This window comes from Crinia signifera, chromosome 11 (assembly GCF_055691185.1).
Source record: "Crinia signifera chromosome 11, ASM5569118v1, whole genome shotgun sequence".
Lineage (NCBI taxonomy): Eukaryota > Metazoa > Chordata > Amphibia > Anura > Myobatrachidae > Crinia > Crinia signifera.
Genome location: NC_139227.1, coordinates 86,808,704 through 86,952,882, shown reverse-complemented (window position 1 = coordinate 86,952,882; position 144,179 = coordinate 86,808,704). Strand labels below are relative to the sequence as shown.

Here is a 144,179-nt window from a genome sequence, read left to right as displayed (position 1 = left end):
CGTTCCCATGCAAACGATGGGCGTACGTATGGTAATGCTGCCGTGACGCACGTGTAGGGGGCGGACATATGACATTGCCGGATGTCAGCTGCCCGCCCAGATCTCTGCTTTTGCACGGAGAAATACACGTGCGGTCCGTTCGGACAGCTTCTTACCGCGTACGGACGGAGTTGGCGATCCGTATGGAAGGCGGGGTTTAGGACGCACGGTGCTGGCCGCATATTCGGATCCAGCCGCACCGATCAGAATAAGGGCCCATGTGATGGGGTAGCCGGCTTTTCCTATGTTATAAACTGTCCCCAGGTCAGATGACCCTGGTCACTCATATACACTACCCCAGGCATTCCCAACCACGGTCCTCAAGGCACACCAACAGTGCAGGTTTTAGTGATATCCAGGCTTCAGCACAGATGGTTTAATCTGAATCCCCCAGATACTAATTAAGTCACTGGTGCTTAAGCCTGCACTGTTGGTGTGCCTTGAGGACCGTGGTTGGGAATGCCTGCTCTACCCTGTAACACCGGCTGATCCTGGGTCCAATCCTGTTCACTAACCATGTTGGATTAATGGGTCCCTTGTTTGTTTAAGTGGTACTTGTGTACTTTAACGGCTCCCATCGCTTGCCATCGCATGCCAAAAATAGTGGCATGCGATGGCATGCGATTTTTGCCATTTTAGCATTTTTGAAAAATCGCATGCGATTTTTAACAGAAATGCATCCAAATGCATTGAAATTAGTATCAAACATGTTCAATGGCCCCCAAATGTCATTTTTGAGGCTGTACCACCCCCACTATCAACGCGAACCCGAAGCGTGGCGAGCGGCGGCGGTACGCGTCCTACGACATTTTCATACCCCCACTATCCACGTCGGCGTGGAGTTGAGAATAGAAAGTGTGTCGAGCGCAGCGAGCCACTGAGCCCGAAGCGTGGCGAGCGCAGCGAGCCCTGCGAGGGGACGCGGACACCTGTGAAGCCCGCGAGGGGACACGGATACCTGTGAAGGTATCCGTGTCCCCTCGCGGGGCTTGCTGCGCTCGCCACGCTTCGGGCTCGGTGGCTCGCTGCGCTCGCCACACTTTCTATTCTCGACTCCACGCCGACGTGGATAGTGGGGGTATGAAAAGGTCGTAGGACGCGTACCGCCGCCCCTCGCGGGCTCGCTGCGCTCGCCATGCTTCGGGTTTGCGTTGATAGTGGGGGTGGTACAGCCTCAAAAATGACATTTGGGGGCCATTGAACATGTTTGATACTAATTTCAATGCATTTGGATGCATTTCTGTTAAAAATCGCATGCGATCGCATGCGATTTTTTCCTATACGATGGACATCGTGGGAGCCGTGATTGTACACAAGTACCGTTTTTGTTTTTTAGGATCCTTTCAGACTAACCAGCTACCCTGCAATATCCGGGTTACTGAAGTAGGGTTTTTCGTGTCCTTCTTACAAATAGAAATGATTTAATTTCCAAGCTGCACTGAGTGTTGCAACTGGCAGGTTGATGTAATGAGTTTGGGACATGACCTAACACTGACAGGCAAATACTCAATGCTTATTCCTCTTCCAATACAAAAAGAACAATACAACATGTGATGACTGTACACCCGTCCCCATATATTTTACTAATTGCACAGTGCACACAGTATACAAACTGTTCTTATAATTATTGCATGACTAGGTCACAGTGATGATAACCACGGAGGAATTTTATAATTTATAACTATGCATGCTAAAAATACTTACACATTTATTTTTAGTTTTTTTCTTTTTTTGTTAAATGTGTTTTATTGTTTCATATAGTACAATAGGAATTACAGTAAATGAGTTCCGATTTATAGACAAAAGTACATGAGCAATGAAATCATGGCCATTATACAAAACGTATAGATGCTGATTAGGCTGCAGCCTAGGGGCCAGGCCTTGGGGGGGGGGAGGGACCTTGCAGGTGACAGCCGAGGAATAAAATTAAAGCCTAATTTATTCCATGCTTATTAGCTATCACCTGTCCCGATGTACTGTGACAGTAGTCAATATTTGAGGTTCAAATTTTTTATAGCTAGAATGGAGGAGCTCAGTAATATTGAACAGATATACACATTAAATAAAACTCTATAATAATATTGTAATTCAACTTACACATTTCTAGATCTGCAACTACTGTAGCACTAGAGCATACCTCCCAACATGACCCTCTCCAGGAGGGACACAGTGCTCTGCTCCAGGACTTCCCTCTTACTGTATGATTACCCAGGGTTGCCAACCCTCCCGGCCCCCCGGAAAGGTGGGCAACCCTCCCGGATTCTGGGGCCCCCCGCTCCCCCCCCCCCCCGATTGCGGCTTCCCCCCCCCCCCCCCTGACCGCGGCGTTTAAATGACCTTATCTGCACTGATCTCGGGGGCGGGGCTATAGCGCCATAATCGCGTCATTTAATGGCGTCATGTTTAAGCCCCGCCCCCAAACTCCTGCTGAAAGTCTCCTCTCCGGGCTTCTCCCGGAGAGGAACTTTTAAAAGTCGGCAACCCTGTGATTACCATGTTGAGCAGGTAAATTGCTAAGAAATCTGCTTCAGCACAGGTGATGGTAATTATAAATGAAGAGGAAAGTGCCGAAGTAGAGCAATGTGTCCCTCCTGGGGAGGGTCATGTTGGGAGGTATGCTAGAGCAAGAGTTCTCAAACTCAGTCCACAGGACCCCACACAGTTCAGGTCACCTGGCAAGTGCACAGGTGCATTCATTACTTATTGACACATTTTAAAAGAGGACCGAGTTTGAGAACATGTGCACTAGAGCATACTGGCCACAGCTAAAAGCTTGTTGTGTACACAATGATAGAAATGCAATAGTTAATAACAAGCATTGTACAGTGACAGTCAGGATCGCTATAAATGTCAAAACATTAGGTCCCACTCCCTAACGTAATAATGATGAGTGATAGCTTTTTACCCTTCTCCCTAGGACGCCTGCAGGGGCTGTGTGTAGGACAGGTTCTGCAAGTAATGCAGTTATACTGGCTTGATGACATATCAAGAAATGCACAAGATATCTTCCCAGAATTCTTTGCGAGAATGTATACACCCTTCATGCCTCCTGCAACAATCAGTCCATATCAACAGTTATTTATCAAATTCCTACATACACATCACCTGTAAAATCAATATCGGCTGCACGCCCACAGCACTCATCAGCCTCCATTGTACTGTATATGCTAAGTTCCAGACACATGCTAAACAGCACTCAGACTACCGGTCATCTATGACTAATTGTCTGCTACGGTTCTGCACACATACAATGAAGCTGATGCAGTGAGACCTTATTGTGTGTATGTACTGTTGTGTTTTACCTCGTGTGGCTTCCATATTTGAATGCATATCTAATAAAAGTGAAATCTTAACCTAGGGCCTAGTTCAGAGCCTGTTTGTTAGGCTGCGTGCAATCGCAGCCTAGCGAACAGGCAACCGCCGACTGGCCGAACGTCAGCCATACAATTCCCTTTGTTAGCATGCGTGGGGTTGTGTACGGTAATGCATCCGCTTGCATGCGGCCACACGGCAAGAAAAACATCTGTTTTTCGCTCACCATCGAATGATTTTTCTGCCGTTCGTAATGAAAAGTCAGCCTGGACTGAATTCGGAGCACGCGCTGAGGTCATGTGATGTCAGCCGCCAGCCCCAAGCATGCATGTCCATAAAACGCTGGGCGTTCCTCTGCTACCGCTCCCTGTCCGCCCCATTCCTGCCCCTCCTGGAGCAAATGGCGCAGTGAGTGTGAAACTCGCCAAAGCCGGTCAATCCTGGGGGTTTCGCATGCACACACGCAAACCCTGAATATCGGGGACCGGGATGAATTTGGCCCGTTATGAATGGGTCTGAATCGGCCCGTTAATTTTCATACAACCACCCCCTCTCCAATACACATCTAGTTTGCCTTGTAGTAAAGTTCTATCCGTGTTCTACACAAGTGTGTGTGGCATATCTTGCGTGTTTTTGGCCTCCCATACCCAGATTGTGAATGCACACAAATAATACCTACTAGACTGGAATTTCCGTGACACTCCCAAATCTCGGCTGATTCTCCTAACAACCCGCAAGTGAAGTGGGCAGTCCGGGCAGCTAAATGACGCAGTTCTCACCAATCTAGTTATTGTAGCGCCGTACCGGTTAAAAAGTGCCAGGATCCGCAGCTAATAGGGATGAAGCTACAATGACACAACTGTGGTCCCACATTCCCCTCCACCACTCGCCTGGATGCCCCTAGACTGGGCCCATGCCCTCCTGATGTCCCCACGCCCACCGTACCACCCGGCAAGTCAGCAGTGAGACACAAAGGGGTTATTCAGACCTGATTGCAGTTGTGCAAATTCACAAAGCAATGCATTATGGAATGACTGCACATACGAAAGGATTGTAGCGCTCATGTGCAAGGCCAAACAGCGTAAAAAGAACAGGAAGTCGGCATTTGGGGGTGAAGCCGCCCATTTTCTGGGAGTGTCTGTAAAATGGCAGGAGTGCCAAGGCATTTTTAGGGAGGGTGTTTGACATCAGCTCTGTCGCAGAGCTGTGGAAGGGTTTAGAGTTGCGCAAACTTGCACAGACTATGGAAATCATTCGTTGGAACAGCGATATTTTCGCAAGTCATTCTCAGACTTGCACAGGGCGGGTTTTCACACTTTCTTGGCCGCAACTATCTGATCGCAGATCTCTGCAAATTCGCACAGCAGCGATCAAGTCTGCATCAGGCCCTAAAAGCCCATACACACTATAAGATTATCTTGGCTGGTTGGAATGAAAATCTGGGAGCAATTGACAATTGATCATTTGCTTCTTAACATAGAAAAGTGACACAAATGGTCATTCAGACAAAGTGGTTAAATCAATGTATGCAGATGACTACTTTTGGGCATTTTCCAGCTTTTTTGAGCAATTGGTTGATTGTATTTTGTTCTAAAAAAATTCCAGATTTTCATTCCAACCTGCCAGATTGGAAAGATAATCTTATAGTGTGTATGGGCCTTAAATTCTATAGTAAACAAAGGGGCTGTGCATTGGACCGTGTCTGTGAGGACTAAGGGGCCCATTTCTGATTTCTTGGGTTGGGGTAGAGAAGGGAGCCCAAATTATGTTTTTGCACTTGGGTCCGCCACTCACACGTTCCACCACTGAGTAAGTATAATATATTATGGTCACATCCAAATTGTAAGGTACTATGGGGACAGTACTCAGTTTTTTATGCCGTCCTTAATCCACCTCAATGACATGATTGTATACTATTCTATGAATTTGAAAGACACATACAGTACTAGGGATAACTTGGTGTGATGCCATTCACTGATTAAACTGAGATTGGCGGTTCTTCATTACTATATTACCATTGGACTTCTGCCCGGAGGAAAATCATGTAGATTGAAGCCGATGTTGGCCCTTTAAGTGATGTGCATTTCAAAAATAAGTGTGAGTTTTTTCCACCATCTACCAATCCGTGATGGTTTTCCTACGATTTCTCATGGGTGAGTTTATTTTGGTTCTTGGGTGAATCTTTCCCCCCATATACAGTACTGCATATAATTGTACAATGATTAGCAGCATCCATGAATGGATTAGCCATAAATGTGTCACTAGGTCTGGAGATACCCAATGTGCACTCTACATTCCACCCCGTGTGCTGGAGCCCCCCCCCCCCCCCCAAAGGAAGTGACATGGTATAAAGGGGCATGGTCTATCATAAACCGGGGCGGGGGGGGGGGGGGGTCCAGTATCCCCAAAGATGCTGGCCTTCCACATAGACTGCGCTATCTGCATCAGATATTACAAGATTTTTGTTCCAACCAGCCAGATCTTAATAACGCTTCAGTCTGTGGCTTGTTCCTTAAAACAGAAAAATAACTTTATTTAACACAGACAAAAAAAAACAATAGAGACCAGGATGCGCTGTTTACATTAAAGAGTGTAGATAATGGCAGCACTAAGGAGAAACCGGTGCCGGAGAGAGGATCACACAGGTAACACTGTGGGGTACATTTATAAAGCTCGGTGAAGTGATAGAGTGTCTTTATCACCGGCCAATCAGCTCCTACCTGTCATTATTCAAACCAAACCTGTAACTTCACAGTTAGGAGATGATTGACCGGTGATAAAAACCAGACCCGTTATCACTTCACCAAGCTTAATAAATCTGCCCCACAGTCCATAGTAACATCAGAGGAACGTAGCACTGCTACAGCAGCCAATGGAAATGCAATACAGGTTGAGTATCCCGTATCCAAAATGCTCGGGACCAGGAGAATTTTGGATAACGGATTATTCCGTATTTCGGAATATTTTAATATTTCAATGATGTATTTTGAAGTATCTTGCATTTATGCTGTATAAACACATAAAATAACCACAAATATATTTTATTACCACATAAAATACACACAAACATATTTTAATTGTTCAAAAAACAAGGTTTCAAAACGTGAAACAAAATGTGTGTACTATCTCAGCACTGAATTTGAATGCCAAGCAATCATTTTCTTGCACATATATAGTGCCAGTTACATATCATGTCCCCAGTGATGCTGTTACATATGTCCCCAGTGAGTTTTTAGCAAAAAAAAAAAATTTTTTCACTTTCTGGAATGTCCGTATTTCGGAATAATTCGGATAACGGATATTCGGATACGGGATACTCGACCTGTACACAGGACATAAATTGTATGGATGTCAGTGAGCAGATCTTACCTAGGTTAGGCCTGGAACCTGCTTGCGGCTGTGTTGCCAAATGGATTCAGACCGGTCCTCTTCTAAGCTCCTTGTACCCTGGCAATGGGACAGAGAAATCCACAGAACCCAGTATAGAAAGACACACTTTGAAGGTGATGTTAATTATTGTAGTCCACACTGCGTCACACTGATACTAAATACAATTTAGAACATACAGTTCCATAACGGTACCATTCCAATCATCTACACAATTACTAAAATTAATTAAGACATGCATTCACCCTTAAACATTGTTATTCATCATAATGACCTGTGAAGTTTACCTTATATAGGAATTATAATCTTTTTTTACACAACAATTTCTATTTGAATTTATATAACAAATGTGAGCGATGCTGGCATGTTTAGCAGATATTTTCTCTCACAGAGTTAATGCTTACTATAATTGTCACATTAGAATATCACAGTCACTATCACTAACTTGTAATGATTAACTTAAATTTGGCTAATTAGTAAACTATACATAACAATGGGCCTTATTTTGGTTCATTCCTTTCTGACAAAATCGTTCTTAGATGGGCAAAACCATGTGCACTGCAGGTGGGGCAGATGTATACATATAAATAAATAGGTTTAAAAATCTGATTAAGCAATTGATTGGCGATTCCCTATTCATTTTTGATTGGGATTGCCAAAAGAGGGAGCCCACACATCTAAAATTAATTTGTGACAATCATCTCCAGATCTCAGGATTGTCACAATTAATTGCTGATGTATGGGGCCCTTTACTTAACAGAAGGCACTTTACTGTCACAGTCAAGTGGCCTTATTCAGGTTGATTCGCAAAGCACATTTAGGGGGTTATTCTGGTTGATTCCCAAACCCCAAACCCCGCCTTGCGAATGGTTGGCTGGGGCCACCCATTCGCAAGGGCCACTCCCTCACAGGGGTTTGTGAATGGATGTTACACAGTAACATCCATTCGCAGGGCAGGGGGAACCTCCCACATCTTTCGATTATCACCGACCATCGAAAGATGTGGAAGGAGCAAGCATCTAAAAGTGACTTTGAAGTCACTTACATATGGGTGGAGGCTGGCCTCATAGCATGAGAACGCACAGTGTTCTCATGGGAACGCTCATGAAACGCTGGGTGTTCCCATATGCTAATGGGGCCACCCGCCGCCCGCTGCCCTGGGTGCCGTGGGTACATGCACACTTGGTATGCACATGTGCAGAAATGTGCATGCGCACAGCGCCACCATCGGTCCCCGTGCAAACGCATTCTGGTTCAAAAGCAACCAGAATAAGGCCCTTGGTTTGCTAATGGACAAAACCATGTGCACTGCCGGTGGGGGCAGATGTAACATGTGCAGAGAGTTAGATTTGGGTGAGTTATTTTGTTTCTGTGCAGGGTAAATACTGACTGCTTCATTTTTACACTGCAATATAGATATCAGTTTGAAGTACAAATCCCACCCAAATCTTACTCTCTTTGCACATGAGCCCCCCTGCAGTGCACATGGTTTTTGTTCATTAGCAACCAAATGTGCTTTGCGAATTAACCTGAATCAACCCCAATATTTAGTTCTAAGAGAACCAATAGATAAGAAGGGTTATATATATAAATATAATTGGTGGACTCATAGTTACAGTCTTTGCAGAACACTCACTTTCTCGAAAGAAGCCCATACACGCTCCGTTGTGGACCGGCTCCGTTCTGTACTATGCGATGCGTGCTCCCCGCGCATCACAATAGTATGGTACAAAAAGTATGTGCTGCACATACTTTTTGTACTAGCTACACATCGCATCGGATAGCAGTGCATGCACAATGCATGCACAAGGCATGCGATCCGATGCGATGCATGCTATTTAAGTCCCAAGCGGATCTGTTAAACGGACCGTGTATGGGCAGCTTAAGACCAGTCTTTATGAGCGTGCCGAATACTTGCCTACTGCTGAAAACTAGAATCAGAGATATTACGGCAGGTTGCACCGCATGAAGCAGTTTGCCACCAAGAGGGCATTTCACACTCTGCTTAAAGGACATGTCTAGCTCCACATATGAATGTGTCAATGCTTGTGGTTGCAAGATAAAGTATTTCTATAAAACATTAGTAACAATATAGTTTGGTAAGTTTAACTTTACATTACTTATATTTATTGGATGTGCTATTTTCCATACCATCACAGCATTAGCCAAATCAGTATGGACAACAGATAATCTAATTAAGCAAATGTGTTTAATTACAAAAAGATTACTAACAAAAATTCTTATCCTAAGTCACAACTCACTAGCAACATAAACAGCAGCACACTATGGATGAGTGCACACCAGCACAGATACGCAGACCCTGTGTGTGATCATGTGTTGCTGTCTCTCTCTCCTGTCAGGGGTTCCCACAAGGGAGGGGGAATCAGCAAGGACTCCTGAGCAGCTATAGCAATGGCACCCCTGGCAGAATCTAAATAAGATTAGGCATACAATGCAGGAGAGCAGGAAAAACAAGAGCCTCCTGCAGAATGTTGGAGGGCTGGCAACTATGCTGTGCAGTCCTACACCTGACCATGTATTACAATGGCAGAGGGTAACCTCTCCAAATGCCAGCGCTAGTTTTGGAGCATGCAGCACTTGACCTGCACAGACACAGGATTTTGGGCACTGGCACCAACTGAAACATGTACAGACAGCTTGGAAGAAAGATGTAATGCCAATTAACGATAGTGACGCATAAAGGGGTTTATTGTAATTCAGCGGCAGGGCGGTGGCGGGGGGGGGGGCGCCCAAAACGTAGCTACGCCAATGTTGTAATTGCTTCATTCCCCCACGTGTTTGCACGGGGGAGCGATGTTTATTTTATCGTCTGTGCATTTATGCGCATATGCAGAAGCTTGGTGCCTGTCCGCCGTTCTTTTCGCACCTAGCAATGCTGGTGGGGGTCGTGGGGCAGCGCCCAGTGTTTCATGGCCATGTCTAGCAGCGGATGTCAGCTGGCCGCCCGCTTCCCGCACAGGGAATCCTCAGACTTAAGACACACAGAGGTGTCTTAGCTCTGTGAGCGTTGTAGAAATCATTCGATGGTCGGCAACCATCTAATGATATCCTCCCCGCGGTGGACCCTTCATGCCCAGTCAAACACTACTTTTGCTTGAATCTTCATGCATACAGCAGTAATAAATGCTGATTAGAATGCAATGAGTGGCGGGATCAGGGCCGCCGCCAGGGATTTTTGGGGCCCGGGACTGATTTTCAGTCTGCACTCCCCCCCTCCCCCGCCGCCCCTCTCTCCCCCCCCCCATCCCAATTACTCACCTGGTAGGCATCAGCCTCCTGCATCCCCTTGGCATCTCCTCAGTTGTGCATGCACAGTGCAGCCTGCAGAGCCCCAAGCCTGAGGTAAGCACCCGGATGATGCCGATTGGTGGTCCTAGGGTGACCAACTTTCCATAGGGCCAACCCGGGACAGGGGGTCGCGGGCTCGACAATCCCCCTTCCCTCCCTCCCTCCCCCTCACAGAGTGACTCACCCGGCCGCATATCACACTCAGCAGCACACCGTCGCAGACGCAGAGCAGACTGACGACCGTCTCAGGGAGTTGCAGAGTCGACTCGCAGGCTCCAGCCTCCAGCAGCCGTCGGGTCACCGTCTTCACCTTCCTCCTTCAGTCAAGCCAGGGGCTCACCAGGACAGGCAGCAGCAGGTCATTAACGCGGTGCCGGCGCCGCGTTCATAGTAATGCTGGGAGGGGACGCGGTCACGCGGCGGCCGAACTAACCAATGATGGGGAAGCGGCGACGCACACCGCGTAACAGCTTCCCCTCCCACACTCCCAAGTCTATTGCTGTGCGGCCGGATAGAGCAGTGAGCTGCCCCGGCACGTCACCAGGCAACAACACCAACAATTTAGTTAAAACGGGACTTTCTGCGTCCTGGGATGGGTGTGGCCGGGACGCGGGATTTAGGAGGTCTAAAATCAGGATAGTCCCGGCCAAACCGGGACGGTTGGTCACTCTAGTGGTCCCCCTCTGTGTTCAGTTCTGGAGGCCATATCTCCAGAAGGATATAAATACATTAGAGACTGTACAAAGAAGGGCAACTAAAATGGTGCATGGCCTACATCACAAAACGTACCAGGAAAGACTAAAATATCTTAATGTGTATACTTTAGAGCAGAGAAGGGAAAGGGGGGACATGATAGAAACCTTCAAATATATCAAGGGTTTTAACAAGGTACAGGTGGGAGACATTCTTCACAGGAAGAGGAGCAGCAGAACACGAGGACATGCACTGACACTAGAGGGAGGAAGATTCAGAGGAAATGTGAGGAAGAATTACTTCACAGAAATAGTAGTGGATAAGTGGAATAGTCTCCCATTAGAGGTGGTAGAGGCACATACAGCAGTTAAAAAAGGGGCAGACTAGATGGGCCAAGTGGTTCTTATCTGCCGTCAAATTCTATTTTTATATGTTGCTATGTGTTCTGGGCTAGGCGCTCTGCAGGCTGCCCTGTCCGATGTTCGTGCCTGCCTAGCTGGCTGGGGAGCGGTGGGGGTAGCGCTGTGAGCTGCCCGAGCCCTTCCAGAGCCCGGGGCCTGAGACAGCTGTACCCATGGCACCCCTCTGTCATCGGCCCTGGGCAGGATGAATTCTGCCCATGATCTTCAAATTACAGCTTAGTGACTGACACCATCTTCCCAAAACGAAATTGTTACAGGAGCCTGAATGGTAAATCCAGTCATTTAGCTAGGCGCACACCGGACCGATCAGAGGAACCAGCCACAATTTTTTTTGACAGTGCAATCAATTTAAGACACGTGATTTCCTGTATACATGTTATTCCTATGGAATGCTGCAGTTCCCTGAATATGGCTGAGGTGATGGAGTATGTCAGACATGTCTGCACACAAGTCTGCTCATCGGGAAAGAGAGCGTCCTGCAGGACCAATGTAGTCAGGAGCCCATCCGAGAAGTTTGTAAATGACTGACCCCGTGTGCTGTGTATATTTCATACTGGTGGTGCTGGGGAAGATACAATATTGGGTCCTTGGATGCGGTTCTGGTCAGTAATGACGCCTCCTGCTGCATTACCATATTAGTGCTATCGCTGCTGCTTCTATGGAAGCAGTAGCAATAGCAATTCCGACCACATCTGAATTAGCCCAATGCTGGGTTGCCTACTCTATGAGAAGCCCGGAGAGGAGACTGTCAGCAGCTCTTCGGGGGCGGGGCCTGATGTACATATCATAAAGCCCCCCGCTCCCGGTATGACAAATCCAACAATTCGCAGGTCTTCAAGGAGGGAGCGAGGATATGCTAAATTACGTGATTTGCATCTTTAGCCCCCCCCCCCCCGAAAAGCAGCGAATCGTGGTAATCTACCACTGATTAGGGGGGTGCCGATGGTATCCGAGAGGGGGACCCACTTTTCAGGCCCAGGGACTACACAGATCATCCTTAAGATGCTGTATAGATGGCAGGGTTCACACATGGAGCATTCATGGGGGTGGTGACGGTGACAAGATATCATATGTGCAGGGATGGAGGCGTGGCAACTCACAGGAACCGGTATAGGGCGTGGTTACTAGATTTGTGTTATCATGGAGACTCTTCCAGCTATACAATGTAGAGATTACCGCATTGCACTGCTATAGGGATGGGGACAGCTACAATGACATCACTTACGGAGAATCGCGTCATCACCCAGCCAGAGGGCAGGAAAAGGCCATCTCCAGGAGCCTTGTCCACTCTTCCGGGCAGCCGGGAGCACCACAAACTTTTGGGGAACCTCACGACCATTCTGGAACAGTAGGCAAGTATCCTTCTACTGGTGACGCATGAGGGGCTACGGTCATTAGGTCCACCCTATTTAGGTCAACAAGCTTTGGGTTGACCACCGAAGCTCAACGCGGCTTTAGACGACACATGAATTAGGTTGACGTGGCTAAGGTCAACAGGGTTGGAATGCCGACAATGGCAAGGTCGACAGTCAAAAGTTCAACATTAGGTTTTTCACATTTTTTTGAGCCATCATGTGCCGACAGGCGGTATTTCATGCTCTACCATCCACTACGGTGTAGTGGGAGAAGAAAATAGTGCCCGAAGCATGGCAAGCGCAGCGAGTCATACGAGAGGATGTGGTACACTCAGACAGTGTCCATGTCGACTATGTCGACATTCGGTGTTAAAAAGGTGAAAAACTCATTTTACTAGGAATGGCCATCGACCATCGATGTTTAGAAAACATTGATGGTTTATGGCTGATGCCGAATAGTTTTGACATCGATGGGTGAGAACCAGATGGTTTCCCACCATCGATGTCAAGCTTAAACGAATAGTTTAAGTACACCTGTGAAGCCCCGCCCTGTATTCTGATTGGCCCAAGGCCAATCAGTAAAAAACATTGGATGACCATCGATATCATCGATATGTAAAAACATTGATGGTCATCCATTGCATAGTTATGCGTCATCGATGGTCATTTGCACTTATGCCATTAATGGTAAACTTCAATGACAAAGGCAACGATGGCCATCCCTAATGTTGACCATGTGACTTTCACATTGTCAACTTAATCCTTGTGTCGACCTTCCAAGCCTGTCGACCTTAGCAATGTCGACCTATTTAATGTGTCAACCTATATGGTTTAGCTGTTATCACTGCTCCTACCTGAGGTAAGCTAAATGGCCATTAGATGAATAATTATGTGTAATAAATGACTATATAAAAGACCTGTCTCTCTCTGGTAATTACATGGTTAACAACATTTCCAGCTCGTCACAGCTCCATACTCTAGCTGTAAACACCTTTACATCCAAGCGTCGCTCCTTCCACTAGGCAGGTGTCACCTGGGTGTGTCTCGCTGAGCTTGGATTGGCTGCTGATCTGTTATTATTCAAGTCAGTCAGAGGGAGCAGCCTGCACTGGCTCAGAGAAAGTCTGCATTGTACAAAGCTCTCCGTCTGCCCTATGATTCAGTAATGCAACATGCTTTGTAAATATGACCCACCTGCATTTCCATTGTCAAGGGCAAAACCTTTCATGCCGTATAGTCTTGTATAATAATTAATTAGGGATGTGCACCGCGTTTTGGGTTCTGATTACCTTCAGGTTTTGGGTTTTAATGGGTTTTGCCAAAACACCGGTTAAACATTTTGGGTTTTGGGTTCTGATTTTTTTCTAAAAAAGCATAAAAATTGCTAAAATCACAGAATTATTATTATTTTTTTGCTCCTACGCTATTATTAACCTCAATAACATTGGCCCTTATTCTGATTGGTGCGGCCAGAGCCGCATACGGGGCTCCGGCCGCACCAACCAATCCCCGCCTACTATACGGATCGCCACGGCCGTCCGTACACGGACGGCTGGCGATCCGCATGAAAATGGTGGGGCGTACGCCTCCACCATGGTGGGAGCTGCCCCCTGCATTCGATGGTCGGCGACCATCGAAGGCAGGGCCGCACGCCCCACCAGCTCCCGCAAGCTGAGAGCACACGGACAATCGTCCGTGTGAAAGCTTGTATGGGGGCGGAGAACTGACATCCGGCGATGTCAGCTTTCCGCCCCCATCACTGGCGTCATAGCCTCATTACCATGCATACGCCCCGCGTTTGCATGGGAACGCCCATGAAACGCGGGGCGTATGCATAGGGAAATGAGGGTATGAAGCCCCTCACGCCCCTATACGCCCCCTTTGCGGCGTAGAAACGTTATGTGCGGCGATTTCGCCTGCACATGCGCAGATTGACCTCTGCGCATGTGCAGACTGAAAACATCGGCGGTACGGCCGCACGCGGGCCGTACCGCTCGATTCAGAATAAGGGCCATTGTGTGTTGCCAGAGAGAGGGTGCCGCACAAGTGCCGGGTAACCGCCGCCGCAGACTGGAAGGGAGAAGAGGTGATGGACGACCGTCCCCCACACCACCGCAGTACAGCTGCCAAAAAGGGAGACCGCCCAGTGCAGCCGAGGCCGGAGCAGACATAGGCCACTGGGGATGGCAGCACCAGGGACCCGCTGCCCTCTGCAGCACACGTGGAGACCGGAGTCGTGGCACTCTGGGGGAGAGGCTCCCCACGGGTACAGCTCCCATTCACCCGACCACACACCCCAGCACAGGGTAGGGGGATCAGGGACAGGCGCTCCAGTTAACCACAGTAGATTATCCCGTTAGTCGGGGAACCCCTCCAGCCTACTCCTCTGCCTCCAGTTATAGCACCCCTGCCTGAGGGACACTAGGTCCTCCGGACGCCACCTGTGATTGACAGCCCAGCAGTAATCCCTCCAGGATACAGACTTGCTACTTGCTATATATATATATACTAGGTGATTCATCGCGCCCTACGGGCGCTCTTCACACCGTCGTAAGGGGCTGCGCCCCCTTAATTTGTGAACATTTGCATATGAGAAAGATGGTTAGAATTGTATGAAAGATGGCCTGTATTGCAACTTGAGTTATAGGTGAAATGTGTTCAATAGAGAGCATATGATGTGGAAGGGGGTGTGTATTGTTTTGTTTAATTAAAAAGCGGTTACAGAGTAAGATGTACATTGATAGTGTGGATGGTACAGTGACATTTGTGGGTGTGGGGGGGGGCTGTGTGTGCATGTTGTTTAGGTGTGTGTGTGCAATAGTATAGTAGGGTGTTTCTGAGTCAGCGGCTCCCCACTGGCGGAGGTCAAGACACAGGAATACAGGAGGCTGGGTAGTGATAAGGGTGTGTGGGCATAAGGGGGACTAAAGAGGAGGGTGGGAGATACTGTGCAGCTTCTGCCAGTGGGTGAGGGTACAGTGTGGCAGTACAGGAGTACAGAATGGTAGCCCTTAGTCAGTGTCTCCTCCTACTGGGTGGGAGTTTGGGTGCATGAGAGCAGGAGGCTGGGCTATGAGGCATGATAGGGGCATGTGGGCAAAACAGCGTCAGCGACTCCCCAGTGGTGGAAGTTATGGTTCAGGAGAGCAGGAAGCTGGGTAGTGATAGGGGTGTGTGAGTATATGGGGGACTAAAGAGGGGCTTAGGGGTGCCGTGAATTGCGGGAGGGGCGCGGGGGGTGCCGTGAATCAAGGGAGGGAGGGGCGCAAGTGTCGGCGAATCGCGGGAGAGGGCGGGGGTCTGCAAAGCGTGGGAGGGGCGTGAATTGCGCAAGGGGGGTTGCGAATCGCGGGAGGGGGGGTGCGCGGGGGGTCTGTGAATTGCGGGAGGGGGAGGCACGGGGCGCGATTAATCACCTAGTTGGTTATATATTCTTGTAGAAGGATGGTAGGATGTTGCTGTCATTCAGAATTCATTTACATAAACAGTAATAGTAGCAGTAAAAGGTCTGACTTAAAACACCTACAGTAAAACAGAACAGGTGTTATATATTATACAAAGAATTGGTTGATGATGTGTAGGTTGACGTGCACATAGTTCATAGTTGTCACTGGAAAAAAATTGCTACAAGAAAAAATCAACACAGAAAGTTCAACACATGTAAATGTTGACATAAGTGTGGCACTTCATCGGTGTCCATGTCGACACATGAGAATGAATATGAAAACATTCAAAAAATGAAAAATAAATCTTCAAAAACTCATGTCAACCTTTTTCATTGTCGACCATAGCCATGCCAGTGTTTTGCATGTGCCATTTAATCCTGGGGTTGCCGTGAATCGCGCGCGGGGAGGAAGGAGGTGAGGGGTGTCCGCGAATCACGGGAGGAGGGGTCGTGGGTGGATGCCGTGAATTGCGGGAGGGGGGGGTGTGGGTGCCACGAATTGTGGGAGGGGGGCGCGGGGGGTTGCAGTGATTCGCAGGAGGGTGGGACGCGGGGGCGGGGGGTTGCCGCAATGACAGGAGGGGGGGTCAGGGGTGGGGAATCGCGGTAGGGGGGGTCGTGGGGGGCACCGTGAACCGCGGGAGGGGGGGCCCGGGGGGTTGGGGAGGTCGTGGGGTGCCGCGAATCGCAGAAGGGGGGGTGTGTCACGGCGTTGGGCCGCGAATCGCGGGAGTCACCGGGGGTGCCGCGAATTGTGGGGGGGTGTGCTGCAAATCGCGGGAGGGGGGTCGCGGGGGGTGCCGCGAATCGCCACAAGAAAAAATCAACACAGAAAGTTCAACACATGTAAATGTTGACATAAGTGTGGCACTTCATCGGTGTCCATGTCGACACATGAGAATGAATATGAAAACATTCAAAAAAAGAAAAATAAATCTTCAAAAACTCATGTCAACCTTTTTCATTGTCGACCATAGCCGTGCCAGTGTTTTGCATGTGCCATTTAATCCTGGGGTTGCCGTGATTCGTGTGCGGGGGTGGGGGGGGAGGAGGTGAGGGGTGTCCGCGAATCAGGGGAGGAGGGGTCGTGGGTGGATGCCGTGAATTGCGGGGGGGGTGTGGGTGCCGCGAATTGTGGGAGGGGGGGGAGCGCGGGGGGTTGCAGTGAATCGCGGGAGGGTGGGGGGCGGGGGGTTGCCGCAATGACAGGAGGGGGGTCAGGGGTGGGGAATCGCGGTAGCGGGGGTCGTGGGGGGCACCGTGAACCGCAGGAGGGGGGGCCCGGGAGGTTGGCGCGAATCGTGGAGGGGGGGGTCGCGGGTGCCGCGAATCGCAGGAGATGGGGGGGTGTCACGGGGTGGGGCCATGAATCGCGGGAGTCTGGGGGGGTCGCGGGGGGTGCCGCGAATCGCCACAAGAAAAAATCAACACAGAAAGGTCAACACATGTAAATGTTGACATAAGTGTGGCACTTCATTGGTGTCCATGTCGACACATGAGAATGAATATGAAAACATTGAAAAAGTGAAAAATAAATCTTGTCAACCTTTTTCATTGTCGACCATAGCCATGTCAGTGTTTTGCATGTGCCATTTAATCGTGGGGATGCCGTGAATGGGGGGGGGGGGGGAGGGAGGGAGGGAGGTGCATACCTCCCAACATGACCCTCTCCAGGAGGGACACATTGCTCTGTTTCTGGACTTTCTTCTTAATTTATGGATTACCATCACCTGTGCTTAAACACCTTTCTTTATCAATTACCCTGTTTAAAACAGGTGATGACAATCATAAATTAAGATAGAAGTCCACAACCCAGCGTTACAGCTCCAGACACACTTTGAGTGACAGATGTAGCCAAATATATAAGATATATATATATATATATATATATATATATATATATACAAAGTTCTTGGAGAGCAGCACGTCCACCTAATAGAATAACTGGCTCCGGTGCCTTCCTAGAGGGGAGAACCCCACGCGTAACATAGACAGGAACGGCGGCACCCGGAGGCTTGGTAAGTAAAGTAACAACTGCAGTTTGGCGTGATCAAACGTTTTCGATGTTTATTACATCGTCATCAGGATGGTGCACATAAAAACAAGGCATACCTTTATACATGAGCCAAACCACGTGAAGGTACCCACACACTCCCAGGACGGGTGATGCGCCCAAGGATGACGTCATCGCCCCGTTACCGGTTGCCGGGGAGACCAACAAAATAAATACACTATGAATACAAAGCAATGTATGGGATCAAAGTGAAGATGTGAAAAGACCATTCCCTAAGATAAAAAAGGAATGGACATGGCAAGTGAAATGACATAAATACAAAGTGAACACATAATAGGTACAATATACCAAATGGAATATATACAAAAATATTTACAAGAGGGATCGTAAAAATCCACGCGTACCCATGAGAAACTCATGTAGACCACAGGTCCATTCAGCGAGATCTGTAAAGTAAATGTGTAAGATCAATCATCTGTATGAGGGTACGGGAGCGGACACAAGGTCCAAATGAGAGAATGATGGTCGACACTGTGTGTCGGTTATGGGGTTGAACTGAGTCTGAATATGCTGAAGCAGAGAAATTACAAAAAGCAGTAAAGTCCAGCAGTCTCGTTAAGGCCCTTGGGCGCTAGAGTATTCAGTTTATTTATCCAACGTGCCTCACGTTGCAAAAGTTTAAGTCCCCTGTCACCTCCTCTCAACCTTGAGGTTCATGATCAATCAGTGTATATTTTAATTGGGCAATGCTGTGGCCGTGTGTAACAAAGTGGCGAGCAACCGGTTGGTCGCTACTGCCACTAATGAGAGCAGCACGGATAACAGACTTGTGGCCAGCGATTCTTTCCCTAAGGGTGCGAGTGGTCTTGCCCACGTACCCTAAGCCACATGGGCAGATAATTAAATAAATAATGTATCTGGTGGTACAGGTTAATACATGTTTAATGGGAATGCGAACACCAGAATGGGGATGAGGGAAGTCGCTGCCGGTATTAAGGGATCTGCACACGGCACAGTTAATGCACCGATAGCAGCCATTGCGTCGTTGTAAGAAATTCCCCTGAACGGATTGTTTTTTATCAAGTCCACTATTATCTGTCTTGACCACCCAGTCCCGGATGTTTTTTACCCCTACTGTAGCAGGCATGAGTCTGGTGTCCTGCAGTTGTAATTCGGGGTCAGAGTTCACTACTGTCCAAAGTTGCTTGCTGATCTTGCGTATGCCTTCACTGGCTATATTATAATGGTTAACCCAAGCCATGGTTTTTGTTCTGTCGTTTGGTCCCTGCGGGTTTAAGGGTATCAGCACGGTCATGGCACAATGCCTTTTGCTTGGCTTTGAGGAGTTCATTTTCGTCATAGCCCCTAATCATAAAGTCATGGAGCATTCTGTCAATATGCTCGATAGCTGTAACACGGTCAGAGCAGATCCTGATAGCACGTAAGAATTGTGAGTAGGGAAGAGAGAATTTTAATTTGGAAGGATGAAAGCTAGTGGCGTGGAGTGAGGTGTTCCGGTCAGTTTCTTTGCGGAACAATTCAGTAGATATTATTCCGTCAATCAATTTTACTCTTACATCAAGATAATGGACAGTCTCTTTGCTAATATCAAAGGTGAACTGGACAGGGTGTCCAGAGTTATTGTGTGTGAGGATGAAGGTCTCAAGAGAGTCGCGAGTGCCAGTCCAAAGGACAAACAAGTCGTCAATATATCTGACGTAAAGCAAAGCATGTCGACGAAACGTGTCGTCACTTAGCATGATGTCATCTTCCACCATATACATGTAGGCGTTGGCGTACGATGGGGCCACATTGGACCCCATCGCACACCCCGCCATCTGCAGGTAGAAGGTACCATCAAAAATGAAGTAGTTACATGTCAGTACCAACTCTAACAAGTCAATAATTAAGTTTACGTCAGGGCCAGTATACAGTGGATTGTCGGTAATTAAGCGTCTGACAGCCATCAAACCGTCATGGTTGGGAATCACAGTGTATAGGCTTGAGATGTCAAGACTGCATAACAAGGTATCAGGGGGGACCCCCGAAATTACATTGAGTTTATTCCAAAAAACTGGTGGTATCAAGTAGATGTCTACTATGTTGGACAATACAGGGTTGTAATATTGCATCCAAATAGGTAGATAATTTTTGAAAAAGCCCATTGCGGGCTGAGATTATGGGACGTCCCGGGGGACTTACCAGTGACTTGTGTATTTTAGGCAATGAGTATAAAACCGGTATCACCGGCATCTCTTGTATTAACGCCATCCTAAGTGAGTCACTGATAAGTCCCTCCGTAACAGCCCTTTTAAGACAATCTGACAGTTTCTTGGCAAAACATACAGTGGGGTCAGAGTCAAGTTTACGGTAAACCAAAGTATCACTTAATTGTCTTTGAATCTCAAAGCGATAATCACTCAAGTTCTGTACAACAATCGCCCCACCTTTGTCGGCAGGGCGGATGGTAATATCTGTGTATGAGGATAGATCTTTTAAAGCTAATTGTTCCAATTTGCCTAAGATTAGAGTGCTTACCATACTCAGTGGTCTGAAGCAGATTTCCCAACACGATTGTCCAAAAGTCGGTTAAATGTCTTAATAGAAGGATTGACAGTGGTTGGGTCAAAGCTTGATCTCTTTTGTAATTTCTGTAATGCTTTGGGCAGGGGGGCACTGGTATCGGGGAGTGTGTGGGTTACGAATCATAGCTTTGCTGCCGTGGAAATATTCGTGCAGTTTGAGCTGTCGGTTCAATTTGTATTTTTCAATATTCCATTGCATATTGTCAGTTCGTACCGTTGGTACAAAAGAAAGTCCCCGTTGTAACACACGAATCTCCGTCTCAGTCAAAGGATGATTGGACAAGTTAAATATTAGGCTTTCACCTTCCGATGTAGTGGAGGCCTCACGGGTGGCCCGGATTGTCCGCGCCCGCGTCCTCTGCCTCGCTTTCTCTCCCCACGGCGTGTTCTGCGTCGTGCTCGCCGCGGTTGCGGCGATTGCCAACCCCTAAAGGGGTCTGTCGTGAAGAGTCTACACAGTCAGTCGCGCCGTCAGATTCACTGTTTGTGGCTGCTTCCTGCGATGTATCAGATTGCCACAATTGTTTGTAGTTTCTTGGACGTCTGTATGCACGTCTGTGTGGGTCCTGATTACTGGGCCCACTGATAGACACGGTTATATTCGTAATCTGCGTTGACCTTAGCTAATTTTTCTTTTTTGAATGTAATCAAGTCTCTCCGATAGGTTGCAATCTGCGCATCCAATTTGGACAGCCAATCCTGGCTTGTGTCGGCTTTAAAGTTGGCAATGTGTTGGGATTCAAAAGTCTTAATTTTGTCCTTTGCAATAGCCAACTCACGAGAGGATTCTTCTATTACAAGTAGTAGTAGGTCGAAGCTACATTTGTTAAGGACAGCAATCCAGCGCTGACAAAACGCTGAGTTGTAACGTCCAATAGTGGGAGAGTTTTTTACTCTGAATCCCTTGGTATTCTTTTGTCCTTGTAGTAGCCACTCAAAGTAATACCATGGTATAAGTAGTCAATCTCCTTCTGTTTTAAACGAATCCAATCTTTGTATAGGTGGTTAAGGGGAGCGGGTTCAACTGTATCGCAGAGAAGTTGGTTGAAGAGGATGTTGTCTGCTTCAGCTTCAGAAAAAGTTAGTAATTTTCCTTGGGTAAGCAGGGCGAGATTCTCGGTTCCTGTGTAAGCACCAGGCTTGGTGCCTTCTGTATTGGACATAACAGTCCGCTGTGTGGATAAAGCTGATCCTGGTCGTGGAGATGACTGCATATATGGATCAAATGGCAAGGAAATTTGCCGGTGTGTGCTGTAGCTCTGAAAACCGTTGCGCTGCAGAGGCAAGGGGATTCTAGTATACAAAGTTCTTGGAGAGCAGCACGTCCACCTAATAGAATAACTGGCTCCGGTGCCTTCCTAGAGGGGAGAACCCCACGCGTAACATAGACAGGAACGGCGGCACCCGGAGGCTTGGTAAGTAAAGTAACAACTGCAGTTTGGCGTGATCAAACGTTTTCGATGTTTATTACATCGTCATCAGGATGGTGCACATAAAAACAAGGCATACCTTTATACATGAGCCAAACCACGTGAAGGTACCCACACACTCCCAGGACGGGTGATGCGCCCAAGGATGACGTCATCGCCCCGTTACCGGTTGCCGGGGAGACCAACAAAATAAATACACAATGAATACAAAGCAATGTATGGGATCAAAGTGAAGATGTGAAAAGACCATTCCCTAAGATAAAAAAGGAATGGACATGGCAAGTGAAATGACATAAATACAAAGTGAACACATAATAGGTACAATATACCAAATGGAATATATACAAAAATATTTACAAGAGGGATCGTAAAAATCCACGCGTACCCATGAGAAACTCATGTAGACCACAGGTCCATTCAGCGAGATCTGTAAAGTAAATGTGTAAGATCAATCATCTGTATGAGGGTACGGGAGCGGACACAAGGTCCAAATGAGAGAATGATGGTCGACACAGTGTGTCGGTTATGGGGTTGAACTGAGTCTGAATATGCTGAAGCAGAGAAATTACAAAAAGCAGTAAAGTCCAGCAGTCTCGTTAAGGCCCTTGGGCGCTAGAGTATTCAGTTTATTTATCCAACGTGCCTCACGTTGCAAAAGTTTAAGTCCCCTGTCACCTCCTCTCAACCTTTGAGGTTCATGATCAATCAGTGTATATTTTAATTGGGCAATGCTGTGGCCGTGTGTAACAAAGTGGCGAGCAACCGGTTGGTCGCTACTGCCACTAATGAGAGCAGCACGGATAACAGACTTGTGGCCAGCGATTCTTTCCCTAAGGGTGCGAGTGGTCTTGCCCACGTACCCTAAGCCACATGGGCAGATAATTAAATAAATAATGTATCTGGTGGTACAGGTTAATACATGTTTAATGGGAATGCGAACACCAGAATGGGGATGAGGGAAGTCGCTGCCGGTATTAAGGGATCTGCACACGGCACAGTTAATGCACCGATAGCAGCCATTGCGTCGTTGTAAGAAATTCCCCTGAACGGATTGTTTTTTATCAAGTCCACTAATATCTGTCTTGACCACCCAGTCCCGGATGTTTTTACCCCTACTGTAGCAGGGCATGAGTCTGGTGTCCTGCAGTTGTAATTCGGGGTCAGAGTTCACTACTGTCCAAAGTTGCTTGCTGATCTTGCGTATGCCTTCACTGGCTATATTAGTTTCTTGTTTCTTTTGAATAAACTCAATGTAATTTCGGGGGTCCCCCCTGATACCTTGTTATGCAGTCTTGACATCTCAAGCCTATACACTGTGATTCCCAACCATGACGGTTTGATGGCTGTCAGACGCTTAATTACCGACAATCCACTGTATACTGGCCCTGACGTAAACTTAATTATTGACTTGTTAGAGTTGGTACTGACATGTAACTACTTCATTTTTGATGGTACCTTCTACCTGCAGATGGCGGGGTGTGCGATGGGGTCCAATGTGGCCCCATCGTACGCCAACGCCTACATGTATATGGTGGAAGATGACATCATGCTAAGTGACGACACGTTTCGTCGACATGCTTTGCTTTACGTCAGATATATTGACGACTTGTTTGTCCTTTGGACTGGCACTCGCGACTCTCTTGAGACCTTCATCCTCACACACAATAACTCTGGACACCCTGTCCAGTTCACCTTTGATATTAGCAAAGAGACTGTCCATTATCTTGATGTAAGAGTAAAATTGATTGACGGAATAATTTCTACTGAATTGTTCCGCAAAGAAACTGACCGGAACACCTCACTCCACGCCACTAGCTTTCATCCTCCCAAATTAAAATTCTCTCTTCCCTACTCACAATTCTTACGTGCTATCAGGATCTGCTCTGACCGTGTTACAGCTATCGAGCATATTGACAGAATGCTCCATGACTTTATGATTAGGGGCTATGACGAAAATGAACTCCTCAAAGCCAAGCAAAAGGCATTGTGCCATGACCGTGCTGATACCCTTAAACCCGCAGGGACCAAACGACAGAACAAAACCATGGCTTGGGTTAACCATTATAATATAGCCAGTGAAGGCATACGCAAGATCAGCAAGCAACTTTGGACAGTAGTGAACTCTGACCCCGAATTACAACTGCAGGACACCAGACTCATGCCCTGCTACAGTAGGGGTAAAAACATCCGGGACTGGGTGGTCAAGACAGATATTAGTGGACTTGATAAAAAACAATCCGTTCAGGGGAATTTCTTACAACGACGCAATGGCTGCTATCGGTGCATTAACTGTGCCGTGTGCAGATCCCTTAATACCGGCAGCGACTTCCCTCATCCCCATTCTGGTGTTCGCATTCCCATTAAACATGTATTAACCTGTACCACCAGATACATTATTTATTTAATTATCTGCCCATGTGGCTTAGGGTACGTGGGCAAGACCACTCGCACCCTTAGGGAAAGAATCGCTGGCCACAAGTCTGTTATCCGTGCTGCTCTCATTAGTGGCAGTAGCGACCAACCGGTTGCTCGCCACTTTGTTACACACGGCCACAGCATTGCCCAATTAAAATATACACTGATTGATCATGAACCTCAAAGGTTGAGAGGAGGTGACAGGGGACTTAAACTTTTGCAACGTGAGGCACGTTGGATAAATAAACTGAATACTCTAGCGCCCAAGGGCCTTAACGAGACTGCTGGACTTTACTGCTTTTTGTAATTTCTCTGCTTCAGCATATTCAGACTCAGTTCAACCCCATAACCGACACACTGTGTCGACCATCATTCTCTCATTTGGACCTTGTGTCCGCTCCCGTACCCTCATACAGATGATTGATCTTACACATTTACTTTACAGATCTCGCTGAATGGACCTGTGGTCTACATGAGTTTCTCATGGGTACGCGTGGATTTTTACGATCCCTCTTGTAAATATTTTTGTATATATTCCATTTGGTATATTGTACCTATTATGTGTTCACTTTGTATTTATGTCATTTCACTTGCCATGTCCATTCCTTTTTTATCTTAGGGAATGGTCTTTTCACATCTTCACTTTGATCCCATACATTGCTTTGTATTCATTGTGTATTTATTTTGTTGGTCTCCCCGGCAACCGGTAACGGGGCGATGACGTCATCCTTGGGCGCATCACCCGTCCTGGGAGTGTGTGGGTACCTTCACGTGGTTTGGCTCATGTATAAAGGTATGCCTTGTTTTTATGTGCACCATCCTGATGACGATGTAATAAACATCGAAAACGTTTGATCACGCCAAACTGCAGTTGTTACTTTACTTACCAAGCCTCCGGGTGCCGCCGTTCCTGTCTATATATATATATATATATATATATATATATATATATATACACACACACACACACGTCTGTATTACAGAGGCCATGCCCACTTTTCTGGGAAGGCCACACCCCTTCACCATGGAGCCACTCCTCTATATTTTTGGCTTGAGCACCCACCAGCAAATACATAAGTTGGCACCTATTCCTGGACTGATACAGCACAATTATCACCCCTGGACTAATAAAGCACACTTAGCAGCACCCCTTGAATTATACGGCAGATTTGGCTTACCCCAGGAATTATTTGGCAACTTGGCTCACCCCTGGACTGATACGGCACACTTCGCATCACCCCATGAATTATATGGCAGACTTGGCTTACCCCAGAAATTATACGGCACAGATGGTGGCACCCCTGACCTGATACAGCACACATGGAATTATACGACACAGATGGCGGCACCCCTGGACTGATACGGCACACATGGCGGGAGGCATGGAATTATACGGCAGACATATTCCTGCAGTAAAAATAAAAATGTGTATTTTTTAAATAAAAAAACAAGAGCAGCACACCTGGAAATATACGGCAGACTTAGCAACACCCCATGAATTATACAGCACGCTTGGCTCACCCCTGAACTACAGCGCATTTAACAGCCCTTGCAGTAAAAAAAAAAAACAACAACAAAAAAAAACTATTTTCATAAAAAAAGGGTAGCTCCCCTGGTCTGATACGGGACACATGGGGGCACCCCTGGAATTATACGGCACACATGTGGGCACCCCTGGACTGATACGGGACCCATGTGGGCACCCCTGGACTGATACAGTACACATGCGCCCGCATGTGTACTGTATCAGTCCAGGGGTGCCCACATGGGTCCCCTGGACTGATACATCACAAATGTGGGCACCCCTGGACAGATGCAGTAACCATGCGGGCACCCTTGGACTGATACAGCACACATACGGGCACCCTGGACTTATACTGGGCACTGGCAGCAGTAATTAAAAAAATTTATTATTTTTTTTTGCTTTTATTTTTTTTATTTAATTAAAATAATGCAGCCCCCTCTGTAGCAATAGAAGTCCCCTCTATGCATAAATCACCCCCCCCCCCCCCCCACCCAGCAGGTTTCCCCCTCACCCCCCTCAGCAGACAGCACGGACACCTCCGTGCTGTCTGAAATCACCAGCCTGTTTAAAAATGGCGCCGACCGCCGGGAACTATATATCCCCAGGTCTCGCGAGAATCAGACAGCGGGAAGATGACGTTCAGCTTTGTTTTGGACTCGGAAAAATGGCGGCAACCATCGAACTCCTCGGATCAGGTAAGTTTGGGGGGGGGGTTCAGATCTCTAGGATCCGAATCCGCTCATCTCTATAATTAATAGCAAAGACCTACACTGAATAATGAAGCAGCTCATATCAATATACCTTTCAGCTGATGGATAATTCAGTATCTGAGGATTGGCTGCATGCAGTTCAATCAGTGCAGCATTTACATCATGCTAGACAGTATATAGGGGTAAGCAAATCATTATGGGGTAATTCTGACCTGCTCGCAAGGCTGTATATATATTCGCTGTCTAGCCCTATTAAGGCATGCCGCCGCCGCTGGAAACCCCGCAACACGATGCGAGCGAAGTTGTGCGCTTATACATCCGCTCGCACGTGGCCAGACAGGGGTTAATCACCATCAAATGATTTTTCCTCTGTTCACAGATAAAAGTACGCCAGGACTTATTTTTAAGCTGGACCGGTCTTGTGATGTCATCTGCCCACCCCAAGCAGGCAGGGGCATGTCTGCGTTTGCTGGGTTCCGCCCAGCGTTTCTATAGGCGCCCACTGTTTTTGCTGCAAGCCCCACGGTGGATGAAAAATTTTTCGAAAGCACTCAATGCAAGGGTTAGTAAATGCGCATTATCAAGCATGTGGAGACCTCCGCCATCAGGGACGGGGCTCAGTTCGGACCTGTACGAACAGTTCTGAATCGTCTCCTATGTGTTTTGTGAAGCATGTGGCTAATCCCGACGGTCAAAATCCCAACAGGGTCAAAATCCCGAATGGGTCAAAATACCGACAAGGAAAAAATCCCGACAGGGTCAAAATCCCGACATTTAAAATCTCGACAGGGTCAAAATCCCGACATATAGAATGTACAAGTGAAACAGTCTACATGCCTTTCGGTCGACAGGTGCGAGGTCGACATGGGTTTTTTTCACTGTTTTTTGAACCAACATGTGCCGACAGGCGATATTTCATGCCCTACCATCCACTACGGCGTGGTGGGAGAATAAAATAGTGTGCCCGAAGCATTGCGAGCGAAGCGAGCGATGCAAGGGGCTGCGGTTCACTTCCAACTGTGTCCATGTCGACTGTGTCGACATTCGGGTCAAAAACCAGTGAAAAAACCCATGTCGACCTCGCACCTGTCGACCGAAAGGCATGTAGACTGTTTCACTTGTACATTCTATATGTCGGGATTTTGACCCTGTCAGGATTTTAAATGTCGGGATTTTGACCCTGTCGGGATTTTGTCCATGTCGGGATTTTGTCCTTGTCGGTATTTTGACCCATTCGGGATTTTGACCCATTCGGGATTTTGACCCTGTCGGGATTTCTTACCGAATCCATATTACTGATATGGAAGCTATTTGTGGCAGGTGAGGTTAGGTAGCGTTACATTTATATATGTAGTAGTTGTACTGTTGTGTATAAAGGCCACATGAATGGATAGTAGTAGTGATCTTGTGAATGGAGTGTGACGTTATGGTAACAGATGTCACCACAGTTGGTATGGGAACACCGATTGGGTGTGACGTTTATGCAGACAGGAACTGCAGAGGCAGCCGATGTACAGTATCTGCGGTTCCAGGCAGAATTCCCTTCGCAATGAGCAAGCACTTACTAAGCAAAATGCCATGACATGGCTGTTTGGGAATGTAGCAGTGCTGTGTATAGGCTGGGAGATATGTATATGTCATCATAAGATTTCATAAAGAGGAATGTGACTATATATACACACATCGACCTGTGATGTGGCTACAATACTCTTATACAGGAACAACACAGATTTTCCGGCACCTGATGGTCTGGAACCTCCTTTAATACCGACGCATTAGGTGTTTAGAGGGGCAGTGGGGTGGGGGAGTCACACTGCGAGTGGGAGAAGCAGTGCCGCTGGCAGAGGAAGTCACGCTGCGGGGGGATTGACTGCGGGAGGGAGTCATAGGGGTGAGACCCAGGGCTGGACCGGCCAAAAATCGGCCCTGGATGAAAAATTTGAACCTTGTAGCATTTGCCAGAAGGTTCAAATTTTTCATCCGGGGACGATTTTTTTTTAAACGGTCAGTGGCAGCACCTCGGCGCACAGCGAGTACATCGGCTCTCTCTGGGCGAGATGTACTAAGCTTAAAAAGTGATAAAATGTAGAATGATAAACTGCCAGCCAATCAGCTCCTACCTGCCATGTCACAGGCTCGGTTTGAAAAAATGACAGGTAGGAGCTGATTGGTTGGTTGTTTATCACTCTCCATTTTATCACTTTTCAAGGCTTAGTACATCTGGCCCTCTGTGTGCCGATCAGCAGCGTGATGCCAGCATGCGCATGCACAAATGCCAAGGCCGATTCGGAGGCCCAGTCCGTCCTTGGTGAGACCAGTGCTGGTGTGAGACCGGTGATTGGGGGAGTCACGCTGCGAGGGGAGAGCCAAAAGGTGCCAGGGGGCAGTCACGCTGCGGAGACACCACTGATAATCTGGAAAGATGGATGATACAGCAGTGCACACTGCTGGAATCCAGGGTAGCAGATTATTGGTCTCCCTTCTACTGATTCTGACCAATAAACTGCTAGAGCCAGCACCACTGGTAAACGTGATAAATAGTGTGAAATTACATGTTATATTATTCTTTTTTGTTTGTCAAACAGCATTAGCATTGCTCTACTTCCATACCAATATCACTATTCATACACTATAGCTGGGGCTCTGGGTGGGACAATAGAAATGTATTCCTCCTTTATATATTTCCTTAAGCAGTTGGCTAAGATCTCATTGCTGTTGGTACACGCCATCCATTATTGTACCGATTACACACCCACATTTCTCATGCCTTTTATTCATGATATCTGAAGTCAGAGGCGCCACTAGGGTTGGTGTCACCTGGTGTAGTAACTCATGGTGTCACCCCCACCCCCCTCCCAAGGACCGCCTCCCATATCAAACCACACTAGTCTTAATTGTAAATTATAATTGTATATCACTGAATGTAATGGTAATATTAGTAATAAACATAACAAGATCGACAATATCATATGCACAGCCTAACTAAGCTCTCCTGCCTTTTGGCATTTTGGTAAAACAAAAAGGTACTTTGTAGGCAATTTGTCTCCCAGTGCAAATAGTTAAAATGCGCCCCCACCCCCATGGACATTTAAAAAAAAAATGTTTTCCATAGGCGTGCATTCCACTGCAAAGGACATGGTTTTGCAGAAAAAAACCTGATAGTTCAGTAGTGCAACATGAATGCCCATAGATTGGCCACCAAAAGGTAAAAAACAAGTTTCTGATTAAAGACCCATACATTATTTCTCATTTTTCCTTTCTTACACATTATGCCACACACTGTAATGCCCCATACATAATATGCCACACACCGTAATGCCCCTTATACATTATGCCACACACTGTAATGCCCATTATACATTATTATGACACACACTGTAATGCTTATTATACTTTATGCTACACACCGTAATGTCTAATATATATTATACCACACACAGTTATGCCACTTACACCAAGTTATGCCCTACAGAAAGGCTTCTAATTACTTTTAAATTACATGATTATTGCCCCCGTGGTGCCCCTTACACACATAATGCCCCTGTGATGCTGCTTATACACATAATGCCCCCATGGTACCTCTTATACACATAATGCCCCCCCCCCCTCGGGGGATTCTGCTTATATACAAAATGCCCCCTGTGGAACCGCTTTTACACAAAATGCCCCCTGTTGTGCCACTTATACAAATAATATCCTCCGTGATGCTGCTTATATATATAATGCCCCCATGGTGCCTCTTATACACATAATGCCACCTTTGGTGCTGCTTATACAAATAATGCCCCCTGTGGTGCCACATATACTTAGGATGCCACTGTGGAGCCTCTTATATATACATTGCCCCCTGTGATGCCACTTATACATACAATGCCCCTCATGGTGTCTCTTATACACACAATGCCCCCTCGTTGTGTCGCTTATACACACAATGCCCCCTCATGGTGTTGCCTATACACATAATGTTCCCCCGTGGTGCCACTTATACACATTATGCCCCCAGTGATGCTGCTTACACTTATAATGCCCCAGTGGAGCCCTATTATTAATACAATGCACCCTGTGGTACCGCTTATACATACAATGCCCCCTGTGCAATGTTCCCTCTCATTTTAAGGCTGTGTGCGGAAAAAGATTTTGGCTGTGCAACTTTGTAAGGACATTTTTATTTTTGTGCATCACTTATATATAACTGGAAAATGATGTTCAGCATTTGTGTTAACTTTACTTAAAAATTATAATAAACATTTAAACATTCAAAACACAGCACACAATGTAGTTAATGGGTGAAACACACATTACTTGAGTTCAAAACTGCAAAAAGGGACCACTGCTACTTTGTGCGCTCTGTTGTAATGTCTGTGCGCACGCTCGTCGAGTTGTGTGCGCGCGCACGCGTGCACAGCTTAGAGGGAACACTGCCCCTGTGGTGCCATTTATACACGTAATGCCCCTATAGTGCTGGCAGGGGTGTGCGGACATTGAAAGGTGACACCACAACTACCCCACCTCCAGTGATGCTGCTACCCCTGCGCCTATATTACCCACAGTAAGTGTCCCCTGCCCCCATATTACCCAGTTTCCTGCAGCAGCCTAAGGGTCCCAGCCTAGAAGAGCTCATTTAAATGGCAGTGGGAATGGGTTACTCTGGATGGTTGGGGTTTTCACGCACCCCCATTTTTCTGGAATGCTGGCCTTCGCCACTCCTTTTCCAAACCCCCATGCGGCTGCAGCATCTTCGGGGGCACTACGACTGTCGATGCAAACATAGGTCTGCACATGTGCACTATAGATCCTGTGCATGTGCAGGTATTAACCCTTTTTGTGCCAAGTGCATTTGTCATAATGACCTGTAATATAGGAAATATAATCTTTTATTACACAACATTTTTTTTTTTTGAATTTACATAACAAGTGTGAGCGACGCTGGCATTATTTTTGCTAATAATTTGATTATCTCTCACAGAGATGTTGGCAACCAAAGGGATAAAATCCATTTTGAATTTGCGTACTTCTTTAAATCTGCCCTATAAACTGTTTCTGCTTGTAGAACTGTCCTCAATATGTTTGGTTTTAGAATTATTTTCCCCTTTGTTGACCCCTGTGATTATAGATAGATGGTATATTGGTTTCAAGTGAAAACATGGCCTCGTTCTGAGATGGATGCAGCTGCGAGCAGTGGTGCAGATAGCAGTGGTGCATTGTGCCAGGGCTACCACTATTCATGATCCTGCAGTCGGCAGGATTAAGAGTCACACTGACTCCTTAGCACACTGCCACACTGCTCCGATGGCCCTTATTCTGAAGAACATTCTGGCCAATAGAGGAGGGCGAGGAGGACAGACCTCCTATCATCTCTCCCCAGATCTGCCTCGTGACTGACTGGATGCTAGGGATGCATTGCCAGGTGGATAGGAGGAGCCGCCCTGTCCTGTCATCAGTACAGTGCCAGCCCATCTCACCCAATGCTCTTCATGAGGTGGCAAAACTGGATCATAAAGACATTACAGGACTTCTGGTTTGCATACCTCCCAACTGTCACGATTTTAGAGGGACAGTCCCGATTTTCGGGTCCTGTCCCACCCGCGGCAGGCATTGTCCCGCTGCGGGGGGGTGGCAGTTGGGAGACCCCCAATCTAGTAGAATAGACGCTGTGCGCATACGCACAGCGTCTATTCTCGTATGAAAATGAGGTCGCGGCTAATTAGCATAAGCCACACCCTCATTTGCATACGCCCCGCCCCCTTTTCGGACGCTCACGCGGCTTCGCCGCGCGAGTGTCCCTATTTCATACGGACAGAAGTTGGGAGGTATGGGTTTGAGCAGAAGCCGAGCCCAATCTACTAGTTACTCACTGTGGCTGCACAGAATAGAGACACTGTTGTTATGGAGGTCCTCATTTAGGGCCTTATTCTGATCGGTGCGGCCCGATCAGAAATATGCGGTGATGTCCGTCTTGGCGAATCCCCGCCTTCCATATGGATCGCCACCTCCGTCCGTATGCGGATATGTGGCGGTCCGCATGAATGTGGACGGGGATACGCCTCCTCCATGGTGGGAGCAGCCCCTGCATTCGATGGTCGCCGAACATCGAATGCAGGGCCGCACGCTCCACCAGGTCCCGCAACACAAGACCACACGGACACTTGTCTGTGTGAAATCTTGTATGGGGGCGGGCAGCTGACATCCGGCGATGTCAGATGCCCGCCCCGTACCCACGCGTCACGGCCTCATTACCATGCATACGCCCCGCGTTTTCATGGGAACGCCCATGAAACGCGGGGCGTATGCATAGGGTAATGAGGATAAGTAGCCCCTCACGCCCCTCTACGCCCCCTGTGCGGCGTATAAAGAATCCATGCGGCGAAATCGCCTGCACATGCGCAGAGTGACCTCTGCACATGCGCAGACGATAAACATCGGCGGGCCGTACGCAAGCGGGAATATCCGCACCGATCAGAATAAGGGCCTTAGAAAGGAAACATAAATGTACAATGCTGTAGTGTCTCACAAATGTCATCCACTACATTCCAAGCCAACCACTAACTCTCTGTCATACACTGTCTTCCCAAGCTACCAGCTGCATCTCCCTGTCACCCCAACTTACCCCATCATACCCCCCCCCCAGATAAAATAAATGTATACAGTATATTCTTTCTTGTAATGATGTCATTACTTTTCAACTATATTTTATAACACATCAAACTGTTGCACTTTCACTCATGAGTGGGCACTGCCCCAAGTTAACATTTCCTTTATTTTGTAGACTCTATAAACTAATAAATGCCCTCTAAGAGACCCACAATTAGAGAGACCGCTGCTCAGTGAATGGTGAGCCCATATCAAATTGACAGCAAGATGTCTTTCTATACCCTAAGAGAATGCCAAACCATGGCAAGGCACGCTGGGAAGTGTTGTTTCACAACAGCTGGAGGGGCACAGTTTGGACATGCCTGCCCTAAAACTTCATATGAAAATAAGTTATTATAAAAATAGGTCAGGAACGTTATTCCCTGGCCCTCTGCCCTCGGATAACCCAAACTAGTGCGGAGGAAAGGGAGGATATGTGGTAAACCGGAACCAACAGGCCAATAACCTCTTTACCTTGCGCTCTGGGGTTCCCTTCTTTCCTCTTCTTACTGGACACGTGACAAGAACCAGGCCAAGGAAACGGTGCAACGGAATTTATTTAGACTTAATAGGATACTTGAGATCGGGTAGCAGACGGGGCTACCTAAGGTATAGATAGCACTGAAAGGGGTGCACCGTTATGTAACACAGCAAGTTCACAGTAACAACACAAGACACGTCTGGACAATTCAATCAAACAAAGTTATCACTTGGTAGAAACATACGATACTTAGCAATCGCATTAAACTTTACGCATTAGCCAGGTCATGCTATATAAATCATGGTGCAATTTAAAACAACACATTAGCACTCCTTTACTGTACACGATATTATGCTACTGGGTACCCAGTTTCCTATACTAAATACTGTCTCTAAAACAGACCGGTGCACAGGCGTTTTGAGAGTTCGCTGGAGGCCTCTCCTCGGTCACTGCGTAGTGAATATAGATTGTAGAATAGCAATCCTCTTTGGTTACAAAAGGACAAGCAACATCCCAAATAAAGTGGAGGGGCCGTGATGTCTTCAGTAAAACAAAGGAGTCAGTAGCACCTTCCTATTTACACCACAAGACGGTGCTGTTGAGCTGCCAGTCTCTAAAACTTGAGGCTTGGTTTCCAAGCGCCTATAGGAATATGGCGAATTAACAACAAAAAGGGCAAGGCTTTATCTTAGCCACCAGCCGGTGGGTAGGAAGCATAGAGTCAATAGTCACTGGAGGGTTTACTGGGGAACGTGATAGGGTCAGTGCGGCACTTACTTTCCTGGGGCACTTGGCAGCAGCTACATCTCTGATTTGTCCCACGGGCTCCACTCCTCTCTGCTGTGCGCTGCGGGGGGGGGGTCGCGTCACTCGCTCCTGCGGCACTGCTCCCTCGCGCCGGGTCTCTTGGGCGGCTGAGCTGTCACTCACCGCCGGGTGTCGGAGGAGATGCCGGGTCCCGCTGTCCTGACGTGTGCGGGTCTCCCTCTCAGCGGCGCCTGGTCACCGCCGCACTGCCGGGTGAAGGGGATGGCAGCCGGATCCTGTTGTCTGTAGTGCGCCGCTGTCTTCCAGCCGGGTCTGACGCTGCAGGTCACTGGGGGTGAGTGAGCTTCTCCGCCCAGTCTTCTCCAGGGTTCCGCTCGCCACGCCGCTACTTGCCGGGTCTCTCTCCCTTTGCTGCCGGCTGGCGTCTCTTCCTCTGTCAGAACCCTCAGCCTGGCTCACGCGGTCACACTGTTCTGTCTCACACACGCCTGGTGCTTACTCCTTACTTCCTCGGCGCGCAGGCCAACTCCTCCTCCTCTTCTTCGCGCCTTTCAGGTACGCAGGATGGTTAACCACTTCCAGACTGGTTGTCTGTCGGCTCCCTGTTATTGTGGTTGCTTAGCAACCATTCTGTCACTGTCCTCCTCTGGGACATTACGAGGCTGGTGTCCCTAGTAAACGGGTTACCCCCCCCCTAGACTGGGTAAATAAATGACATCCCCAATTCCAGGGTGTCACATGTCCCCCTGCTCGAATGATGCCAGTCCCCGGGCATCACTTTAAAAGTTAGCAAAAAGTCCTGGGTAGAGTTCTGAACATAAAGATAGGGCCCGAAATGTCCTTTCAAAGGGACCACAGTAAATAGCAAATGTCCAATAAATCTTAACACTGTACACAAATTTATATACAGTTTACAGGGAATTCTGCATTACAGTATTATTTACATTCTATAATGAACTGGTGACACCCTTTTCATGTATCGCTCAGACCTCCTAACTTTCGAAGCGTTCCTTCGACTGCACCTTAGATCACAGCATGCGGTCTGCAATGAGCACGTGGTGCCCCTTTTCCACTCTTTCTGGATCTGTTTATGGCCTGTTGTATCATGCACACAAATTCTTCTCCTGTAATTGTCGTGTACTCTTGGTCTGTACCAGTTTTCTCTTCCAGGGGACGGGTTTCGGCCTTTCCAGCTGTGTTTGGGAGTTCTGTGGTGGCCTTCGCTTTGGGCGGTGGTACAGTTGCCTTTGGGCTTTCAGGTTTTAATGGCTCCATTTTCTTTGCCACGGTCATGTGGGCCACAACTTCGAGGCATCTCTTCCGTTCAGCGTTACTGGCATCTGTCTGCTGGAGGCTTGCTGTCTGGTCACCCGAATTTACCATTCTTGGGGTGTACTCATGGTCGGTTCCTGGCCTCACTTCTTTAGGCAGAGCTTCGGCCTTCTCCGCTTTCCTTGAGGTTTCCACAGAGCCATTAGGTTGAGACGGTGGCCTAGTGGGTTCTGGATGACACTGCAGTCTAATGGCATTTTCATGGCACTGTTGCACTGCCTCATTCTTACTCCGTACGTCTGTTCTCTCATTGATCTCCAGCCGTCCCTTTCTCATTGAGCCTTTAGGTTCTGGTGATCGTGGCATCTGGTCAGGCCGGGGGTGATTACTGATGGGCCGGTCAATCTCGCCACAAACATCCTGCGACCTTCTCTTCAGGTGGTGCTGACCATATGGCTGGTGCATGAAGCGTCGATGTTGACTGTGGATAGTTGCATATCTGCTGCCTCTTACTGCAGCACCGCCAGGGCCTGTTACGTTGGTTGCCTTGACACCTCTCCTTCCATTGGTCACTTCGAATTCGACCCGTTCTCCTTTTTCCAGGCTTCTGAAGTATTTGTTCCTAGGGGTCTTCTGGATACCGGTGTAGTGCACGTATACGGTCTTCCTGTTATCTGCCCTTATGAAGCCATAGCCACGTGCCACACTGAACCACGATACCTGGCCGGTCACTCTTCTTGTTCTGACTCGTCGATCCTCCATGTCATGTGGTCTTTTCGCCGTGGTCTGACTTTGCCCGAGCTCTGGCGGACTGATCGATGGATCTTGTATGGAGCAGGGCCACCAGTTTTGTTTCTGCGGACCTAGTAGTGGGTCTCTTCCCGAGGGTCGGTCCTCCTCCTCGGGGCCTCCTCGTTTAAAGTATTCTGACGACAATTTATTTCGATATGTCCGCTCTGCTGACATCTTCGGCATATCGGCCTACCCTCTTCATCGAACCAATTGATTGTGCCTCTTCCCGATTCTCTGGGTGTGCTCCACCGCGGTCGGCTTCCTCTCTCTCTTTGCGGGCGCCACTCATTATGTATGGCTTCGCTCTGCTCCAGCCTTTGTCCCATTCTGGCGACGTTTAGGGCCAGTTCTGTGAGCTTGCTGTTAATGACGGACAGTGGGTCTGGGCCTGCTGGCGATTGTGCCTCTTGAAGTACGGTTCTCTTCTTTACGCTACCAGGTCCCTGGCATCTGGCTTCACAGTGACTCTCCGTCTCCTCTTCCTCCGCCATTGCCCCTTCCTCCGGTTCATCATTCGGAACTTTCTCCAATACTTGTAGTGCCGATTCCTTGAGCTCCTCAAATGTGGAGCCTTGTTCTTGCCGCTTTATCATTCGGAGCTGGGCGCGGGTGGTCTCTTCTCTTGCCCCTTCTACGAAGAGGTCTATCAGCATTTCATCCGCTAGTGGTACTTCTCTCGGGTCTGCGGCTTGTACTGCCTTCATGGCCTCGTGTAATGCCAGTGCGAAATCACGCAGTGATTCTCCCTGTTTCTGCTTCCTGGCATATAACCTGCTCTTCAGCACTGGCACGGTTTTGGCATCGAAGATCTTTGCCAGTTTTTTCAATATCTTGTCCGCCGTCTCCTTGTCGCCTTCTGACCATGATTTGACTTCTCTCAGGGCGGACCCTCTCAGTTGTGCCAGCAATATTTCTTTGCTTTGTTCTTCGTTCAGTTGGTATAGGGTGAACGTCGAATTCATGCGGTCCTTGAATGCCTTAAAAGTGCTTGTGTCTTTCGTCCGCGTATCTCCCGAGAATGTGAGTAGCCACGTGGCTCCGAAGTAGTAGGGCATCGTGATCTGTGCCGCCGCTGTCTTCGGCAGTTCTCTGTCCTCTGGTAGTAGCGGAAGACGTCTGCGGGGGGACGGTGGTGGAGTGCCGGTTTCCGACATGTTTCCGATCCTGTTCGCGGACGCCAAAGTTAGATGTGGTAAACCGGAACCAACAGGCCAATAACCTCTTTACCTTGCGCTCTGGGGTTCCCTTCTTTCCTCTTCTTACTGGACACGTGACAAGAACCAGGCCAAGGAAACGGTGCAACGGAATTTATTTAGACTTAATAGGATACTTGAGATCGGGTAGCAGACGGGGCTACCTAAGGTATAGATAGCACTGAAAGGGGTGCACCGTTATGTAACACAGCAAGTTCACAGTAACAACACAAGACACGTCTGGACAATTCAATCAAACAAAGTTATCACTTGGTAGAAACATACGATACTTAGCAATCGCATTAAACTTTACGCATTAGCCAGGTCATGCTATATAAATCATGGTGCAATTTAAAACAACACATTAGCACTCCTTTACTGTACACGATATTATGCTACTGGGTACCCAGTTTCCTATACTAAATACTGTCTCTAAAACAGACCGGTGCACAGGCGTTTTGAGAGTTCGCTGGAGGCCTCTCCTCGGTCACTGCGTAGTGAATATAGATTGTAGAATAGCAATCCTCTTTGGTTACAAAAGGACAAGCAACATCCCAAATAAAGTGGAGGGGCCGTGATGTCTTCAGTAAAACAAAGGAGTCAGTAGCACCTTCCTATTTACACCACAAGACGGTGCTGTTGAGCTGCCAGTCTCTAAAACTTGAGGCTTGGTTTCCAAGCGCCTATAGGAATATGGCGAATTAACAACAAAAAGGGCAAGGCTTTATCTTAGCCACCAGCCGGTGGGTAGGAAGCATAGAGTCAATAGTCACTGGAGGGTTTACTGGGGAACGTGATAGGGTCAGTGCGGCACTTACTTTCCTGGGGCACTTGGCAGCAGCTACATCTCTGATTTGTCCCACGGGCTCCACTCCTCTCTGCTGTGCGCTGCGGGGGGGGGTCGCGTCACTCGCTCCTGCGGCACTGCTCCCTCGCGCCGGGTCTCTTGGGCGGCTGAGCTGTCACTCACCGCCGGGTGTCGGAGGAGATGCCGGGTCCCGCTGTCCTGACGTGTGCGGGTCTCCCTCTCAGCGGCGCCTGGTCACCGCCGCACTGCCGGGTGAAGGGGATGGCAGCCGGATCCTGTTGTCTGTAGTGCGCCGCTGTCTTCCAGCCGGGTCTGACGCTGCAGGTCACTGGGGGTGAGTGAGCTTCTCCGCCCAGTCTTCTCCAGGGTTCCGCTCGCCACGCCGCTACTTGCCGGGTCTCTCTCCCTTTGCTGCCGGCTGGCGTCTCTTCCTCTGTCAGAACCCTCAGCCTGGCTCACGCGGTCACACTGTTCTGTCTCACACACGCCTGGTGCTTACTCCTTACTTCCTCGGCGCGCAGGCCAACTCCTCCTCCTCTTCTTCGCGCCTTTCAGGTACGCAGGATGGTTAACCACTTCCAGACTGGTTGTCTGTCGGCTCCCTGTTATTGTGGTTGCTTAGCAACCATTCTGTCACTGTCCTCCTCTGGGACATTACGAGGCTGGTGTCCCTAGTAAACGGGTTACCCCCCCCTAGACTGGGTAAATAAATGACATCCCCAATTCCAGGGTGTCACAGATACAGATTATACATTCAGTTTATCCAGTTTCCACTCAACTCAGCCTATAAGCCAGTGTTGACACCAGAGCTGTAGAACAAAGGTCATTTCAAAATCCAATATACAGCGAACTACAGTAGCAAAATTTTATCATGATGCTCTCAACACAATGTGGTCTTAATAGCTTATGATCGGTCTACAGAGTATTCATGTTACACAATTTTTCGTCTGCTCCCTACACAATGACTCGGCTTATTTAATATTTATCGAACATATCAATAATTCATATAATTGCACATCACTGTAAAAAGGTTGCATTTTACATCACAAAGTACATTGTTATCGCCAGTAAGGCCCCTGGCTCGGAGCTCTACCTAGTAGGGAAAACAATGCAGTCATTGGCTGGCAACATATGTTGGTACAGGAATACATGTGTAGGTCTCTGACACTGGCTGGTTTCCTAATTGACCGTAGTAAGCACACAGAACTTTCTCTGCCAAGCGGGGTAGCTGATAGCACAGCCTGTGCTCCCACGGCAATCCAATTTTTAGCATCTTGAACTCGCTCATTATGTCTGAGTGAACTTGAAAGCAATTGATGCAGGACGTGATCTATTACTGGCTCTGACTAGGAGATAACCTTAGCTGGCCCCCTATCTTCTGTGAGGAGGAGAAGCTCAGACACTGCAATGAATTTGTAGTACAGGTATTGGTATGTTAGTTATGACTTTCTAGATGAACTGTTCTGCACAGTAGCAGTGTCTCACTAATAATGAACCCAAAACTATTCATGAGCATATAGGGCCTTATTCTGGTTCACTTTCAGAGGTAAATTCCGTCTCAAATGGACAAAAGCATGTGCACTGTAGGTGGGGTAGATGTTACTTGTGCAGAGAGAGTTAGATTTGGGTGGGGTTTTACTTCAAAGTGCAGTGTAAAAATAATGCAGCCAGTAATTTCCCTGCACAGAAACAAAATAAGTCACCCAAATCTAATTCTCTTTGCACAGTTTACATCTGCCTCCCTGCAGTGCACATGGTTTTGTCCATTTGAGAAGGAATTTGCCTCTGAGAGTGAACCGGAATAAGGCCCATAATGCTGGAAGCGAGATATGGGCATCCGATAAGAGCTCACCTCTGCAAAAAGAGCAGTGTCATAGGTTAATGCTCTGACACTGCTGCCTGGTTCGTGTATCCCACAGCCAACGGGCATGCACCACCTTCAGATTACTCGCTCCCATTCCCGACTGCAGGACTTTCTTCTGGCTGCACCCACTCTCTGGAATGCTCTCCCAAGCACAATAAGGCTCTCCTCCAGTCTCCAAACCTATAAGCGTTACCTAAAAACTCATCTCTTCAGGCAAGCTTATCAAATGCCAGAACCAGTCATAGAACCTTGCATTCTGGTGGAATCGATGCAATAAAGAATACAGTATCTATCCTTATGTATCAATGCCTATTTCCCTATAGATTGTAAGCTTGCGAGCAGGGCCCTCCTACATTTTGACTGTCTGTAAATACCCAGTTTGTTGTATCACTGTCTCCTTTGTAAAGCGCAACGGAATCTGCTGCGCTATATAAGAAACTGTTCATAAATAAATAAAATGTGTCATAGTAGTCATAGGATACTAAAGGCTACACCATCTGTAGATGGGAACAGCTATCAAGGCCAGTCTCTGGAATACTTTGCTACGACATCCCCTAAACTAGGGGGGCTACATTTGCTGTTGGAAATGAAGGAACCAAGGGGGTTATTTTGGTTCACTCTTTGGGCCTTATTTTGGTTCATTCTTTCTGACAAAATCCTTCTTCGATGGGCAAAACCATGTGCAGAGAGAATTAGATTTGGGTGGGGTTTTACTTCAAAGTGAGATCTATATTGCAGTGTAAAAATAAAGCAGTCAGTATTTTCCCTGCACAGAAACAAAATTACTCACAAATCTAATTCTCTCTGCACATGTTACATCTGCCCCACCTGCAGTGCACATGGTTTTGTCCATCTAAGAAGGATTTTGTCAGAAAGAATGAACCAAAATAAGGCTCTATGTGACAAGTTCCTTCTTAGATGGACAAACCCATGTGCACTGCAGGGGGGCAGATGTAACTTGTGCAGAGAGAATTAGATTTGGGTGGGAGTTTTACTTCAAAGTGAGATCTATATTGCAGTGTAAAAATAAAGCAGTCAGTATTTACCCTGCACAGAAACAAAATAACTCACCCAAATCGAATTCTCTCTGCACATTTTACATCTGCCCCCCTGCAGTGCACATGGTTTTGTCCAGCTAAGAAGGAATTAGTCAGAAAGAGTGAACCAGAATAACCCCCCAAGGCAGACAGCAGAGTAATGCGATCCCTCCATGGCACATCAGAGGAACCTTAATATTTTGGATTTCCTGATAAACAGGAAATATTCATGCAAAATGCCCACTGCAAATATTTGTAAGTCCTTGGGGAGTTTATAAAAGATTGAATAAGATTTTATCTTGCACAATGGGATTTATTCAGACCGGAATGACTGTATAAGCGCACAGATCGTAATATGCATGCACAAGGCCATACTGCAATACAATCCTGATACTTTTTTTAATCACTGGCCATGTGCACTTGATTGACATGAAGCCGGTGTTTGCCAGTGGTAACTGGACGTTTTCTGGGATTATCATGCACGCTCAAGTGTTTGAAGGGAAGACGTGTGACATCAGCTCCGGCCCTGATCAGCCTGTTTCTATCGTCGCCAAGTAAGAATCAGCAAGGAACATGCCTCCGTGGATGCCCTTCACCACCCTTCCAAGATCCAGCCCCCCCAGGTCAAGCCTTCTCTGCCCTGTTCCCATTAAAGCAACATCATCACTATCGTACAATCTCCCCCCACACTATCTATCCTGGTGCCCCCAATAGGCTCATCCCTCCCTGCAGTGGTATAACTAGATACATGTGGGACCCATAGCAAAAGTTTGGGTACTGTTTACCTAGAACGGCGCCCACGATTTTGATCTTAGGCATCGCAAGGTAAAAAATCGCGTCGGTCGCATCGCATGCAGCCAAAAAAAAATCGCATGCGATGCGACCGACGCGATTACCGCGATTTTACATAGGGAACAATGTTAAATGGCCCAATTGACCCGATTTTACAAAAGGAACAATGTTAAATGGCCCACAGACCCCAAATAGGCACCCTGAAGTGTGAAATGGCCCCCCCAATTGTTAATGCCACCCCACAATCAACGTCAACCCGAAGCGTGGCGAGCGCAGCGGTATGCGTCCTCCGACCTTTTCATACCCCCACTATCCACGACGGCGTGGAGTTGAGAATAGAAAGTGTGGCGAGCGTAGCGAGCCCCCTGAGCCCGAAGCGTGGCGAGCGCAGCGACCCCCGCGAGGGGACGCGGATACCTTCACAGGGCTTGTTGATCGTGGGGTGGCGTTAACAATTGGTGGGGCCATTTCACACTTCAGGGTGGCTATTTGGGGTCTGTGGGCCATTTAACATTGTTCCCTATGTAAAATCGGCTCAATTGGGCCATTTAACATTGTTCCCTATGTAAAATCGCGGTAATCGCGTCGCATGCGATTTTTTTGGCAGCATGCGATGCGACGTGATTTACATTTTAACATGCATTTCTATGTAAAATCGCGGGCATCGCATGCCATTATAATGGCATGCGATGTACATGCGATGCCCGCGATGGGCGCCGTTCTAGGTAAACAGTACCAAGGGCCCCTATTCATCACCTAATGCTGAAAAATGTATATAGCACATGATACTTTGACAGGCAAAGTGGGCCCCTCTCGGGCCTGGGCCCCATAGCGCAGGGCCGGATTATAGTGAGGGCACAAGGGTCAGTACCTCTATGTAGGGGCCCCCTGTGGCTGGCATGTATTTTAAAAAAATGTTTTTTGTGCATGGGAGTGGGGTAGTGCTGCAGCTTCACCTATCTGCCAATGTGAGAATGATTAATGGTGCTGAGCATCAGGATTCAAGGCACACTGACTTGCACAATGTGCGATGCATTACTGGGAGTTGACCAAGTTCCATAAGACTTTGCAGAGGGTCAGAGGCTGAGAGGCTTGTGCTGAGCTCTGCTTGGTGGAGCTCATCATATGCTTCTCAGGCCCATGAAGGACAGCAGCAGCAGCTGCCTTGTCATGGGAGGGTTTTTAATCAGAGGCAGCGCTGAGCCTGTCAGGGTTATTACAGAGTAAGGTACAGAGAGACAAACACGTGCTTTTCACATGGTATTTTATATACAATATATGTTTATATTAATCCCCCCTCCCCTCTGCAGTTGACCATTGACCAAGTTTATACTGCTTTTACGCTGTGTTTTGACAGTGTAATATTCTCCCATGCAGTTTGCGGCAAGTAATGACAAGTAGGAGGGGGCCCCCCTTTCTAAAGTGCCCCGGGCCCCCCGAAGGCTTAATCCGTCTCTGCCATAGCAGCTACACCCATTGCCCCTATGGTAGTTACGCCCTTGCCTCCCTGTCCTGCAAGAACTAGACTTAACCTGAAACAAGATGGAGTCATTCAAGCAACTGGACCTAATGGACAAGTCACCTATGGCAGAAGAAAGCTAGGGAATTTAGTAGAGATGAGTAAAATAACAATAATATCAACATCTTCAATAGAACCTCCATATTTGTATTTTATAGTGGGAGAAGCCCAGCAAAACAAAATTGACCTATTCAACTGTGACTGTGAAAATAGGTGTGGAAGCCACAATAAAGACAAGTGTAAAAGAAAGCAGTCAGTCAGCCATTTTAAATAAATATCATCCCTTACTCAGTAACATAATGTCACATAATTATTCAAATAAATAAATCCAATTACTTATGGTAATAATGTGTAATTTACGAATTTTATTTCAAATAAAGCGACAGTACTACTTACGTTTTGCAGGGCCAAAAACAAAGATGATGATTATAGGTAATGCTGGGTACACACCAAAACGATTTTGGCACAATCCCATCAATCTGGATCCAATTCAGACTGATTGGATGCAGATTGGATGCAGATTTGGTCAAAATCGTTTGGTTGGATCTGAATTGGATCCGAATCCGATCCTACCTGCTGCAGGTAGGATCTGTAAAAGATCCATTCATCTGAATACAGAGGGGATCGGATCGTATGCAAATCGTATGTAAATTGTATGCAAATCGTATGATCCGATTTGCATACAATTTGCATACGATTTGCATCCAATCCAAATCGTTTTGGTGTGTACCCAGCATAAAGCTGTGAGCAGTATGGTCTCATGTTGCAATGGTCCTGATTCATGCGGTTGCAACTCTGATGATGTCACAAGTGAGCGAGTATTGGTAGACTGCACACCCATTGCGGCTGCAGGATGCATGCACCAAGGTACCTTTGCAACGCTGCTCGCAGTAGGCAATCAGTCGAGGGATAGGAGGCACAGTGGTGTGAGTGGCTCTGTCAAGCTGCAGTACAATAGTGTGGGGGGGGGGGGGGGGGGGTGTCAATCCCCAAAATAGATATGGAAAAGAAAGGGGAAAAGACTAGTATCCAATATTTAGCAAATTTAATACTTAGACATTTCAAGTACCACTAAAATTATTTTTAATCTTAAAATTTAAAATTGTAAACAATATAAACTTCCCAGTAATATAGGTCAAAATGTGACCATTGAAAAAACCTTAAAAATAAGGGCGAGGGGGGGGGGGGGATCAGATTTGAGTATTGTGACTGAACTAATGAAAGTTGTAAGTCCATACGGTACCATTCTGTGTACTCCTATCTGGGTATCTTTTATTTGGTCCAAATAAAAGATACCCAGATAGGAGTACACACACGTTTCATCCTGTAAGCGCGTGTAAGCAATCTATCTGTGGGTAGTTGGGAGTTTTCCCCTTAAACCCTGTCAGTTGTTATATATATGGAAAACCATACCTGATGGTCTTTTTTGTTGCTTATCTTTTCTATGCATGGAGAGAAAGTGCTTATCAAGGCTAAAGAAGCTCATCAGTTATTGGGAACAACTTTGAAACGCACGACTGGGACAGAATTGTTTATCACAAAGCATTCTGAGAACATTTCTTGAGAGGATAAGTGGCGTAGTGATCTTTATTTTTTTGTATACAAATTCTGTTGGTTTACAGCATTGGTAGTCGCTATTTATAGAGATCTTTGCAGCAACTTTGAAGTGAAGCGCCGGTTGATTTACTTTTCTTGTATTTTTTGTCCATACGGTACCATATTTTGGTGAAACAGCTGGTATTTCTGAGCTCTAATTTGCAGGTACAGAGTCCTTTTTCTTGGTTATCCTCACTGGTATTGTTGTGACAGGGACATAAGCAAGAGCCCCACTGGCAGTTCCGTGTTGGGGATCCAAGTTCCTCCTCAGTATATCCGCCAGAAGAATATTAGGGATTGCCTCTGGGTGATGGTGTCGGCCCAGGAAAGGTGTCCACAATAGTTGGAATCTTCAGAGGTTCAAGATAGGAGTTCTCTGCTGTGTTTCAGGACTTTCTTTGGGTTCAGTCAGTCAGTTTAACCACCAACGCGTTTCACTCCACTGGGGAGCTTTTTTAAGGTCATCAGGCCAATCAGTGGAGGGACCTTTGTTATAACCCCATTTACCTTTAACACTAAAGTCCTACAACACACTGGATGTTTTGCAGTGATATTCTGCTGTAATGAGGAATAGGTGAGGGCTTTATAAGGGAAACAAAGAATACACAATAGCCCTCAGAGACTGTGAATGACCTCACAAAAATGCTGCATTCTCAAAGCTGCAAATGCCTGAATAACCAAAACTGGGAAATAACATCCCAGAAGCCATCCTTACCAGAGTGTGGCAGGGCTACTGTTCACCGGATCTCGATCCTAAGTGATCACTCTACACTGTTTGGTCTGGATTCCAGTAGCCATTCAAGAGAGTTGGTTTTAGTTACTCTGCCACCACTATGGATCAAGGCCGCTGTTGTTCCCAGAGGCTCCAGCCACTTTCTGGCTAAACAGAATCATGGAGCATGCACACATCAGGCTTTTAAAACATCATTGGCTTCAGCGTATCTAAAGGAATCTGTTCCAATTACCGCTGTTTTTTCGTTGTTGTTGCTTTGCTTGTCCAGACCTTTGAAAAATATATTTCATAGCGAAACACTCTAGATGAACTACAAATAGCAGCATCCTCTCTGATTTTGGACACACTGCCTGAACCAACCTGGATGGACTGGATATACACTCAGGTGGGCAACTAGCGGTTTGCTTCCACGCCTTGTTGCCAACAGGATTACAAAAAGGACTCTTGCCAAAGACTTCCACTAGCTGAAGGACGAACTCCAACCTTCCGTAGTCTGCAGGACATTTTGAGCCCTATATTCTAGTAGGCGGATGGTAATTATACTAGCCTGATTCAGCCCCAATTTTTCCAGGTCTTCATAGGAACGGACAGAGGTACCAATGCTGCATATTTACCATAAATGATCAGTGTTTCTTTTAATATGTGCAATTACCTTTTTGTTCAACCAATCGGTCTAGTAAATGTATGCTTATTCATTTTTACAATATAAAATATATGTAAAGTCAATCCAATTGGTTATAGTCATTTTTACATAGTCTTTTAGGCGCTGCATTTTATGTTTTTTCTTTTGTCCAGATTGATGTTGCCTTTCCCATTTACCATGCTTAATAGTCTTTGACTTTGCATTTTCTCTGGCTGTGCATCTGCTGCTCTTGGACTTGTCAATCCATATGCACTGACCCCATTTGTTCCTGACTATGCTTATTAGTTTCTCCCGGTCTATTTACCTGCTGTCATTGAATTTGCCAATTCATATACCAGTTGACAAAGGAATATTTAAAAAGACTTAATGCTATAATAAAAGAAAAATGGTGCACCTACACAGAATTAGCCTAGGAGGTGTTTGTACACTTATTAACACAGGGTAGCTTAGTTTTTTTTTTTCCATGCAAAAAATTAGTACTTGCAGTGGAATTATGTTGGTCAGAAGCTCACCTTAAAAGTAAGGAATACTGACTTGGTTCAGTTTGAGTTCAGGCTACTTTTAAAAATCTACATTACGCATGTATGCTGGGTAGTAGAGAACCTGGCTGGGCCCTGGTACTTTTTAGAAGGCATAGCCTATTCATGGGAGGTGTGGCCATACACCCTTAGCACTTTAAGCACCTCCCTGGACACAAAGTAGTCCAGCACACAGCAGCGTGTGCTGAGTTGAAAAAAGCTGCTGGGCCCCTCCATCAGACCTGGTCCCAGGGGTTTATAACCCCCTTCCCACCACTCTCTTCACCACTGCCTGTGTAGACAGCTCATGTTTCACTGATGTTTCAGAGTTTTTCAAAGAAATCTTCAATTAATAGGATCCGGACTAAACAAACTAACCGTACATACTAAAAAAAAATATAACACAAATAAAAGCCAAACTGAAAACTGTTTTATTTTAGTTTAAAAAAAAAAAATATTTAAAACTTCTAAAAACCTCTTGCTACATTTTAATTTCACAGAAATCATTGTAATTGCTGAGCACGGCTGGAACTACGCAGGAGATGACAATAGCGAGTGCCGGGGGGAACTCTCCTAGAAGGAGTAGTACTGTATATGGAACACTTGACCTGTCCTTTCCATTTTCCCATTAGGCAGGCTGGTTCCAGAAATGACACTAAAACAATTCCTGAAATGGGCACCTTCATCCAAGCACACCATAAATCACGTATAGAAGACCTGGCACATAAATAGAAAACAAACAATCTGGCTTATACACCTACTTGCAGACCAGACCTCACTGTGACCTTTTAATAAATATATATATATATTTTTTTGTTTCCTTCCTATTAGTATTCTGGACATCTTAATAAATAAGGTTCTCAGGTGGGGCAGCACGGTGGTGCAAAGGTTACCATTGCTGCCTCACAGCACCAAGGTCATGGGATTGAGACAAATCAATGTAAGCTCTAATAGAGCAAAGACAGATGGGAATAATTATGCAGAACAGAAAATGATCACACCCAAGATGGCTGCCTCGCCGTCTGTAATAATGTAAAGTGCTGTGAGTCCTATTAGAAGAAAAGTGCTATTTAAATTAAGAATTATTATTATATGAATTATTATTATTTAAGTGCATTTCAGTAGTTTGTTATTCAATTTAAAAAAATGCCTGTTAGTATTCACGGGTTCCTACACCCAGAAACTACACTGTTATTTTACCACGGACTAACTAAGAATTAGTCATTCAGATTATTGCTATGAATATTGTACAATGACCTACATACAGCAAATAGCTGTATTTAGTGTAGGGACACATTGGTAGACAATACCCATTAGCTGTAATTAGCCAAGTATGTAGCATAGTAAGATATATATATATATATGCTAGCACTAACAGGACAAAAATGTATACTGCTATGAATAAGTTCCGTTTCCTCATGCTCTGTGTTACCTATAATGCAGTGACACCCTGCGGTTGCTGCTTTCCTTGCTAGAATTACCGATTGCTAATGATGCAAGGTAATGTATATTTCTATGGGTGTCATTCCGAGCCACCCAGTGGCCACTTTGTATAGTGCATTACAGACTGATTCAAGTACAGCTGAGAGCAACCAGCAACTGAATTCTCACCTGTTTCTAGTGCAAGTACAATTCTGTTTATATAATTTGCGCATTACATCTGCGCCCTTGCAAATTGCACACACTCTGGCAGCAGCAGAGCCCTGAGTGTTTTGCACCTATTTATCAGCAGTTATGTCATTATGGAGCACCGCGCACTTTATGCAGAATCTGAAGGATCCTCTTTCAAACAGAAAAACGGTTAATCTCATTAGTCATCTCCTGCGGAGTATCAAAGCCTACTCAGACCTCATCCAGAGCAGCCTGCAGTGGGTGGAATGTGCGGGACCACACTCTGCCGGTTCCTCTGGCAATACCATGGTTATTACACATAACAGCCAGCCCCTCTGAGCGAACACAAACCAGGGGAGGGGTCCCAAAGTGGACTAGGCCCAGAGTTCCTTATCAGCACGTTAGTCCTTGGCAGCAGTTTCCTGGCTCTGCGTGTTCCACATGCCTCTCTTGGAGTGATAGTAGTGGAAGAAGTTCCTCAGACGCAGTCGCTCAACCTCTAACCCGTTCTGCAGCACCCTACGGAGATACAGCTGAAGTTAATGGGAGGAAGAGATTTTAATGCAAATATTTAGTATGTTGATTAAGGGGAAAAAATGAAACAAAAAGCCATTTCGGTAACAGAGATGTAGTGTTCTGTTCATCAACAATTGGTGGCTACAGCTATGGGTGCGGTCGGCTCAAAATGGTCCTCGTAAAATGACAGACTGCACTCTGATATAGGGTAAGTTCAGACAATGGTGGACTGCAGGTCAAAGTTGCGCTTCACAGTCCTGGCTAACTGTAATCTCTTTAGACCAGGTCTGGCCAACCTGTGGCTCTTCAGCTGTTGTGAAACTACACCTCCCAGCATGCCTTGCCACAGTTTTAGCATTCCTTATTAACAAAACAGTGGCAATGCATGCTGGGAATTTATAGTTTCACAACAGCTGTCCAGCCAAAGGTTGTACAGGCCTGCTTTAGACACAACAGACATCCCATACAGTGTGTCTGCAAGCCTTGGTTTGCACTTAAGTGCCCTGCTCTTATCAAGGTGGATGCATCTATTGTCTGTGAAATGCCTCAACGAACCAGAAATATTTTATGCAGTGTGGAAATAAGGATGCCGCCTCTGTATGCAAAGAATACATGTAAAAATATAGAACAGCAATAAACACACCCAATATGGCTGCCACACCATCTGTCATAAAGTGCTAGAGTGCTATAAGGTCACCCCTTTATGTTTTAGTAATCCAGCTGTAGAAAAAGAAATCATTATTTTGTACTGCCGACACCCTCACACAGCCCAACTCAGCTTACTGTCCACTCAGGGCAGGCGACAGGGGGGGTCAAGTGTGACGGGCCTCAGAGATCTGAAGGGCCCCAGAGTTTCCATGCCCTGGCAAAGCCACTGCCTGTACTAGCTGGCCTGTCAGTGACCCTTGAGGCCCGGCCGTCTACTGTGCACAATCTGTTTTTGGCTGAGTCTGACTTACTCACTGCATGCCACTGCCATCTACTGTGTTTGCCCCCTGCCACTCGGCATGCATAGCCATCTATTCTGTGTGTGCACTTGGCCTGGGGCCGCAGGCGCACAGCCGTACCCGCCGCTGGTGCTGTGGCCTCAGTCTCGGGCTCCTGTACTTTTACTGCGCGGGTCATCTGTTCTGCACCATGCTCATGCAGAAGAGCATTGTGTGGATTTGGGATTAGATGGGGGCCCCCAGAAATATCATTGTACAGGGCCCCAAGATTTCTGTTGCCGGCCCTGTGTCCGCTCCATTGACCACATCCATAATTAGGCCTTCTGTTGTCTTCCCTAAACCCTCATCTGGGAGTCAGGTAAAATGGACACAACAAAATGCAGATATGAGCAAATTCCCTACCTACAGTACTGTAGTATAAAGTAAAATGCAAGTCACACGATGTGTTGTATTACTGTATATAAAGAGGTGGCATCACTTCTCCGATAACCAGCCTGAAGCAACTAACAGGTGCTGCTCATTGACCAATGTCACACACAGACATTACCAAGTAGCTCCTCCCACAAGTCACTGTGCGGTACACGGCTTATCCGACTAACAAGGGTGTGTGAGGGGACAGGTGAGGAAAGGTATTACCGGGGTAATTAAATATAAGTCTTTTAGGCGAGGTTTTCTCGGTTACATAAAAGTTTATTTGCGTTGATGCAATTATGTCACTTTATTATTACATTATTAGTTATTAATGTATTTTATAGTAACCTGTCATGGTTCCCATACCTGTATATCAAAACCTGATCTAAGACATCTCTTAATGTAATCTTATTAGCTAAATACCTGCATAAATCTAAAAGGAATTCAGAATTGTATAATCCAGGAGGGAGGGGGGGGGGGAAGAGAGAGAGAGAGAGAGAGAGAGAGAGAGAGAGAGAGAGAGAGAGAGAGAGAGAGAGAGAGAGAGAGAGAGAGAGAGAGAGAGACAGACACATATATATATATATATATATATATATATATATATATATATATATATATATATATATATATATATATTGGGCTGCCTTGTAGTGTGCCTCCGCACACAATAGATAACAGGAATGGGTAAGACCGGCACTCCTAGGACTTCACAAACAGCAAGACGACAGACACTGTGGTCTAGAGCAACGTTTCGGTTTAATTACCGTTTTCAAGCTTGAAATTCAAAAGCTTGAAAACGGTAATTAAACCGAAACGTTGCTTTAGACCACAGTGTCTGTCGTCTTGCTGTTTGTGAAGTCCTAGGAGTGCCGGTGTTACCCATACCTATATCTATCTATATCTATATATAGTACAGTTGTGAGCTGGCACCCCTTATGTTGATCTTTACAATTAGACCAATAGAGCCTTATAATATCTTTTCCAAAGCATACACAATAAAGTCCATAAGTTTTCAATATTTATTTAAAAAGTCTCTTATTCCAAGCATTGATAGGAGTTTTTCAGATTATTTTGCGGTTCATTGAGAAGCTTCAAACACTTGGAAAAAGCAAACGAATACCTAACGCTTTTCGCCCCTTACCGGGACTTCATCAGGGGTTTTGCAAATTACAATAATTATTTCGGACCACTTTCCCAAGTGTGTACAAGGTGGTAATTGGATCCTGGCGATTTCTGAGGTGCCCGAAGTACGTAGTGAGGTATAATATTACTTCTCCTTCATATATACCGGGGAATGTGAATAGTATCCCCTATTGGGTGTTGAATGGGCCCACTAGGACTAAGTGCAATGTCACTCCAAGTCCTTAGTTTGGACAGTCCTTAGTTTGGACAGTCATACCTTTAATAGATTAAACACTAATATAGACAGCTTCATATGATCTTCATAGACCCGGTATACGGGTTTGATAGATCCAGGGGATATTCCCGGTCAATTTCTCTGTCTTACTCAAAATATGAAAGCAATACATTCAATACAGAGTCAGAGACAGGAGGCGTTCTCCCTTTTTAGAGATGTGCTCTGGTCAACAGCTCTGCATGAATGAGCTCACCCCTTGATGAAGTCTACAGGACGGAACGTGTTGGGTGCTGCCTAATTTACCTCCTAAAAACCTAAGCTACCTTACTTCTATACCTACTTCTGATGTTTTTTTCTGCTAAATTTTTAAGCTCGCAAGTGTATTTTTTGTAGATTGGACTGTCATAATTATGTAAAACATCCCCCTCTTTTTATTTAGTGTTTAAATAAAACGTATTTTACTAAATCTTTATTGTTCTTAAATATAGCAACAGTAGTTGCCGAACCCTATATATATTCGCGTGTGTATAATATATATATATATATATATATATATATATATTATATATATATACAGTATACACACACACACACAGACACATACATATATATTCAACCACTTCGAAACAGTTGAATAGAAGGTGGTTATAGGTTTTCCGTGGTGTCCTGAGTGACTGACGACTGCCACACCTCATTGATCAGGGTGTTGATCTTGGCACCTGATTTGGCATTGGCCATAGAGAGTAAGTAATTTGCTGCCCAGCTACAAAGGCTTCCAGTTCTCATTTGCTCCCTCGTAATGAATAGAAGTCAAATAGAAAACAGTCTCCAAGAAGAAAGATTAAGGACCTGTGTACACAGCTATTCATGTTCGCTGAATACAGTATTCACAGGTGAATGGCTGAAAGACGTTCTAATGAGTTTCATAGTTCACAATGGCGGAATGTAGGTATAATACACATAATAAAACAAATACAGCAACATGGGCAGGAGAAAGGGTATACGGTGACTAGGGAGGCCAATCCCGGGATCGGCGGGATCCCGGGATTTTGGCCTAAAATTGCCGGGATTTGAATCCCGGGATTAAAGCTTCCAATCCCGGGATTCCGGGATTAGTAACCCCATTAGTTTTGGTTTAAAGCCGGGCAGCACTGAGCACCAGAATATGGCTCAGACGCTGCCCGGCTGACTGTTTCTTACCCCCGGTGCTGCTGTCGGGAGTTGGGAGGGACTGAGTGCTGTGCTGACAAGCATGGTGAACCCTGACATCACGTCACGCTGTGCAGCCCGGCCGCTGCTCTGCCTGTCAGCACAGCACACTGTCCCAAAGCCGGACAGACGCCCGATGTGCCAACCCCAGCCTTCCGCCCACCCGCCGGAGATAGCCGTCCTGCTGCTGCCCTGTCACCACAACCCCCGCCGCCATAAGTGACAGTGCGGGGGGCAGCTTTAGGACAAATTTATATTGTCATCTGGGGGAGGGGCCATTTTTTTTTTTTATTAGGGAGGCCAATCCCGGGATCCCGGGAATCCCGTGATTGAGCATTTTTCAATCCCGAATCCCGGGATTGAAAAAATGCCCGGGATTGGCATCCCTAACGGTGACTAGGTGACCTTATTTAGGTAGACCACTGAAGGTCGACATGGACAGTAGGTCAACACATGAAGTAGGTATACATAGCTAGGGTCAACAAGGTTGGATGGTTGACAGTCAAAAGGTTGACATGAGTTTTTTTGAGCCGACATACGGTATTTCAAGCCCTACCATCTACTATGGCGTGGTGGGAGAATAATATAGTGTGCCAAGCGTAGCGAGGCCCCGTGCCCGAAGCATGGCTACCTCAGTGAGCCAATGCCAGGGGACGTGGTACACTTTTACAGTGTCCATGTCGACTATGTCGTTATTTGGGACAAAAAACATGAAAAACTCATGTCTACCTTTTGACTATTGACCTTCCCATTGTTGACCTAATGTTTGTGTCAACCTTCCAACCATGTCGCCCTTAGCCATGTCAACCTAAGCCATGCCGACCTTCAGAACAAAACATAGGGGTTTATTTACATAGATTCTATTGGAGATGGGATGTTGCTATGGGCAACCAATCAGTTTCTATCTATTATCTTCTAGATTCAGGTCCTAAATAAATAAGTAGATTATGATTGGTTGCTATAGGCAACATCCCATCTTCAATAGAAATCCCATCTTAGTAAATAAACCCCATAGAATCTGATTGCAGATAAGAACCACACGGCCCATCCAGTCTGCCCTTTAGGGTTAAGGTATTAGGGTTAGGTTAGCGGTTTGGGGTAGGGCCGTTCGGTATTAGTGACAGGATTAGGGTAGGGATGCCATGGTCCCAGACTTATCAGGGTTGTACCGGATTCAGGGAATGTGGCCCAGCGTATAGGAAATAAATGTAACCAAAAATAGTAGCAACCAAAGTGGTTTCTCTCTGTAGGGTCCAAGCAGGGAGTTCTGAGGAGTATCCAGGATACATACACTATGCACCGGATTTAGGGTGGGATGTAAATAGGTCTCCTTTTGCATATCTGCAAAGCTGCATCTTACATTTCTAGGTTTGGATTTTTAAGCATCCTTAAAGCTCGGTACAGTTCTGACCGACATGTCGGTGGACATGCCGTCGTGCCAGCCGAGCGGCTGATCCAGGTAAGAATTCACACTAACCAACACACTGACCAAATCCAATTATTTATCGTCAAAATGATAGGCAAACCCAGTACTAATGGCTGCCAATCATACACGCTGAGCAACAAGCGTCATATGCCGGACCGATATATCTGACTGGATGCCACATCACCCAGTGTGTACCCGGCTTAAGGCAATTCTATATGAACATTTCTTTATCGCTATAGCGGTCTGCTCCCCTAATCAGACTGGTCACAAACATAACGAAGAAGGCTAAGAAGTTTGTCTGTGTGTACACAGCCTAATTCTAATGGCAGTACAGTTACTACAGCAACAAAAAATGAAACAGGGAGGTGGTGCTCAAAGCAACCAATCAGATGCTTCCTATCATATTCTAGAATGTACTAGATAAATAAGGGCTAGAATGTATGATTGGCTGCGATTATATGAGCTGTAGCTACTATACTCTGCCAACATGAAATTACATTTCCATAAACCACAGTGGAGCAGTCTCTGAAGTAACCGCAGTATCCAGAAAGGAGAAAATGTTTTGGGAGTGTTTATTTGACTTTAAGGGGAAACAAATGGATATCTTGGATAGAAAAACACTAACACAAAAAATAATAAAAAATAAAAGTTGTATATTGCTTTGAGAAAACACATCTTTTTCCATGAATCAAAACAAAAACAAAATTCATGATGTGAAGAAAAAAATAAATAAATGGCAAAACAACTCCCTAATGCTGCTTTCCCACTGCCAAACCTGGTCAAAGCAGGTTTAACCCCTTTCCCACTGCATGTAGTAAACGGTATATTACTGGTTAATTACTGTTTTTGTAGCTTTCACATTGAACCCCTAGTGAAAGCTACAAAATGGTAATTAACCAGTAATATACCCCCCTCCCCTGGTACCTGCCCTGTGCCCACCCTCCCCTGATACTTCTGCGTGGGGGATCCGTGCAGCGGGGTTCACGCACTTCTGGGGAGGCATCGGGTCTGGCATGGGCACAGTACTTGGGGTCCCTCTGGATGCTGGGCAGTGGGGACGCTCCGGGGTCCATCCCACATGGGCACTGTGCTGGTGGTGCAGCAGGGTCCATTTGGGGTCCATACGGCGTCGGGGCAGTCCCTGCAGCTGATGGGAACTAATAGTTCCCACTATGCGCATGTCTACTGAGCGCCGTGCATATCAATGAGCCGCAATACTGTGCCCATGCCGGACCCGATGCCTCCCCAGCAGTGCGTGAACCCCGCTGCCCGGATCCCCCACGCAGGTAAGTATCAGGGGAGGGTGGGCACAGGGCAGGTAGCAGGGGAGGGGGAAGTAGTGTGGTATTTTAAATACCGTTTAAGAGGCATTCCCACTGCCTTAAAAACGGTATTTAAACGTGTAGGACTCTGCTTTTTAAACGGGTTGAAATACCGGTTAACTTTAACCGGTATTTCAACTCTGGCGCTTTCCCACTGCAGCCTTAAACGGTAAAGTGTGGGGGAAAACGGCAATATACCGTTTAAAAGCTGCAGTGGGAAAGGGGTATTAATGTTGCACAGGGCAAGATGGGGAATGGTGTCCGATTAAGATGACCCCTCCTAAGATCACTGCTCTCTAATAAAACTACTATAATATACACATATTTGAATAAAAATGTAATAAATTAAAGTACTGTATGTTTTACCACATTTAGGATTATTCTTTTTTTTTTTTTTGTTGTTGTTGAAGGGAACTTTTACAAAACACTGCTTGGATACACAGTATGTGGCACATATTGCATAGTCAGTGAATGATATATCATCTGATGCCGAGATATCATGCCGATGTATCGGTGCCTATGTATGTGTAGCCGTGTGATCGGTATCCGGACTGGTCATAGACTGACTCATCATAGACAGTCATATGGTCGACCACTAATGGTCGACAGTCAAAAGGTTAACAGGGTCTAAAGGTCGACATGGAAAAGGTCAACATGGATATTTTTACTACATTTTCAGCCTTCATGTGCCGACAGGCGGTATTTCATGCCCTACCTTCCACTAGAGCGTGGAGGGGGAATAAAATAGTGTGCCGAGCCCGAAGCATGTCGAGCGATGCGAGGGGACGCGGTACACTTAGACATTGTCCATGTTGACCTATGTCGACATAAGGCCCCCATACACTAGCCGATTTTGGTCAGATTTCAGCCAGATCAGTCGGATCTGGCCGAAATCGGACCAAAATCGGCTAGTTTTGATGTCCCCTCAGATACGATGCGCGGTCCCGTGCGCATCGGATCTGCGTCGGGTGGTCGGACCTGCTGCACGTCCGACCACCCGACTTGGGACCTAGTGGGTCGGCGCGGCGGTAGAGGGAGCAGGGGGGGCTGGGGACGCTGCGAGGGACACATGCGGCATAGAGCCGGGCAGGGGGAGCGGGCGGGAGCTGTCAGTACGGAATAAAAAAAAAAAGCCCATACAATGAATGGGCGGCCTGTGATTGGCTGAGCGCTCTCTCAGCCAGTCAGCAATTGGCTGAGAGAGCGCTCAGCCAATCACAGGCTGCCCATTCATACATAGCAGCAGCGGGGACGGGCAGCGCAGTGGCGGCTATTATATTTTTAAAATACTTGTCAAATGACCGGCCGCTCTCTGATTGGCTGAGAGCTCTCCGGCCAATCAGAGAGCGGCCGGTCATTTGACAAATATTTTAAAAATCTAATAGCCGCCACTACGCGTCCCGTCCCCGCTGCTGCTATGTGTAAGTACACTGCCCGGCCAGGTCAGCAGCGCTCACCGCACCCGCCCCCACCACCGCTGGCCGCCGCTGCCCGCCCCCACCACCGCTGCCCGCCCCCACTACTCCTCACCGCCCTGCAGCTCCCCGGGTTTTTTTTTTACATGGGATAAATCGCATGCGATTTATCCCATGTAAAAAATGGCACATCAAGTGCCAAATTGTATGTGAGCCTCCCGGGGAGCTGCCGGGCGGCTCGCAGGTAAATTGGGTCCGACTTGTCACTAGGACAAGTCGGCCTAATGTATGGGGGCCTATAGACAACCAAAAAACATTAAAAACTCATGTCGTCCTTTTTTGCACGTCGACCTTTTAACCATGTCGACTTTTTTCATGTCGACCTTTTACCCGTCGACCATATGACTGTCTATGATTACTCGGTCTATGATTTATACCATAACCGGGTGATCGGTCAACCACCACATTATGTGGCCGGAGACACCGCCGACAATGACGTCACCACTGCAGGAATAGTTGCCAAGCATGCTTGTATATGAATATATACTATATAAGTGTATAAAGCTGGGTACACACTGGAACGATGTGTACTCGGAAGAGATGGTGGCTGATGGGTGGACATATCGTATCTACGGTATACATCATAACAATGTAATGAAGGGCAGAACAACACCTCGTTTCATCCTTCATTACATAAGCTCCACTGGGGCAGGGACCGATGTGAATGTTCAAATATTCTCTGTACAGCGCTGCGGAATATGTGTGCGCTATATAAGAAACTGGTAATAAATAAATACATTACACTGCAAAGCACCACATGCAATATTGTCTGGTTGGCCACGCAGCATGGCTGACTGGAAAATGTTGTGGCGGTAGATTGGCCGTACAGACCGCAAGATCTAGACGATAAGTCGTTCCGATTCGGCCGAATTGAACAGGTCTGAATTGGTCTGTATCGGGCCAATAATTCAACGATCATGAGCCAAGACATTTAGTAGTCTAGAGGCATTGTTTTATATCTTCGTTTCAGTAAATGCAGAAGTATGAAGAGAAAAGCTTGTAAGTCAAATCCAAAATATAACCTGAAGTAAAGAAAAAAATAACTACAATTTCTGGATACGGGTTGGGTAGAAAATCCCATCAGTCAAAATAGATATCAGGATCGCAACAGCCAGAATATCAACACATCCTAGCAAGACCCCTATAACTGAATTGCTATATCTCTAATGGTCTCTCTCCTTGGGCCAGATGTAACAAGCAACAAAAAGTGATAAAATAGACAGTGATCAACAGCCAGCCAATCAGCTCCTACCTGTCATGTTACAAGCTGGGTCTGAAAAATTACAGAGAGGAGCTGATTGGCTGGTTGTTTATCACTCTCCACTTTATCACTTTTCGAAGCTTGATACATCTGGCCTCTTGTGTTTGACATTTGGGTGTGACCTCTGATTTGCTAGAATAAAAGAGAAATGGACAATAACAGCCTCAACTGTTGCGTGGGCGTGACTTTGTACCCATGCTAGCAGTACCGGGTATAGGAATAGGGCCATGTCATAACCGTGATGGAGCTGATCCTGGTTAGGTACAGATACATTTGTCCTTGTATGGATTGCAGATCTGAGCCAGCTTCACTCATCAGATAATAGGTGATTTGATGCTTCTGTAAATGCAATGACCCTCCATCGAATGTGGCTGGAGTAGTTCCAGATGCTGATTACATAGAAGCAGCAGCGATCGCACTAATGTGTTAATGCAGCGGGAGGCATCCCGTATCCTGCTGCTTTATTGATCTGTATTGCATCCTTACACGCCGTATCTGATCATCTCCAAAACAACTGGCACAGTTGTGTGACCATTGGTTTGCACAAGCTGGCTGCCGCATCTGCTACCTAGAGGCTAGGAAAGGTCTGTCCTTTTCCCTCCCCTACGACGGTGGTGACGTGCCTACGTTTGGGGAAAAGGAGGTAGGCACCACCCTCTAAATGGTATCAGACTGTCACTCATTTACAGTCTGACGGTGTCCTGTATCCATCGGCGCAGGACCGGTTTGCGCATATGCAAAGTACTGATAATCGGTACTTTACGATGAACAAACTTACTCCGACCACATTACCAATCCCAATGTGCAACCCTCTGGTAGATGCATCTTGATAGGTCAGTGAAAACATGCAGATGCCCACCACTGGCCAATGGTCTTCTGTATTCCCTGGTCATGGGTTGTTTTATCCCAATTCCCCATTAGCTTCATGATGAGCTGTTAATATAGAAACTCATTTTGGAATGTTGGAGCACAAAAAAGCTGCAAAAACTTCCTAAACCTGCACTAATAGAGATGTGGTCATCACCGGCAGCCTCCTTTACACAATGCCTTCGCTCCTACAAGGCAGGGTCGCTACAAAATAGCACTAGGTTTCACTATAGTGCCGCTTCCTATCACACACAGCACAGTGGATATTGGGGGTCATTCTGGTTGGCTCGCTAAGCAGCGGTAGTTCGCTGCTTAGCGAGCCTTGGGATACCCACAGGCAAGTGAATATTAATGCCACACTGCAAATGGATGTTTTTCAAAAACATCCATTCACAGGGTATCGTGTAGATCCGGAATCATTCGATGGTCGCCGACCATCGAATGATTTTTACCATCTTCGCAAATCAAAGTTAGTCTCAGCTAATTTAGACTTGCGGCGTTCGGTCCGAGAACAGGTCGGGTGGCTGACATCCCGTGACGGCAGGCAAGTGTCCGTCTGCGTTCACAAGGGGACATCCAGCATTTTCACGGGTGTGCACAGGAAACGCAGGGCATTTGCATGTGAACGTCGCTTCCATCAAGTCCCCCCCCCCCCTGTGCTCGCCACAGGTCTCTGAAGACGCCTGCGCAGGAGCCCTGCACATGCGCATAAATGAATATGTGCATGCGTAGGGCTTCAACATTGAACTCCCCCATGCAGACATGCAGGGGACAGAACAGATTAGAACCAGGCCCATTATGTAGTCAGAAAACCTACTCAGAAACAAAGCTTTAAATAACCATCAATCTGTTCCCACTGAGGCTGGAGAAGGAATAGAAGCGGCGCACACTGGGCCTAATTCAGGGATGGGAGCAAGTGCAAGTTTCTCCACAACGCAGCTGCTGATATCAGCAAGTAAAGCAGTCACCCAAAAATAAAAATCTATACACCCACCTCCCCCCTCTCTTTCCCTCCCCCATCTCTTTGTTTTGTACCTTCCCTTCCCTCCTCAAGACAAAATTTCGACATTGAATGTTTGATTTGATGTATTTACTGTTTTGTACTCTCTACTATTTCATTCAATAAAAATTTAAATGTGAAACATAAAATATATATATATATACACTCACATTAGCAGCTGCAACTCAGTTGCAAGTGCATACACAGCCTATACACCAGAACGGGTAAAGTAGGTCACTGGCTATGCAGACTGGCTGCAACAGTAGCAATGCAGGCCCCATATTTTTGTATGCTAGAACTCGCAGCTGGTGTCAGTTACACGCCCTAAAAATGGCAATGACACATCTGCGTGTTTACAACTACTCCCCAATATGTTAGCAACCCCCAATGGTCACTTCCGCTCTGCAGTTGTGCTATATAGATGGTAAACACTTCAACATTGGTTGCACCATGGACATCTGCAGTAGCCTAAGGCCTACTCTAGCTAGTCTCCTCACATCCAACTACACAAGGCCTCCGAAGCAGTGGCTTTGTCATTAGGAAAGCAGCTGCGTTCCCCAGCACACACATGACACCGACCCTTTTTGGGCTCGCTGTAGTTCACCTCCACCAGTCTCCACCAGGGAATGACCAGAGAAAGTAAATCCCTTCTCACGTGTTAGCGATGCCTTTCGGACATTGGGATCGCATATGTGCAGTGAGGGTTTCTCAGGATTTTTTGCGCATGCCCAATAGAAAATAATAAACAGCACCAGTCTCTGAATTAAAAAATGTAAAAAAAAATGTTGGGTTTGGTGAGCAGGGAATTTGGATGGCCTTTGAAAAATCTGCCCCTTAGGCTGGTCCCCAATAGGAAATCATATATATGAAGACATTTTTGTTTGAAGAGGAAAAAAAAAAAGTTGCAGTATACTTTTCTTTTTTCAACATAAAAGCAATGTTAATGAATTAACAACACGTGTGTGTTCCGTGTAAAATAACGGACATATCTCACCGGTCTAGCAGCTCCCAATCCTCTCCTCCCCAGCGGTCCTTGAACTCCTCAGTATTCATACCTCCGATACGGTCAAAATCTGATTTGTAAATCCCGAAAAGGCCAAAGCCATTTACTTCCCAGTAGCCTACATGGATGACAGATGCCATGGGAGATAAAGGTCATTATGAAATAAAGGGGACAACAAATAATTCATAGGAGGGTAAAGGGTATTCTATAGTCAGGGCTGTTTTATCAGCATTGTGGGTCCTGGGCAAAAAAAATAATAAAACACAACTTACCCCGCTTGCAGTCCTGCACCATCTCCCCACATGCTTCTGTGGAGAGAGTGGCTGTCAGAACTCTGATTGGTGGATAGCTCCAGCCATACACCAATCAGCATGCTGACAGCCATTCACAATCTGGCTGCAGGCTGGAAGGCAGGTAGAGAAAGCTGCCTGGTCGCTCTGAATGTGTGACTACCACCAGCCCATGTTTGAAGGCCCTTAGAATAGTAGAACCCTGGGCAGCTGTTAAGATGGCTCTGTATCAGCAGTGTCCGGTACTCCTGGACTGCAGTCCCAACTAAAGACTGCAGGGGGAGCCGGTCAGCACATGTAAACATAAATGTAAATCTGTATGCAATAAATGTGCTGGCTGCCTAAAGCCAGCCATACATCTACAGATCGACTGTCAGATTGGGCTGGTTGGAACAAAATCCTGGTACTGGATGAGAGCAAATGACAGTTGATCATCTACTTTGAAATGCTGGAAAGCTGCCAAACTGCCATTCAGATATTACCAGGATTTTGTTCCAACCAGCCCAATCTGACAATCGATCTGTAGATGTATGGCCAGCTTTACCCAGAGATCAGCAGCAGCACCTAACACAGGCCCCCAATACTCTATATCTATCTTCAATAGGCCTGCCCCCAGACTCCTATTGGGTAGTTTCACAGGAGACTCTGGGTAGGCTTATAGATGATAGGCAGACTGAGTGCCCAGTCCCATGTTGTGGCAGTGGCCTGGATATGACAGTGTTGGTTGAGCAGAGTCCGTCCTTTTGTATGTTCTTACCTTTGGGGTGCATTGGAGAGCTGCCACAGCTCAGCCTCATTACGATGGGGGCGAAGGCTAGACGTCCCTCTATGCAGTGTTTCCTTACACTGTCCAGTACCGAAAGAGGGAAGTGTATGTGCAGGTCACACAGGAACACTATGCTATGATTGTCCTGCAAACACACAAATGAAACGTACGACAGTCACATGTATGTAAATGGTTATTATAGCCACCACTGAGCCCCATGCAGCATCTTCCTCTAACCTGTATAGTATCAACTCCAGCTTGTAGTCCTGCCGACCGCTCAAAATTCCCACTCTTCTTCAGATACTGATAACTATGGTGGAAGTAAAGAGTTAATGGGAGCATTGTGTGAGTGCAGGACTGTGCGTATGACAAGGGCATATTATTTCTGCTTTAGGGAACACGCACCAACCCATGATTTAGTAAAATGCCAGCTAAAGTGACCTGGGATTTTTACCGTGATCCCAAGCAGGGTTTTTAGCAGGTCTTTCCCAGGTGAGCTGCAGTGGAAAAAGCTCTTGTACTCCTTTCAGACAAGCGACCCCGCAATTACCCAGCATTTTGAGTGTCAGGTAATTTTGCTGGGTCAGTCTGACCCCCTTTCACACTAAGCAGCAAAGTACTGGGTTAAAAAGGTCAACCCGGTAATTTGCTGAATTACACGGGTGTTCTTCAGTGTACAAGGGTCATTTTGTGTCGCAGATCCCGGGTCCCCGACCCTTCGCTTCGGGCTCGGTGCCTCAGAGGGGAGACTCTGGGAGAGGCTGTTTTCAGCCTGGTAACACACAGGAGCAGTGGAAATGATGACATTGAAAAGCCAGACCCAACAAAATCCTTGGTAAAAATCAAGTTTCTGACCCGGTATTTTGTTGAAAAAGGGGGTATTAGACACCGATCCTCTAGGCAGGTGCTTAGGACATTTTTTGCAAAAAAATGAAAGAAAGCATTTTAGTTTAAAAAATATCCGGTACTTGTTTCCTAGCACGGCGCCCATCGCATACCGTACTTAGTGGTGTGCGATATTCCCGTTAAATTAACAGGAGTGCTTGTACAATGAAATATCGCATAGCATTGCATGCCAGCAAATGGCATGCGATGCAATTTTTAATTGTACAAGCACCCTGATGGTGCTTGTACACCCACTATTAACGTCAAGCCAGAGTGTGGCGAGCGCAGCGAGCCACCGAGCCCGAAGCGTGGGGAGCGTAGCGAGTCCCGCGAGGGGATGCGGAATATGAGCCTGAAGCATGGGGAGTGCAGCGAGCCCCACAAGGGGATGCGAAATACATGTAAAGTAATCCGTGTCACCTCGCCACGCTTCGGGCTCGCCTCACTATATAAAATCAACTCCACGCCGACATGGATAGTGGGGGTATGAAAAGGTCGGAGGACACATACCGCCGCCCCTTGCGGGCTCGCTGCGCTTGCCACGCTTTGGGTTGGCGTTGATAGTGGGGGTGGCGTTGACAATGGGGGTGCATTTAACATTGTAAGCACCCATCTGGGTGCTTGTACAATTAAAAATCGCATTACATCGCATGCCGCTATATTGCATGCGATGTGATTGTATAAGATGCACTACGATGAAAACTGGGGGTGCCGTGCTAGGAAACAAGTACCAAATATCCTAATACCCCATTTGGCACACATACAGGTCATTATTATTACAGCAGTATTTTTAAACCTGCATATATTGTGTAAGCTACAACTTTACATTTTAATAGTCTTGCTACTACTTATGACAGACCTGACACACAGAAGCTGGCTGCAATTGCTGACCGCTTGGCGTTAGTGGTTTGCCCTCTCCTGGCAGCGAGGACACTAGAACACAGTTCCTTAACTTAGATGGGCAGCAATTTGCACTTCATAATAAGTATTTCAAATGAGAACTGGGAGGAAAGCATTTCTTAAAATAGAGGTAAATTAGCTTTATATTCTATAGATAAAAAACAGCCGTTATACGTGATAATTTCAATTTATGATCTGCAGAACTTCGAAAGAGAACGCAGAGGGGTAAATTAAATAGTTTTAAGCACCAGCAGCCAGCAGATGGCGCTCAGAGATATCCAATTGTAGCTCGCTCGCAGCGTGATTGGCTGCTGGTGCCAGCATTTCTGCTCGCACCCTCCAAAAATGGTGAGCCGAAATGGGCAAAAAGAGACCTGTGTAAGCACTTAAATTAAACTTTTCACATTGCGATCATTATTTTGGTCAGGTTTAACAGCTATGTGCGTCCTGTTGGAGAAAGTGCGCTACATAAATTAATCTTACTTACTTACACAAACATCATTCAATTATACTTATGTAGATGGGGGCAAATCTAAAAGACCCTGACATCCATTTACAAGGGTTCCTGACATCCAGTTCTATGCTGTGGAGGCAAAACTAAAAGACCCATCTTAAGGGACAAGTCTGAAGATGGGTTTAATCGGATGAGCACTTAATTGTGCTGTCATAAGGGTCCATGCATTGTGATATGTCATTGGAAAGCTAGTCACTTTCTGAATACAACCAGGGCCGCTGAAAGCACAAAGAAGTAAGGATCAGTTATGGTTGAGGTGGCCTAAAGGTAAGAAAGACTAAGGGGGGTATTCAAGGGAGAAATAGCGTCTGGTGCCTATTCAATGCTGTCTTGACCGACAGCATTGAAGAGGCAGATGGACAGAACAGGCCCCTTTTGCCTAGAAAGGCAATAAAATTGTCGCGCTCATGGCCGGATCTCAATAATCACGGCCATGCTCCGTTTTCGCCGATCGCAAGGTGGGATTTGCAGCCGAGCAAAACGAAAACGTGCCAGGGTCACGGCTGTCAGGACGTACTGACAGTCGTGACCTGCGATTGAATACCCCCCTAAATGGGCCAAGTGGTTCTTATCTGCCGTCAAGTTTTATGTGACCAATGGTGGCAAAGCTACAGTGCTGTGAACAGACTACATGCCCTATGATCTCATAATAGCTCTCTCTGCAGAGCACCTATGCTTACATTTACTGAGAAGCGGAGCATGGTAACTCTCTGAACCAGAACACAACACAACACAGGATACCAACCCGTCATCACTAGGCTGCCAGTTAACAAATGGAAAGTCTCTAAGGACATCCCCCCGATTTCTAAACCAACTTATCACAGTCCGGATCCTCCACACGTCAGTATATCAACCTGTGGTATTCTGTACTGGAGTCTGATTAAATCTGACATTTTGACACCATTTTATATTACATATACTATTGGACCCCATTCAGACCAGATCGCACTGCTGCGAATGTGCCGCGGCCAGCGTCCAGTTAAGACACCGCCCCGCTAGAGTGAAATCCCGCCTTGAGAATTAATGTGCATGCTGTGCGCCTGGATGTGTACGGCTACACATCCATTAGCAGCTGTGAGAATTTGTCCAAAACCCATCGTAACAGTCTCACTATCTAATGATTTTTACACTGGCCACAACTCATCGCAGACACCGGACTTACTCGGCGGTGCAATGGAGAAAGGCATATCCGGCCTAGCATTTTCCCAGACACCCCCAGCGTTTCCCTAGGCACTACCACTAAACGGCCGGTTTCAACCCCCAGACAACTACGTTCTGTCAATCACCCTGCACATGGCGTGCATATAGAAATAGTTGCAGGACTTCATGGCAGTATGGCCTTGCGCATGCGTACTACGGGCCTTACACATGCTCAGTGTATTGATAATCGTCCGGTGTGCTTATACAAAACAGAACAGGTCTCCATACCCCTGCCACATTCTGCTGTTATTTGCTGATCCCTGGTGCCCGGGTCAGGGATTCGGGAATATTAAACATATTTTTAAAACTCCAGATTCCACGCTAGGAATCAATAGATGAGGAATTTTAATCAAGAGTAATTTCCCTGACGGCGCGCCGATCATCGCTGACCGCTGTTTAGCGATGCCGTCATAACAAGGAAATTGGTCGCCTGATGAATGGGGCCTTTTACACCATTTACACGGGTTCCTGATCCTGTGATTGGTCCCACTGAATTGCATAATAACAACAACACCATTTATAATAATTCCACTGGGGCAGGGACCAAGAAAATAAAAAATGAATCTGGACAAGTCGGTAATAAAAATAGCATGGATTTATAGACACAATATCAATGGCAATATCAATTCATACTAATTGCTTGTCTAATTAGATTTGTACAGTAGATTGACAGGAATCAATTATTGCGAGGCTTTTGACATGCTCTTGACAGAATGTAAAATTGAACCCCCCCCCTCTTTAAACGGCAGCAGATAAGCATCTGGTTATAATGGATAACGACAAGGAAATATGTTTGGACTAGAGACAGATAATCAGTAGCCAGCCCTATGGGACATTTACTTCATGCATCTATTAGTAATATACTGTATGGATGTCTGAAGGTGCACATACAGCAGCATTAAAGGTTCCACACTGCAAGTCACGAGAGGACACGATGCTAAGGCCAACAGAATAATGTTTAGAAGAAAAAGCAACACTGACGGTTCAGTTCACGAGAGGTCGCTTATGGAAGGACAGCTACAAATGATAGTAGACAATACAAAAATAAAGGATGGAATATACTCTAGCATAGCATATAAACAGAAGCGGAGAGATTTTCACCCACTGTGATCGGCTATAAGCATAATGTACAATGATGTGCTGTGTAAGCCACTATACAAACAGTATGTATCAATGCATTATTTATGTAACAGGGGTAATCAAAGATGCATTCCAGAAATGAATCAAGCAAATTGCTCTTAATAGAAAATGTTCCACAAACATATGGACTTTGTAACAGGGGGCCTAATTCAGCATGAGAAGTTGCAGTTGTCTTTGAGGAGTAAAGGTCTGTTTTCGCCCATGGTGTATGGTGAGAGGGGTGTGGTATAAATCTCTGACGGTCGGGATTCCGACAGTCATTAGTCAGACGTCGGAATCCCGACTGCACAGTGGTGGGAGCGCAATGAAGCCCCTTGCGGGCTCGCTACGCTCGCCACTTATTTTATTCTCCCTCTATGGGGGTCGTGGACCCCCACGAGGGAGCAGTTGGGATTCCGACGTCGGAGGAATGACTGTTGGAATCCCGACTGTCGGGGAGCCGTCCGGCACTCGGTGAGAGATGATGAGGAAAATCACTGGGATACATAACGCTCGGTGCATACACGTTTTTCGCCCATTTTGGCAATTTTTCCAGGGGTGGATGACTTTTCATAGTGGGACGCTATGGAAAGCCGTCCACTCCGCAGCCGCCGGGCCAGCGATGATGTGGGAGAGTGCATCAGCTCTCACCGCTCATCTATGCCCGTACACACTGGGTGGCTTTCCAGCTGAAACTTAGCTGCTTTCAGCTCAAAGTCGCCAAGTGTGCATGGGCCTTTAGCCTTAGACATGCCTCGCTAATTGCAAGAGAATTGTGAATGGATTGCTAATCGCTATTCGCTCGCAAATCCATACGCAATTCGCGAACGATCGAAAGAACTTTGCTGTCTGTGCAAATCGGAGTAGGTCTGAGGCTGCCAGTAATTTGCGACAAGCTGGAAGTTGTCAGTGCGGACATCAGAGACCCACCCTTAAAACGCCTGGACAAGCCTGCATTTGTTCTGACACTCCCAGAAAATGGCAGGTTTTAACCCCGTATGCTGACTTCTTGTCACTCAAACTGCGAGGGGACTGCGTTTAGGATCCAAATGCATTTTCAGTCACTATTTCCCCTTGCGCATGTGCAATGTATTCGGTGGCCATGCGCTGTTGTTTGATAATAGGCAGCACAGACGGTGTAATGGTGTAATGATTCCCACCATGGCCCTAACGGTGTGGAGTTTGTATATTCTCTCCGTACTTTCCTCCGGGTACTCCGGTTTCCTCCCACATTCCTAAAATATACTGGTAGGCTAATTGGCGCCCAACCCTAGAATGTCTGTGTGTGCGTGTACATGTGGCAGGAACTGATGTGAATGTTCAAATATTCTCTGTACAGCGCTGTGGAATAAGTGTGCGCTATATAATTATAACAAATAAATAATAATTGCGAGATTTGCAAATTCACACATTAGCGATTCATGCTGAATAAGGCCAGTGTTAGTAAATACCCACAAACACACATATGCAAATGTGCGCTAAATACTGTAATATCATCTTATTAGCAGCTTAGAAAACGAAAGCACACAGAATTATTTGCTATTGTTTAGCGCAACTTTGCACTTAAAGCCACATTACCACACAAGAAATTATTTTTCCCTTCCATCTAACTGGAGCTCTGGAGGCTGCTACATGTATCTACAGAACACACGTAACACAGAGGCAGCACATTGATGCGCTAACCAAATGGTCATGTGGAGGTGTAAATTGAAAGCCCGATCATTAGCCACAACCTATTGCTGATGTACTCAAACATTAAATGGAGCGTTAAGGATCCTACATTTATCCAATTTAGACAACAGATTATGGAATAAAATAAACGGTTGATTATTGTAGAACATACAGATAACCACCTTGGTAATTTTGCACGGCGCAAGGCCTGCTGTACATCCATATCTTCACTGTCATAATCCACCAGAATGAGGCTGAACTGGTCATCATAAGTCTTCAAGTACAAATTCTCAAGGTCGGTGATAAGCTGCTGCACCCAGCGAGCCTGGTTCTTGACTGCAGTGAGACAGAGAAAACAGCTTGAATGAGGGAGCAATAAAAAATTATGTTTTATTAAACATATTGGCGATGATAAGTTTTTTTTTACCTTTCCTGTTAAATACTTTTTTCTGAATCCATGGAGGACACTTGGGAAAACCATGGGTTTTTGAGTGGAGCATAGAAGCCTGGGCACCAAACGGTTAATGTTCTTTTCCCAGCAGCACAATCTACCTCTTCCCCTAGATGCCCCTAGATGCTGCCCCCTAAGCTGCCTAGTCAGTTGTTTTAACAAGGCCGAGGAAAGGGAAAAGGAAGACGAGCACCAACACACCTCAAGCACACAAGGTCCTTGGTCCAGCAAAAGCCAATTACCCTGCATCAGGGAGAGCGCACAGTGGCCCTTATTCTGGTTATAAGCCCCTACCATATCAAGTATGGTCAACTATGGAGACAAATCAGAGACAGAAAAAGAAGGTACCACAATTCCCTAATTAATGTGGAAACGGACCACAATCTTTGGAAAGTAGCCAAGGTGCATCTGCAGGACTGCTCAATTTGGATTGAAAATAAGAAACAGAAAAACGATGGAACAGCAAACTTAAATCAGAAACAAAACGGGCCGTCCAGGCAAGTAAGAAGGCCGTCTTTACTGTTAGCCAGTAAAGTTCCACTGTGTTTAAGGGTTCAGATGGGGAAGCACCAAAACAAGGAAAAAAACAAGAGCAGAGACCTGAACTTTAAGGGAAGAAAGCAGAAGGCCCAAATCAGACCCTGCCTGCAAAAATGGCAAGAGCCGGGATATGCTTAAGTCTCAAAGATTCAGACTGCGGACAGGAAATCACTGCAGGCATTCCGGAACTGAGATAAATTCTGGTCAAGGAAAGTTTTCAGGCATTCCACAAAGTGTGTATAACAAAGGCTAAAAAGCCCTTTTCCCTTAAGATGGATGTCTCAAGGGTCACCTAGTAAAGAGGAATCTTATGAGGTCCTGATGTAGATAAGAATCTGGCAGAAGAGGCAGATGTAAAGGGGGAGGGGAAGGTGAAGCTCCTAAGTATCCAGATGCCCCCCCAACGATTCACCAACATCTGGAACAAGCTAAAAAAAAAAAATTTGAATGCTTGCGAAATCTGACTGCCGATAAATCCGGTTGGTGCTGAAGAAGAAGTTTTGCCTGGCCTGTAAATTGACTGAAGTTTCAGGACGTTGATCAGAAGCAAGGCTTCCTACAACAACTACCAACCCCAAAACGTGTTGTGTCCTGACAATGCTCCTCAGCCCAATAGGCTGGCATTGATGGTCAACTTGATCAAATACTGGATCCAAAATGGACACCCTTTGTTCAAATGAGATGCATGTGTCCACCATATAAAAGGTCTTATGTACCTACTGAGACAGGATGATCGTCTAGGATTGGTTCCATCTGGACAGAAGTTCCAAATGGAGAAGTCAGAAGTGGAACAGAGTGTACTCCACCGTGTCAAAGGTGGAGACCAACGTAACCAGGATCTAGATGCAGGAGTGGATTGACAGTGCAACGGAGAAGGAAGTTCCACATTTTACCATGTAAAGTGGTCAGCTTGACCCTGGGAAGAACCCCCCCCCCCCCTTTAGAACTCCAAAATCCAAAATGAAGTCCAACATGGCTCCAAAATGAAGAATCTCCTGAGAAAATGGTGCGTTTTTGAGCAGCGAGCGAGTGATCTTTTGCCCACAGCATGAGATTGCACTATGAAGGATGAGGGCTGTGGATGCAAACAGTGGGTTGCATCTACATGCAGCTGAACAGATTAGTTTATATATACAGGCACATTCCGGCACTGACATAAGGAGCTGAATAGGCTACAGATGTGTCCGATACAGAATCAGGCCTATTATGGCAGAGTGTTTGCATGTCCCTATAGATTGTAAGCTTGCAGCAGGGCCCTCTTACCTCCAAGTCTGTCTGTCGTTACCCAGTTTGTTTTATCTCTGTTTACAATTGTAAAGCGCAATGGAATCTGCTGCGCTATATAAGACACTGTAAATAAATAATGGAACTGCCGTACTATTACCAGTGCTGGCAAGACAGACAGAAAAGTGCAGTACATAGTGTAAGGACTAGAGCACATAATGTAATATGACTGAATGCATATCCTTAATTTAAAAAACAGAGGGGGCACAATGGGAAGAGCCAGAGAGCATAATGTATATGGGCTTATTCCAGATTGTATACCATGAGACTACATAAAATGTTCCGCCTGTCAGAGCCAAGGCTGCGCTATCACCTTCTTAAATAAACACAGAGACACAGAGCTGGAACAGAGAGCAGCGGAGGAAAATCTAACACTGTTCCTCCCTACTGACCTATGTTTTGCTGTAACTGCTATGCATTGCTTAGGAACACGGAACTAAACGCCAGAAATGAATGAATCACCCAACCTATTCCAATTTCCTATATATTTCTACCCAGGCATCACTGGCAGACTGCATTGCCCGCACAGTGCTCTGTAAAGGTCATCTTGGATTGTTTTTAGACACAGACAGAGAAAGGGAATGACTTATGGGTTTATTCCAGAACGCAGACCATATGCATGAAAGCTCCAAGCTACAGTAAATAAAATGTGACTTTCCATTTGTCAGGGCCAAGGCATGCAAAGCGCAGCTCAGAACTCACTGCTTTGCCTACACAAGCATTTCACATAATAAAAGGAAATAAAAGTAGCAGGCTCCTAACTGCCATGTCACAGGCTTGGTGTGGAATGAGAGATGTACTGCATCTCTTATCCCGGCCGGCACCATTGGGAATGTGCAACCGGCAGCTACAGACATTCGGCCAGATGCTCCAAGCTTCAAAAACTGATAAAATGGAGAGTGATAAATAACCGGCCAATCAGCTACTAACTGCCATGTCACAGACTGGGTTTGAAAATTGTCAGGCAGGAGCTGATTGGTTGGTTGTTTATCACTTTTTTGAAGCTTAGTGCATCTGGTCCATTGTCTGTGAATGGGGCAATGACACCTGCTGCAGCTGTTGAAATTGATAGCTGCAGGTGTCGGAAAGGGAGTGGATTGAAAGGTCTACACTATCCAGGTAGACAGTCAATACGTCGACGTCAAAAGGTCGAAATGCAATAGGCCGACACAGACAAAGATTGCCATGGAATAGGGTGACATGGTCAAAAGGCCAACAGAAGCAAAATGTCGACATGGAAAAGGTTGACATGAGTATTTCACTTCAAAAAATAAATAAAAATGTTAACACCTGTCAATATGGACCCACAATTAGTGTAGCAGGAACCCTTGCGTGGCTCGCAATGCTTTGGGCCTGGTGCTTTGTTTGGCACACGTAACCATTCCCAACTGTAGTCCACATGGATGGTAAAGTATGAAATAGTCCCAAAAATTGTAATAAAAAATAAAATAAAAATGGATGCCAGCGGTATAAGTGTGCATCTTCAGTCACAGCGCAGCAGATCTGAGAAGTTATACTAATGATGCAGGTGCTGTCTTTTCTATAGACACGCCCACTGGTGGCTTCTGAGAGCTGGTGGTGGGCGTGTCTTTAAAAAGACACCAGCTGCAGCATGGTTCCTCAGAAGGTCCGTCACAAATGAGATGCTGGGAAACGGAAGCACTGTGCGCGAAGTTGCGGCAACTCCCTGCAAAATGAATGTGACACAAGTGCATTTGCGTCCATCTCTGAAACAAGCCCCAAAGGTGTAATAAAGTGCAATTCTATTATACTGTATGTGCAAACATCACGTTCGCCAAAACCTTGTTCCACTTGTGATACCATCATTTCTACGGATCTACCTATTAAGAGGCATCCGTGGAAACCCTACTGAGACACCAGTACAGTGATTGCTATAGAAAGCAGAGTCTATGCTGCAATGTTAGTCAGTGTTGTTGCCATACATTTAAACCGACCCAATTTCCAATAACACATAAGAGTAGCGTTGTTAATGGAGTCCTGATGACTAATGAAAAACACCATATGGCATCTTCCTCTAGGCGGTCAACACCCCGAAGGCTAAACACCACCCACCAACTGTCTGCTCAAGAGACAGAACAAGAAAAAAAAAAAAAGGTTTACAGACATACTGTATATGAAATTCAGCATTTAGGAGAATAGATAAAAGAGAAACTTCACCTTTACACTACACTCACCAGGCACTACAAAGTGCACAGTGGCACGAGGATTCCAGCTTAGACTGACGGGCCGGCACAGGATTGGTTTACTGTACATGGAAGGACTAGGAGAAATTTCAGGTGGTTCGGCAGGAGGGCTTTCATCACTGTCGCCACCTGCGCCGCGGTGCAGCAGGAGATAAACGTACTCTGCCAATCTCACTTTCCTCCGACCCCGTTCCTCCAGCTCCAGTTCTATCAGGTATCGGTTACCTCTGGCGGAGTCGCGCCTCTTCTCCACGTTGATTATACGAAGCAAAGTATAAATACTACAAAGGAAGACAACATAGACAACATAAGAAATAGGAGAAGGTAGAGACGTTGGGGAAAATTAACAAAATGCTTACAGCCAGTGGTGTCATTGGGGGGGTAGGGGGAGGGAGATTGCACCCCGGTGTCACTAAGATACTAACTTCTCCTCAGTGACAGGAGTCGGGTGCAGCAATGTGACATTACGCGCAGTACTCTGCTTCTGTCACAGTATAGGAGAAAGAAGTGCAGTTCGACGAGCCTATGGGGACAGCCCAACATCTCCAGCAATGTCCCCGGTGTGATGAATACAGGGTTGGGCTGCAGGGCCACACCCCCTTCCCTACAAAGCCACTCCCCTTTGGCAAGTACATCTTTGGCATGGGTGGGGGCTTGATGCTGCGATCTTCTTCACAGCTAATGTTGTGAAGAAAATTGTGAAATTAGCATACTGAAAAATATATACAGAGAGAAAACCCAAAACACATTTGTCACATATAATATATATGCTAAAAATGAAGAAAGATTATGAAAGAAGGTATTTCTCTCACCCTCCATTCTTCTCATTGAGTTTTTCCATGTACTGAGCCACCACGTCTACAGTTTCAGCTTCGGAGAGTTGCAAGTTACCACTCACGTTGCAGCGAAGATCATTCCAGTCTGACCTCAGCATCTCAAAGTCTACATTTCCAACACTAAAGGTTCGCTGCCAATTGATGGCATCCTCAGGCCAGGCTTGGCGTGGCTCTGCATCCTCATAGCTATAGTCCTGCAATTCTTCTGCTGGGGCTTCTGAAGACAAGCTTATGGAAGGAGGACCACCAGGAAGACTCGGTGAGGTAGGGAGGGCTATTCCAGGGACTTCAGTTTGACCTTCCCAACTGAAAAGTCCAAGTTCTGAGGTATCAGGTGGAGTCCATGGTCTAAATTTTTCTCCATGAAGAACTTTTGGGGGTGTAGGAATATGAGAGTATTCACGAAGTCTAGATGTTCTACGGGGTTTAGGTTTAGGCAGCAACACCCCTGGGAAGACATGACCTCGAGTCTTTCGAACTCCAGAGAGAAGACGTGTCACATACACTTTATCTGGCTCTTGTTTATTTGTAATCCCAGATTTGTCCTTAGATTTTGGTTTTACTTTTCCATCTTTAGCGCTGACCTCTAACTTGCTTTCCTCAGTTGGCCGTATTTCTAGATTGTCCTGCTTCTTTGTAGCTTCTGATCTCCCATACGCTTGCTTCTCTAACTTTCCATGTTGATTTCTTCCTCTGACCCTTGTTCTAGAAGTAGATTTCCCCACAGTGGGTTCTGGATCATATTTTATTCCTGGTGTTAACGGTTTCCTATGTCCCCGGCGTACAGATGGTGGGCTTTCTCTGGGTGCCCACAACAGAGTTCTTAAGGGGGTCCTTGTGCTGTTATTTATTACAGGCATAGATTCGAGAGACTCGTTGTAAGGGATATTGGTGTGCCCATGATCCACAGTGCTGGGTGACATGGCATCAATGGTCTCCTCTTCTCTGAGGTTTTTCTTCAGTGAGGCATCTGGCAACAGTGATTCCTCCTCATCTTCATCCATGAAGTCTGGGGAAAGGAAATAAAGGTGAGCAATCAGGAGACAATAATGAGGATGATGAAAACTAACGTTTATATGTTTGAAAAAAAAATAAGCAAAGATAATAAGCAGCAGCGGAACTCCATCACCGGAACCTGGAGGCAAGATTATTCCCCCCCTTCCCAAGGCTTGGACTAGTAAGTGTGTGCGCGCGTTACATAGATGCCACCATAAAAGGGTAAATTAATTAGGAATGCGTTGATCTACATGTATTTGTCACAGCCGTCCCCTTTGGAAAGCAGTGCAGAATTGAGAGTGTAGTGATAGAGAGATATACTGTACATACGCTGATGGTTAAAAAACAGGAATGGCATCTGGGGAGAATCCTCATCGTCCATCTTCATATATTTATAGAATCCAAACCTTGGACAGAAGATCAGATTGAATTAAAGCGTGTCCTTCCGTGCTGTACTGTTTGTTTGATAGAAATGACATGGAGCATGAAGAGAGCAGGCTGAGGTTTCAGAATGGGCGGGTTTAAAGGTGGCAGCGGGCGAGGCGGACTGCAGCTAACGAGGCGGACTACACCGCGGCAGCGGGAGAGGCAGACAACCCCGCGGCAGCGGGCGAGGCAGTCAACACCGCGGCAGCGGGCGAGGCAGACAACACCGCGGCAGCGGGCAAGGCAGACAACACCGCCGCAGCGGGCGAGGCAGACAACACCGCGGCAGCGGGCGAGGCAGAGTACAGCGCGGCAGAGGGCGAGGCAGACTACAGCGCGGCAGCGGGCGAGGCAGACTACAGCGTGGCAGCGGGCGAGGCAGACTACAGCGTGGCAGCGGGCGAGGCAGACTACAGCGCGGCAGCGGTCGAGGCAGACTACAGCGCGGCAGCGGGCGAGGCAGAGCACACTGTGGCAGCGGGCAATGCAGAGCACACCGTGGCAGCGGGCAATGCAGAGCACACCGTGGCAGCGGGCAATGCAGAGCACACCGTGGCAGCGGGCAATGCAGAGTACACTGTGGCAGCGGGCAATGCAGAGTACACTGTGGCAGCGGGCAATGCAGAGAACACTGCAACAGGACTGGGAGACGAATTGGTGAAATACATAACAAATGACAGAACAAACCTCTCCAAGTATACTGGGGATTCTCGATAGAAGCATTTGTTTTCAGTTTCCATATGGGTAAGACGAGTAAAGTCATTTGGGTAGACAAACGTAAGGTACACCTAAATGCAATGGAGACATATAATTAGGAAAAAAGGAAGAATAAATAAAAATATATATTATATATAAGGAGCGCATTAATTTACTGCTGGGGGCTTTACCGATATTCACTAGGCCCTGAGCTAAACTGTAACATAAGAAGGTAAATGTGGTCAATGCTATTCTGTATCTACAGTACTTACAAACTGCAGGCCTTGGTAACGAGCAATGGGAAAGTCCTTCACCACGTATGTGGGGTTGTATGCACAGGGCACCAGCACATTCTCCACTCTGGATTCTTCAATCATAGGAGCTGGAGAGAGAAGTCCATGTTAAGAATGATGTTCTACGCAGCAGGGGACACATTGGCCCTTATTCTGATTCACTCTTAAAGGCAAATTTCTACTCAAATGGACAGAACCATGTGCACTGCAGGTGGGGCAGATGCAACATGTGCAGAGAAAATTAGATTTGGGTGGGGTTTTACTTCAAAGTGAGATCTATATTGCAGTGTAAAAATAAAGCCGCCAGTATTTTCCCTGCAGAGAAACAATATAACCCACCCAAATCTAACTCTCTCTGCACATGTTACATCTGCCCCCCTGCAGCGCACATGGTTTTGTCCATTTGAGAAGGAATTTGCGTTTGCGAGTGAGCCAAAATAAGGGCCATATCTAAGGCTCTGGGAGAGAGTCTACTTGTGCTTCTCAACATTACTGATTTCATTGCTTTTTATCCCGTTTTGAAGCTACATTGATGTGTGGCATCACTGCCATTACCAGCATTTGTGACAATTACTTCTATAGAATGTGTCCCGTGGGTCCTGTCTCAAGATATCCACTGTGGGCTCCTCTCTGGCCAGACGATGGTTGATCACACTGGAGAGCGTGCGTGGGATGTGAGCAATCTCATTCATTTTAAAAGCGGTTTCATCTGAAAATATATAAATAAATAAATAGGTGATCTGCTCTTTCATAGAACCAAACTACTGCAAATGTAAAATCTATATACTTACCTGTGTAAAGAGACAAGTGTGAGGAGTCCAGAATCTCAAACTTCATGCTTGGGAGAGACAGGCGCCACTACAAATGAAAACACCCAAAATATTAGTGCATTAAAGGTCCGAATTCAGACCCGTTTTCGATGGTGGGATATGCAGACCACCTGTGCAAACACCTTTGGTGAGCATCACACTCCCTGAGATGTTTGCACGGGCAGGGGAGGAAAGGGGGGCGGGCAGGGGAACGACCAGCATCCCCATGAAAATGCTGGGCGTTCCCCTGGGAACGCAGGCTGGTCAATGCCAGCCCGCCTCCTTTTCGGCAATCTGACGGTGACCATCAAATAATTTCTCTCCCTTTCGGCTCATGCAAGGGGATGTGTTTGCGTATGGGGCGGCGCTGACCTGGTCGCTAGGCTGCAAGTATACGCTGCCTAGCGAACAGGTCTGAATCGGGCCATAAAGGTGACTGCGAGTTAATCTTGCACATCGCTGTCATTTAGGGGGAGGTGTATCAAGCCTTCGGGAAAGATAAAGTACCAGCCAATCAGCTTCTAGCTGCTGTTTTAAAGTATTTAAAAATGGCAGTTAGGTGCTGATTAGTTGGTACTTTATCACTTTACACATAGGACCTTATTCTCGTTGACGCGCACGGCTGTGTATTCACAGCCTTGAGAGTCCACAGACGCCGTCCTGTGAATGCCGGGTCGCCCGACCCCCCTTCGCACGCTGTGCTTGTTCCCCCACAGGCTGCGTTTTACATAAACATCCATTCGCAGGCCAAGGGGAAAGTCCCACATCTGTCAATGATGGCCGACCATCGAAAGATGCGGGGCGTGTACGCATATCAAAAGTGACTCTCAGGTCACTCATATATGCATGCACATTTGGGAGGAAATGGGCAGGCAGCGGACATCCGGTGAGTCGCCCAACTTAACTGGTCGATTTAGATGGGAATGACCATAAAACGCTGGGCATTCCCATGAGCAGGTCCCCCGGCCCGCTGCCCCATGCCCCGCTCCAATGTTGGGTGCGTGCAGCCGGCGAACAACCTGTCGCATGCGCATTTCAAAAACATCAAGCACGCATGCGAATTCTAATGCGAGCGAACACACCTGAATAAGGTCCATAATCTCCTTCCACACCTTAGTAAATCTCCCCCTCTACTACATGTTCCGGTCCTCACTGCTTGCAACACTCTCCAAGAATTTAAAGGTCACAGACAAGAGGTGACGGTGACAAGAGCAGAGGCAGGCAGATAACAGTGGGTGGCGGAACCTATTTTACACCATAGAACATTACAAGGCTTCATATATTTAATATAGCCATCAGGAGCATCTGTCACTTTGATCAATTGTTGCTGCGGAAGAAAACTACAAGCAGCCTCCTGAAAGCCTTGGTTTAAGCCAAGACGCTAGAGTAGTGCTGGAAACAAATAGCTGTTTCACAAGAATATTGGTCTTTGATTTGCGGTTTAACGAGAGGAAGGAATTTCTTCCCATGGCCCAAATACAGTACCTATGCAGAGGAATATTCCTTAAAATCATTGCTATTTTTTTCCATAAACTGTTTCAGAGTACAGAGTTCCAATAACAACTAGCACACTGTTGCTGCCTCAATACATGGATTTACTTTGCCCCCGTGGTTAGTCCCTCTGAAATACTGCAGCATAAATACAGATTGTTTTGAAGTGGTTACTCAAAGACGATGGCTGTGTGCATTCAGAGTCCGAACATGCCTGTACCGCTGGTTCAATAAAATGTGCCCAGTATCTCTCACTCATTTAGATTATGCATCCATCTGTCACATACACGAATTGTGAATTCTACCAGATTTTCACATCCAATTCCACATTGCCTGGAGCATAGGTGCCAATTCTGTGGGTGCTCAAGGGCCCGAGCACCCACGGAAATTAATGAGCACCCACGGGCCCGAGTCCCACTGCTGGGCCGCCATATTGACTTGTTAATTTGCGGCTGCAGCACCCCCATTGCCGGACCCGCCACCTGGGAAACAGTATGCCGGGAAGAGTGTATTCTGTCCGCCGGGAGTACCTGCCCTGTGAGGGCATTTATGTACCTGCACTGTGGGGGCATTTATGTACCTGCACTGTGGGGGCATTTATGTACCTGCACTGTGGGGGCATTTATGTACCTGCACTGTGGGGGCATTTATGTATGTGTAACTCTGTTGCCATCATTTGAATATTGGAGACAACTGTGCTCCGTAATATAAATTGGTATTATTTTGTGGCCACACCCCTTGAAGCCACTCCTCTATATTTTTGGCTTGAGCACCCACCAGCAAAAACATAAATCGGCACCTATGGCCTGGAGTGTCTGATGTGGTGTTTCTAGCACAATCTGGTCTGTATCTTAATACAGACCAGACTGTACTAGAATCACCCAAGCAGACAGTGACACCCCAGACGGGAAAGAGGAACTGCATGGGTTTTAAAAGGTGCAGGGTTTTAGAATGAAAACTAAGGGAGTGACTCATTCCTGCTCGGTGCAAGCCGAATTCACTCCTCCCCCGATGTTTGGGGCTTGCGCGAATATGCGCATGTGCAAACCCCTCAAGCTCGCCGGAGCATTCTCTCAGTGATGAGTGGGCAGGGGACGGATGCATGGGACCGCCCAGCATTTTATGGGCGTGTCCATAAAACTCTGGGCGTACGCCTACGAATGCACGTGTTTTGCGATGCCTACTTGGGACTGGCGGCTGGCGTCACATGACATGAGCTCCCGCCTCCTTTTCGGCCATCTCCTTCCAGGATAAAAGTACAGACTTACTTTTATCCACATACGGAGTAAAAATCATTCAACGATGAGCGACAATCGAATGATCTTTCCTTCGTGCGGCCGCATGCAAGTGCATGCGTACACATCCGCTTTCAGGTTAGCAACGTGTATAAGCAAAATTGATAGTATAATATAAAAACCATTGTGACAATAGGGTGAAACAGCAATGCATTCTGTGAAAGTAACTGCCAGTCAAAAGGGCATTAACAAGGAATTCAATTAAAAGACAACTGGTTTCTATGGCATAGTTCCCATATGTCACCTGAATGCATATGGAATGTTTAATGCTTGGAATGTGATACTCACTGCTACTTCCACGTGATCAGAGCCTCGATCGTCCTGCTTGTGTAGAAGCTCAAAGTAATAACGTCGAGAACTCATCAATCTGATAGATAGAAAATAATCAGGACATAGAGCATTAATATTTCCGCCATTCCCTGCCCATTGTTGTCGCCCATATGCTCTATAGACTGAAAGCTTGTATGAACACGGGTCCTTATTCAGATCATTGAAAAAGCAAAAGTTTTCTCAAATGGGCAAAACCAGGTACATTGCAGGTGGTGAAAAACATAAGAAATGTAGTAATGTAATGTAATGAGTAATGGCCACAGCAGAGTGATGTGGCCTCAATTCCCCCAATTTCTGTATATTCTTGACCGATTGTAAGTAAATTGGGCATGTTTTCAATCCAATTCTGATCCGATGCGCATCCCTGCTGGTCGTTTGGTTGTTTTGGAGATCCTACCTGCTGGGTACAGATCGGGAGCTCCATACCAATTGTGCCACCATCATACGACCGTCTCACAATCTGCTCACGGTCATAATTGTTCTGGGGTGTACCCCACATTAGATTTGGGTGAGGTGTGTTCAAACTGAAAGCTAAACTGCAGTATAAGAATAAAGCAGCCAGTAATTATCCTGCACAGAAACAAACTAACTCCCCCAAATCTAACTCTCTCTGCACATGTTACATCTGCCCCACCTGCAGTACAATATGTTTTTTTTGAATTTGAGAAAGATTTTGCATTTGCAATCAGTTCTGAATAAGGCCCATGGTCCTCTCTTTGTATTCTCTAATTATGCTAAATGCAGTAATTGGGTGGAATTTACTAAAATGGGAGTTCTATTTCACATGGGAAGTTGCTCTGAACAACCATTAAGAATTTACTTCCTATTTATTTAGCACCTTATAGAACATACTAAATAGTATCAGATTGGTTGCTAATAGCAACATCCCATCTTCAATAGAACTCCCATCTTTGTATATTTACCCCAATGTCTGTACTTATATTTCTTGTTGTCAGTTTTACCCCCTAGCATGGTACCACAGAACTGTTACATCACATTGAGGAGCTAATTCTGAGTTGAAAGCAGGGTTGAAAGGTGGGCAAACGTCTTGGATTCTGCCTGACCCCCCGCATCTCGCCTGCTGCGGTGTGTAATTACTGCGATTCGCCTCTAACACTAGGACAGATGGACGCTGACACACTGATACAGGGACGCCGACACACAGACCCTGACACACTGACAGACCATGACACATGGACAGCTGCTGATGCACTTATACAGGTACACTGACACACAGATAGACACAAATGTAGACAGATGGAGGTTGATACACAGATGGACCCTGACACGCAGATGCTGTAACACAAACAGAGCGACGCTGACACACTAACTGACGCCGATAGCAGAAATGCTGACAAGCGGATGCTGAGACACATATGTGTCAGATCGCTGTGTGTGTAGGGGTCCTTAGTCAGCAGAATAGGTTTACTTTGTTATGTAAAGAAAATGTATCTGTACCGTGCAAGTTTTATTCTGTTTACTGAACTGTCTCTAAATAACAGATTTCATATATTATATTAATGTTAGAGTAAAATAACAGATCAGACACGTCCCTCTCAAATATAAATCTCTGCGCAGTGTTCATCTGTCCCACTTGTTGTCTAACATGGAATTACTGCTCTTTTCCTTGGCTATCACCTGTCATTCAGCCCCTTACCACATATCGGTCACTAGTTACCAGCCTATCAAAATGACGAAACAAAACCCCCAAAAAACAGTAGTGCCAGCGCAGGGCAGCTGCACGTACTCAAATGGAGCAACACTTGAACTGCTTTGTTGGGTGCCTTCTAGTGTCTGTTGGTGCGCAAAACACTTGAATTCCCCAATAGATGTGAATAGCAGCATTAGCCTTTTATTATATAGGATTTACAAACAAATGTACATTGGTCATGCAAAAGTAATTCAGGGAATGAAAGGAACAAGAAAAGAAATGAGCTAACGCTTGGCACACGCTCACTCGCATACACAAACCAGCAAGAGACAGATACTAACTCGCCAAGGTTACAACTGAGCTATTTGTTGTAATGCAGCAGCATGCTGGGAGGCTTACACATCCCGATAGGAGAGTAACAGGTGCTGTCCACGCTCAGAGCCATATACTGCATATGACAGCTCCCCCAGCTGACTATAAACCCACACTGGGGGTGATTCTGGTTGGTTTGTTAAGCAGCAAAAAATGACGTGCTGTGATGTCAGCCGCCCCCGCCCCCGGCAGGCATCGGGCCGCCTGTGGTCCCATGGGAACGCCCAGCATTTTCATAGGGGTGCCCGTAGAACGCTGGGAGTTCCCAAGGACGAGCCCCGTTTCCGCCTCCGGCCCTCCCTCCCTGCAACGACCGGCTCGGCAAGTGTGTAACTCGCCAAAGCCGTTTGTTGCTGGGGTCTGCACATGTCCTAATATGCGCTTGCGGATGTGCAGACCCCACAACATCTGAACGGGACCGAATTCGGATGTTGGGATCTTGAGTCAGGACCTTTATTCAGGACGGGATCTGTACTGTGTAGTGGTCATTATCATGGTCACTGTATAAGTCATCTGTCGTAGGATCATCTCTGCACTATAGATCATTTCCTAGAATGTAGAACTTTGTATTGTACAGGATGCTCTTTTACATCAGTCACTAGGAAGACTTTTGGACTGTAGTAGTCACTACTATTAATTAGGGCCACATAGGAGGCGGTACGGTAAGAAGAGCAATTAACAGCTCTGTATCAGTGGGTATGGATCATTAGGTCAACTCAAGACAGGTTGACACCGGAAGGTCGAAAGGGTCCTTAGGTCGACCGGCAGAAAATCGACAAAGTAGAAGTTCGACCCGTATTTTTTTTTTTTTAGGCGTCTAGATATAGACGTCTAGTTCTGGACACTGTCTAAGTGTACGGCAGCCCCTTGTAACGCTCACTGCGCTCGCAATACTTCGAGCACTGTGCCTCACTATGGTCGGCACTCTATTCTATTCTCCCTCCATGCCCTAGTGGATGGCAGGGCATGAAATACCACCTGTTCTGCAACCACAGTGGGGGGGGAAACCCCCCCCCCCCCCCAAAAAAAAAAAAAAACCTGTGTCGACCTTCCACCTGTAGACCTTCTTATGTCAACCTAAGGAGTGTTGACCTTTCTTGTGCATCCTGTATCAGTTTGGAATTTGCTTGTTCTCTCTCTGGTTGTCTTTGTGTGGGTTTCCGTGCTTGCCTCCCGTACAGGGAAGGCTGTGGTTATTGCGCAGGAGATTATGGCTGGGATCCTCCTTGCAGGGAGCATTTCTGTTGTCAACGACACCCTCTATTGTCTGCCGCTAACCTACCCTTGTAAGTTGGGCTATCACTGGGTGCCCATCATAAACACCCTGAGAAGAACACTGTATTCAATTAGTTGTGTAAACTCATCCTCACCAAAAAAGTAGGACACTAGTCACTTAACTCTGTTGCCAGCCATCACTTGATTAAGGCAACCTCAAGTGTAAGATCCCTATACACGGACGTACATAACCCGGAGAGTAGGATTACTAGCACTTCATTTTTGGTCATATAACACAGATGAGATCATTAACTGCCTTCTGCACTAATTACCATGAGGCGCTCTACTGAACACTATAATGAGGAGAGGAATGCCAGGGGCACGGAGGGAGAACGGTTACATGTATTTTAGCAGACTTTCAGGATGGCATTCCAGATCATGGAAAAACTTCCATCAGGAAAAATATCCTAAGCATTCCACATAATAGATCCTGTACTGGTGTACTAACGTCTGCATTTTACAGAGATGAATAATATCCAAAGCTGTCAATTTAAATAATTGCTGAGAGTATATTATTCACCCCTATGTGGCTCTGACTAAGGTCTAAAGGCCCCCATACACTGCAGGGACAGTCTCATGCAGTGCTCCCATGAGCCACCCGATACCTTCCCGGGCAGCAGGATCGTATGCGATATATCGCTGCAGAGCCTGCCCGGAGCCGGAAGCAAGCCTGCAGATTGCTTCTCTCACAAGGGCAACTCTGAGGGTCTGGTATGATGCGCTCGGGACCGCGCATCGGACTCGCTGTCATTCACCTGCAATTTTGGCTGATTGGCTAGTTGAGGCAAGCAGGAAGCCACTGGCAGAGTTAAGCTGGCTACGCACCTAAACATGATCATTCCAATTAACTAACTAGTTAATCTGTTAGAATGTACACCTGGTAAAGGGAGCAAAGGCGCCAACATGGCGGTGACGCTGCAAAAGAGGGAGGTGCTACCCAACCGGCTTGCGGTCTGAGCAGTGTGAGAGGGGGGTGCGGGCAGGTACCCCGTCCCCCTTTTCACACCTAGGGTAGCAGGGCAGCCAGTAGCATGGCTGGGGGATGGCAGGGTCAGGAGGTAGTTAAAAGGCTGGGGCAGAGTGGGAGGCTGCATTCACAGACGGAGCTCGCTCACAATGTTGTGTCTGTGTTATGCATTTGGTTACAGTTGTTACAATGATGTATGTAGCAGGGTGGGAAGAAGCTGTGCACAAGGCAGGTGGAGGAGGAGAGTCAGCTGAGGTTGCTGGCTCCATAGCAAAGGCATTTTCCCAACCTTTTTTGTCTCCCGTACCCCTTGATTAGGCTTTTCATTTAGGAGTAGCCCCTCGTAAAATTTTTAGGGGGCGTGGCCTAAAAAGGGGTGTGGCTTAACAGGGGCAAGTCAAAAAAAAGTGCAACCACTTGACCACAATATAAGCTCAGCCCATTCTGCGGACAGCATATAAAATAACAAGTATGCCCCACAGTGCCAACAATGCCCCACAGTGCCAGTAACAAGTATGCCCCACAGGGCCAACAATGCCCCACAGTGCCAGTAACAAGTATGCCCCACAGTGCCAGCAACAAGTATGCAAAACAGTGCCAGCAATGCCCCACAGTGCCAGCAATGCCCCACAGTGCCAGCAACAAGTATGCCCCACAGTGCCAGCAATGCCCCCATAGTATTTCCCAGCAGCAGCACACTCACCATTGACACTGCTGCTGGGGAGAGGACAGTCCAGTGTCCCCCTGCCATGTAGCTGCCGCGCTGCAGCGCTTCTCTCAGGGAAGGAGAGTACAGCACACTGCATATCTCTCCTTCCCTTCAGTGTGACTGGGCTGCCCGTCAATCAAAGTTTGCGGGCCGGCTCCTGATTGGCTGCCGGCCCGCAAGCTCTGATTGATTGGCGGACGGGCGGCCAGTCACAGGGAAGCACACTGAGGGGTAGGAGAGATGCGCAATGCACTCTCCTCCCCTCCAGCGACCTGTCTGACTGCCGCGGCCGCCATTACAGGCCGGGCCACGGTGTACCCCCCAGCATGTGGACGCGTACCCCCAGGGGTACGCGTACCACAGGTTGGGAACCGCTGGCCTACTGCATAGATATGTGGCATGCCCCGGCTCCTTGGGGGGGGGGGGGGGGGGGTTGCTGAAGGCCTAGGTATGTGACATGGTCACTCAAGACAAGTCTATTAGATTCAATTGATTTAACCAATTTGCCTGACTCCATTTTCCTGGTAATTTAGAATGGGAAAAGATGGACTGCATTGAAGTATTGCTCTGGATTAAGGAAAGCTTAGCATAGTTATGGCTGGGGGCCGGATGACTCACCGACCAGTGGGATTCTGACGGTCCTTTCTCAGACATCAGAATCCTGACTTACATAGGCTGTTTTCTCCCGTGGGGGTTCCACAACCCCCAGAAAGGGAGAAGAGAATAGGTGGCAAGCTTCTTACAGTCGGTATTAAATGACTGTTGGAGAGTTATACCAGACCCGTTATGGGTACAGGATTTGATCAGTTACATCAAAAATTAGATAATAATAATAATAAAAGACAAATACACAACACATTTCTATACATATTTTCATGAAGGGCGTAAAGTACTTGCCGAAAAAAGATGTAACCGGTAAGAGAAGATCTAAAGAGTGGAAAACAGGAACAAAGGACATTTGGTATGGATCAATGGGTCAACCCATATTAGGTTTACCCCATATGGTCAACATGAACAGGTCTACAAGGTCACTAGGTCGATAAGACGGTTAACATGAAGACGGTCATCACACTGCAACGTTTAGCAAGCTACGTTTTGGGTACCTGATGACCAAATGTCGACCATTTGGTGTTGATCTATTACCCGTCAAACTAGTTGTAACCCGTCGACCTAAAGTGTATCAACCATATGGGCCTACCTCCCAACATGACCGTCCCCAGGAGGGACAGAATGCTCTTTCTGGACTTCCCTATTAATGTAGGATTACCATCAACTGTGCAGAAACATCTTTCTTTTTAATGAAAAAAGAATGACGGCACAGCATTTGGGATCTGAACCAATACCAGCGCCTGTCCATCCCCTAGGGGACCACCTTTCGCAATTTCTTCTTAATGAACCTGTTTAAAGACCGGTGATGGCAATCATAAATAATGAGGGTAGTCCAGGAGCAGAGCATGGTGTCCCTCCAGGATTGGGTCATGTTGGGTTGACCTAATTAGGATCGATCTATCATCCTTATACCGGGACATCAACAGCCACAGGACCAGCTGGACAGAGAGAATATTAATAAATAGGAAAAGAATGTAGGGCTAAAAGTTACAGTTAGTGAGTGTACAAAAGACTAATGCAAGAATGCTGTAAAAACCCTGTTATCAGGTTTTTACTGCATTTTGGGATGCACTAAAGCCCCACCGCCGGGTTACCACAACGGGGGGGGGGGGGGGGGGGAGGGGTATCGCCAGCTCCCCATAGAAGCCTATGGGCTTCTTACCATGACCAATGCCGTCCCACGCCGACGAACAGTGATGTGAGGCGGACTGATGTGGGGCTGCGCATATAATAGGGACTTGTTCACTTTATATATCTACCCAATGAATACTAATAACCCAGGCTTTCCAAAGGGTTAACAGGCTTTCCCAACCACGGTCCTCAAGGCACACCAACAGTGCAGGTTTTAGTGATATCCAGGCTTGAGCACAGGTGACTTAATTAGTACCCGAGTGATTCTGATTAAACCATCTGTGCTGAAGCCTGGATATCAGTAAAACCTGCACTGTTGGTGTGCCTTGAAGACCATGGTTGGGAAAGCCTGTAATAACCCTTTGAGTGCCAAGTGAATTTGTCAAAATCGGTGTGAAAATTGCCAAGCAAACATTTGTATTCCTCATAGTGACCTGTAAGGTTTACCTTATATGGGACATATAATCATTATTTACACAACATTTTTTATTTGAATGTATATAACAAATGTGAGTGACGCTCGCCGGATATTTTGAACATCTCTCACAGAGATGTTGGCACTCAAAGGGTTAAGCAGCTTTCCCATTTATACCGGCTTTTAGGTTCCACAATGCCCATCAGAAGCCCCCATTCTCTATTCCAGCCACCTATTAAGCATTCCTGAGTGCTGGGATTACTTCTAGAGTTGAGCTGGTGAAAGGCTGACATCTGTCACTATTAGTTCTACCCAGCATATGTGCTTGGGAAATGATAACAGAAAGCAGCACTGAGGAAATAAGCACTGGTTACCAGCAGGATGGTACTGTTCACTGTGGGTGGAATCCATCTGGTTTTTGAGAAATGTATAGTGCACAGGAGGTGTAATCAATAACAGAGCATAGGCAGCATAATCAATTTGAGGAAACAAGCAGTAAGGCGAAAATAGCTGCAGATATAACGTTCTCCATTAAGGCTCTCAATTTCAGTATTTTAATGTGCAATACAAATTTGAACCTTCGCTTTAAAACCCCTCAAAGGTTCTCATTAAGGCCGTTATCCTATCAATATCTCTGCCCATACATAATGCACCGGGCAGCTCCTCTTGTACATAACATCACTCAGTTATAAAGTGGATCTGAAACAAGAGGAGTCCGGATAAAACATACTTGGGGATAAGGAATAGATTATAGATTCAGATTAAATGACTGAAAACATAAACAGTTTATATGCAACCCTAACTGCTAGCCTAGCTGTGTATTACCGGATGATCTGTACAAGGTCATGATAATAATCAGCACATGATATTGCACACATCCGTGTGGTGTCAAAAGACCGTCAGCGTACATGAAAATATATGGTACCTGTGTGTCACTCCATCTGTATGACTCAGATAATCAGGTTAAGAGGATTTCCTGATTGTAAATAATACCTGGACAAGGGCAGGAGAAACAAACAGAGGCGGAAACAACAATGTACTATTGAGAAGTGCAGGGAGGGGGTCAGGCAGAACCAAGGTATTGCTTATTCTGAAGTGTTCAGCAGAGGATACGGTCGTCTTGGAGATTGGTAAAGCCCTTCCGATCTCACCAATCATGGATCCTATTGATCGGAACAAAGCTGCACATGCCAAGGTCAACATGGAGATGGGTGAACTACCATTCTGGAGCAACGTTATCAACATAGGCAAAGGAAATGAGAATGGTAATACAGATATATTTAGTTCTGACTTTATCGAGAATGATGTTCATTTTGCGGACTTAAGTCTACCAGGAATTAACGCCAACCCATCCCAATTAGCAACTCCGGAACTAGATGAAGATGGTTTTGTGCTGTGCACAGCAGGCAATGATTTGGAACAATGTGATCGGTTAAAGGAAATCAGAGATGGAGTTGAAATTGCAGAATTTGGCACAGCTGGTTTCAACTTCGAGTCATGTAATACATTACTACTGGATGTAGATTCTATTAAAGCGGCATCTGGTGACCTTTTTCTTGTAAGAGCAGAGACAGTGGACAGAGGCGACGTCAACAAAGCGCCAAGTGATTTATTGCTGGATGGCGATTCATGGCAGCAAACGACAAGGGACATCAACAAAAGTCAAGGCGACTCAAAAAGCAGCGTTGAAAGGAATTCCAGTGAGTCATCGACAATAAGTGTGTGTTCCCTGGATCCAGTCTTGTTTGACCCATGTCTGGTAAAGAGTGACTCATTTATATTGGGTGTAGAGGAGATGGAGCCAGGAGTGGGCACTGAAGGAATACATTTCTGGTCATGTGATTCGCCATCCCCAGACATAGAGTACATGGAATCCGTTGATCTTGAGTATGAAGACGTCAGTCTGGTGCCGGTTGAATCACTGCAGCTCTCCTTGGTAAGCAACAATTCCCTAATCCTGGGGGCAACTGGTGCAGGATCTACCTCTTTACATACACCAAACTTTAGCATGGCAGGAACGGACTGGCACTTGGGTTCAGTTCCGGTCAGGTGTTTGGAATTAGGTGCGGTGAATGTTGCATCACTAACATTGGGCACAGTTGGAATTAATGTGATCCCTATGGTAGCCACTGGCACAGTAGATGCAAATGCTATGACTAACGGCACGAGGATGGTGCCAGTGAAAACGATTGATTTGACGACATTAAGCACAGATGCTGTGCCACAAGCCGCAACTTCCAAGGATTCTGTGAACGTTGATTCCATAAGCCCGGAAGGGGTGAGAGAACTCTGGCACCCTCTAGAGGATCGTCTGTATGTGCTGGGAGAATCCCTAACAGCATTAGACAGAAAGCTAGAAGGCTTTGCCCCACGCCTCCATGAAGTGGAAACCCTTGTCAGCGATGTGGAATGCTCGCTTACCCAGCATGCAATGCGCATCTACGACATTAGCAAAGAAAACGCTGCCTTGGCCCAACACATCCTGCTGCTAGAGGAGCAACTGAGAGGGGAGAAGCAGCAGCATTTGTTGGGAGAAAAGTCCTGAACAGGAAATCTAACTACAGACAACTTACATGAAAATCTCTTCTTGCAGATAGAACATAAAGAGAACAGATGGACACCTGCAGTATACCCAGATAGATTTGGCATGGCATAACTGCACAACAGTGTTCCTGCCAAGTAAATGGTAGTGCCCATTCTCTGCAGATTAACCACCCCATTTCAGCACAGCCGGGACCTGCTCCTGCATTGAACCAACAGCCCATCGGGAATGTAACAACCTTTGTTGAAACTGCCTAGTTTAATGTGACATTATATTTCATTATTTTTATACATATACTTTGGCAGGAGTAAAGACATTGTTACTAACAGCAGGTATACTCAGTCTCCGTGTATTGCTGCTGTGCACTAGAATTATTGTAAGCTACCTGTTACACTGGGAACAAATATAACTATTCTAACAAGTGCACATAATATACAGAGAAAACATGGACAACGGAATAGACCATTTATTTTTCATTTTAAACCATTTTTTTTATTTTTTCCCAAACTTGGGCCCTTATTCAGATCTGATCGCAGAACAAATTTGTTCTCAAAATGGGCAAAACCATGTGCACTGCAGGTGGGGCAGTTGTAACATGTGCAGATAGAGTTAAATTTGGGTGGGGTGTGTTGAAAATGAAATCTAAATTGCAGTGTAAAAATAATGCAGCCAGTATTTACCCTGCACAGAAACAAAATAACTCACACAAATCTAACTCTCTCTGCACGTTACATCTGCCCCACCTGCAGTGCACATGGTTTGCCCATCTTGAGAACAAATTTGTACTGCGATCAGATCTGAATAAGGGCATTGGTCCCCAATGCACCCCAACATTCCAGGTTTTCAGGATATCCATGGCTGCGCACAGATGGTATAACAAAACTAATTCAGGTACCAATTAAGGGCCTGATTCAGCATCAATCAGGACCGATGTTCCGGCTCTGCGCATGCGAAAATATATACGTATGTGCAGGGCCACAGTGCGAATGCCTTCGGTGACGGTTATCGTTGCTGAGGCGTTTGCACACAAGGGGCATGACAGTAAGCAGACAGGGGGCTGGCGCATAGGGATACTTAGTATTTCCTGGGCATGACCACAAAAACGGCGGGTGCACCCAGAAAAACGTTTGGCATCCCCATGCAAATGCGGGCGGGTCAAAGTCTGCACGTGGCAGGTGACTGACGTGACACGATGTCAGTGCCCGCCACCTGTTCATCCATCTCTTGCCCAGATAAGTCAGATCAGCCTGACTTATCTGCGAGCGGGCGAAAAAAATCATTCGATGATCGGCGACCCAGAAGGATTTTTTGTCTGTACGGCCGCATCCAAATGGATGTGTAAGTGAACACATCCATTTGAATGCAATTAATTTGCTCGGCGCAGGGGGTGGCGGGTGTTCGCTCGCCCGGCGGGTGGCATTTACCTGGTCGGTAAGCAGCGAATTTACGCTGCTTACCAAGCCAAGCTGAATGCCCACTAGGTCTCCTTAAATCCTTAAAACCTGGACTGTTAAAGTGGCTCGAGGAAAGAGTTTGGGAACCACTGCTCTAAGCTACTTTTTTGGTAAGACAGACACCACTCGCGGCTCCATTTCTTTTTATGGGGACCTTTAAATGCCAGAGCTTTTTGAAAGCTTTTTTTTTTTTTTGTTGTTATTGACAACCAGCGACTCCAGCATACCAGTGGGGTTTCATCACCAACGTCAGGGAGTAATTAGGTTTTAGACTTAAAGTGTTGGAGTCAGCCTTTAAGGGAAATTACACGCTGTACTTTTAGGCAGAGACATGTTCCGTGTAAACATAGTACAAACATTGCTAGCAAAAATCAGTCTGTTCATTTCATCCACTTTGCTCCGGATAGAGGATTTGGCAGATGGGAAGTGCTGGTTTTTGGAAAGATGAAAAATCCATATATCACAAGATACTGTAACAGATACGGTAACAGAACTCCATAAGTATGTACTGAACACAAAGTACATTAATATATCCCTACTCACTGACGATACAATCCCTGCTGTGTTTCCAGCTTAATCATAGGGGTAATGCATCCGCTACTGTGAAAGTAGTAGAATAGAAGTCAGGGAGCATTTGTGTAGCTGTATAAATGCAGAAAGAAAGAGGCCAAGTTCCTATACACAGGTCAAAAGGGTCACAAATAACTTGTATTTCCCCCGTAGAGTGTCCTATTTGTTGCTATCAATCATGCATACAAATACACATGTAATCACCACAGAAACATAGCGCACCATTATAAATGCTTATATCAGCAGCAGGAGTGTCCCAACTGAGCCAATAATTGACTCAATGGATGCATCTATGGGAAGTCGGGCTTTGCCAGTAGAATATGGGGTACTAGAATAACAAAACCAAAACAGAAGCCAATAATTACTTTTTGTTTCTTTCACACACTGCAATACCCAGTGTCCTGTGGGGATACGGTCATTTGATCTACAGTCATTAGGTCGAAACCTTAGGTCGACATAGGAAAAGGTCGACATGGCGTTTTTCACTGTTTTTCGAGCCGACGTGCCGACAGGCGGTATTTCATGCCCTTCCATCCACTAGGGTGTGGCGGGAAAATAAAATTGTGTGCCGAGAGCAGCGAGGCACCGTGCCAGAGGCATTGCGAGCGATGCGAGGGGATGCGGTGCACTTGAAACTGTGTCCATGTCGACTGTGTTGACATTCAGGTCAAAAAACACTGAAAAACCCCATGTTGACCTTTTGACTGTCGACATAGACATCGTCGAACTAATGACCTTTCGACTTCGAACCATGTCGACCATCATGCTGTAGACCAAATGATCCCAACCCGTCCTGTGCTCATGTAAAAGCAGCCTCTCTTTAACCCTTTGAGTGTCAAAATAATGGTGTAAATTGCCAGGCAAACCTGTTTATTAAACCCTTTGAGTGGCAACGTTGCTGTGAGAGATCCTGAAAAATATCCAATAAAATGGCCAGCGATGCTCACAGCGACTGTTCTTTTTTTTTTAGGTGCAATATTAAGCTTTTTTTTAATTAATACTAAGCTTCAATAATTGACTTGGCTGTATTTGTATTTATTTATACTAAAAGAACAGTTGCACTGGCATTTTTAGCGGATATTTTGAGGATCGCTCACAGCAACGTTGGCACTCAAAGGGTTAATTAGCTGCAGTTGGGTAAGGACGTGTACAGTTATACACTGGCAATGAACCTGCTATATAATAAAAATGTACAAATGACATACAATATATACATAGGGGTTTGGACAGTTATCGTGTTGTCTACTATTACTATGAGCGGATGATGAAGTTCTAAGTATCTTTTAATAAAAATTATTTTTATACCGATACCAGTTGTTCTGTACTTCACATTCTTGGCAAAGAACATTGTTGTAATTGAACAAGGTGGAGGATACACTAGCGCTCTCTATCCCTCACATATATTATTAGCTCTGGCCAACCCATAGCATATACGTAACAGCACGCCCCCATTCTGATAGGGGTGATCATCAGGCCACACCCTCTCATAGTTAAATCAGTTGACACACGCTATGCACCTATACGTCATGAACGTGTCCACCACAGTGTGATTCTTTGGACGGATTGATGGTCCTTTTGTGACACCATCGCCGACTTTTCACGATTTTTTCCAAAAATATTTTTGCATAAAAAAAATCTCCTATTTATGGGTAAACCCGATATACGACCGCGCTCCTAACTAGACCCTCCATCGATGCTTTGATAATTGGTTACTGGCCTACCCATAGTCTCTTTCTCTATATATTAGTCATATACCTGGGGGTTCATGGTGTCCCACCCTATATAGTTAATTATATAGAATTGTGCACCCAGTAAGTGGATATGTCGACATGGAGATCCTACCCAACAGTGGCTTATATCTATGAACGCTATTTTGCCCATATAATAGTGAGAAGTGCAGTAGGAAACAGGTTTGTATTTTCCCCTTGTTTATACATATTGCACATGTGCCCCTAATCATCTATATATGTATTTATCCTGTAACCCGTTCCCCCACAGCCTGCCTGGACCCTGATTGCAATGTGTCACATTCTTAAAACATTCTGCCACCCGATCCCCCCGATCCCCACACACACTGCACTGCACATTGTTTTCTATTGTCACGAATGGGTCTACAAACAGCCAACGAGGGACCTACGCTGTTTTCACAACATGTGACATACCCATGTGACCGCTCCGCATATCAGAGCTTTAGACACAAAGTGAGCCATCTCGTGCTTCCACACACTAGTCACCTGGGCTAAGAGGTGACAGACTGTTATAGTGACATATTGGCCCCCGTGAAAATCGCTGTCAGTGACAGCGATCGTAGCTGCAATACAACGCAGCCGACACTTCCGAGTTTCACCCTGTGGAACGCATACTGGAGGTGGGAGTATACACTCCCCTATTTAAGCAGGGCCCATTACAGCGTCTCCCTGCCCCAGTTCCCTAACCCACACTTGGATTATTGCTGTGACCATTGCTACATTGAATGCTGCCTTGATAAAGGTCTTCGGTGACCGCAGGCTACTTTCATTAAACTGGATGTTGACTTTGATGAACCTATTGACAGATGTCTGGTAAGTGCAGTATTCCCTTTTGGGAGTAAGTCTGTATGTTCACCTTGAAAAAGCTGCACGGACACCCACCACCTCGGGTGTTCAAAGGGAGTTGACGTGGATCACCACGTGCCCCTAATTTATTCCAGAGGATCCCTCCCTTGTTGGGGGGGAATTGAACACTCGCCTAGATATAACGATAGAACAAAGTCACTGGTGTTGTGTAAAAATCACATAAATTGTTTATTCCAGTAAGGTAATTTCCATCATTGCCCCGACGTTTCGGTCCACAAACGGACCTTTCTCAAGGAGCTTTTTAGATGGATCATCAGCGCATCAAATAGCCTATACCTCAACCCTGGAGGATCTGGAAATGTAGCTGTTTATATATACACACACACACACACAAACACATATACACACACACACTTATTATATTTTTGGCTAAAAACCTACTGGCTACATCTACCTGACACTCCTGGGGAAATAACATGTAAGTGGCACTAAATATGTGCAAGGACATGATGTCTGAGACATGTGTCATGTTTTGAAACCTTGTTTCATGCCCAAATAATATATTATATATGTGTGTGTGTGTGTGTGTATTTCATGTGTTTGATGTGCTTATACAACATAAATGCAAGATATATCGCGATCCCTCATTCAAATCAAAAAATATTCCAAAATACGGAATATTCTATTATCCAAAATTCTTCTGGTCCCGAGCATTTTGGATAAGGGATACTCAACATTATTATTTATTTATTATTAGCAGTTTCTTATATAGCGCACACAGATTCTGCAGCGCTTTACAGATAAATACAGATATATATATATATATATATATATATATATACACACACACACACACACACACACACACACACAAACATATAGTTATAGTACTATGGAGTAGCCATGACAACAGATATCATTGTATTGTTCCAGTAAATAGAACACATGTAGAAATTCGTATTACTGTATATCTTCCGTGACTCATTTTGAAAGTATCACATGGTGAGCACTAGGTCACGGAAGATAACACCACAAGACAGGAGTAGTAGCCCATACAAGACACTGGTGGCAGTATAACAAAGTAGTATACGTTTCAGTTTAAAATGATTACGAATAACCATGGAATTCCATGACCTCTGTAATAGAAAAGGCGACCTGCTACCTCCAGTTATTATATAATGATTCATCTCATTGTCGGTCTCACATTTGCTTACAGTTGCATTCTAAAGGCCCCCATACGCTATGAGATTTATCTGACCTGTAAAATTGCATCCGATTTCCCTTGAATTTCCCCGGCAGCTTCCCAGGAGGATTCATACAATTTGACACTTGCATCAGATAAATCACATGTGATTTATCTGACGAAAATTTGGATGTGTCAGTGAGGCAATGCAGGCTGGCACCTAGCACACTGGCTAAAGTGTACCTGGGACAATGCAGGTTGGCACCTAGCACTAGGGATGGCCTTTGACCATCGATGATTTCAAATCATTGATGGTTTATGGCCGATGTTGAATACTTTTGCCATCGATGTGGGAGAACCAGATGGTTTCCCTACATCGATCGCAAAGGAGAACCAATGATTTCTGGGTACTTGTTTAGTTTCACAGCGGTAGTTACGTAGTGCAGTATTGAGAATACCAATACAGCACCATGCTGGCTACGTAAACTACATAACTGCTTCTGTAGCCCTGAAACTAAACAATGGTTAATATCCCCACTATTTACGTCATACCCCCAGTATCCACGTCGGCGTGGAGTTGATTTTATAAAGTGTGGCGAGCGCAGCGAGCCACCATGCCCGAAGCGTGGTGAGGGGACGCGGATACACGTCCCCTCGCGGGGCTCGCCACAAAATTGACTCCACGCCGACGTGGATACTAGGGGGTATGACGTGGATAATGGCGACACGACGTGGATAGTGGGGGAAATGTGTGTGTGTGTTGTGCGTTATACTTACCCGTCCACTGGGTCCCCGAGATCTACCGATGGGTCCCCCTCCTCCGGCAGTCACTCCCCGGTTCAGTCCCCCTTCTCCGGCACTGCCAGTGTACAATATACGCAATTAGCTTAGTGCCGCTGGGGGAGCAGGGAAACCATGTGATGCGCCGCCAGCGGCACTACGCTGATTTGCGTACATTGCTGGCGCCGGAGGAGGGGGACTGAAAGCTGCCACCCGTAGCCCGTGACCATCACCCGCGGGGATCGGTAACTATAAAACCCACCCTGCTCCCTCAAGCCTAAACAAGTACTGTTTTTTTTTTTTTCAAGGTGTCGGGACAGGGTGCATAGCTCCACCCCCAACACCTAGAAGTCCCACCCCTGAGTTCCGATTGGCCCACAGGCCGTTCAGTCACATATAATGGATGACCATCGATAGCTGAAACTTTCGGTGGCTATCCATCAAACTGTTTACTACTATCGATGGCTGGGTGCAGAATCACCATCGATGGCAATCATCGATGGTGTCTGCACTATTGGCCATCCCTACCTAGCACACTGGGTACAAAAACACTGAGACAATGCAGGTTGGCACCTAGCACACTGGGTAGTACTTGGTGTGAGAACTGCCAGCCCAGCACTCCCCCAATGTGACACTGGTACAGAAACTGGGGCAGTGTTGGTCCTGGACAAAGCAGGATGACACGCAGACAGGGTCACCGAAGCTGACCTCCAGCAGAAGGGAAGGGGGGGGGGGGGTAGTCGGGCTCTGCTGCTCGAAATTTAGCTGTCCTCCAGCAGCAGGGGAGAGGGGCGGTCCCGTTCTGCCCACAACCATATTCTGCAGCTTCCTCCCTCCTACCTACTGGAATTCCTCTGTCTCTGCCGGGAGGACAGAGCTCAGGCTCCAGAGACTGTGTGACTGACTGTGTTGAGAGACGCTGGTGGTGCAGCTGCTCTCTCTGGTTCCCGTTGTGCCTGCCCCTTCCAGTGATGTCACACGTTTCTGCAACTGCGCCGGGGTTGGAGGACAGTGGCACCGGAAGGAGGTACACATGATATATCGGATCTAAAACAACTAGGGTGCTAAAAAGCACCCACGATGTGCCCATGATGGGTCAGATGCCAATATATCTTATGTTTAGCCGGTCAGATGCCCTGATCCGCACGGGACTGCGCATCAGATCAGATGTCAAACACATGCAATTTTCGGCCGATTTCACCCGATTTATCGGTCCAAAGGGCCGAAATCGGACGAAAATCACATAGTGTATGGGGGCCTTAAGAAATGGACTCACAGGAGAGTGTTCTGGAATATGCTGGAAACTACTATGAGAGAGAGATGCTTTACCATTACTGTTTTGATGAGTATATTTGTATTGACAGTATAATATAAAGGCCGGGGAAATATATATTATACATTAAATAGTCTCAAACCTCTAAGGAACAATAGTAAATGAAGCAGATATTTTGTAATGTAAATGCTATGATTTGAAGCGGATTTCCCAAAATACAGACGTGTTATACATCTGGCTCAATGCTCTAATGCCAGGCATGGCCAAACTATGGCCCTCCAGCTGTAGTGAAACTACAAGTCCCATCATGCCTTGCCAATTGGGGAATGCTAAAACTATGGCAAGGCATGCTGGGATTTGTAGTTTCACAACAGCTGGGGGGGGGGGGAGGGGGAACAACTCTGCTAACGTTGGCTGTCCTATTTTGCCGAAAATGCATTTTAAAGTAAATTTGCAGCCCTGACGATTATCGCTAGACTGTGAGCATGCATGGTATGCGTGCGTGAGATCCCCATGGGAGTGCCGCAGAAAAAGCAGGCTGGCCCAGCCACCGATGTCATTAGCGGCCCCTATCTCCTCACAGCTATCGCAGCGCTGAGTAGGTCTAGCCCAGTGGTAGCCAACTGCAGTCCTCAAGAGCTACCGACAGGTTACACTTCCCGAACATAAGGGTATATGCTCAGCGACCATATCCACGGCGATTATGGCTGAAATCGCCCCGTGTGTATGGGGTTTAAGGGAAGCCCAGGATTTACTTTTTAGCTACGCGGAATGCCACCTGCCTGTCAATCATGCAGTAAGCACACTGGCGATTGGAAATATTGCTAAGGCGCTCAACGCGGTGGTCTACACATGCACATTAGCGCCTATGCGCAGGTGTACACCCCCACCATCGGACAGGGGAGCTGATTCTGACCTGAATGTACAAGTCTGAATAACCTCCATTGTTCTAATGACAAAGCTGTGGATTATGTTTCCTTTATGTAATCACAAACAAATCTTAGATACAATAAGATAAAATATACATCAGTGTAATAATGCAGAAATCCTAACACCTAGGGATATATTTACGATACTTGTATAATAGCACGGCGCCCGGCTACGCTACGTTTTCAGAGTTACGCTGTCAGCGTAGCCCAACGGCTGCCTAGCGTACTTAGCATAGTGACTCCGCGGCAGCCTGGCTCTGTCCCGGCAAGCCTAGTGAGCGCCTCTCACACAGCGCCCGGTAACCGCCAGGTCCCCTGCACTGGCAGATGCCGGCAGAGAGGGGATCATGCGGGCGCCGGCGGAGAGGCGCTCCATCGGTGTGAGACGCAGGTGTGCATCAGATTCTCCTGTGTCTCAGTATTATTGCGGCAGGGTACGGCAACCCTGCCCATGTCCACTTTAGGGAGAGTCTCCTTTTCAAACCCCCAATATCCACGCCAGCCCGAAGCGTTGTGAGCGCCGCGAGGGGATGAGTTACGCGTCCCCCCGACCTGTTCATACCCCCACTATGCACGTCGGCGTGGAATCTATTTTATAAAGAGCGGTAAGCACAGCGAGCCACCGAGCCCGAAGCGTAGCAAGCCCCGCGAGGGGACACGGATTACTTTACCTGTATTCCGCGTCCCCTCGCGGGGCTCGCCACACTTTATAAAATCAACTCCACACCGATGTGGACAGTGGGGGTATGAACAGGTTGGGAGGGATGCATAAAGCGTGCGCTCGCCACACTTCGGGCTGGCGTGGATAGTGAGGGAGTTTCAGGAACACATATCTGACAGGGATGCTGACTACGCTGGACGCGGGAACACTATGCTACTTCTGACAGGGACGCTGGCCGCGCGAATACTACGCTGATTCTGACAGGGACGCTACTCTAACTACGTAACGGACGCCGTGCTATTACACAAGTACCATATTTACTAACGTGTGGCTTTATAGATGCGGAGATGTTGCAGGTAGAAACCAATCAGAATCAAACTACTATCTTCTAGAGGTGCTAGATAAATAATAAGCATGACTGGTTGCTATAGGCAATTTCGTGACTTCTATAAAACATAAACTTTAGTAAATATACAACCTACAGTGGTAAATAAAAAAAAAAAAACATTGGGTTACCTTTAATATTGATTCATATAGTTATACTTTCATGAGTTTATTGTATGCCATACGTGGACATACATAATTACATTGTACACAATGTTAGTATGGAAACACTGTATCATTTGATCATATGCTTCAAACAATATGTACGAACCTGTAAGGCTTGGACACTTGAGAGCTATATTTTGTAAATTCCCCAGGTGCTGTCCATTCTGATCCAACCTAACATGTATAAACAAAATAATACAGTTTAGGGAGAGGGAGAGGGAAAGAGAGAACACATATGGGGCTAAAGTTACTAATGCTTCTAAAAATGAAAAGAGCCGATGTTCTATCTAGCATTTTCTAGGGTACAATAGCGTCTGGTTGCTATGCTCAGAGCTGTACAGAGAACCACATCAGTCCCTGCCCTAGTGGGAGCTTACAATCTATATTCCCTACCACATGTACACAAATTCATTCACATTTATTGGGAGACAGTTAACCTAGCAGTGTATTTTGGATTGCGTGGCAAAAAAAAATGGAGTGCCCAGAGGAAACCCACACAAACACTGGGAGAATATACAAACTCTACACAGTTAGGTCATGGTGAATAGTTATTTTTATATAGTAAATGCACAAGCATATTTACAGATGCACCCTCATACACGTATGGTTTTAAGCAATACATTTACTAAGATAAGAGTTTGATTGACGATGGGGTGTTGCCCATGGCAACCAATCAGATTGTACTTCTTTTTTATTTAGCACCTTCTAGAATATAATATAGAATCGGGTTGGTTGCCATAGCAACATCCCATCTTAGTAAATGGACCACTTACAGTACCAGTTACATTTCCATGATCATATGCACAGATGCTGGCTGATTGTGGGCTGTTGAATTCAGAATTGACAAATAAATGCAAGAGAGAGAGAGAGAGAGAGAGAGAGAGAGAGAGGAGAGAGAGAGAGAGAGAGAGAGAGAGAGAGAGAGAGAGAGAGAGAGAGAGAGAGAGAGAGAGAGAGAAGAGAGAGAGAGAGAGAGAGAGAGAGAGAACACCAATCAGCTCTTTTCTGACATGTTACAGGTGGCTTGAAAGATGACAGTTAGAAGCAGTTGGTTTGTACTTTATCTCTCTCCACACATTGCTGCATGTGCCTATTAGCTCCTTAGAACACCTGCTGACAAGTGAATGTAGCCTTATATTACATAAGACATTGCTATTCCAATATGATTTTCTTAAGCCTACAGACTACAGCAAAATACCCGAATTAGCATATTGATCTCAGTAAATGGCCTCCGCATACTGCTCTATTGGTGGCACATACATTGAACATGTACAAAGCCTTTATGTGGCCTGATTATGTCGTCAGTTATTGCACCTGTTAGAAAGCCTAAAGAAAGGACTATGCAAAACAAGCAAATAATAGGGTATAAATGTATTAGGTAACACTTCAGCAATTTCATCCGCTGGATTTAAAGGGGCGTCACAAAGTAATTTCAGACTGGGCCTTTCTGTGCTGTACTTTTGCCATTAAGGGCCTTATTCTAGTTTACTCTTTCTGACCAAAGCCTTCCTAGATGGACAAAACCATGTGCACTGCAGGTGGGGCAGATGTAACTTGTGCAGAGAGAATTAGGTTAGGGTGGGGCTTTACTTCAAAGTGAGATCTACTGTATATTGCAGTGTAAAAATAAAGCAGCCAGCATTTACCCTGCACAGAAACAAAATAACTCACCCAAATCTATTTCTCTCTGCACATTTTACATCTGCCCCCCTGCAGTGCACATGGTTTTGTCCATCTAAGAAGGATTTTTTCAGAAAGAGTGAACTAGAATAAGGCTCTAAGTGTTCAAGTGTGCATCATTTCACTTACTTTTCCAACATAAGCTACCAACTGGGCACTGGATGGACTGTCCTCTGTGCCAAGCCAAAACTCAGAGTTATCTTCCGAAGCCACAGCAAACTGAAAATCACCTGAAGGGGACAGGAGGTAAGAAACACAAATTAACAACACCCGCAATAATAAAAACAGATATCTTAGACACATTATGTACAAATAATAATTAAATAATGAGTGGCACCAATGCCAACCATGCCACGGCCACCAATGCCACTGTCTTTTTCCAAATTTTGATAAACTTTACTGAATGTATCATACGAAACAACCCGGAAAACAAGTATATTTTGGGGGTGATTCAGATCCATTCAGAATGGGACGAATTCGGACTGGTTCCGGTAGTGGTGGTGGGAGGTCCGCATGCGCGTATGTGTGCGTGTGCAGACCCCCTGTAATGAGTATCAAAGTCACCGAGGTTTTCCCATGGGTAGGGGAAACACCCAGCTCAGGGTGGGCGAGTGACGTCTTCGATGAACAGCGGTTGCAAAAACAGTCAGTTGAGACTGACTTAACATCGAAGGCAGAGGAAATCATTCGATAGTGAGCGACCATCGAATGATTTCTCCTGTTAGCAGAACACATCCCCTCGCATGCTATCGAGGGGAATCAGGGGGTGGGCGATGTTTACTCACTAAGCAGCGAAAGAACACTGCTTAGCGAGCGGGTCTGAATCAGGTCCTTTGTAACAGGACAAAAGGATAAACAGCAAAAGAAGTTTGAGCGCGGGTTGAGTGAGTCTCACCGGGGACACTCACCATCCTTGTAAGGGTGTATGTACCCGAAGATTCTTAGCCCATAGTTCTTCCACTTGGGTGACACTGCCAGTTTGGTGACAGTGGTTCGAGTCTATAGAACGGGGAGACAGGTACCACATGGTGAGGATTATAGGTGGCAGAAAAGAAACAATCAATGGTTTTAAACTAGAAGAAAGCACTTACATGAGGATACAAGGGGAAATGCAGGTTTGTTTTCAGGTGTAGCACGGACCCACCACACCAGTCCTCGAACACGTGAAGGTTCACTTTACCCTTATACTGGAAGAAAGAATGGATTTTAAAAAAGTTGATAAGATTCCTGAATATTTAAGGCCTTTAGCATATAGACACACATAATCCACTACAGCACCCGCACTGGCCGCTGGGAGGGGAGAGTGCCAGGTCATAACAATCCCAGCACTGTGGGTATGCAATGAACTTGGCACTTGACAGGCACCAACTGTGTGCTGCATGAAGCGGCACAAGCCCGGGGATACTGCATAAGTAGCTAGACAGGGCTCAGTCTGCCGCTACTGTCAGCTCTTTGCTATAGACACAGCTGAGTTGGAGCTGTGCACAAGTATGAGCAAGGCTTACATACAACATGGAAATTGAAGAGGAGAGAACTGTCAATTGATACAAAATATAACATTTACAGAAGAAGTATAAAACTGAGAATGGGGAGGTGTGTCAGACAACACAGCAGGTGTGGTGGTACTGAGCAGCGGTATCCGGACTGATCATAGACAGTCATATGGTCGACAGTCACATGGTCAAAACATTGACAGCGATAAGGTCAACAGGGTTTAAAGGTCGACACACAATAGGTCGACAGGGTTTAAAGGTCGACATGGAAAAGGTTGAAATGCCTTTTTTTACTAAATTTTCAGCTGAAAAACTCATGTCGGCACACTATTTTATTCTCCCTCCATGCCTTTTTCCATGTCGACCGTTTGACCATGTTGACCTTTTTTATGTCAACCTTTTTCCATATCGACCTTTTAACCATGTCGACCTTGAGACTGTCAACCATTAGTGGTCGACCATGTGACCGTCTATCATGAGTCAGCCTATGATTTATACCATAACCCGGAGCAGCGAGGGCATAAGTAAGAATTATAGAGGACTACAGATCGAGTGAATTACAAAACAACGAAACTCATTTCAAATGTAAAAAAGAAACCGTAATGTCGACAATTTTCCATTCATTGCTTTGAAGAACGCAGAGTGTCTCCTGAATATAATAGAGGTCACATTTCCAATCGCTAACCTTGTCATCCCATGGCAAGGGGGTGTCGGTAAGGTTGGCCTCCCCAAGGCTGGGGTGCAATCTGTGGCTTCTTCTCCAGCCCAGAGCATCCAACTGTGGGGATTATCGAGTTGTTTAATCACACTTACAATATGTTGTTAATTAATCTCTAGACAGCGGAACCTACGGATCTCACCGTGGGTAGCTCTTCACTAGAGTCCCCTGTCTGTGAGTGAGGAGGAGAGGCATGGACTCTTACTGGTTTGTGGGCAGGATCTGTTCCTTCGAGTCTTTCTCCGTCTGGTGATAAAGAGGAGAGCTGTTACCTGCGCCTAGTTACATTAATGGTGAGCAAATGGCTCCTTGGAGAATGAGGCTTTCAAGTAGCAATATACTGATGATTACGAAGGGAATAATGTAAGCAGATTTAGCTAACGACAAATTAGAAAACAAACAAAACAAAAACAATCTGCAGACTGAATGGATATAATGCAAGGACTACAACTGTATTATTATTATCATCCAGAACACAACGGTTTTATAGACCAACCTCATTGACCACGTAGGTTTAACTCCAAAAGATGCATTGCCAGATCTTAATATAAGCACGCCGTCACACCTCGTCCCAACCGCAATCCCATGATGCCCATGAAACGCTGGGGGCCCACATCACTCTGTGTGAATGGCTCAGCGACTGTGGAAGTCTCCGAGTCCATTCACCCAGGCACCCTGCACATGCATGCGCAGTAAAAAAAACAAATCGGATGATTCAAAATCATCGATGGTTTATAGCCAATGTTGAATACTTTTGCCATTGATGGGGGAGAACCAGACAGTTGCCCTACATCGATGGCACAGTAGAAACAAGGTTTTTTTTTTCTTTCTTTCAAGGTGCCGGGACACGGAGCATAGCCCCCCGACAACCAGGAAGCCCACCCCTGCGTTCCGTTTTGCCTATGGGCCAGTCATTTAAAGAGAATGGATAACCGTCACATAGTTTATAACTATCGATGGCTGGTTGCAGAATCACCATCGATGGCGACTGCACCGATGGCCATCTCTACGTTCTTTATGGGGATGGATACCACTTCTGTGGCGAGTAAGATTTTATAGGTCATGAGAATAAATGAGTGAAGCTGCCGAGAAACGTATGCAAACTGTGTTATGTGGCAGAACGTGGTGTATTACAGTTTGCAGCATATAGGCAATGAATATCCAGCGAAGATCAGAATGGTCTGTTGTGTGGTGTGGTTGGGTTAGTGGTGGGAACACATAGAATGAGCGGGAAACAGTACAGCAAAACCAGCTCATGTAAAAAGTGTTTTGAGTGTAGACATTAATAAGTAGCGGTTACAGGGGTGATGGGCTACAGGGTTACGGCATACAATAGGTTAAAGGAACAACAGTCAGCTGGTCTGGAGGCTATGCTGACAGAAATCAGCCCTAAATGAGTAATACAAGCAGTGTACAGCTAAACTATTCTGGAAACAAGGAGTTAATGAGGCACCCTAAACACATAGGCGGTCTTTTTCCTGGCATTCTAAGAGAGTGCGAGCGTGCCCAGACTAAATAGAGACTGCTCTGAATGGGAGTCTTTCATCCTGTGCCCCTTCAGTTCCAGTCTTGGAAACCTAAACCAAAGACAGTGTAACCAATCACTTCTCACCAAAGAGAAATCCTTATTCGGTCTAAAACTTAAAGCATTACGTTACACAGCAGCACTAGGAACACTGCGCTTATCAAAGGCAGCCTGTAACCTGCTACTGTTGGTCAGGCAGCTTTGCCATCAGTCACTGCTAGGAAACTGAAGGTGGAACATAAACAAGTAGCTAGTTCTAAGCTTTCTGCTCTAGCACAGCTAGTCACTGCTTGCAGAGTGCAGCCAACCTTTACACCTCCCCCCTGACTCTAAACTGCAATTTACACATTGCACATCCTTCACAGCATTCCCGGGCTGAAAAGTGTCACTCATTTGCAAAGGAGGAGAAGGGAAGACCTGAAAGAATTTACTTTTCCGATACAAAACCCTCTGCTATTAGCACATGCTCAAATTCTTTAGCGGATGGGTTTCACATTGGTCGGGATCCCGACGGTCAGTATACCAAAATCAGAATCTCAGGCTTGAACTTCGGTATTCCGACAGGGGGCAATGACTCTTGCGGGCTCGGTAGAGTACTTTGCATGCCACAGGGTGTATTCTCCCTCTGGGGGGGGGGGGGGGGGGCATTGGTCCCCCACAAAGGAGAACAGCCCCTGTTAGTCGGTATACTGACTGCCGGACAGTCCAATAGTTGGGATTTCAGCTTTGGTATACTGACCGTCGGCGAGTCATCCGGCATCCATATTTAGCATGTATGTGCACATATGGTATCAATAACTTGCCCAGAAAATGATGAAATATGAACATTTATATAAAAGCGCATTTAAAACTAGAAGACAAGTTATGGATTTGCTGGAACCTTGGATTACTGATCTCAGTGCTATGGATTATGTCACAGTCAATCATAGAATCAGCAGAACCTAGATATATGTACACATACAGTACTAAGTGGGTCTCTCCTGGGTAGACACACCCATCTATGTCAGTGTGGGGATCCCATAACCCCACCTCCTCCCTATTGCTTGACTCTTGCCAGCTGGAAGATCTGTACTGGACTCACTGTCAAGAATGGGCGGAGAAGGAAGGGTTAAGCCAAGTGAATACTGTAACTTAGTGTAATAACAAGCTATTGATACCCCTAATTATAGGACCCCTCCCATCTGCCAGACTTCTGCCAAAATAAGCAGAAATCCAAACTTTTCTTATTCTGCTGCTAAGCACAGAATTAGAAACTACGGTCCCGTCATTATTAGAGAACTGTTCTGTACAAATTGGGGGACATTTACTAAGATGTGTATTCTACTTCACATGTGATGTTGCTATGGGCAACCAATCAGATCCTGTCTACTATCTTCTAGAGAGTGCTAAATAAATAAGAAGTAGATTCTGATTGGTTGCCCATAGCAACATCACATGTGAAGTAGAATACACATCTCAGTAAATTTCCCTCATTATGTCATCCTATAAACTAGTGGTTCCCAAACTCTGTTGCTCCTTCTCTAAATCGTAAAGGTTTTAAGGATACCCATACTTGAGCACAGGCAACTTAAATACTGCAGTCTTTTTGATATAACCATCTGTGCTTAAGGATGAATATTTTCAAAACCTTTTCTGTTAAGGTTGGTGGGATGAGGTGGAGTTAAAACGGGGTATTCCGACTGTGGGGATGTCCCGAAAGTTGGAATCCCAAGCCGGCCAGCTCCCCTGCAACTCGACAGGTGGAATTCAATGTTCGGCCTGTCAAGCGGCTAAAAGGGGGCGTGCCGACGAAAGATGGACGTTTCTGACAAAACAGATCCGAGTTGTTTTAAAGTCGGACCTGTTTTGTCGAAATTCACCTTCAATGCTGTCGGAATTGGCAGCATTGAATGGGTGGTGGGTTCTATTTCCACTGTCGGACATTCCGCCCAGCATTGAATACCGCCCAAAGCATTGGAAACACTGCTATACAGTGCTAACTCTGACATCACAGATCTGTTGAAGAAATGAAAACAGATTCCAGTTGCACATCAATTCATTGTGGTTGAATGGAATCAAACAACTACTTCAGTGTACTGATCTTGTATGCAAAAAATGATCTTAATAGCAACAAATACCAATCTAGACTTATTAAATTTCACCTGAGTAAAGAGAACACAGTTATGTCATGATGTTGGTTGCAGTGTAACATCAACATCATAAGTAACAGATTGTAGTTTTCTGGAAGAATAGTCAAAAACAATTACCTCTACTGTATACGAAGGGTAGCCTAAGGGTTTTGCCCTGTCTTGCAAGGCTGATATGCAAGTAAGTGACCCAGACAGCTGAGGTAAGTAGCACCAGCAAAAGCAGCAGCTTGAATTGCCTACGGATCTTCTTCACTGGCAACCAAGGCATCCTGCCGGCATCATCACCAAGCCCAGTGGTGGGGCCGCGGGCAGGGCTCCCTCACACACTTTTGGGGCACATCAAGCCAAAGGCTGTCAGTGTGAGAGGGAATACACATTCAACTGCAAAAGCCAAATAACACAAGGTTACATTACAGAAGGCAGTCATAAGAATCACAGCACCATTTACTGAAGAATAAACTCTGTATATAGAATAGGGTCATTCTTTAGATCACTGAAAACTTGTAAATTCTGATAATCCAGAAAACTTAGTATCACCTGTGCATCTAACATCTTCAGGAACCCAAAATAAATGTGGTACTTGTTTCCTATCTGGGCGCCCGCTAAGTTAATTGCGCACCATGCTATTCTCCGTAGAGAAATCTGATCGCATCGCATCGTACACATACACGATATTGAACGATGCGATGCGATCCGATCCGATTTCCCATAGGAAACAATGTTAAATGGATCAATTTACCCAAATCAGTATAGGGAAGAATGGTAAATGGGCCAGAAACCCCAAAAAATCCCACAGAGCAGTGGAACGTCCCCCCAAAAGTAGTTGACGCCACCCCGCCATCAACGTGAACCCGAAGCGTGGCGAGCGCAGCGAGCCCGCGAGGGGCGGCGGTACGCGTCCTCCGACCTTTTCATGCCCTACTATCCACTAGGGCGTGGAGTGAGAATAGAATAGTGTGGCGAGCGCAGCGAGCCACCGAGCCCGAAGCGTGGCGAGCGCAGCGAGCCCCGCGAGGGGACGCGGATACCTTCACAGGTAAACGCGTCCCTTCGCGGGCTTCCCAGGTGTCCGCGGCGCCATGGACACCTGGGAAGCCCGCGAGGGGACGCGTATAACTGTGAAGGTATCCGCGTCCCCTCGCCACGCTTCGGGCTCGGTGGCTCGCTGCGCTCGCCACACTATTCTATTCTCACTCCACGCCCTAGTGGATAGTAGGGCATGAAAAGGTCGGAGGACGCGTACCGCTGCGCTCGCCACGCTTCGGGTTCACGTTGATGGCGGGGTGGCGTCAACTACTTTTGGGGGGACATTTCAATGTTCAGGGGTGTTTTTGGCCCATTTACTATTGTTCCTATGATAATTTGGCTAAATTGAGCCATTTCACATTGTTTCCTATGGGAAATCGAATCGGATCGCATCGCATCGCATCGTTCAATATCGTGTATGTGTACGATGCGATGAGATCCGATTTCATTACGGTGCCGTACGTAGAAAACCTGGGCGCCCAGATAGGAAACAAGTACCATAAATGTATAGCTGTGGACACACGCTTCGATTTTTCCCTGTTTTCAATTCATTTATGCTTATAGAACCAAAATCGAATCCACATCAAATGGTTTTAGGACACTTTTGATCTGCATTCGAATCGATGTGTGCTCCTGTCCTCAAAATCGAAAAGTATATTGAATGAGTACATTGTGCCTACACTGTAAAATCGAAATCGAATTGAATGCAAAAGTACAGCTCTAATGCCAAATTGAATAGGAAGATCTAATGCCAGATCTAATAGAAAATCGAATCTAACATTGAATCTAAAGCAAATCGAAGTGTGTGTACAGGGCTTATAAAATGATCAAGACAATCCAGTACAGAATGCAACTAAAATTACACCACCTAATATTTGCAGCCAACATTACTAGAACTGCCCAATATATGGGATACTGGCTTTGATCACTCTTATAAAAGGATGAAAGATGTGTGAAACAGTAATACAGAAAGATCTTCCATAACTTAACAAGTACATGTGTTATACACTGACAGCTTATAGCTGCACAGTGATGACATTAATAACAACCCCCTCCCCTCTCCCAGGAATAAACTATAGACTATGAAAACACCACACCTTGAATGTGCATAGCACAGACACCATGACAATATCCAGAGACACTGCCACAGAAAGAGATGATATTCTGTTACAATGCAACACAGAGACAGCTGAGAGAGAGAGAGAGAGAGAGAGAGAGAGAGAGAGAGAGAGAGAGAGAGAGAGAGAGAGAGATCATCTGATACATTCAATGTAGCAGAGACTGCTGATGGAGAGAGGAGAGACAGAGAAGGATATAATATAATGTAGCACAGAGACAGATGATCTTGAGACACAGTGAGATCTGATACAATACAGCAGACTGTATACATACAGTACATGTATAAATACAGAGAGAGAGAGAGAGAGAGGTCTGATACAATGTAGCACAGAGACAGCTGATGCAGAGAGACTGCACTATGATACATTAAAGAGTAGCTTACATGATTGTCACTCATCCAAGTAAATGCATCCTGAGGCTGTCACTCATGTCATGCATTAAACAGCTTCCAGGCCCTCTGTCAGTCACCAGCCCTCTCCCAAATCTCAGGCAGTCTCTCTCCCTCCCTGGATGTCCTTCTCTCTCTGATACGTGACCTCCCTCACATGATTTCTTTGCTGTCAAGGGACCGCTGGCATTCCACAGGTGCCTGCCCGCTGCGCCGTCTCTTCCCTACTGGTGCCTGCAGCTGTCTGTTATGTCTTCCATGCTGTCCTCCATCCACAGCTGAATTGTCTGATTGTCTCTCCAGCACAGCTTCTCTCTAGATGTCTGAACTGAACCTTTCTCTAACTATCCGTGTCCCCCCTGGCTGTCGTCAGCCTGATTTTCCTCCAAGCCTTTGCCTCTAGCTGTCTCTCAGCTTCCCCGACTGTCTCTCGCTGTGTCTCCTCTAGAGCATCAACGCTGCAGTGCAACCGAGCTTGACACGGGACCACTTTAAACACTGGCAACGTTTTGCCCAATGAACAGGCTGGAGTCCGGAAGCTGCCCAATCAGACGCGCATATTAACGGGACAGCAAGTGGCTAGGTTGCACCCGGCGTCCATCTCCACGCCAACGCGCGCACACCTTGCGGAACAAACCATTGTGTAGGGAGGGGGCGAGGGTGCGCATCCCTTGTACAAATACAGTCAGGTTCCATATTATTTAATGTCAGTAGGTGAATGATCTTTTTAAAAATATTTTATGTATGTGTAGTTTTCGTATTACGGTGACTTTAGTGATTCATTTGTGTGTATCCCAAAATATGCTGAATGGTGCCCCCCGTTATTTGCAATGGATCGCTCAGAGTGGATGGAAGGAGCCTTTGTGTATGTAGGGATGCTCAGAGCTAGTATAGTAGGAGGATGCAGTATTGTGTATACTGTATTGAAAAGAGCAAGAACATTTTTTTGTGGGGGAGATGTATCAAACCTTGGAGTGAGATAAAGTGTAGAACTAGAAGTTGCCCCTTGTGAGGACGGCTACCAGCAGTTAGCCATCATTGGTATCATCATTGATTGACAGCAATGGAATACGTGTTTTACACCCATACTAGGTAGATGTCCCTGCAGAAGTTAAAATGTGGGGAACCAATCATCCATTCTATGGGTGAAGTATAGGATACTGGCTGGGGCGTGGGGCAAAACTCTGTGCCTCCCAAGAGGGCTGCAACTAGGGTTTAGTCACCTGGGGCAAGCAAGGGAATCATTGGCTCCACTCCGTCTCCCCATCCCTTTGCGGCGGTGAGGGCTTTCTGTGGGGGCTCCCGGCTTGCCTGCTGCCCACCGCACTGCCTGTTTGAATGTCCCCGTGCATTACAAGTCGGAGGTTCCAGCCAGGGGGCCGTGACTATGAGGTGGGCTGCGGACGAGGGGGCTGGATGACAGCAAGATGAACCGTAGTGGGCACTGTAAACGGGGGTGCTGGCAGCTGTGCGTGCAGCGGGGACAGAATGGCCCGGGTCCTACCCTCTGTCAGAGCGGCCGGAACAGTTGTCCCCATAGCAACCCCCCCGATGGCGGCCCTGGGCGCCTGTAAAATGCAGGTGACATGCACCGGGACCAGCACATGTACAGCATCGCCCTCGGTACTGCAAATGTGCATACCGCCACCTTCTATGGGCTGGTTCAGGTACCACCCATAGAAGTCAAAGATGCAGCCCTGATGGGAGGGAACTCCTCTCAATGGAGGAGCCTTGGGTGACTGGCAGGTCTGACTTTCTATAGGAAGTCATTGCCAGTTATAGTGAAGCCAGTGCGGGATGCGGTTAATTTCCCGGCGGTCGGGATCCCGGCGGTCGGAATCCCGACACTGGAATCCCGACCGCCGAAATCCCGAATCTTTCTCCCTCCGTGGGTGTCCACGACACCCATAGAGGGAGAATAAAATAGCGTGCCGAGCGTAGCGAGGCACCGGGCCCGCTGCGTGGCGAGCGCAGCGAGCCCGCAAGGGGGGGCGATCCATGTCCCCCCCTTGTCGGGATTTCGGCGGTCGGGATTCCAGTGTCGGGATTCCGACCACCGGGATCCCGACCGCCGGGAAATCATATCGGATCCGCCAGTGCTGTAGTGAATCCAGACTGCATCTGGATTTACTACAGTGACGGATTTTACCTGGGGGGACTGCAACCCATAGGCAAAAAGTTAAACCACCACTGGGTGTGACACCACATACCATGGGGTCGTGCCCTTTTTCTCTGGCATGCACACAAAGCTCTGTTCCTCTCCCTCCTCCTCCTCAATGTTAGAATGTATGCCATACTCCGGTCACACGCGTCAGCAGCCACTGGTTGAAAATTGTGGTTAATAGAGCTGCAACTACTAATTAGGGGGAAATGTATCAAGTGGACAATTTTATAAGATTCACAAAGTAAACCAGGGTTGCCTACCCTCCAGGAATGGCCGGGAGGGTCCCGGAAATAGGGTCCCCCTCCCGGCCCCCCTGAAAGGGGGCAACCCTCCCGCATTTCCCTCCATCATCGACGAACCCCCATCCGGTGGGGGGGTCCTCGGGTCAAATGACGCGATCTGTCATTTTAGCCCCACCCCCCGCAGTGCATTGCCTGAAATCATTGCACTGTGGGGGGCAGTGTTAAAATGTCACATAGGTAGAAGCCTATTGTAGGGGCGGTTCGGGGGCGGAGCCATGGCCGGGTTGTCCATGGCTCCGCCCCCGAACCACCCCTTTTCCCTCCTAGCAATGGCCCCGCTCTCCTGCTTCAGTGAGTCGGCTGCCCTCTTCCGGAGAGGGCAGCATAAAAGTCGGCCACTATGAAGTAAACAATAAGCTTCTTCCTATCAGTTTATAGATTATACTGGATAAATGCTCCTTCAAAGCTAATTGGTTGCTATGGGCAACTTCTCTGCTTATTTATTTATTTTTACTGCTTGATAAATTTCACCCTTAGACTCTTGAATGGATGCACGTATTGAGACACATTGCTCTACTTAAGCCCTGTACTCACAGGGCGATTTAACCATTATCACTGGCTAAAACGGCACACTCAGCGACCATATTGCACCGTGTGGACAGTCGTCCAAGTAACAATTCTTTATAGTAACTGCATTCATGTCTGCAGTATAGTAGTGTGTATCTCTCCCCACTAGTATGGATGTTTTCAATTTTCAACAGTAAATAGAAAGCAAAAATATATGTTTAGATCATCTGCAATTTCTTTATTGTCTTCAAAATCACCAGTCAGTTTTTAGCCTACTGTCCCTTCCTTTGTTTTTTTCCTTTACTACTGAACAATTAGCTATTTGTCACTATTTTTTTTTTTTACTGACTGTGCAATAGGTTCTTCTATTTGTACTTATTGTCTGTTTAATCTCTTTTAAGCCCCATACACACTAAACGAGGCCCCGCCGACACCCATATTGGAGGCAATCTCTTTTAAAATCCACGCACACTACACATGCCGATGATGGAGGGACTCCCTCTGTACATGTTCGGACAAGGGAGGCAGTCATAACAATGCACCGGATTATGCATCGTTAACATTATTGAGTGTACACACTAGACTCTATTGTTCACAATATCACTCAGAAGCCCCATTCTGAGCAATATTGTTCACAATATCATCTAGTGTGTATGGGGCTATAGAATAGCTATATACCTTGTTTTACTCTTATCTCTCTCTATAGATAGTTAGATAGGTAGAATATACACTAAACATCGACACTCACCTTTCCTAGTTTTGGGGTGCCCTATGGCTTGTGACCACATTATTTAAATAGAAATTGTAGGGGCTCTGCTAAATTAATATTAATAAACTGTGGATATTTAGTTCATGAATTGATCAATGCATTTAAGCCTGCAGCACCCTTCACGGGACCCCACTTTTCTGCAGGTCCTAACACTATTGCTCAAAATGATTACAATAAACATAGCTATCACATTAATGCTATATATATATCTATATATATATATATATATATAGAAGCGTGGCGGAACGCGTCCTCCGACCTTTTCATACCCCTACTATCCCCGTCGGCATAGAGTTAATTCTCTATAGTGTTGCGAGCGCAGCGAGCCACCGACCCCGAAGCGTGGCGAGCGCAGCAAGCCCCGCGAGGGGAAGCTGAATACATGTAAAGTAATCTGCGTCCGCTCGCCACGCTTCGGGCCCGGTGGCTCGCTGCGTTAGCCACACTATATAAAATCAACTCCACGCCGATGTGGATAGTAGGGGTATGAAAAGGTCGGAGGACGCGTTCCGCCGCCCCTCACAGAGCTCGCTGCGATTGCCACGCTTCGGGGTGGCGTGGATAGTGGGGGGTGCCTAAAACCTCATTATATGTCATTATTGTATACCTAATGGCATTGTACACCTAATGGCATTGTACACCTAATGGCATTGTACAGGTGCGATGCAATGCAGTGCAATGCATTGCGATGCGATTCCCCGGGGCTAAGAGAGCAGTGAATAAATTACATAGTTACGTTACAATTGCCCATGCGATGCAATGCGATTTTCCTATGGTGCCGTATGTAAGAAACTTGGGCGCCGTTATAACATACAAGTACCAAAAAAAATAATTTGCAGATGGCAAAAAAAAATTTGCAGATGGCACTCACAAGGTTATACGAAGTCTGCACGGCGGCTTTGCCCGAAACGTTGACACACAAGCCTGTGTTGATTCTTTTTGTTCTATCATTGCTGCCGCCGTGCAGACTTCGTATAACCTTGTGAGTGCCATCTGCAAATTTTTTGCTACATCTTTCAGCTGGAAATTGAGAGGCACCGCAAGTATCTGTACCCACTAGACGAGTGCCGGGACCCCCTTGCCCTATATATATATATATATATATATATATATATATATATATTACAAAATCTCAAGAATTGCGCTAAAGATAAATACACGGTCACCTATAAAGGCCCCCATACACTAGCCGATTTTGGTCAGATTTCAGCCAGATCAGTCGGATCTGGCCGAAATCGGACCAAAATCGGCTAGTTTTGATGTCCCCTCAGATCCGATGCGCGGTCCCGTGCGCATCGGATCTGCGTCGGGTGGTCGGACCTGCTGCACGTCCGACCACCCGACTTGGGACCTAGTGGGGCGGCGCGGCGGTAGAGGGAGCAGGGGGGGGCTGGGGACGCTGCGGGGGACACAGGCGGCATAGAGCCGGGCAGGGGGAGCCGGCGGGAGCTGTCAGTACGGATTACTACGGAATAAAAAAAAAAAGCCCATACAATGAATGGGCGGCCTGTGATTGGCTGAGCGCTCTCTCAGCCAGTCAGCAATTGGCTGAGAGAGCGCTCAGCCAATCACAGGCTGCCCATTCATACATAGCAGCAGCGGGGACGGGCAGCGCAGTGGCGGCTATTATATTTTTAAATTACTTGTCAAATGACCGGCCACTCTCTGATTGGCTGAGAGCTCTCCGGCCAATCAGAGAGCGGCCGGTCATTTGACAAAAATTTTCAAAATCTAATAGCCGCCACTACGCGTCCCGTCCCCGCTGCTGCTATGTGTAAGTACACTGCCCGGCCAGGTCAGCAGCGCTCACCGCACCCGCCGCCCGCCCCCACCACCGCTGGCCGCCGCTGCCCGCCCCCACCACCGCCGCCGCTGCCCGCCCCCACTACTCCTCACCGCCCTGCAGCTCCCCGAGTTTTTTTTTTACATGGGATAAATCGCATGCGATTTATCCCATGTAAAAAATGGCACATCAAGTGCCAAATTGTATGTGAGCCTCCCGGGGAGCTGCCGGGCGGCTCGCAGGTAAATTGGGTCCGACTTGTCCCTAGGACAAGTCGGCCTAATGTATGGGGGCCTTTACACTTGACCTTCTATTAGCAAGGCCCCACAATCAATTTACCCGCACAATAGAGTTATATGGCGCCCTTAGGCCTTACATAGATAAAAGGGTATTTCCTCTCTTTCTTATTTTGTCTGTCTATAATCAATAGAGATTTTCTTTAAATGTACAGCATTTATTAAAATATACACATTAAAACATTAAAACAAAAACTTTTCTTGGCAAAATCTTGCTTTATCCTTAGATTGTGGTTGACATCAAAAACTCGATCCCTTTAAGAGACTTCATCAGGGGTGTAACAATTTTTATACCAATCTATAAAAGGCAAAATACCATAATAAGTGTACATCATAGACATCATAGACATGGAAAGACATTAATGAATATACAATTTATATACAATTTATATATATATATATATGTATATATATATATATATATATATATATATATATATATATATATATATATACAGTCCAATGAGACCGGCACTCAGGTCTTATGAGTGGATGCCAGGGGATGCTTGCTCCGGTGCCCTCTCACGAGAGGGGATGAGTCCTCAGGATGTATATAGGACGATAATAAGCGGCACTCGGAGGCTGTCGTAAGTGGTGAAGAAAAAGGAAATTTATTCCTTGTGCAGCTGTGAAAACGTTTCGGAGCTCGGGGCCCCCGTCGTCAGTTCAGGGAAAGCTTTCCCTGAACTGATGACGGGGCCCCCGAGCTCCGAAACGTTTTCACAGCTGCACAAGGAATAAATTTCCTTTTTCTTCACCACTTACGACAGCCTCCGAGTGCCGCTTATTATCGCTATATATACAGTATATAAGCCAATTGGAACCCATTATTACAAGTGAACAAACTAATAACTCCTCTTTCCTCTCCTTAAAAGGTTGTTTTCCCTGCGGGAGATGTAAAATATGTCCCTTCATCCAAAAAGGGCCTGTCTTTGATGGACCAGATAATCTGTCTTTTAAAATTGGCCACTTCATCAATTGCAACTCGACTTATATTGTATATCTTCTGATATGTCCTTGCGGGTTTCGATATGTGGGGAAGACCAAGCGCTTTCTAAAGACCCGCCTCCTAGAACATATCAGAAATATCAAACACGGCATCACTAACCATAGTGTGCCAAGACACTTTAAAAGCAATCACAATTGTAATCCTGCAGGTCTAAAAGTAAGGGGTATTGAAATGGTCCCCCAGAACAAAAGGGGTGGAGACCGAGACCGCGCTTTACTAAGACGCGAAACGTACTGGATTTTAACTCTGAACACCTTATAACCTGTAGGGTTGAATGAAGGGTACGAAATTACCCCATTTATAAACAAATGAATAGAAAATAAGACCTGCCCCTTCATCTGTTTTAAAAGCCATGGTAAATCAATAGGCTATGGGCATTATTCCACCCCCTCTTTTTATTATCTGTACGTCCTCTGTATGCTTTTTTGAAATAATGTTTATGTATATGTTATTGATGTGAAATAATGGTGTGTCTGTTTGACCGCACTATGAGATATGCACCATCTAGGACATACCTAATCAATTTGTCTCTCCTAACACTTTAAAAACATTTTAATATATATAATCAATTATACTTGTTAATATGGGTGCTGGTCCTCTTATCTGTTAAGTGTATGGCCCTTATGTATATACCTATTATCCTTAAAACTTACCGTTCATTTGAAGTAAACATGAACATGTGTAAAATCTACTTGTTAAAGCACGCACTAGATGGTGCATATCAAAGATATGAATTTGCTCTCTAGATGGATTACATATATGCATGTTACTATAATGTTACGGAATACCGCCATTGTATATGTTAGTATTCCTTTAAACTCAGCTGCCTGATAACATATTGCGATCTCTGTAATTAAGTAATCTGGGGATGGTACTACACGCCCCGTAAACAGAGTGTTGTTTCTATTGGTCACTGCGGCCTTCTTAACCTGGAGCCGTCCGTCACCAGCCACGCCCTCTGACGAAGTTTGATTACGAAACGCGTTAGGGCGGGGCTTGGTGACGACGTGCTCCTTCCTAACCAGGATCCCCCTGCCGCATCTGTTCCTGACAGACGCTTTGGTGCACCGTGTCCTCCATGGAGTGTGCGGTGAGATTCCATGCTGTTCTGCAGCTGCCCCGGATGGTGGTAGGAGCTTGCCTGGCTTGTAATTTTACACCATGTGGTAACCAGTCCACTGCTGTTCTTTTATTGGTACGAGTCTTTATTGCCTGTACCGGAGAATTTTAAATGTTCTATTAAATCACTTTGGTTTTACACTATGGAGCGCTCCTCTTGTGTTTCTATTTGAACATACATATATATATATATATATATATATATATATATATATATATCCGGGGTCTTTTGCAAACGTGCTGTATTGAGTGGCAAAAAGCGACCAACGTTTCGGGGGTAGTCCCCCTTTGTCAAGGTGCGTGGTGATATCAATAGGACCTCCTACAGGGCGAAACACCTTTCTTATCAATTAACTAGCTCAACACAAGTGATGGAAATCCTACATTACTAGGGAAGCCCAGGAACAGAGCATTTTCTCCCTGGAGGAGAGGGTCAGGTTGGCAACCCTGATATATATATATATATATGTGTGTGTGTGTGTGTGTTCTGAGCGCTTGCAGCTTTTACATCTTCCCTGGGAACCATCCTATTGCTGATACTTATTTAGACCTAGTTGCACGGCTGCAAATTTGCAGGGCGTGCGATTATGGATATGTACCGATTGAAGCGCACATGTGCGAGGTCGTACTGTCATAACTTCCTGCTACTTTTTTTTATCGCTGGCCATACACATGTTGAAAGCCATCATTTGCAAGGCAGGCTAATCAGGACATAGGGAAGACATGGCCCTTGTTTCGGGAAGCGGTCATCTATTAGAATGAACTTAGGTCTACAGTCATTAGGTCGACCCTACTAGGTCGACTGGCAGGAAGGTCGACCTGACTTAAGGCCGACATGGGCCAATGTCGACATGACTTAAGGTCGAATTTGCACAAAGGTCGACATGAGGAAGGTCGACTGGTCATAAGGTCGACATGGGTTTTTCACTGTTTTTTGAGCCGACATGTGCCGACAGGCGGTATTTCATGCCCTACCATCCACTAGGGCGTGGTGGGAGAATAAAATAGTGTGCCGAGCGCAGCGAGGCACCGTGCCTGAAGCATTGCGAGCGAAGCGAGCGCTGCGAGGGTCCGATTCTCATTGCCAACTGTGTCCATGTCGACTGTGTCGACATTCGGATAAAAAAACAGTGAAAAACCCATGTCGACCTTATGACCAGTCGACCTTCCTCATGTCGACCTTTATGCAAATTCGACCTTAAGTCATGTCGACCTTGGCCCATGTCGACCTTAAGTCAGGTCGACCTTCCTGCCAGTCGACCTAGTGGGGTCGACCTAATGACTGTAGACCTAAGTTCATTCTGACAGATGTACCGATTCCCTTGTTTCTGGAAAGGCAGGCAGTGCTATCCTGTTCTCACCTCCAATGGTTGTAGCATGTCAGCCATACTGCGGGTTGGGGAAAGTTCAAGCGATTTCCTAGAATGAGTCCTATGCACACACTGTCCCATACACATTAGATATGTATGCAATGCAACCCTGGTGTTCTCTGAAAGAGGCCGTGTCTGCGCTCCACCCATCACTTCCCACACTGTCACAGATGCACAAAAATATATATTTATTTATTTTTCTGCCACGTAAAAACCTTCATTATGGATCCGCTCTTCTTAACTGATGTCTGCTTATTAAACCACACACTAATCCCAGGTTCCCCGTCGCACTACTGCATGTCTACATTTATGAGAACCGAATCTAGGATTTATTCCTTTTATGTTGGTTTTCTAATTGCTTGTGAGTTGCCTCACACAAGTGACTCCCCCTGGCTCATTAGCAACTGCCAGACTCCAGTCCACATCGGGCCAATTGAAATCTCGTATTAGCATTATTTCACTGTTTATTGATATTTCAGTGAGTTCATCTACCAGCAAGCTATGCAATTCCTCATTGTGTAATGGTAAATTATTCTGTCTGAAATACCTCTATTTCACTGGGGAAGCACATATGGGGGTGGGTCTGTGCCAGAAGCAAGTATCACCCCCTACTCATGTCCCTGCTCTACATCCATGCAAACACAGGGAGAACATATATAGAGGGTTGGGATCGTTGGTTCTACAACAACTAGGTCGACAAGCATTGGGTCAACACCACTAGGTCGACATGCAGCAAGGTCGACATGGGTCGATGTTGACATGAATCAAGGTCGACATGACATTGGGTCGACACAAGCATTAGGTTGACATGGGCCAGGTCAGCAGTCAAAAGGTCGACATGGGGTTTTTCACTGATTTTTGACCCGAGTGTCGACACAGTCGACATGGACCCAGTTAGGAGTGCACCGCATTCGCTCACCACGCTTCGGACACTATTTTATTCTCCCCTCATGCCCTAGTTGATGGTAGGGCATGAAATACAGCCTGTCGGCACATGTCGGCACAAAAAACAGTGAAAAATCCCATGTCGACCTTTTGACTGTCGACCTAGCCCATGTCGACCTAATGCTTGTATCGATCTAATGTCATGTCAACCTAGATCCATGTCGACATTGACCCATGTCGACCTTAACCCATGTTGACCTTGGTGCATGTCGTAGTTGTTGTAGACCTAATGAACATACCCCCATATACAATGGCCGGTTCATTGCCATCACCCTAGTTGTGTGAGTAAATTGATAGGTATGCCACCCCATTGCCCGCTCACCTACAGAAAACCACTACCCTGGTACAGCAGGTGACTCAAGGTCAGTGAAACACAGGTTAATACAGTCAGTAGCAACTGGGGAGGGAAACTAAAGGCAATAGAAGCTCACCAACCCCGCCGTGGCATGTCTCGTGGTTTTAAAGTCAGAGGTCTTTTGTCCTACTAAGATTTACCAACTACCCTCCATTATGGATGGACATCACATTGCAATTGTTCTTAATCCAATGATGGTTGCGTCCTGATGGTAGAGTACTTACCATTCGATGGTTGCATTCCTATGTTTTCTGCCATAAACATTTGATGGTGTTGTGATGGTACCACCCCCTGTTCCATCCCAAACCACACTGCAGATGTTTGAGAATGCGAAAAAATAGCTTTTTTTGCGCATGCACAAATCATATGATTTTTTTTTAAACAAATTATTTTGATGCAATAGACAGTTACCATCGCATCAAAAGATTTGATGGTCGAATCCCAGCCATTGTGATAGTATGCTTCCCATGTCGATCACTACCCTCCAGTGTTTGTCTTCTTGCTCCTCCTGGATTGGTCACATGACCATTCTAAGACATCCATTAGCGTTCAAACATGCCCCCACACTGTGAGATGGGCCTCCCATTTCTCTTTTCTATGCAGTATGATTGGCCGCTTTGTAGTCCAGCCTTGCTATACAGGCAATATCTGACTGTGCGAAAGATGAGGCTGAGCTCTTGCTGCCTCATCTTTGTCTCTCCCTGTATTCCCAGGAGCCCTGCAAGTTGACCAAGTTTTATTTAGTACAATGATTGCAATAATGCAAAGAAGATGCCTAGAATTTATAAATATCTTCTTTGTATTATTCTAATCATTTTTGTGATCAAAACTCTGAAATATGACAGAGAGCAAGATAGGGGAGCCTCTGCTTCCCCTGACTGCAGTAGAGTAATGTAAAATTGGTCTATCCTATCGGCAGTGTGGGATGAGGTTACCCTATCGACATTCAGAGTGCTGACAGTCAAATGTTGACGCAAGAATATTATCAGTTATGATGTTGACATAAAACATGGTGACATCTGCAATATCAACATGTTCACAATGTCAGCAACAGAAATGTCAGAGGGAGGGTTATACTGAATGTGAGGATTAGGTATAGGAATATGGGTTAATGTTCCGGAACTCTGCATAATCTGACACCAACGGACCTTTAAGACACTGCTGCTGAGTCTGAGCTGATTGGACCTAAGTCCTCACGCCTCCTCATATAGGCCCTTATTCTGTTTCGTGCGGTACGGCCCGCGTGCGGCCGTACCGCCGATGTTTACAGTCTGCACATGCGCAGAGGTCATTCTGCGCATGTGCAGCCCCCTTCGCCGCAGACGTATTTCGTCCGCCGCAAAGGGGGCGTATAGGGGCGTGAGGGGCTTCATCCCCTCATTTCCCTATGTGTACGCCCCGCGTTTCATGGGCGTTCCCATGCAAACGCGGGGCGTATGCATGGAAATGAGGGCATGACGCAGCTCATGGGGGTGGAAAGCTGACGTCGCCGGATGTCAGCTTTCAGCCCCCATACAAGCTACCACACGGACGATTGTCCGTGTGGTCTCAGCTTGCGGGAGCTGCTGGGGCGTGCGGACCTGCCTTCGATGGTCGACGACCATCGAATGCAGGGGGCAGCTCCCACCATGGTGGAGGCGTACGCCTCCACCATTTTTATGCGGATCGCCAGCCGTCCGTGTACGGACGGCCGTGGCGATCCGTCTCGTGGGCGGGGATTGGTTTGTGCGGCCGGAGCCCCGTGTGCGGCTCTGGCCGCACCAACCAGAATAAGGGCCATAGTATGGGTTGAATAAATTGTATCTCTCAAAGGTGCCCATTTATGGAGAAATGCATATGCAATGTGATCTAGTCAGAGATAGCTGCTGCAGTCCTTCATTAATACATTTTGGGGATACTAAATATGTGGTTAATCCCCCCAAAACAGACGATTTTGGGGATTAAGCAGCAAATATTCAATGATAAAAAGGTGGGCTTTGGGCCTAATTCAGTATGAATTATAGTTGTGCAAGAAATTGCAAGACTACAACTCCTTCCACTAGCATGCGGGTGGCCGCCCAGCATAAGGTAAGGCAGCCCCCTCGCCAGATCCCTCCCTGCAACGCAAATTTTGCTATTTGACAGCGAAGCATTCTCAGAACTGTGGTAGCCCCCTGCCTGCACAGCCTAGCTGCAAAGGTAATCACCAGGCCGCCATGCTTTGGGTTACAGCGGCTACGCAGCTACCGCGGACCAGCCTGCAATCGGTCCGGACCTGCCTCCATTGAATGGACTGCACCCTCCCAACGCCACCCTTCCAATGACTAGTTGCTGCCCGTCGATGGCAATTACACTGCTGAATGTGACCATGGTTTAGGGACTCGCACACGTGCGCTACGGTGTGCGCGCTTGCACAGATTCATGAAAATAGCCTAATTTTTGCTAATAAGTGTTCAAAGATGAATTAGGCCCATTAAGTGCTTGTTTTTCTACAGTCCTGCTAAAATATTATGGATATCCAAAGTAAATGTGAGGCATAAGAGAACCATTGTCTGATATTTAATAATCATAGTGGATATATACACATATTGGTCAGCCAAGTGTTAGCATCAGTTGTCTTTCACTGACATTGAACTTAATGTTTCATGTATTCAATCTTTAGCCTTAAAGGGTTTAATCAGCTTGAACCATAGATACAGCATGTTGCCAATATAATCCTGGTATCTGATCTTGTAGAGAATCTGTCTCAGCTTGTTAAGCTTATATGTCTCATTAGATGTGTAGTTCCCTGTCTGTGGAAATCTGTGAGAGAACGTTGGATGGATTGCCAATTGTTATCCACTCGCAAATCCATACACAATTCCTGAACCATTGAACTGTCACAAACCCTTCTCAAAAACACCTGGACACTCCTGCATTTTTTTCCAACCAATCCCAGGAATCGTCAGGTCCCAACCCCTAAACATCGGCTTCCTGTGTTTACAATCCATATGCATTCCTGTAGCTTTTACCCCTTGTACATTCGCGATGCTTATGGTACCCATGTGTTCACACCTTTGAGAAAGCTGTCAGTTGGACGGTGAAACATGTCAGTGAGCACCTGCTGATTCCACTTGATTGGGTTACTCTGGTCTGAATTGGATTCCGTGTTTTGGAGACTGACTTCACAACTTGCTATACCTTGGGCAATCAGCTGAAACAAACTTCAGGATACCACCACCTGCATACTGAGGATTGAAATTGTTGAGGACTCCCCAAATCCAACTGTTGTTTACACCTACCCTCCAGTGTTATTACAATCCGTCAAGGTTTATGGACCCCCAATTCATCCAGCTATAGGATGGACTCAAGGGAACTTAACCACTTGCAAGTGTTTACAACAAAGGACCACAAACGGGACTCCGCACCAATAAGTATAAAACCCAAAATCTTTTATTATTTTTATATATTTTTCTTATCATGCAGAATTGCAATTAATTGTCTTATATATGTTTTTTTATACCATATTAAGTGTTTATTGATTTCATTGCATATTATCAATTAACTAATAAATATTACCTATTGTCTTTTACAAATGTAACCAATTGATCCAATTTTTTAGCGCTCCACCTTTGCTTTTTGTTATTTGTATTCCCCTAGGGGTTTAACACCCCCTAGTAGGAGCAGCTTGACAAACCACCCTATTAGGCGCCCGCTTACTCTTATGCCCCTTTCAGACCGCACTTTAAAAACGGTATATTGCCGTTTTTTTACCGTTTTAAAACGGTAATGTGTGCGGTCTGAAAGGTGCAGGACCACTTAACCGGTTAGAAAAAAACGTTTTTTCTAACCGGTTAAAATGCAGGGTCCTACCCGTTTTAGAACCGGTATTTTAGGCTCAAAATCGGTTCTGAAACGGTATTTAGGACCCAGCCAATGAGCTGGGTCCTAAATTCAGCACAGTTAATACTTAATGAGCGCTCATTAAGTATTCACAGCACTGGAGCCCCCCCCGCGCGTGTCGACACCCCCGCGCGCGTGTCAACGCCCCCCGCGCATGTCGACGCCCCCCGCGCGTGTCGACGCCCCCCCCCCCCCCCGCCACGTGTCGGCGCCCCCCGTGTCGACTTACCCCGTGCCGGTATCTCCGTTGTGGTTCCCGGCACTGCAGCTCAGTATGCTCGGAAAGCACTTATGAAAAAAGTGTCTTTCAGAAAATGGCTGCCCCCATACGAAAGACAGTTTTTTTAAACAGGGTTTCCTATGGGGCAGCCATTTTCTGGAAGACACTTTTTTCATAAGTGCTTTCCGAGCATACTGAGCTGCAGTGCCGGGATCCACAATGGAGGTACCGGCACGGGGTAAGTCGACACGGGGGGGGGGGGGTCGACACGCGCGGGGGGGCGTCGACACGCGCGGGGGGCGTCGACATGCGCGGGGGGCGTCGACATGCTCTCGGTCGACACGCGCGAGGGGGGGGGAGCTGCACGGAGGGGAGGGCTGAAGGCTGCACTGGCTTTGACCCTGTATTTGGAAAGTTTCCAAAAACGGGTCTGCCAGTGTCAAAAAATCGGCACTTAAACGGTAATATACCGTTTAAGTGCTGTGGTGTGAAAGGGGTTTTATCTGGCAGACCCGTTTTTGGAAACGTTTCCAAATACAGGGTCAAAGCCAGTTATGCGGTCTGAAAGCAGCATAAGTCGTAAGGCTATTAGTGAACCTTCTGCACAATCCCAGGAATTGTCAGGTCCCCACCCCCTAAACATCGGCTTCCTGTGTTTACGATCCATATGCTTTTCCTGTCGCGATTACCCCTCGCACATTTGCGATGCTTATGGTACGCATGTGCAGTCATTCGCTATTCGCTCGATATGCTAATTATTTAAAAACGATCACATACTGTCAGCCACTTTACAAAGATGCTCACTGCGATCTCCTTGGCTAGACCATGGAAGCACAAGAGCAATGTGGCTTTGGGCCCAAAACAGCAGGTTTGAGTGGCTTTCAGCTCAAAGCCGCCCAGTGTGTATGGCCCGGCGGTGAGCGCTGCTGCGCGCTCCCGCAACATTGCCGGGTAAGCCGTTCATCTGCTGGTTATACCAGCAGATGAGCAGCTTTCAGGACGACATTGCAAAGCGCAACGCTATGCAACGGCATGCAACGCAGTCCTCCCCCCTCCGTCGGTGCCGGGCAGGGGGAAAGCCGCTCAGTGTGTATGCTTTCCCCGCAGCCATGATTTCCATCATCGCTGTCCATACACGCTGGGCATAGTCGCCCAGTGTGTATGGACCTTTAGACAAATGTGCAGTGGCCAAAAATAGCTCCACTTTGTACATCAACAATGCTTCCTCTATGAATCAGGCCCTTTGGCAAGAATCTCTGACAATTCAGTTTCTTATTTGTGAGTCTAATTGGTAATGATGATCAGTTATTGTTTGTGTCTAAGTATTTATAAGGGTTTTGCAAGTTGTTTATATTAAAATGCACAACCTTATAAGGAAAGGGAATTCAGTACGCTCAAAGGTTTGTATTCACAACTAAAATGTTAGCTCAAATCTAAGAGGGACTTTAGCAGGATTTATTGGCACGCAGTCTGTAAGTTCTATCAGTAATGCATACAGCAAAATTACATGTGATGTATAAATTCAATTTCCTGATGCTGATATCCTAAATGGTAAAGTACTGATGAAATAAATGTATGTACTATGTATACATAACCTCTATTACATTCCTTGCTATGACATCTTAGGAGGTAACACTGATACCCCTTTCACACCAGCCAAAATTCCCGGGTTGGCCTTGTGAACAACCCGGCACTAGTGCTGGTGTGAAAGGCTCCCGGGCTGAAATCCCGGAACCGAGGTCCCGGGATCTCATCCCTGCTAGCTAGCATGGTTGTTCCCGGGACCTTCATGGTTTGCTGGTTGGTGTGAAAGCTACATGCCCAGTTTCTTGGCTTGAATGCCAGTTGCCCCTCCCGCCGCTGCCGTCGCTGGGAGGACTGCTGGGGACGGAGTTGCCTGGTGCCCCTACTTCCGCCGCTGGAGGGGTCTGCTGAGGACCTGGGGATGAAGCGGCCACCCCCCCTCCAGCCACAGCCCACCGCTACTGTTTCTTGGGGGACTGCTGGGGACGGAGCTGCCTGGTGCCTCCCACCGCTCCTTGACTGCTGGGGACACAGAGCTGCCAGGTTCCTCCTCACACCAGAAAATGCAGGTACTAGGCTGGTGTGAAACGGGTCAACCTGGGAATGTCCCTGCATGATCCGGGGACCATATTCCCAGGTAAATCCCTGCATTTTCTGGTGTGAAAGGGGTATGAGTGTGTCAGAGTCAGTCAGTTTTACAGTACATGTCACTTTAGCAGCTTGAGATGTGTGTGTGTGTGTGGGGGGGGGGAGTTTAGTTGTGCAGTATGCCCATTACCTCCTGATGCCATCTTCCCTATGCCATAGTTTTTTAGATGGAGATTTTTAACCGAGCACGAAGCATGGGGACCGCAGTGGGCCATGTCAGGGTACCTCGTGCAATTTTTCTGTCTCCATGTCGACGGTGTAGACTTTCGGGACAAAAAAAAGTGAAAAACCCATATCGACCTGTTAACCTTCGACCTAACGCTCGTGTCGACATATTGACCCTGTCAACGTTAGCCACGTCTACCTTTTTCGTGTGTCGACCTAAGGCCTGTCAACCTTCAGTGGTCGACTCAATGCATGTCGACCTTAATTTGGTCGACCCAATGACCCATACCTGTCAAGGCAGCACCAGGGCAAAGGGGGCACTTGCGGACGACTAGCAGGCTGGGGGTAAGCAGAGGTTGGCCAATGGGAGAATGAAAACAGATGGTGAAGGGGGGACATGAAACCATGCCCTCTCATTGGCCAGCCACACCCCCTTTCTGGGAGCATGCAGAAGTATCCTTTTTATTCTCTCCATGGGGAATATTTCATGGTACCCTGGATGCCATTAGCATTACGCCTCAGCACGCAGGGAGGGTCCATGTGCCATATCCATCGAGGCCCACCCCTCTCTCGCAGACAGCTTAGGGATAGTACCTGAGCAAGGAGCACTAGAAAACACTCAAGTGTACTACAGCACTAGAGTGCACTATTAATCTCTGGGACAATGGCACTGCCGCAAGTGATTTTACAGGACTGCTACAGCCACTGATGGGGACTCTGGAGATGTAAATATTAAATAAATGGGTGCAGTGTGTATTATTTACAGTTTCTTATATGGTGTGGCCCCCTCCCCCCCCCCTTCTTCTACACTACACCCATTGTAAATATACCAGTGACTATACACCCTGCACTCACCATATGGAAAGTTGCTGTTAAAGTCAGAAGAATGATCCTATAATAGGCCAGTGTAGAGATTATGGGTTATACGGGCAGATTGTAAACCATGTTCTTTTGATGTTCTGTTATAATTATGCCTTCACAGATAAATAAGAGTTTAATCACACACAGAAAATCTGAGCAGGGGGGATATTGTGTAGTTTCAATAGCATGTACATTCCATGATGCTATACTGTCTGCAAGAAGAATTACCTGGACAGGAGCTGGGTAAACATAAGGCCTCTGTATACAGTATGTTCCCATTTAGAGAGACTTGTAGATGCTGGTTTAAAAACCAGTAGTGGTATTCAAACAGCCATCTGACCGAAAGGTGTTACTTAACATTAACAATGATCAAAGGCATCACCGTATCCTATTGTTTTTTAAATAAAAAATGGCATTTGTACCACAGTATTGGTTCCCAAAATATACTGAGGCCTGTATGCTGGTCTGTGTAATTTGAGAGTCCATAGAAATTAAGGTTTGGGAGAAATGAGGCATCTAACCAATCAGACATCCAACAGTATTTTTTTCCCTTACAATAATTGTATAGCTTAAATAATAGAGATTACTGTGACCGTGACATATTTTATATAGCTATTGCACAGGGAACATTGGGCTAGATTCTCTGAACTAAAAATGCGGTAAAAACCACGTTATCAGGGTTTTTACCGCATTTTGGGATGCTCTAAGCATCCCCCGCTGGGCTACCATGGCGGGAGGCATTGCCAAAAAAATATGGCAATGCCCCATAGAAGCCAATGGGGTTCTAACGCAACCGCACGCCGCCCCGCACCGCCCCCCGCACCGACCCACCGCCGCCCCGCACCGCCCCCCCCCCCCCCCCCTCACAGACCCCCCCTCACCTGTGTCCGGGCAGCACAAAGCTGTGCTGCCTGGACCTGTGACCTCCTCCTCCATGCACTATGATCCTCTTCTGGGTGCAGGAGGGAGGGGGGAGCCGCCGGGTCGCAATGGGACCCGCTGACTCACCGCAAAGGACAGCTCTTAACGCAAGAGATGTCCTTTGCCATAATTATCGCATATGTTAGAGCATATGCGATAATTATGTATGCGATGGGCGGCGATGGGCGGCGGAGCTGGGTTGCAGATGTAAGAACATCCCGCCCATTATCGACAGTTATTTGCACTTATACAGTAGTTGGTCAGACATTACATGGGCAATCCAAGCATGTACCTGGATATATTAAACGACCAGTCATCAAGAACCTGGACATGAGATTGCCAAGGGGGGAAGGCTGATAAATGATATGGGAGCATTTTGTTCTAAGTCAGACTTGGACGAACAATTCTAATTCTGGACCTATATATACTGCCATTAACCCTGTATCAGACTAAATTGAGTGTAATTCTCTGAAAGTTTTTTTTTTTGCAAGACACATTTATGTTATCTATAACCCCTTTTTATTTATAGCATTTCTGTAGCTAAGTATTGTACTTGCTTTGTAAATAAAGTGTTCCTTTATTAGTATATTTCCATATATTCTACAGAAATCAGTCTCCAAAGAAGCTAGTACTGTAGTTCCCTAAGCTTCTGCAATACACATTATCAATTGCTAAATAACTGAGTGATATATATATATATATTTTTTAATAGAGTGTTTTTTATTCTAGAATAAAAAATGGCACATTCAGAGATCAAGTGATAGAAAACAAGCAAGTAAAGATCATTCATGGAGTGTAGATCAAGCTTACAGCAGAATAATACAGCTCAGCAAAAATAACACGGAATAATGTGTACAACACTCACAAACTTGCTAATAATAAACCAATAAGAAATCTGTATTCATGTGTATTTTTTGTTAAGATTCTTCAGTTTTTTCTTTGTTGGGCAACTTCAAACAAATGACTGATATTTTATGACGCAGAACCTACACAACTCTTATTTTCCAAGGGTGGTGGCAGATAAGATAAGAGATGACTGGGACAGCAGGCAAGAGACATGGCATATTCATTGAGAGTATATCAAGCTCTGCCCTCACTATGGCCCTTATTCTGGTTGGTGCGGTAATATGCGCGTGCGTTCGTGCCGCCGATGTTTTGTGTCTGCGCATGTGCCGAGCGGGACGCACGGCCACATTCCGCATGAAATGTGAACACTCCGAACAGGCTGTGGAGAGGGGCGTGAAGGGCTGTTTGGGCTCATTACCATATGTTTACACCCCGCGTTTCATGGGCGTTCCCATGCAAACGCTGGGCGTACGTATGGTAATGCGGCCGTGACGCACGTGTAGGGGGCGGACATATGACATTGCCGGATGTCAGCTGCCCGCCCAGATCCCTGCTTTTGCACGGAGAAATGCCTGTGTGGTCTGAGGTTGCGGAAGATGGCGGACCACTCGGCCCTGCATTCGATGTTCTGCGACCATCGAATGATGGGGGAGGTTCCCTGAGATGGAGGAGGTGTATTCATGAGAAATACACGTGCGGTCCGTTCGGACAGCTTCTAACTGCGTACGGACGGAGTTGGCGATCCGTATGGAAGGCGGGGTTTAGGACGCACGGTGCTGGCCGCATATTCGGATCCGGCCGCACCGATCAGAATAAGGGCCTATTTCGGTACTAATGTACCAGTCCGGAAGATACAGTTATTATAGTCTCTGGGTCTGATTCACCATCAGTTTCAAATATGTGAATGTTCGCAATGAGCGATTATCAGCACAATGCGCATGTGCACACCTTTATCAAATTTCTATGCGCATGAGCAGTGAATGCAGTAGAATGCGATCAGCAACACATTCGCAATGACAGTGAGGGGAGTGCACCTGGTATTAGGGGGTGTAGGGGGGTGTAGTTCGTGTTGCATTCAAAAACTGTGGGGTAGATTTATGTACCGGCAATCAGGGGAATGTGCGCTATCCCTGTGCGCTACGGCAGGGGGATAGCGCTTCCCCTGATCTATGACACCCGCCGAGCGGGTGTCTAACGTGCAGCGGTGTGGGGCAGGAGGCATAGCGCAGGGATGATATTTTGCACTGCGCGCCTACTTCCTGCCTAATTTATGAACTGTCAGCATCGCTGACCGTTCCGCCCCCTGCAGCTATCGACTTCGACCGAAGTTCCCACTACCAATAAGCCAAATACATGCACTCACACCCAGAAGTCATTTTGCTTAATGCACTGCACTTATGTGTTTTTGAAAAAATGTTTTTATCAGCAACACACAGTAGGGTTATTACACAATGGCCCTCATTTTGGTTGATTCGGTCCCAGGCACTCCCCGCCGCCCCACCGAATAACAAAGACACATCCCCTCCCATATCCACTGTCATGTGATGTGAGCCGTCCGCCCTACCTCCTTCCATCCACTGCCCAATGGGTGACACCAAAATGCCGACTTCTCCTCATTGACAGGAGCCAGGTGCTACACTCTTAACATTATGTGCAGCACTCCGCTCTTGTCACAGTGTAGGAGCCATCAGTGCAGTCAGAAAGTCTCTGGAGGCAGTCCAACATCCAAGAATGCTGGACATACACCCAGATTGATAGAAATGGGGTTGGCCTGCAAGGTCATGCTCCTTCCCATTAGGTCACACCCCATTTTTGGTCACTCGTGCTAAGACATGCATGGGCAGACTTGTCCATGCACTGGGTGTTACTGACTCCAGTGATGCCCCTGCCATGGACAGCTATTATACACACCTTGGGTGAAATGTAATAGGATGAGAGATTCAGAAAGAGAGATTTGTTAAGAAATCTCCTTTTTTTTTTAAAAGCGGCAATCATTTACACTGCAAAACCAGCTTTGCAGTGTAAATGATTTCCGCTTTAAAAAAAATATGGAGATTTCTTAACAAATCTCTCTGAATCTCTCATCCTATTACATTTCACCCCTATTGTTTGCTACAACAAGTGTAAAAATTGGATACCACAATAAAGTCACCCTTCTGACTATATCATCCACTCGCACGCCTGGACTACCTTGCTTTATTATTGCTACAAAGATCATCTGCTGCTCCCTGAAAACATGTGAAATCTAATTCCATTACTTTTTATTGAACTCACCACTGTATTAATACTGCCCTTTATGCCACTGTATCATTCTCTTACATTTTCTTCCTGTTACCCCTACACCGCATGCTACACCTCTACTATGCACAGCCTGCCAGCAGCAACCTACACTGTGTGCCCCACTCAGATGGCTGCATGGATGGTTTCTCCATTGGCAGGTTGTACCACGTATTGATATGTTCATGTGTGGTGGGGCATTCATGGCCTTTGTTCTCAGAGCACACTGGCGGTGGGCCACAGTGCAGGGCTGTTAGGGGTTAAGGGTGCAGTGGAGGAGGGAGAGGACTACTTTGCCCATTCTCTCTACCTGCTGCCTTATTTCCTGACCATCCCTGCCATGCTCACCTCTTGCCTTCAGGTCTCCTTACCTGCACCTTGTGTCACCTGTCTGTCTCCCCCTCCCTCTAGACCAGGGGTGTCAAACTCAAATTCATCGGGGGCCGCATCAGCAGTTTGGTCACCCTCAAAGGGCCGGTTGTATCTGTAGGTCCCCCTGTATAATTATAATGCCATGACACCACAGGCTGCTCCCCCTGTATAATATAAAATGAATGCCATGACACCACAGGCTGCTCCCCCTGTATAATAATAATGCCATGACACCACAGACTGCTCCCCCTGTATAATATAATATAATAAAAGTAATGCCATGACACATAAATGATTATACAGGAGGAGCAGCCTGTGGTGTCATGGCATTATTATTATTATACACGGGGACACCTCAGGAAACAGCAGATATATATATATTTTTTATTGTGAGTGTGATCCTCATCCTCACTTACTGTTTCTCCGTCTGTCCTGCAGCTGCTGCGGCTTCCAGCTTTTCTTCAATGCTTGCTGCAGCCACACTGTCCCCGACTCCCGGTCCAGCTTCCCTGCCTGCTCCTACTTCTCTACAGACGCATGGGCGGGCGGCGTCATCGTCATGACGTCCCCACCCAGTGTCTGTCACTGCCGGGCATCAGAGGGAACAGGCGGCCGGGCCCTCCTCCACATAGCCGTGGAGGCCGGTTGCCATGTTTCTGTAGCCGCATACATATGTGCCTACAGGAACATGGCCGCCGACAGTGGAGGAACAGGTAAGGCGGCCGCGGACGTGGACGCGGCCCGCAGCACTCCTGTTTTAGACACAGTGCCCCTGCATGCTATCTCCTCGCGCGGGCCACATGACGAAGTCTGGCGGGCTGGATTTGGCCCGCGGGCCTTGTGTTTGACACCCGTGCTCTAGACTGTAAGCTCTTTGGAGCAGGGCCCTCTTCCCTCCTGTTCTCACAGCACTCTTCTTGCATTTCAATTACAGCTCTATTACTCACCTACCATCTATACTTGCATCCAGGGCATAAAGTGGTCATGCAGAGGTGAGGGAACTCATATGTCTATGTCACCTAATTACTCCCACTCCCCTCCCCCATTAGGGCCAGTGGTAGGGTTTATGGCATCCCCCTGCAAACTAGAATGCTTTTCTGTGAGAATGACTATGCAGGGCCAATGTGGAGGTTAAAATGTTCCACCTCACCATTAGAGGTGGTGGAACTCAGTGCACCCCGTTCCCCCTCACTTTAACCCCTGCCTGCATCTCATCTCACTCATCTCCCTATATTTCAGCTGTATTGTGTACTGTCAATTGTGCTCGGTGTTTGTTATGTCTAGTTACAGTATGTCGCTAAATGGCTGCCTGGGTGCTGTACAGCTCAGTATATATATGTTCCACATGTCCGTGTCGCTCAATAGAGTACATCTAGGGCCATATGTAATAGGGTGAGAGTTTCAGAAAGTGAAAGATTTTGGAGAGTTTTCCCATTTTTTTAAAAGCAGCAATCAATTACATGGCAAAATCAATCTGGTTTTGCTGTGTAATTGATTGCTGCTTTAAAAAACATGGGAAAACTCTCCCAAAATCTCTCACTTTCTGAAACTCTCACCCTATTACATTTGGCCCCTAGTATATATATATATATATATATATATATATATATATATATCTGTATGTGTCCTATATCTGTACTGTTTCACAAGTGTTAGGGGTGCACAGGCACCCCCTAATGCTGTGCCCACCCTTATGAACACCACCCGGCAGCTAGCAATATCTTTTACCAAATACTTTTACTTTTTAGAACTGTATTCCAGAAGCGCCCATAAATCATTCATGTGTGTTTTGCATTATTGCTTGTACTAGACCATTGTCATATCACTACATTCCTGTGCCATCCATGTATGTTTTAGAGCCTTTTGCATTTACCATTACACAGAGTAATTAGAAGACTCAGGGGTAGATGTATGAAGCAGTAATAAGGGAGGAGAAGTGATACAGGGCGGGATGTATTAATATACATCGCCGCCCTTCGCATGGCAGCCGCCGCGATGCACTAACATATGCAGCCAGCATCGGGTTGCGGTGACGGAGACCCCCGCGATACCTGTGATGTGGGCTGCGGGGTCTCCGTCACCTCCCGGCGGCTGCCAGTGTGCCCCTGCGTCTCCTCCTCCCCCCTAAAGCCGGATGTCCTCCCGGCTGTGACACCAGGGGGAGGAGGAGATCAAAGGAGGACGGGGGGGGGGGGGGGGGGCGCGCGGACGGCGAAAGAAGCCCATAGGCTTCTATAGGGTATCGCCACCCAGAGGGTGGCGATACCCTGCCTTGCGAAAACGGGGCGAACGGGTATTGATACATAGGGAAATGCGGTAAAACAGGGGTTTTACCGCATTTTCCCTTTAGTACATCTCGCCCACAGTGCCTGGTACTTTATCACCAGCCAATCAGCTCCTGACTATTAAGTAACAATCTGGGTTTAAAAAGCAACAGTCAGGAGCTGATTGGCCGGTGATAAAGTACCAGGCAATTTATCACTTCTCCTTCCTTATCACTGCTTCATACATCTATCCCTAAAACTGTAATAGGCAGGAGGTTATGGTGTGGCTGAGAGACGTTTTATATTGTAGCGAGTGCCAATAGATGATGGTAGACACGCCTTATTGGCGGTGTTAGACACACCTTATGGGTGGTGTTAGACATGCCCAATCTCAGCCTGGATGACCCAATGCTTCCTGAAACTAAACATGGCTAAAACTGAACTTCTAATCTTCCATCCCCCGAACATCCCCTCTTCTCCCACTATCTCCATCAGCATTGGTGAAACCGAGATCACCTCCACCGACCAAACGCGCTGCCTCGGTGTCATCATTGACTCCTCCCTCTCTTTCACCCCCCACATTCGTGCTCTCTCACAGTCTTGCCACTTTCACCTATGCAACATCTCACGCATCAGACCATTCCTCTCCACTGACGCGACCAAAATTCTCATTCACTCTCTTGTCATCTCCCGCCTTGACTACTGCAACATCCTTCTCTCTGGGCTACCTCTCACCCGCCTCGCACCTCTCCAATCCATTCTTAACGCTGCTGCTAGGCTCATCTTCCTCTCCCGCCGCTCTACCTCCGCCTCCCCCCTCTGTCTATCTCTTCACTGGCTCCCCATTCCTTTCCGAGTTCTCTTTAAACTCCTCACCACCACCTACAAGGCTCTCTCCTCCTCCACCGCTCCTTACCTCTCTTCACTGATCTCTATCCACACTCCCTCCCGTCCTCTTCGCTCCATCGCTGACCGCCGACTGACCTCTCACCTAATCACCTCCTCCCACTCCCGTGTCCAAGACTTCTCTCGCGCTGCCCCCCTGCACTGGAACAACCTCCCGCCACCCATCAGGCTTTCTGATTCCCTTACCTCCTTCAAGCGCTCCCTCAAAACCCACTTTTTTCGACTAGCCTATCCCTCCTCCTAACCTCTTTTGATCCTCCTATCCTGCCTCCGTTCCCCTCCGTTCCTACTTATCCTGTTGTTTTTCGTTCGTCTACCCACCTATTTTTAGTATGTTAACTCTTAATGAGTAGGGTCCTCCTGCCTCACGTACTCACCCTACCTCTTTACCTCACCTGTCCTCCTGTCCTGTTCTTCCCTTCCTCTACTTCATCTTCAGTCTCCTCGACAATTTTGACACCTACTTCTGAACTGATGCTGATTTTATTTCTACCAGCTATACCCCTATTTATACTGTATTTTTCAACACATCCTGTACGTTACCTTGTCATTTGTTTTTTGTTTGCTATGTACGGTGCTGCGGACACTTTGCGGCGCCTTATAAATAAACGTACTACTACTACTACTAAGTTGTACTGGTACTCTTTACCTAGAACGGCGCCCATCGGGGTGATCGCGGGATCGCGGGCAGTACATAAACGGCCGCGACGCGATGCCCGCGATCACCGCGATTTTCCCATAGGGAACAATGTTAAAAAGTCAGATTGATCGCGATTTTGCATTCAATGCCTCAATGCCCGCGATTTTACCATAGGAATCAATGGTAAATGGGCTACAGAGCCCAAATAGGCTCAATTAACCCTTAAATGTCACCCCAATTTTTTTACGCCACCCCACGATCCACGCCAACCCGAAGCGTGGCGAGCGCAGCGAGCCCGCGAGGGGCGGCGGTACGCGTCCTCCGACCTTTTCATGCCCTACTATCCACGTCGGCGTGGAGTTGAGAATAGAATAGTGTGGCGAGCGCAGCGAGCCACCGAGCCCGAAGCGTGGCGAGCGCAGCGAGCCCCGCGAGGGGACGCGGATACCTTCACAGTTATACGCGTCCCCTCGCGGACTTCACAGGTGTCCGTGGCGACGCCGACACCTGTGAAGCCCGCGAAGGGACGCGTTTACCTGTGAAGGTATCCGCGTCCCCTCGCGGGGCTCGCTGCGCTCGCCACGCTTCGGGCTCGGTGGCTCGCTGCGCTCGCCACACTATTCTATTCTCAACTCCACGCCGACGTGGATAGTAGGGCATGAAAAGGTCGGAGGACGCGTACCGCCGCCCCTCGCGGGCTCGCTGCGCTCGCCACGCTTCGGGTTGGCGTGGATCGTGGGGTGGCGTAAAAAAATTGGGGGGACATTTAAGGGTTAATTGGGTCTATTTGGGCTCTGTAGCCCATTTAACATTGATTCCTATGGGAAAATCGCGGGCATTGAGGCATTTAACATTAAAATCGCGATCAATTAGGCTTTTTAACATTGTTCCCTATGGGAAAATCGCGGTGATCGCGGGTACACGATTTTGATGTACCCGCGATTTACCCGCGATGCCCGCGATGCCCGCGATTTTTTACCCCCGACGCCCGCGATTCTGATCGCGGGCGCCGTTCTAGGTAAAGAGTACCGTTGTACTATACACACCCCTTTTATGGTGCACCCTCTAATAAAATGACCCTTTGTATTACAGTATGTGCATTATTTTTAATGTCTGTAAAGCGCCTTGAGTCCTGTTGAAAAAATTGCATTATATAAATAAAACTTACTTATTTACACCCAAATGTAGCTGTTGCCTCTACTATAAAGTACTCCTTGTTCAATAAATTAGGTGACACTGCATACACCAGCAACTAAAGAGTTAATGCTTAAACTCTGTGGGCCTGCTGTCTCACACTGTGCTCTTTATTAACTAACGATTAACGCATTGTCAATATAAGGATTAACCCAGCTTGTCCTTACATGTGAAGGGTTAATGACAGGTAAGCTCTTATACTGTAAGTTGAGCACAGCCAAGCAATAATTCTTTCCCAAAAGGCCTGTGGATTCATTAGAGTAACTAGGACAAAACCTATTACACGTTTGATTTAACATAACATAGTGGATAGTGTGAAAAAATAACATACAATGGGGTGATTCTGGTTGGTTTGCAAAAGCAACCTTCTTTAATGGAAAAAAACATGCTGCACTGCAGGTGGGGCAGATGTTACATGTGCAGAGAGAGTTAGATTTGGGTGGGGTGTATTCAAACTGAAATCTAAATTGCAGTGTAAGAATAAAGCAGGCAGTATTTACCCTGCACAGAAACAAAATAACTCACACAAATCTAACTCTCTCTCTGCACATGTTACATCAGCCCCACCTGCAGTGCACATGGTTTTGTCCATTACAGGAGTATGGTCTTGCAAACCAACCTGAATCACCCACAAGAGGATACAAATAACAGAAATATATAAGTTCATGTTTGTATGTATGCCTGAGCATTGTCGGACTGGGGCATTAAAGACCCACCGGGGTGGAATTATTTTTATTTTCTGACCTCAGCTTTATAATATGAACTTTGGTCCATTAACCAGAGTCTGTATTCTGCCTCACATTAGCTGGTAATGAGTCCACTATTCTGCTAAATTACTACTAAAGCTGGACTATGGCCAATATCCATTCTGATCCAAGACTAGGTAGGCAGCAATTACAATTATAAATGATTTGCATTTTATTTAAGGCCCATACACACTGGGTGATTTTGAGCTGAAAGCAGCTCAGTTTTGCTGTTTGAGCTGCTCTCAGATCAGAATCAGCTTTATTGGCCAGGTATACTTGCGCATACTAGGAATTTGGTTTGGATTGCTGTGCAATGGCCAGTTAGGTACAGTTCAGCAGTGACAGTACAGATATACATAACACATACAGGTATAGGCTAGATGTACCCTGGGGGTTATAGACGCAGGGAACATATACCCGCCGAGCTGCACAGACAGCCATCAGCGGCGCCACTGGTCATTGCAGCAGCCAGTTGGGTAACAATATAGGCAAAGACAGTACAGTTATCACACAGGGAACATATACCTGCTGAGCAGCACGGCGCCTAGTCAGCCATCAGCGGCACCACTGGTCGCTGCAATAGCCAGGCAGGCAACAATACAAGCAGAGATGGTACAGTTATCACACAGGGAACACATACCTGCTGGGCAGCACAGCACCTAGGCAGCCTTCAGCAGTGCTCAAAAGCCACCCAGTGTGTACAGGGCAGCGAGGAGCGGTGAGCGCCGCATCATCAGTATAACCAGCAGATGAGCGGCTGGGTGGACAGCTTTCCATAGTGTTCTGCTATGGAAAGCCGTCCACCACTGTGAAAATCGCTTGGACAGGCAGAAATCACTCAGTGTGTATGCACTGAACGGTTTTAAGCCCAGCAATTTTTTTCCCCATCATCACTCTGCATACACGCTGGGCAAAAACACCCAGCGTGTATGCACCTTTAGTGTTCCTTTTATTCTCTGCATTATGTTTATGTTGTTTATGCACAGTGTCCTGGGGTATGAAATCATTTCTCTATGCTTTCTGGTGTTTTCCATGTAATTGAATCTACAGAGCAGTGTCCCAGGGCAGCAAATTAAATAGTGAAAATAAGCCCAGAAAATTCATTATAGAAACATGAATAAATATCACCGAGATAAGGAATACAAATACAATCATTTATTTCAATAAGAAAACCCATTTAAGTTCTGTAAGGTCCTGGCTTCTGTGAGGAGGTATAAGATGTTTGTAGCTGAGCCTTTGATGAAGGTACAGGGGGAACAGTAAATTTGCTTTTCTTATCTTCAGCCAGTGGTTTCCAAACTCGGTCCTCAAGCCACCCTAATAGTCTAGGTTTTCAGAAAATCCATGCTTGGCACAGATGGAGTGATCAAACTAAGTGCCTGATTCAGACCTGTTCACTAGGCTGCATATAATCGCAGCCTAGTGAGCAGGTCAGCGCCGAACGCCCCCTCCACGCCCCCCGCATTCCCTCGAATACATGCGAGGGGATGTGTATGAGAACACATCCCTTCGCATGCTGCCGAAGGGGAAAGAAATCATGGAATGATTGGCAAAAAGGGGGCGGGCTCTGACGTCATGTGACTTCAGCCACCCGACCCCAGCAGGCTTTGACTCACCTGCGTTTCCAGGGGAAAGCCCAATATTTGTATGGGGATGCCCATAAAACGCTGGATGTTCCCCTGCTTCAGCCTCCTGCCACCCCCCCCCCCCTCTCTGCCCAGCGAGTGTGAAACTCGATGAAGCCATTCACTCCAGGGGTTTGTGCGTGCGTATATTCACTCATGCACATGCGCAAACCCACCACCATCGGGGAAGGGGCTGAATTCAAAATGTGTAAGGGGCATTATGGTGTGTGGCGTAAAGTGTAAGCGGCATTGCATTGTGTGGTGTAATATGTCATAGGCATTACAGTGTGTGGCATAATGTGTAAGAGACATGTAGGTGGGGGGGTGCCAGAAACTATTTTGGCAGAGGGGAGCAAAATTTATAGTTATGACACTGGTGCTAACCACGACATACCTCCCGACTGTCCTGATATGCAGGACAGTCCTGATTTTTGGGGGGACTTTGCTGCGTATAATCCGGGGCTGGCAGTGTCCCGAGGTGGAGGGGGGCAGTTGGGAGTCTCCTTGCTACCCACTGCATGCCCACAGCATCTGTACAGGGCAAGTAGGGGGACAGGGGGCATGGCCAGCAGCTCACAGAGCTCTGACTATGCCCCTAAGGCAGCAAAACGGGGGCGTGGCATCAAGGGAGCGTCATCCCCAATTTAAAAATTTACACAGTGTTGTTGTAGTTGTTAGAATGTGGCCTATTACATTGAGAAGTACATAGGTTCTAATGCATATGTTTTATGTTCTGTTTCTGATTTAATATTTTATTGCATTTGTGTTTGGAAACAAATCTATTTTTAAACAAGAGCAGATTCCTATTGTGCTTGTGCATTAGATTTATAGCAGAGTTTGGGAGCTATTAAATATTAATACCAAACAATTTCCCCCCAACGTGTCCGCAATTATTTTTATCCAGGATGAAAATAGAGCAATTTTTAAGGCAGTAATAACAACAGAAACTGTTTGAGATCTATTGAAATCGGGAGATGGCCTCTGGATTATAACTGATCTATGAATAAACAGAGTACATTTGTATACTTGAAGAAAAGCAATCCTTGGCACTAATAGGAATGTTATATGCTCATGAATGATTAAAAAGAAAATACATCGATATACTATATAAACAAGTACAGTAGTTTTTTATTAGTGAAAAAACACCTAAAAGCTAGTGAAAAAAGATACAGTATTAGTGGAATGATTTTTTAATAATAAATCTTATTATGAATCCCAACCAACCCCCTACTCCCCTAACCTTATATCCTGCTTCCTGCAGCCTAACCCCAACCTTTCCTTCAGAAGCCTAATTCTAACCCTCCGGTCTTAGGGGGTTATTCTGATTCACTCGGAAATGCACAATCACTCTCTAATGGACAAAACCATATGCCCTGCAGGTGGGGCTGATGTAACATGTGCAGAGAGAGTTAGATTTGGGTGTTTTATTGTTTCTGTGCAGGGTAAATACTGGCTGCTTTATTTTTACACTTCAATATAGATATCAGTGTGAAGTACACCCCCCACCCAACCTTGGAAAATCGTATGGTACTCACCACCCACTGTGACACACAACTTACAGCAACTCAAAAGTCGCTAAAGAAAAATTGGCATCTAATTACGACAGATCCGGCTTTCAGACGACTTAAAAAAAAACCTCCGTTGATTAGTGGAAGAAATCTGAAGGATGAGTTATACCGTACATCAGTGAAACATGTAGAACAGACAGAAACGCAGTGGATACCAAAGAAAAAGGGCTGCATCCGCTGTATTGGTTGTACAACTTGCCGTGGCCTTATTACTGGCCCATATTTTTGTCATTCACATAGTGGAAAGAAGATCTTCCTACGCTACAAATTGCACTGCCAACTCGACCACATCGTCTATTTTTTGACCTGCCCATGTGGCTTAATGTATGTCGGAAAGACAATTTGTACTTTGCGTATCAGAATGGGCCAACATAGGTCCTCAATTAAATTGGCACTGGAGACGGGCCAAACTGATAAGCCAGTGGCAGCCCATTTTCTGTCAGCCAAGCATCAAGTGTCCTGCCTGCGCGATATGATTATAGACTGGATAATGCCATCACCCAGAGGTGGTGACAGAGGGCTGGCTTTATTACGCAAGGAGGCCTTCTGGATCAACCATCTGGACACTGTGGCTCCCAGGGGCCTTAATGAGAAGAATTCTTTGGCCATGTTTCTCTAAACAGTTTACAACACAGGAGAAGCTTTGTGCATTGGACTTTGAATCCAAGTTGGACACGGGAACTTTGTCCTCAGAGTCCACCTTGTAGAAGTTCTTCCTACATATTTTCTTATGACCAGCACATTCATAAAAAGGTTATAGTCTATCTATCTGGACTTTTTTCTTCTTTTTTAAGAATTTTTTAAAAGAATCTTTTTCAAAAAAAATTTTAGTTTGATTTTTTTCCTTCAAAAACTAGAGATTTTGTACTTGTATTTTCCTATAAACCACTGCTCGGTCCATAGGATTGCTGGAGTGTTTAGGCAATTACAGTGGACTACAGTAGGTATAGGATGTTATACTGATGTGCGTCTGAGGTGAGATAGTGCCCACTGATCTTCTGGTCAATATACAGCACTATTGTGCTGTCAGCCAGTGGTCAGTTGGACTCTGCCTCTCCTTTTTATCTTTATGTAATATGTTTGGTAATGGTGTAGTAAAAAATATGCTGACACTGATCCCCAGACCTGTCTATGCCCCACGGTAATCTAGTATACCATTTAGCCATAATTTATGGATGCCCAATAGTAACCACTAAATTGTGTAATCAACATAAAAATAGCATCTTTCGTATGTTTAATAAAAAGCACTACAGTATGCACTTTATTCGCTATAAGCTCATAACTTCTATCAGTGCTGACTAACCAATAGCGCTGATACAGGATGGTGCTCACGTGATCACACTAGGACCAATGAGGACTAGCGGGACAGCCGTTGCCTAGCGCTGTGGGATACACAAGCAGGCAGGCTGGTGCACGCGCGATCTAACATGGCCGGATGTGAATCATTTAGTTGTGGCCAATTATGCTATGGAGCGCACACGCAAGCCGGGTGATGCGCTCCACTGACGTCACCGGAAGACAGCTTAAACAGCTACTTCCGTGTATTTGAAACGCACGCTGAACGGAGCAAGGAGCTATTACACGAGAACACCTGAAGGTAAACTTGAACAGGTGAGTGTATATTGTCCTTGGGCTATGATTGGTTAACTAGGGCTATGGAGGTGGAGTATCATGGGATAATAGCTGGCAGGGGGATCAGCGTTTGTCATACTGCTTCAGGGATCCAGGTTTATGCAGTCTTGAAAAAGGGTCATGCGGTGACCCGAAACGTCGACCTTGCCTTGAAATTTTAAATGGATCAATAAAAGTTTGAAGTTTTATCTCAAGTCTGGTGAGTGCGCTCCTTATCTGTTTGGATATATATATATATATATATATATATATATATATATATATATATATATATATATATACAAAAACACACGTGTGACCAAATTCAGATATTTACTGCCAGTTTGAAGCCATACGTCCTTAGAGACCAATTTAAGTGCAGTATGTTAAATCAAAGCATTGACAAGAGACTGCTATCCAGACCTGAGCTAACACTAGACACGGCCCCGAGAAGCAGCAGTAGAGACCCAAAGTGCACCCCACATATAAAGATTTCTCACCTTAGATGCTGATGTTTATAATGAGCACCCACAATGGTCTGGGGACATCCGGGACACGCAGCTCTTGGCTGCCGCGCAAACAGCCTGTGGACGGTCCGCAGGGACACGCAGCTTCCGGCCGCTGCTTAGGCTCATGTCAGTGTGTGTAAGCGCCGGCGGACCGTCCACAGGCTGTTTGCGGGGCAGCCAAGAGCTGCGTGTCCCGGCGAATGTCCCCAGGCAGCCCCCATGTACTGCAGGCTCAATTGTCTCAGCGGCACCACGGCCACGCTAACAGTCAGAGGATGAGTGGCCCGGCGGCCAAGCGGGGGCTGAACTTGGGGCCCCTCTGATACTCGGGGCCCGTCACAGCTGTACCCTTTGACCCCCCCTGTCGCCGGGCCTGTATGGCACTGCACTATTGGAGGCATATGTGTA

The 144,179-nt window shown here is 46.5% G+C and overlaps 1 protein-coding gene across 1 annotated transcript; it reads right to left on the bottom strand.

The window, feature by feature from the left end:
- Positions 1-47,706: 47,706 nt before the first annotated feature.
- B4GALNT4 (beta-1,4-N-acetyl-galactosaminyltransferase 4) lies at positions 47,707-110,907 on the bottom strand. The gene is made up of 21 exons (XM_083165559.1): positions 110,389-110,907; positions 107,979-108,242; positions 104,350-104,453; positions 104,175-104,267; positions 103,088-103,183; positions 102,905-102,995; positions 102,126-102,226; positions 100,423-100,490; positions 80,650-80,728; positions 77,558-77,624; positions 77,341-77,475; positions 76,746-76,855; positions 76,465-76,565; positions 75,682-75,758; positions 74,332-75,364; positions 73,511-73,800; positions 69,223-69,376; positions 62,989-63,061; positions 62,743-62,896; positions 61,687-61,813; positions 47,707-49,417 (listed from the first exon to the last, which is right to left on the bottom strand). Exons 2-21 carry the CDS (start codon positions 108,127-108,129, stop codon positions 49,300-49,302), a joined length of 3,222 nt encoding a protein of 1,073 aa, XP_083021685.1. The 5' UTR covers positions 108,130-108,242; positions 110,389-110,907; the 3' UTR covers positions 47,707-49,299.
- Between the last annotated feature and the right edge of the window lie 33,272 nt (positions 110,908-144,179).

Coding starts and splice junctions, on each gene's coding strand:
- B4GALNT4 (XM_083165559.1), bottom strand. CDS start 108,129: ATGCCTTGGTTGCCAGTGAAGAAGATCCGTAGGCAATTCAAGCTGCTG. Junction 104,268..104,349: donor CTAGTGAAGAGCTACCCACG/GTGAGATCCGTA, acceptor TAATCCCCACAG/TTGGATGCTCTGGGCTGGAG. Junction 102,996..103,087: donor ATTTCCCCTTGTATCCTCAT/GTAAGTGCTTTC, acceptor CCCGTTCTATAG/ACTCGAACCACTGTCACCAA.